At 32.1% G+C, this 144,179-nt stretch overlaps 9 protein-coding genes across 21 annotated transcripts; 4 read left to right on the top strand and 5 right to left on the bottom strand.

Annotated features, from left to right (window-relative positions):
- Positions 1-38,043: 38,043 nt before the first annotated feature.
- LOC111028139 (homeobox protein SIX6-like) lies at positions 38,044-79,966 on the bottom strand. Its single transcript, XM_022306716.1, has 2 exons — positions 78,529-79,966; positions 38,044-39,098 (listed from the first exon to the last, which is right to left on the bottom strand). The coding sequence occupies exons 1-2, from the start codon at positions 79,230-79,232 to the stop codon at positions 38,816-38,818; spliced, it is 987 nt and encodes a 328-aa protein (XP_022162408.1). The 5' UTR covers positions 79,233-79,966; the 3' UTR covers positions 38,044-38,815.
- A 7,690-nt stretch (positions 79,967-87,656) lies between these two features.
- Positions 87,657-88,790, bottom strand: LOC111029890 (prefoldin subunit 2). The gene is made up of 3 exons (XM_022309164.1): positions 88,508-88,790; positions 88,291-88,414; positions 87,657-88,051 (listed from the first exon to the last, which is right to left on the bottom strand). Exons 1-3 carry the CDS (start codon positions 88,639-88,641, stop codon positions 87,866-87,868), a joined length of 444 nt encoding a protein of 147 aa, XP_022164856.1. The 5' UTR covers positions 88,642-88,790; the 3' UTR covers positions 87,657-87,865.
- A 105-nt stretch (positions 88,791-88,895) lies between these two features.
- LOC111029716 lies at positions 88,896-93,097 on the top strand. 3 transcript variants are annotated; one of them, XM_022308887.1, is made up of 6 exons: positions 88,899-89,166; positions 89,238-89,363; positions 90,297-90,338; positions 91,512-91,559; positions 91,759-91,882; positions 91,963-92,373. In XM_022308887.1, exons 1-6 carry the CDS (start codon positions 89,125-89,127, stop codon positions 92,025-92,027), a joined length of 447 nt encoding a protein of 148 aa, XP_022164579.1. In that variant the 5' UTR covers positions 88,899-89,124; the 3' UTR covers positions 92,028-92,373. The 3 variants fall into 3 exon arrangements, with proteins under 3 accessions (XP_022164735.1, XP_022164579.1, XP_022164658.1); XM_022308966.1 differs by lacking the exon at positions 91,963-92,373 and adding an exon at positions 92,782-93,097 and having other exon boundaries at positions 88,901-89,166; XM_022309043.1 differs by lacking the exon at positions 91,512-91,559 and having other exon boundaries at positions 88,896-89,166; positions 91,963-92,762.
- A 1,807-nt stretch (positions 93,098-94,904) lies between these two features.
- Positions 94,905-102,010, bottom strand: LOC111030828 (zinc finger protein 37-like). 3 transcript variants are annotated; one of them, XM_022310554.1, is made up of 15 exons: positions 101,385-102,010; positions 101,220-101,324; positions 100,499-100,568; positions 100,204-100,246; positions 100,058-100,117; positions 99,693-99,807; positions 99,568-99,628; positions 98,897-98,945; positions 98,710-98,830; positions 98,586-98,628; positions 98,312-98,360; positions 97,866-97,980; positions 97,236-97,302; positions 97,041-97,092; positions 94,905-95,923 (listed from the first exon to the last, which is right to left on the bottom strand). In XM_022310554.1, exons 4-15 carry the CDS (start codon positions 100,234-100,236, stop codon positions 95,108-95,110), a joined length of 1,581 nt encoding a protein of 526 aa, XP_022166246.1. In that variant the 5' UTR covers positions 100,237-100,246; positions 100,499-100,568; positions 101,220-101,324; positions 101,385-102,010; the 3' UTR covers positions 94,905-95,107. The 3 variants fall into 3 exon arrangements, with proteins under 3 accessions (XP_022166246.1, XP_022166308.1, XP_022166388.1); XM_022310616.1 differs by having other exon boundaries at positions 100,508-100,568; XM_022310696.1 differs by lacking the exons at positions 100,204-100,246; positions 100,499-100,568; positions 101,220-101,324; positions 101,385-102,010 and having other exon boundaries at positions 100,003-100,113.
- Positions 102,011-102,050: 40 nt separating this feature from the next.
- On the top strand, positions 102,051-103,755 carry LOC111031453 (protein SCO1 homolog, mitochondrial). The gene is made up of 5 exons (XM_022311424.1): positions 102,051-102,083; positions 102,226-102,424; positions 102,894-103,091; positions 103,162-103,370; positions 103,448-103,755. The coding sequence occupies exons 1-5, from the start codon at positions 102,051-102,053 to the stop codon at positions 103,646-103,648; spliced, it is 840 nt and encodes a 279-aa protein (XP_022167116.1). The 3' UTR covers positions 103,649-103,755.
- Positions 103,756-104,415: 660 nt separating this feature from the next.
- Positions 104,416-107,698, top strand: LOC111031004 (zinc finger CCCH domain-containing protein 10-like). Of its 8 annotated transcripts, none has more exons than XM_022311016.1 (4): positions 104,416-104,706; positions 104,836-104,991; positions 105,464-106,442; positions 106,781-107,698. In XM_022311016.1, exons 3-4 carry the CDS (start codon positions 105,466-105,468, stop codon positions 106,785-106,787), a joined length of 984 nt encoding a protein of 327 aa, XP_022166708.1. In that variant the 5' UTR covers positions 104,416-104,706; positions 104,836-104,991; positions 105,464-105,465; the 3' UTR covers positions 106,788-107,698. The 8 variants fall into 8 exon arrangements, with proteins under 8 accessions (XP_022166708.1, XP_022166933.1, XP_022166857.1 ...); XM_022311241.1 differs by lacking the exon at positions 104,836-104,991 and having other exon boundaries at positions 104,417-104,706; positions 105,464-105,736; positions 105,830-106,442; XM_022311165.1 differs by lacking the exon at positions 104,836-104,991 and having other exon boundaries at positions 104,417-104,706; positions 105,464-105,766; positions 105,830-106,442.
- Positions 107,699-108,776: 1,078 nt separating this feature from the next.
- LOC111030698 (dynamin-like 120 kDa protein, mitochondrial) lies at positions 108,777-115,583 on the bottom strand. 2 transcript variants are annotated; one of them, XM_022310378.1, is made up of 20 exons: positions 115,255-115,583; positions 114,419-114,697; positions 114,190-114,322; positions 113,977-114,081; positions 113,006-113,083; positions 112,783-112,919; positions 112,544-112,707; positions 112,338-112,476; positions 112,140-112,265; positions 111,846-112,076; positions 111,618-111,763; positions 111,396-111,557; positions 111,110-111,309; positions 110,831-111,051; positions 110,647-110,766; positions 110,444-110,581; positions 110,170-110,373; positions 109,676-109,769; positions 109,493-109,603; positions 108,777-109,430 (listed from the first exon to the last, which is right to left on the bottom strand). In XM_022310378.1, exons 2-20 carry the CDS (start codon positions 114,683-114,685, stop codon positions 109,366-109,368), a joined length of 2,841 nt encoding a protein of 946 aa, XP_022166070.1. In that variant the 5' UTR covers positions 114,686-114,697; positions 115,255-115,583; the 3' UTR covers positions 108,777-109,365. The 2 variants fall into 2 exon arrangements, with proteins under 2 accessions (XP_022166070.1, XP_022166140.1); XM_022310448.1 differs by lacking the exon at positions 113,977-114,081.
- A 4,250-nt stretch (positions 115,584-119,833) lies between these two features.
- Positions 119,834-128,872, bottom strand: LOC111028589 (potential E3 ubiquitin-protein ligase ariadne-1). The gene is made up of 10 exons (XM_022307334.1): positions 128,345-128,872; positions 127,981-128,133; positions 126,542-126,616; positions 125,327-125,542; positions 125,034-125,255; positions 122,247-122,377; positions 121,602-121,806; positions 121,374-121,487; positions 121,187-121,299; positions 119,834-120,040 (listed from the first exon to the last, which is right to left on the bottom strand). The coding sequence occupies exons 1-10, from the start codon at positions 128,549-128,551 to the stop codon at positions 119,953-119,955; spliced, it is 1,524 nt and encodes a 507-aa protein (XP_022163026.1). The 5' UTR covers positions 128,552-128,872; the 3' UTR covers positions 119,834-119,952.
- Positions 128,873-132,157: 3,285 nt separating this feature from the next.
- On the top strand, positions 132,158-143,452 carry LOC111028894 (cytochrome b5-like). The gene is made up of 3 exons (XM_022307712.1): positions 132,158-132,466; positions 136,654-136,791; positions 143,314-143,452. The coding sequence occupies exons 1-3, from the start codon at positions 132,356-132,358 to the stop codon at positions 143,314-143,316; spliced, it is 252 nt and encodes an 83-aa protein (XP_022163404.1). The 5' UTR covers positions 132,158-132,355; the 3' UTR covers positions 143,317-143,452.
- The last annotated feature ends 727 nt before the right edge of the window (positions 143,453-144,179 follow it).

The raw sequence follows: 144,179 nt of genomic DNA, 5'->3' as shown, positions 1-144,179 counted from the left end.
GTCAATTTAATTTATATCGGAAACACGATGGCGATGTAGAATGGAAAAAAAACATAATTTTTCGAGAAAATTGTTGTTTGTTAATGCCTTGGAGTGATGTTAAAAAAACAAATTTCAAAAACGATCATATGGTTTTTTAAAATAATGAGTAGTGTACCCTACGCTAATCACTCAGTGTATTTATATTTTATACGAACACGGTTCTGTGTATAGGTAGACAACACGTCTCGGCCACATTATACTGTAGCCGGTATAGGTACCTCACACGTCGTACCTATATGGTGCGGTTCGTGCAGATGTTCACGCGGAATCATAAACAAACTTCAAGATTCCCTATAGGACGCACGGTACTACAATTATTATTAAAGTTGCGTGTGGAGTGGTCAAATCAAATAAATAGGAACATGATGTTCACTTGGTCGGTTTACTTCATTTCGCCGCCATTACGGCACTCGAGAATCGATCGAGAAACGTTTCCGAGTGCGCACTCAAAACGACTTTCAAAACACTGCACATCTGTATGGACGTCTATCTGTTCATAAGTACATATAAACGGCGAATACGTATTTGTACACATTCGGACTGCGCCGTCTGTATGCGCACTTAAGGTAAGCGGTATATGCGCCTATATATATATATATATATAATATATATACAAATAAGGCGGTGCGGAAGTTTCGACTGCGTCATTATACATTATTAAAATATAATACTATCGCCAAAATATATACATAATATACATAATATATGTGCTCCAAACACAGCGCCTGTAAACGCTCTGTATCTATGTATTTAGGTACGAATAATATATTATTATACATAGCGGCGCAACCAAGGATTTTGTTCGGAGGGGGGCTAAGTCTCACAAAAAAATACAAATACAATATTTCTTTTATTTACACCGTTTGAACAAATTATAATACGTGAGTATAATAGCTAAAATAAGCACAGTCAATGGGGGGGGGGGGGGCTATCCAAGTCCAACAGGGCTACACCACTGTATATATGACGTATTAGGTATATTGAAAAAATACTGACATGAATATTCGTATAAATCATAAATTCCGTGAATAAATCATGGTATAATATTATTATGATACATCTGCAGCAGTGTATGAGTATTATTAAAATTTGGTGTTTCACAACATGTACCTAACATGTACGCCTAAGGCCTAAACTCAATGGCATCTATGCACATATATAGGTACATAATAACAAAAATATACGTAGGTATAATGTGTATTATATGATACACTACTATATTATGTTCTTTTGAAATAGGAAACGCGTAATTCGAGTTGCATTGTCAAGACATGACTTAAATATTTCATAGATCAACATTATTAATTAGATCAAAAACTGAAAATTATGATGTTCACATGCTACACGAGTATAATATTATAATCTATATAGTATAGGTATGTTATGTTATAGAGTTGTTTATACTTAATACTATCAAATATATAGTGTTTCACTCTGTACATGCTCAAACTGTGGGTTAATATGTTAATATTATAATGAGCGATGATATTATAATTTCATTTTTATCTACAGGTACTCATATCGTGGAAGTTATACCTATCGCCGTCGTATAATATAATACTGCTGCAGGTTTTGAGAAGATAACATTTAACTGGGATATCAACTTACTCTAAACAAAATCAGTTGCATAACAATATCGATATAATAATATTCGGGTGAACGATTTAATAATATGTTAAAATCAAGTTTAAAACAAAAATATTTTCGTAGTTAAATTTGTTTTGCAATTAACGAATATATATTTTATATTTATAATGCGTGCTGGAGGCCAGCAGAGTGTTCTGCGATTCGAAGCACTTCGCTGTTATGCAGGCGCATATGCTTTTATGTTCCACAACTTTGAGCTAATTGGGCAACCAAACATGTAATATACAACCACGAGTACCTATATAATAGCTGACAATCAAATATTTAATACATACATTGGGATTTAGGGATGTATCTAAAATATGTAGTAGTAATATGTGTAGCATAATATCATATACATACATATAGAAATGGTGATAAACACGAAACTCACACCCTAATATTAATACCCTATAAATATATTATAAGGGATAAGAATACATTTTTTTAACGTCCCTCTCTTTTATAACATGGATACACATAATCATATGTGTTGTATAAAAAAAAAAAATGTTAAACCACCACCACCCTCCCTGTTATATAGTAATATGTATTAGTATTAATATACTCCATTAGTCGTTCCTGTGTTACGCGTAAGGTATACTGTTGCATGTTTGTTGCTCTGTTTGTCCCCTACTGAAAACGGCACTGATCGTTACACAATATTTATAATGTATGTATATATAAATATTTCAAAAGAGAGCATAGCATAATATGTGAATTAATGTATAAGAAAATTAAGTATATCTACTGACAATTGATTGATTCTACCTAATAGAAAATATACCTATAAAATATTCACAATTCCTGAACTTTTTAGGTTTATACTGTATATTGTCAAAAATTGGTTTATCTGTAATCATTCGCGTACAAAAAATGATTCTACAGATCAGAACCAAACGGTCGGTTAACTTATATTTCTAATATAATTTTATTATGTATTTTAATATTTGTAGCGCTAAACGAATCGTATAAATATTAAATACTGTATAATAATAATAATATTACTACAGTTGTTCTGTATATTTGTATATAGTACGAGGGTACCGAAGAGTAAAGCAGCAACCAGGTTATTGTGGTATAAACAGCTTAATATTAGGCTAAATATTTAAAAAATGGCATTGCTTGTAGAAAATGATAATTCAAGCATTAGTTTCACCAGTTGTGAATAACTTGCAATGTTGTCAACATTAGGATTTTAATAGGCTATTAAAAATGCCTACCTACGGGCTATGACTTTGAGCAAAGATCATTTCGTTGATTTATTTATTCATCAGTTATGTTATATCTCTTATATATTATACGGCTATATTTTGTAAATGCCGATTATGCTGGAAGCCGTCGATTTTGTGGAATTGCAGAAAATCCTCTCCCCGGAGCAGGAAAGAATCTACGAGACCAAGTATGATGTATATCATATTATATCATTGAAATTATTTCTTTTCGTGGTGTAACGAAACAGTGAATACGAGACTACTATATTATAGCTAGATAAAAAAAAAAAATAAGGACCCCCTTAGCTTATATATATTATATTATATGGCTAATAGGTATAATATTATAATATATAGTAGGTACTGTAACCACGGGGTGCTCATGAGACACACAACGCAGTAGGTTATCGTACGGGGCGACATTAAAAGAGAAATAGAAATGAAAACGCTGCTCCTTATTATTATATTATTATTATTATTATTATTATTATTATTGTCGCAAACGCGACGGCGTCGAGTCTGTGTTTTCGGTCTTTCGCAATATAACAATGTATAATAATAGCATAAAATGAATATACATAAGCGCGAACGATTCGAATTACTATACATACACTGTACATATAGTCTGCAGCACACCGCAACGTCTAAAGTACTAATGCATATTATTGTATACTTTATAATATAATGCAATATTATGTTACGCGCGTTTTTTCCCTCCCCTAATGCACCTAAAAATGCTTATATATCAATGAAACAGTTTTGGCCCATTGACAACCACGTTGAAACTCTAGTTGCACACAATAATACGTGTATAATTATACATATATAGCATTATAGTATATAAATGTAACAGAATGAACAGTTTTCGTGTTTCGTATAGTTTTTAGTATGTATGCCGATACATATTGAATAATGATAATAATTGTATAAGGACATCAATCAAGATCAATCGCATAGGGTTGTGTTTTCCATCGCTGTGCAGTGTATAATGTCAAGTATATAATATATGTGATAGTATATTTGGTATATTCGGTATAAAATGTTCACGATATTCGCTTTTACGTATTATTGTGTTTGAGGGCATATTACACGAGAAACAAATAACAATGTACTATACACTCGCAAGTTTTAACACTGCTCTCCCTTTGTGATTTGGACCTCTTTAAAACCCAAATCTCTTAACCAAAGTGTCAGAGATCTATGTTCCTCGCTCTCACCCTCCATTTCGTTGAATGCCCAAACCTAGTCATCAGAGAAGAATACATTTTCTGTATAGTGCAGAAACTATTTTTTTAGTGCTTAATCGAGAACATTACACGAACTTAAAACTTTAAAAGTATAGGACTTCGGCTACAATACAAGATTAACGTAATTTGTTCGCATTAACAAGTAATATCATAACGAAGTACTTTACCCAAATTTCGAATTAAATTGAGAAGGGAAGTATGGAATTTAATTTTTAAAGTCTCAGTGTCGCACTAACGTGTATTAATTTGATGGGGAAAAATGCAACATTAACAATGCACATACAGACGGATTTTTCCCCAATAGACATGTATATAGAGCATTAAGACCCACAATTTTGAACGGATGCTGGCCGCCACATAGACATGTATCGGCACAGGACACTCCTCAAGTTTGATCTTAAATTATATATTTTAAACATAACAAAAATCAGAACTTGATTAAATTCATTATTAGAGAAAAAATGGAGGTGAACATGCTTGGTGAATCAGCCTGTATGCACAACATTATGTAATACACACGAATTTATAAATTGATAATATACCTAAACCTGTAAAATATTTAGGAACACCATGGCGAACATTTGTCGCGAGCGGCCACTGTGGTACTATTATACCTGTACTGAACCTACCTATGCACGTATATTTTTATAAACATCACACAAATATTTACGGTCGTATAGCACCAGCCATATACCTATATTATAATATGCGCTCACTCAAGCGCATGGACACACAATATATAATATTACATTATTATATACCACGTAGGCATATATATATATATATGTGGTCGTGTATACATAAACTGCAGTGTATATTATATAGTATAGTGCAGATATATAACGTGCGCGTGTACCTATGTGTGTGTGTGTGTGTGTGTGTGTGTGTGTGTGTGTGTGTGTGTGTGTCTGAGCTATGTACAGTAGCGTTTAGGCGTTTAAACTAAAACAGGAACAATAAGTATCAACAATACGCGAGGCCCCCGCGACCTCGTATCCGGTCGCACAAAGGTCTACATAATAATAATAATAATAATAATAATAATAATAAGTGTATGCCGCCGCCGCCGCCATAATATATAGACTTTCTCAAACAACAAGCCGCGTGGACACGCCCGCCGCCGCGTTCATTGATAATATTATACACGTACAATAATAATATTGTGTACTTGTGGACACAATAATATACATATATTATGCAGTGTGTGTGTGTGTGTGTGTGTGTGTGTGTGTGTGTGTGTAGTAAACGTTCGACGAGAAGACGTCCCACTGTGAACATTATTCGCCGGCAAACGGCGAAGCAGTACTGCACTGTGCACATATAGGTATGTATTTATTATATTATGGTGTTTCAGTGTTGGAGTGTACGTGGCGAGCGACCGAGTTCGGGGGAGGGGTCTGATGATGGGAGACAGAAGAATGTCGTCGTCGGGCGCGAAAATATATTAATATATATATATATATATATATCATATTATGCAGTGTATTGTGCATCAGGCTCGACGTTTGGTCGAGGGGGGGGGGGGTGCAAGGTGTGCATTCGCACCTATCCTTTGCAAAACGTATTCCAAAAAAAAAATGCAAAACTCCAATATGTGTTATGAATCTGATATCGTAAATGTTTTTATTACATTTTGAACTCATTTTCACTGTCTATTCAATAGAAACAAGATATCGACAGTAAATTGTACATATATGAAGAATAAATAATCATTAAGAAGGTGGAAAGTAAGTAACCGCCCTGCTATTCGAGTGTACGCCGTCATTGAGGAAGTCCAACTGGAATGTATACTTGTTAAATTTGAATTCAATGATACATCATAATTATATGTACTTAAAGAATTTTTGTAAGTACCCACAAGTATCATTTTAAATTACAGCAAAATAACAAATACATCCTTATTCTTCGTTTAAATATATAATTTCGTTCAAATTAGAACTTAAAATATCTATAATAAATTTTGTTTACATGTTTTATTATACATTTCAAGTAGGTATCTACATTAATCGTTTATGAACCACACCAAAAACACAAAAATCAAAAATTGATTTTCCGTAAAAATGTCTTTTTTTTCTCTATCTTCTTTTGTCTTCCCGATGACTTAAAAAAAAATGGATATTTTAATTTTAACTGCTACTTAAATCAACCCTCAAAGTTGAAATTCTAAGCATTTTTTTTTCTAGAAAAAGTGTTATCACATTAAAAATAAAAAAACCACATCATTGTAAAATCAATACATTCATCGCTCCGCTCCGCTCAAAATCTAAAAATATCTTCTAATTTCCCTACATTAAGTTGCTCACATTTTAAATCTCATCCCTATACACCTATAAGTTATCACTTGTTATAATAATACGTACAACGTATTATTCGTACGTGTCAACGAATAATGATACAACCTCGGAAATGAACATTGTCATATTTTGTTTATCGTGCCGTATAAAGATATTCGTATAAAAAGTAGATTAAATTAATTTCAAAAAAATTACAAAGTGTAATCACCGTTAACTCAGTTAAGACAGTGAGCGGTGAATGCCGGCGATGTTAGGACCAAACTGTGAATTTCGATAATTTTTCAACCTAGACTTTCGAGTGATGTCATACGACCGGCCTTTGAAGTGGGCTACGTTTAACTGCCCGTCCAGCTTTTCGACAGACCGCTTGTATTATAATATGGTCTCATCAAGAAAAGTGCAGCTTGGTGGCCATCATGGCCATGGCGACTGTGCTAGGCGGCATCGTATTGAATGATTAGCAAAAGTATTTACTGCTTCACTGTTACATCAGGTATTCTATGCGACCTTTTCGTGGTCATCCGACAGTCCGAGTATTCGTATTTTTCACCTTATCGGTACGTGTGAATTGGGATTAATTATTATAATTAGAAAAATAACACAGTCGTCGATATTCGCTCCCTATACACTGCTTTATAACATGTTTGTGTTATAGATCGCTTAATTATTTGGTGCAACCATTCCAGTATCGTAGTTTGTTCGTATAGATATGGTAAACCCCTATACCTACTTAAGTTGTACTTTAGTTAGCGCTAGGCAAGTAACAGTTTGCTACAAAGATTATTGGGATTTACGGGGCTGGTAATGATTTTAAAATGGCCTGAAATCATTTTTTAACACCAACAATAATTTAAAAAAAAAACATATCACATTATAGGTACTATTTACTGTCCACGGTACACATAATATACTATAGTACCTGTGTGGGTATAAGAAATTCTGCAAAAATGAGTTTGTCGGTATTGTATATGAGTACGTGTAATACAATGAAACTGAGATTTCGTTTTCTCTATTATTATTATTATTATTATTATTATTATTTCGAAACGTGGTGACGGGAAAAATTCACGAGAAAATCGTCGAGACAGGTCTTAAGATTCTCGTCGCACGCCCGTCACAGCGCGGTCCGTGTCTGTCCGCGTGAGCCGTAATGATTATTATTATTATTATTATTATTATTTATTATTATAATATATATCATTATTGCGGGGTTATATATATATTATAGCCATGCGCTGTCTCTGCGCCTGATTCTCGTGTAATAGTCGTCGTCATTATTTAGTGTGCGAGTGAGTGTATAACGTATATTTATGAACGCCGATTTTAATGATGAGCGTGACGAAATGGTCTTTTATTTTTATGATTATCATCATCATTGTTTACACGGAGCCGTGACAAAATATCATTTATAATATTATGCGTGTTTCAAGTACCTATACATACTATACTCGTACACTAAATATAGCTTTTCTACTCGGGTTATTATTTTCTCTCGATTATTATTCGTTTCCCGGCAGACCGGGAAATAATAATCTGATATAATTTTAATAACTGGAAAAAAACGTAAGTACGTATTTTAATATATACGAATAATACGTCTGGGAAGTGGGAACTGTCACACGAATTCCCATAACAATGTCACACCATACGTAAAAACGTTCGTCTTTATGCACTACGGTGGGGTCATAATTTTATCTCCTAGGGAGGTTAGGCGTTAGGGACTAGGGAGACATTTCTCATCTCCCCCCCCCCCTTTTCCATCTGGTGCAAGAAAATTAGTTTCATTCAATAAGTAACGTCGTTGGAATTCTTGGAATATGGTCTTATAAATCCACACTAATGCCACACCATACACAATACGTGGGTGGAGATATTTTGAAATATGTCATTATTTCATTCTAAATGGGGACGACGGTTCTGCAGCAGCACCCGTAGGTATTACTAAATCGGTTGCCCTCTGGTAATAATAACATCGTCTAAGAATACAAACTGCCTATAGAATACGCACTTTTTCAAGGAAATGTTCTTAAAATAAGAATAGCGTGGTATTTGGGGCGAGTGTCGGTGACCGGTGGAATACTCAGCTAAATGTCTACACATCGACAATTTAATATATTTTTTTTAAATAATATAAGCCACTTAACTCGAGTTAATTACTCGAAGCAATGGAATTGTCGACGATCTTTAAAACGAAAAATACGACTGCAGGCGGGATAAATCGATCAATAAAGACAGACATGTGATTGTGATGTTTTTTCGATGTTCCGGAAGCATTTGCATATACCTTAACTTGTCGACCTCACCAATGTTTGGGTGTCCGCCGTCGTGCTGATCTCTCTCTCTCTCTACGTACTTTATACTTATATGTATACTTATACATACAAATATATAATACCATAAGTCATAATAATATATGTGTCAAAAGTCAAACAATAAATCGTTATTCCGCCAATTGTTTATTGACGATTTTACCGCATATCTATTGTTGATCGGACAGTCAGGTTCTATTATAATGTTATGAATTGTCATGATGGAATACGAATAAACCTTCGTTATTCGCGTGCATAAAAGAGAGAGAGACACACACACACACACACACACACACACCTAAACAGAGCGTAAATACGAGAGAGAGAACATAAATACCTCACATACACTTACGTAGGTATACCGACATAACCGTATGTGTACACATAATATAATATTATAAATTTGATATGTAAATCGTGAACGAAAGTCCGACGAGACTATAAACACAAAAATCCATCATCGCATCTAACACACGTCCGTTTTGTCTGACGACGGGCCGCCCGGCGGAGAACCAAATGTATGTTTATCACGCCCGGTACTCGAGATGATGATAATAATAATAATAATAATAATAATAATATTTAAATACTGCAGCGCACACACTCACAACACTCGATGTCCGAGAGTCTAATAAACGTTGTAATATATTTATTGTTGTTGTGAAATGTTGTTGTGAACGAAAAACAATTATCATTATACATGTATAATATATTCGTTCGAGTGCTATACAGTAGCGTACACGATGTACACAGTAGTACAACAGTATACTCACACACGAATTATACGTACCTACCTAGAGACAACAACAAAAAAAAAAAAAAAAAATCGTCGGAAGTCTTGCAGTGTATTATAATATTATTATTGTCGTGTATATAAAAGCATAATATAAAACGACACACACACACACACACACACACACACACACACACACCCACACCGTGGTTGTGTACTTATTATAATAATGTTTATGGGTATATAAACATATACCGTGTGCGACGAACTACGGGGATGACGACGCGGCGTGCTTACAGCTGGAGACTCGACGATGACGAATGATAACTCGCTTGTCTTTTCTCTGTCTCTCTCTCTCTGTCTCTCTGCCTCCGACTGTCTCCCACACTCCGCGGCCGCCGTTGTTTCTTATTTTTTCCTTTCTCACTTCTCGTCCGACCGATCGACTCCCCGAGTGCTGCCGCGTGTTAGCCGCCCGCCGTACATCACGTACCTATACAAATCTAAATATTTATGGTTGAGCTTCACGGTTCGACGGCGGCAGAGGCTGTGGGATCCTCTCCAAAAACGAATTAACGAGGAGAGCCTCACGCCCCGAAACCACCTCGCGACGTTTTCGAGTCTTTCCCATAGCACCGACACGAACTTCTACTACACACTGTTTTCCCTACGTCTACCCGCGTAAAATTGTTATGACCTCATATAGTCGATAGCTAATCGTATTTAAAACGTGAATTTGTTTTCAGCTACACTCACACGGTACCGGCTCAAACTTTAAGTGGCCCACCGAGATTTTCTCGGTCCTGCTATCGTTTAGATTTTGAATCCAAGTAATAACATATATAGTGCGTAGTTATGCGTGCATGTCTGTCATAATTGCATCGGTTTTAGTCCATTATTAATTGTCCAAACAACTATGATTAAAATGCGTATAAAAACAGTGTCCTTATACGCCATTTTTAGGATTAATCAAACAGGCTAGTTTGAGTACGTTGACGTCTGACGTCTGACGACAGTTTGGTTTTGATCTTTTTTAATCTTTGAAATGTTTTTTTTTAAAAGGTGGTCATAAATTACTGCAAATATATTGCAGTTGATGGTATAATGTTTCATATATGTAGATAAAGATTTGAGATACTATATCTAAATACGTCAGATCGGGTATCGACATACTTGAAGTTAATATAGGGCTATAGCTTTATTTTTGACTAAACATTTTAATCTAATAATTTGTTAATTTACCGCGTTTATTTAATTCGTATTACCTACTTAAATTGTGTATATTATACGAGTTAACAAACGAAAAATCGTCACTTATATTGTTACGTAATTAAAACTTATAAATATTTTTCTTAAACACACATAATATGACCTCTGTGGGTTAGTATTTCCTTTTCCTTTTTTCTATAGATTTTAAAATATTTATTATACTTCTCATTCCTTAAATATATTGAAACATATTTATGTGGGTTAAACATTTTTTTCTTTTAAATAGAGTGTCAAAAGGAGACCACGTTGCGACTTGTATAGCAATATCAAGAAATGAGTGTTTAAATAATTTAAGGACAGTACCAGAATATAATAGAGAAATCATTAAAACTTCTACGAAGAATGTTTTTATTGTTGTATAAAGTTTATCATTAACGATCGCACTCACGTACAAGACCGTTTAATCAAATTAAGCCTCACAAGTTCTTCAATTAAACTTTCAGGTACTATAAAGTGTGCAAGTGTAAAGACATTTCCGGTTTGTGAAACTGAATAATAATATAAGGATAATAGTTTTTAAAAATGGTTTTTTTAATTTATAAGGGTAAAAGTTAGTTTAGTCTCTTATTAAAACTTTTACGAAAGCTACAGAAACCATTCATATCTCACAAAAATAATAAATACTCGAAATCGTAAAGCGAATAACGTTTATCACTGCATGTAGCTCTAAAACGTACATTTCACCCATACTAAATCATTGCGTTGGCTTAATTTTGCAGTAGCTACCCTGTAACAAAGGTGAATGAAAACCATTTCTCTGATTAAATTTTTCCGGAGTAGGCGTTGAAATGCCAGTTGTGACAAAAGCCGTCGTCGAGATCGCGGTCCCCACCCCGACTAACGGGTATGCGCGTTCAACAATAAGTAGTTTTTAATATATTAGAAAAAAAAATGAGCAAAAATTACTCAAAACGGTTTCAAGACCGTATTCATTTTTATATTTTTGATTTTTTTTTCTTCTAATATTTACATTAACATCTTTGTGTCCGTTTTGGTTTAAAAACGGCGCCTATTATATATTATTTTTATACTAGTAAACGACGATCGTATGTTTGGACTACAGACTTCTGGTAACTGACTACGCGATACCCTCCTATATATATTATGTAATATCGGAGGCTAATCGGTCGAGTATACTTCACTCGGAAAATGTATACTCATACCTATACGTATATTTCATATTATGCTCTTTTTTTTTTTAACGGTGCTTAGTACAAAATTTGATATCTGAAATTAAGCAGTGAGCACTCTTGTGACGATACGAATATCTCGCCCACACCGACTCATATCATATACGTTAGATTCCGCCTAAAGTGTGGGCACTGGTTATTGTGATGCGTATAAAATTGTCATTTGTCTGGTCCCGCGTCCAATGTATATAGCTATAGAAAATGAGGTTGAAAAATCCGCCTAATGCGGGCACTCTACATTTGTTTGATTTATGGGGACAGTGTTGATTATTTGATTTTATTAAAGCTTGAGATCGCGGTGTATTTCAGAGATGGAATTTGGCTTTGGTCGTACACCGTCATTGAGTGTACAACAAATATTGAAGATCATAAGACCTTATAATATCGGTTCGTTGTTGCGAAATTACGGCAGTGCTATCCGAGGAAGCTATGTGGGTTTGAAACATTGTGGAAGTTATAAATCTTCATCTCCGTGCAACAAAAGTAGTCTGCCGTCTGATATAAAGTAGTGCACTAGTACCTGTATCTTGTACACATTTTGTAAATCTAAAGACAGACCGGGTTGACAACGCTGGTCATAATTTTTACTTCATATTTCTCACCACACTGTCCAGGCAGTAATTTTATTTATCACCCATATATTGTCATTCTTATCAGTATTTTATATTGTCATACTTATCGGTATTGTTTTAATTCGTATGGCGATCCCTTAGGGCCAGTAGTTGTACTGTCTGTGATTAAACTCCGATTACGGTTAATCAGCTGATAACCGATATTTAACCGGCCAAATTCGGCCGGTTAAACTGTGATTAACTTTAATCACAGACTGTTCAACTTAATGTTTTCCCTAAATCGTTATACTGCTCCTAACTACGTGTCCACATCCAGCAAAATCGTACAAATTAGCTGTTACATAAAATTACAACCGGCCCTTACCCCGTGACAGTATACTAGGCATATTCTAGGTATTTATATTATGTATAGGTAGTATTAGGTACTATATACCTATATATGCAAGGAGTGTACGTAATATAGAGGGTCAATATATATATACATGCTCACTCCGTCTGCCACTGGGTCGTTATAATACAGTGGTCGCCGCTTATTGGACTCACGGTTAATTGACTCATTCGCATATTAGACTCAAAACGGTTGGTCCTGATTCGCACGGTTAGGTTAGGTTAGGTTTTTGAGTCATTCGCCTTATTGACTCATTCGGTTAATTGACTCAAATTGTCGGGTCCCAAAGTGAGTCCAATAAGCGGCGACTACTGTATAATATTATGCTGATCGGGATTTCCATCACACACTCTCTATATATATATATATAAAATAAGTATAGGTAGGTATATAGAAGTAGGTATATACACGCTATATTATAATATATTTACAAACTTGGAACCTGTGCTCGACAGGATGTATATAGAACTATATTATGTACAAAAACGAATATATATGCGTGCACGTGTGTGTGTGTGTGTGTGTACGAACGGGAAAAGAAAATATAAAAACAGCGAAGAAAACTGCACCGTGTGCTCGATGGGCGTGGTTTTTCCGCTTGATTGGTCCGGGAAAAAACGGCGCTGAAGCCGGCGAGATTACACTGTACGCATATATACCATATACTATATATATATATATATATATATGTATTATGTCGTCTGCACATATATATATTTATATACATAATGTATACGGCTTTAGGTGGTGCCGGAAAGGAAGAAGGAGTAGAAGAAGAAGAAGAAGAAGCAGGAGAAGGAGACGTCGACGAATATATAAGAATAAGAGCTGGCGGCGGCGGACGAAAGAGCTGCCTGCGATCATAATATATATTGTACCTATATATAATATTATATAAATGCGAGCTGCGGTCTGCAGCCACCGCGTATGGATCAATAGCGAAAACCTCGACGGAAAATATATAATATTATTATTATTATACTTCACCCCGCGCATACACCCTACCCGGCACCGCGGAAAGTCTGTATATACATTTATATTATTATATCGTGAGCGGATCGCGGCGTGTATACAGCACGCTCTCGCCGCCGCGGAATACAGCGTGTAATCCTCCGGCGTTTTACAATAATATTCGCGCATAATAATATATTATAGCGATTGTGTCCGCGTGTATTGTGATGGACTTTAATAATGCCGTGTTATATATTATTATTATTGTGGTTACGTTTTTAACCTGCAGTGGCGGGTTTCAGGGTTCAGATGAAGTCGTCGTCGGCAAATCCGCATATAAGAGGCGACTCGTATACAAAACATAATATGTTCTATCCGCAGTGACATTAATGATTGTACGCGAGAAATTATTTTTTATTTCATTCGCCCGCTAACCCATAACGACGGTATAAATAATATCGTTGCAGTTTACCGTGTTAAAATGCGTTGATTTTTTTGAGGTAAAAATTTAAAAAAAAATTTACTCAGTAATTCAAGTGATTCTAATCGTGTGTTCGCTATAATTTTACGCATTAGAAGAGGGGACTAGTGGGCATTTTCCGCCACTGTTCGTAGCGATTGTGTTGAAAATTCCCTCAGATCTGTGTGTATATTAAGATTGTATGTTTGTACATCGTTTGCCGCGGTGGAAAATCGTCAATCGCTATAAACCCCTCCGCGGTGTATGCGATAGAAGTGGGTATACATATAAGTATACAACATGACATATACTATATTAATATTTGCGAATTGATTTTTGGGCTGTTATGGTTTTTTACTATAAAGGCTAATAAATTTAAAAAAAACATACGTGATATACGTATACCGAGTGATCAATTTGATGTGATCAACATCCGCTATAGGTTTAATCATTTGTTTATACATACAGATGTTTACGTGTGTTTGGGAGATATTATACCTATTATGAGTACCAAGGTATTATTTAGAATTACTTATTTATTGGTCAGTATTAATTTTTCGTTACTATTTAATTATTTCGTGTTAGTCGTGCAAAACGATTGGGATAATCGATATTAAATGTTATATTTTGAATTAAATCAGAATTGCCCACTGCATGCAGTTAAATATTAATAATATTATATAGGTAGGCGTGAGTCGTACACGGGTGTTCTCAACTATATGGTTGTTTTTTATTTTCCATTCTGGTTTTTAACGTGCATGAGATAATATTATTTATTCTGGAATTTTTCACTGAGGTCTATGATGTAGGTACAATGTTTTGACTTGTTTATAATAAACTTGCGGAGGATTGTAGGATGATCGTTCAAAAATGTAATTGGGTTCTGTTTGGTGTTCGAGTGTGTTGTATGGGTACATAACCAGACAAACAAAACGTCATTGGTTGCTTATGGAAATTTGTACATACAAAAAACCTGTCTCAAGCGTATTTCCAACATAATATATATCTGAAGGCTCACGTATGTTTCAAGGGGTTCAACGCATAGTAAATTAAACACGCGCATTCAAACAAATAATGTTGTATCTCACACAATCTGTACATAGATATTTCGTGTATTATATTTATCATCCTACTAGGCTGAATTAAAAACAAAATCACACTTATGCATATAGTTATACATGGCAGCATGGCACCAACAGTTGTAGTTTAAATCCATACAGCTACCTAAATCGAATAAATCACGTATTCACCTTTCCCTTTTGAATTTTCCAGAAAGTTAGAAGTCATTTATCATATAGCTATAAAAACTACTAATAATAATCGGCCACACAAAAATTGCACATATAGTTTCACAGTGGCTATAAGGATCCATATACAATACATAGGTATGACCAACAAATGATGCACTGCTTGCGGGGTCTGTATTGACATTAAACACATATTTTCACCCATATTTCCGTAAAACGCACAGAATTCTATGCTTTCAAAATCTCTTGCTGCATCACTTGAACTGCATCATGACCAGCAGAATACTCAAAACTCCGCTTCAATCAAATTCATCGATCTATAATTAACAAGATATAACTCTCGCTATAGTATCATCTTGTATAAGAGTAGCCTTTATATTATTATGATCATTTGATCATCGTTGTTATTCACTATTATCAATAATATATGTAGTACCGCAATCATGCCGATATCACCCAATTTTTGGTCTGCCTTTTATTTAATACATATGTGTGTGTGTGTGTGTGTGTGTGTGTGTGTGTGTGTGTGTGTGTGTGTATTAAATAAATTTCTCTGCAGAACGCTATTTATAATATAAATTTGAGTTGTTCGATATACCGTAATGAATCGTGTATAGAATATAATCTATATAGAACACTGCAGCTCCAAACATTTTGGCCCAGTGCCTACCCATATTTACTAATATATTATAATATATAGTTTATTATTAATATGTATATACCTACACTGCAGACTGGTGTCAACCGTATTGATGCGGATCGTTCATTCGAATAGGTCCTAAAAAAAATCCGTTTCGAGCCATAAGAAAAATACCACTGTCATATTTATATTGGCAATGAAAGCTGGTGACGAGGCGGTATATATAATGTTATTTTACATACGTGTATATATATACCTACAATAGTGAGAGAAGTGATGTTAATAATACTCTCTCTGTACGATGATCATTATCGAATGTTGCTGTCGTCCAATTTACTGTAGTATTAGAAGTACAGAACCACGGGAGTCCACCCGTGGGGGGAGGGGCAAGCAGGGACAAACAATTGTCCCCTTTAAACTATTTCCCAAACAGTTTTGACTGATTAACGTTCCAGGTCAATATTACAATGTACTGATGACGGCAATACTTTTTAGTTGAAGAATTTATATTAATATTTGCAGTTTCGTACAACGCGTTTATAAAGAATGGAATTGTTTGGTTTCTATATAAAATACATTACTTATATTATACCTTATACAATATTATTCAGCACTATAAGCAGGTTTGATGTATTCCATGCGAAATGTATAGTAAGTATACATAATTATATAGTAGAACCTTAGACTTTTAGAGGATGTCAGCGCAGTGTTTATTTTCTCTCTCTGAACCACAAACAACTCGGCCAATTTGGGAGAACCAACTGGGTCGTTAGCTTTATTATCAAAGTGAGTTTACTTAATGTCGATCTTGAAAATAAGTATTTTGATTAATTTTAATTTTAAAGTGAGATTTGACTGATTTGAGCATTTTAAAATCGTAATGTTTTACGCACTCATAACTTTATTACAAATTTAAATATTCTAAAAAATCCAGAAACACAGGACGTAATGTTCTTAACTTTAAGTTTTATATTTGGTCAATTTACTTTAATACTATATAAAGCTACCGAAACACGTTATTGGTAATATATATGTTTTGCCGAACATAAATTTGCCAAGTATTGCGATACATGGGTCAGAAAGAGAAAACAGTTATAGCATGTGCTGACATCCTCTGAAACCATAATACAATTTGCTCCGACAAAAACAATTATTATGTATACATGTGACTATGTGAGTGTACTTTACTTCGTATTCATATGTTATTATATTATAGACAATAGACATATATTATTGCGCTCTGTACTTACGTTTTAATAGCGCATCGAACACCAGACTGTTTTTTGATAGGTATATATACCTAGTTAATTTTCGTAGAACTATTACAAATCTACAACAATAACAATTAAAAAAAAAACTTATCGCAATTGTCCAATTCGTTCGTCACATCGTACTCATACATATGATGATATAATGTGCATGTTGTATTATGAGTAGGTGTAGGTTACCTACTATTTAACATTTGTACAACCAATATACAATCTGGTCGCGCATGCGCTGTACAGCCAGCCGGGGAGGGCGAAAAAAGCGCCCAGACCGCCCTGTATACATTATCACTTCAGCAGCAGCAGTACACTGTAGCTCTACCTATATGTATCGCTTTTAAGTAATTCACGACGACGTCGGACAGCGCGCCGGCGAGGTGCGACTATGGCGTATATTATTTTTATTATATTATCGTACACACGCTGCAGTATTTACAAAAGGCTCGTTTCTCACGCGAGAGCGAAAATCCGTCGGATTATCATTCCTCTAGGCCCCGGCGATGTTCATATTATTATTATTATCATTATTATTATTATTATTATACATTATACGAGTCTCGGTTGTGTGTGTGCGTCTGACGCGCGCGTGTATGGGTGTGCGTGTGTGTGTGTTCAACGAGTGACAAGAAAAACACGTCCAATTGTACGATGTCGACGACCGAAAAACCACTTCATCTACAACACACGCTTACTTTATTATGTTCGTATATAGGTATGTATATGTACACGTAATATATATATTATTATCGTCATCATCACGTGTGCCACTCGCCTATAAGTGATAAAATCCGCGGAAGGATCTCATCAAGTATAATATAATAATATATATAATGTGTATAAAGACGCGCGGTGTGTGCTGTTTACACATCGCGTGTATAATATGGTTTATCGAACCGAAAAGGGCGACGGAGGGTGTCGCGCGATGCGTATGCATCGTCATTATTAACGCCAATACGTCGATGGCTCGAGCAGACAATGCGCATATGTGCGTCTCTATTGTACACACCATAAGGCGATAAAGTAAGATTTTCTCGCATAGCATCATCTACTTAGATATAATAATGCATACAGGGTGATTCACCAACCATGCTCACCTCATTATGTTTCCTTTAATAATGGACACTTATTCAGATTTTGATTTTTAGAATATTTAAGTATATGATTTCAAAATTAAAAAAAAAAAATACGAATGTGACTGATATTTTTATATATATATACGTGTGCGTGTATTATTTTCTAAATATTTTTTTTTTTATCATTTATGAAGTGTCTAACCAAATTTGATTTAAAATAAGAATCATCCTTTTTTCCTATGAATTGTTACTCTAATGATTTTTTGGAAATTTTGATTGTTATCTTAAATCGCATTTCGATTTATAGATACCTACATTTAAAATCAACTTCCAAGGATAATTTACAGAAAAAAAGAATTTTATACCAGAGCTGCACATCCCTCATAATATGTTATGAATTTGAGTTTGATTATTAAAGGGAAAAAATATGGGTAAGCCGTAAGCGTGTTTGGTGAATCACGCTGTACATATTATATTCATATTATATTGAACGAGTCCGGATAAGCGTACGTAAAGTTTATAACATGGACATCGTGTGTATGATAAAATACGTGAATTGTATGATTTATTACATAATATATAATTTTGTATTCAGGTGTAAATATTTTTGAAGAGGTGCAATCGAGAAATGTCACAGCGCAGCAGGACCGCATGTGCCGCACCACTAGACCACTATAATACGCGATTATGAGGCGTAGAACACGATGTATATACATTATAACACATCACAATAATATAGTATGCTATTATCAAATTCAATAATGGAATTTCCAGTCGAACCACCGCCGTACAGCGTGCTACAAAGACTTGAAGAGACGGAGGCTATATGTATATTATAAGCATTTCTCGTGTAATCTCGTGAACCGCGAAACGATGTGTACGGCGAAAGCTTCAGCAAGCCGCAATATAGGTACCCGATACCGCTATATAAGGTTAGGGTAGGTATCTAGGGTACCTATATGCGACTCATCGCGATTCGTGAATCGCATCAATTCATATTGCTGTGAGACATGACTTGTTTGACACAGACTTGGAATTAAGGTTTAATGAATTAAATGTTGACATTTTCTCATTTTTTTCGACATTCTACACACAATGGATAGTCTAAGATTTAAACGTCATAGAATTATTTTTATTTAATTTCGAAATGAATTCGACGAGTGCTAAAAGGAGTCTCCAATATTATTGCTTAGCAATTTATGTACATAATATTATATACAGGACATTTATGTGTGATTGATTTATATATAAATATACCTATATTAAGTATAGAGGTAGGTACATAGCATAATTTTACATGCTGCGCTCGATGAAAATAATCTCTGCCAAGGCCTTATCGCCTCCTTACTATAGACGTGTCACGTGTGTGTGTGTGTGTGTGTGTGTGTAATAATAATATGATAATAATTCGCACAGTCTTCCACCGCGAAAATCGATTAGCCGTGAACGAAGCCAAACGATTTTCTGCACAAAAATACTCGTCTTGGCGCGAGTACCTCGTGGGTACATTGCACGGCACAACTGCTGCGAATGAAATATCAAACGAGTCGCGTGTGCGATGCAAATAACGTCCGTTCGGATTACCGCCGCCGCCGCCGCCGCCGCCGTCCAGGACACCGACACACGAAAAAAACAATATTATACATCGACCGTATCGAACGGATTGGTCGAACATTGTACGCGATTTATACGCAACGGGGAAAAAAAACACGATTCGCCGTGTTCTACGATGGTGACCGTGCGACACATGCACCGCACCGTATGATAATAATATTATAACGTGTCTATAATAACATAATAATATGTTCTTGTTGAGTGTCGGTGTAATGTTATGCCGCGGCCTGCGCTAAAGACATTTTAGAATTGAAAGTCTTGTTTGTTTTGCCGCTACTCGGCGAAAAAAATTGCCTGTTACTTCGCCGACAATATCCGCACTGCCACTTTTAATATTAGACGGCTACAATAAATTTTTACCATAGTTCAAAATAATAAATGCACCGGATTTTTCCAGATTTTACAGCTCTAGTCGATCAAATGTTTAACAGCTTGGTAAGTATAGCAGGCATAGTTTAGTAATGAACAAATATAGATACAAAGAATATTATTCTGTATACATTTTACTAATTCATTGATTATTATTATTTTATATTTTTTATTAATTAATATATTCTATTGTGTACCTAAAGTGATCAAGACGTATTGCGTGCTTCCTGATATTTTTTCTACTGCATGGAAAACAATCAATCATATTACATCATGTTCTTCTGTCTTCATTATAATATATTTTGTCAAAATTACAAATTTCGTCAGTTTCATTTATAAAGACGTGTACTAATGTTACCACTATAGCTAAAAAAAAAAAATCAAATATGTAAAATTTAATCATACGATTAAAAAAATGTATTGTATCCAGCCCAAACAATATATAAATATCTAATATAATTAAAATGATCAGAACGTTGGTTATCCTGTTTTATTATTTTACCGCCAAATGCGCACTATAAATAAAACAATAATAGTTCAAATCTATCACCATTCACCACATTCAAACACGCGATTTAAAATATTTAAAATAATTGTTATACGGTGGCGCCATAAAAGCGGCATCATTAAATAATGATATTAATGTTATATAATCGATGTATGTCACAAATAATAATCATTTAACCTCTGCAGTAATCACAGTTCCCAATATTTCGGAAAACTCATGGACGGTTAAAATTAAATATAATATGTATATATACTGCACAAAACGTTCTTAACTACTGCAACTGCGCCTTTTAAAATGCAGAGCAGCAGAGCTATACATTTTTGGTAGAACTGCACATTAGCGCAAGGCGTCTAATAGTTATGCTATGTTTATCACACATTATATACTTCACCGGGCGAATGGTTTGGGACGTCGTCGCTGAGATTCGTAAACGCACAAGAGTCGTTTCGTCAATATGTCGTCGCAATGCACATTTGCACTTATCCGCTATCCACTTATCACTTACTTTATCCGCTCTCGAAAACGGTTTGGCTGAGCTGATTCGATCGAGCTCAAGGTGGATGCAAACGGAAAACGATCGCCCCGTCACCATCTATATTGTTTTTCTCCTTTACTGACCGACCGAAAATATCGGTATCCCGTTCGTGAACCATGTTTGATGGTCACCACGACCGAGTTTGGCAAATTATACTGCACTCGCGGTACATTGGCAGATAACCGCGGTATAATTTTTGTCGTCCGCCGGTCAGCCTGAGATAAACGAGGTCGTCGACGACGGAATTATTTTTCAAAGCGTGCGTCATTACAAGCAACCCGTTTTCGCTTGGTCGTCCGAAGAATGTATTTGTTCAGTATTTGAGTTTTTACCCATATATTATAAAATTTTAGTGTTTTAAAAATGTATCGATTTTTAGAAATTTAGTTTTGATAAAAAAAAAGTTGACAAGTTACCAAAAGTGCTTTTTCTTTCTGCTTTAATTTTGTTATTTTGTTATTTGTTATTACAAATTTTTATTCCTATTTAAATGTACCCGAAAGTTTAATTTATCTTATTTGTCTATATAATTTAGCCTAACTAGCATTTGGGGAGGAGCTTATTTTCAATTATAGGGGCTAAGCCAACGGTTTATTAACGCCAAAGTCGCCGGCGCAAGGAGCCTCAATGATATTTGGCTGACTTCAGAATTTAATTCCGGCACTGTAGTACGACACAATCTGAGTATTGTACTTTGTACCTACGCGCTGTGTTATATATTATAATAACTTTCACGGTCGTTTCAAAACGGACAACGTATAATAGCTCTTGAAACGTGTAAAATAGTTGACAATTTTTTTTTATTGTTGAATATTATTATTATTTATTACCGACGTTAGTCGAAAATACCGTCAGAAGTTCAAAAGAGGTCATATGCCGAGATAAAAACAAGAATCGCCCGCTGTAAATATCGAATTGTTGCAACTGCAGTTTTATTTGTGTCCAATTGTGTGGTTTCTTTATTATCGTTGCATGCATTCCATTAGTTCATTATCTATTATGGCTATTATATTGTATAACTTTCTTAAAAAAAAAATCCGAACTCACAATTATTTTTAAATTGAAATACTCTACGATTAAAAACATTAAAGAAATATTTAAATCAAATATAATCGCACAAGTACCGGTACATATTGTAATGTTATACCTACTCATACAATATATTATTATATATACATTATACAGTGACGTCGTAAATAATATTTACCTGCTGCAAGATCGCGAAAATACCAATCACTTTTGGTACCTTATATTACGTCCTATTATAATAGTAATTTGTAAACACGGAGTGTGGTATCATTTGGTTGTACATGTGTGTTGTATACAACAAAATATGCTAATATAGGCGTTAAGTATATTAGGTTTTAGAATTTTTTCTTTGGGCAGTATAGGTGTATTATTGCTTTGTATATGAAACTAGTAAATGACTACTATACAAACATCGAGCTGCGATAAGTATAATAGAAAAAAAATCACTATTTGGTTCTGATACCATATTTATAGGTGCGCGGATATCATACACGTCTGACTTGGCAATATTACTTAACACGATAAGACGTGTATTTTATGATAGTCATTATTTTTTTGCATGCAAAAGTCTATCATTGTCTATATTTTATACCTATTTATATATTATGACGAAATAGCTTCTTTATATACACCAGCTGCTGCACGCTTCAGGTCGATCCTGTCTTGCCGATGTTGAAGTTATTTTCTTAAATTGCTGTGTTTATTTTTTATCGAAACGTTTATTTCATAGGCATAAGTTATTCAACCGTACTTCCACAGGTCTTCTCCTGTAGCATATTTTGACTTGAGTATCATACGCGGGATGTAATTTATAGGTGTTGCACTGTTGGGTCCTTTGTCAACATCCCAAAAACAAGTATTTGAGATAAACCGTACCGGAAACGGAGTAAGCATACAATAAGCGGGTTCGAGACTTCAAAATCTTAAATTTTCAAAAAAGTCAATACCTATTATACTCCTTACTTTTTAAAATAATTATTATTTTCTGTTCAAGGAATCGTCATATTATATTCTTTTGATTGTATACTTACCTATAATATATAAAGTATGCCTACATAATGGCTAGGCGCAGATATTTGGTTTAATTCTGGTTAAAAATAATGGTTTGTTTTTTGAGGGAGGGGGTCATTGTCTGGAGTAAAGCGGTCTATGACTATTTACATAGTCTAAAGGTGTGTACACACAATGCCATTTTGGGGGGATAAACCCCTGGAAATCATCCCCCCTCCCCCGATATTTGCTTATATGGTCTACATTAGAACCTATACATCAGTAATATGTGCTTCGAACACTGTTCATACCTATGCACTAAAATAATTAAAAACATGTGTCTATTAACATAAAACCAACAAAGTATGTGTGGAATGATGGAGCTCAATATAGATGAATTAAAACTGAACCCTTTCACCAGCACTAATGCACTATTATGATATAGGTATATCCGACTACTTTATAATTACACATTGCAGTCTGCAGACCAATATATACCTTAGGGGATATATAATATATATATAATATATTAGGTATATGAATAATTGTATAAAGAGAGTTTTTACCGTGCCTATACATCATATGACTGAAATGTTGTCCATTATAATACAACCTGATCCATTATACTTAAATGATTTCTACTGTATGTGTGAGTGTGTGTGTGTGTGTGTGTGTGTGTGTATATATAGAGGCATAATATATTTATAGTGTACAGTTGTCGACCGGAAATGTACACGAGCACATAATAATATATTTATATCGAATGCGTACTAGGGAGAGGGGGACGTATCGATTGTGTTGTTAAATCTCGCGGAAAATTATATTCACCGCGCGACAAAGTAACGGAAAAGATACGAATCGAATTAAATTCATCGCGAAATCGTCGTCGTTTACATTATAAAGGTCGGGGGATTACTCGGCGATTATATAGACGTCACGCGCCGCTACCACCGCCACCACCGCACAGCCTCATCGTCATTTTATGCTGCAGGGATCAACCGCATATTATAATATTATTATTATTATTATTATTATTATTGGGGAGCGGGTTTAAATGCAATTCGCATTTTTATCTGAACGTGCTGCATTGCTTTCCGAGCGCGACAATGGTTCATATACACCGAAAAATTTCAAAATTAATCTTGAATTTTTGAATTTTTTTGGTATTCGAAAGAATGAACAAAATTTGATATAAATAACACCACTAAACAGAGACATTTAAACAGGTGTTATTTATTGTGCTTTGTCATAATATTATTTTTATTGCAAATGTTCTTATAGAGATCTGCCAGAAACAAAGACGGCTATAGCTGCACAATTGTTTGACAATGTTAATGTTCGTTAAGTGCAGGCAGATTTATAATTATATACGAGTATCATATATAAGTATAGGTATGTACTATATCCATATAATTTGTTTATTGATGACTTGACCTACCTAATACCAAATTGCGTTAATTTAAATAGTACAAACAGAGTTTTGTTTAATTACTTTTAAATTAAAAACAATTTTCAAGGGCATTATTTTTCATTTTTATAATATTATTATTAGCGCATTAGGTAACTTGTAATTATTAAAGAAATTGTTCTTGTCTTTAGGAAATTCAAATCCATGCCTTAATATTATTAATATTACATAGGTAGATGTCTCTAGAAGTATAAATTATATTTTTTATGTACACTACCGATTCAGCAGGATGCGCATCTATTACTACGAAGATCTAACGATTTCACGCATTTGAATCACAGTTGAACTCGTCCGATGATGATATTCGTGTGATTCGTTCTGATTCTGTACATATACATCTGTGTATTATAATTTATACCATTCAAGTAGGTAATAATATATTGCTTATAACTCTTTGTGTTGCATATCGTAAAAAAAAATTTTTTTTAATGCGTTATACTACGCCTATCATCATGCTTTAGGTTCTGTAAAAATTTAAAAAAATAGTAGAAAATAATTATAATATGTTATAACAAGCTTGTAACTTATTACTAGGGCCCGGAAGTTCATGCATGTTTTTACTGAATGGACTAAAAAATTGCTAGATCAGCTAGTTGTACAAATTCAAATACAACATTTTATTTTGCATATAATTACATATTTGGTTTTTTTTATGTATTTGCATATTTTACAATTTTTTGTTATTAACTGCATATTTGAGTCAACTATTATGTAATTGGCAAAATAAATTACTTCTAAAAGACCTATTATAACCCCACGACCGTGGCGGCCCGATAACGACTGCATGATGTACAATATGTTTATTTTTAGAAAAGTTTTAATATTTTTCATCACGATTACGATACTTTCGTTAAATTTGAACAAGTTATTGAAAAGAATCTGGGCTTTAAAACACTATTCAAAACTTCAAAAATTATGCTGGGAGAAGAAATGACAATGGATAATTTACCTGAAGATTTTTCTTGTGATAGTTTACTATATTTTAAATACGCACCAATTTCTTCGGTTAATGTGGAGCGGAGCTTTTCGGTGTACAAAAATATGTTGACAGATAACAGGTGGTTGTTCAAATTTGAGAATTTATCAAAGTCGTTGATTGTGAATTGTAATGTTTAAAAATGTTTATTAATTAATAAAATAATGTTTTGAATTACTAGTCAAAGAAATTTAAATAAAAATCGTGAGTAGTATCTCATAAATTCATAACTAATAATTTGTTTGCCTCATATTTATAAGTTAAAAAAAAAATAAGGGCATATTGAAGCGCGTATATCAGGATTTTGATAAATGCATACATATTTCGTTAGTTTTTAGTGCATAAACTTCCGAGCCCTACTTATTACTGATGTGTTTTGTGAACCACGCGGTTAAATTTTGACCCCAAGAAACAAAGTTTGATTCCAAATTACGAGTGAATGTAGATATATGTATATTATTATATAACAGCTGCAGGCTCTGAAATTCCACACTTATAAACTATCATAAGACAATATAATAGCTGGTATCGATAATCGATATAATAGTAAATAGTAATTAGTACAACTCAACATATTATATTACCAGAAGACAATAAATATTACCTAGGATAAATACGTGATGATGGGCAAGAATTGTTCTAGTATAATAATATACTCAGCGGTTCTCAATAGGTGGACCGTAGTTGTACTTGACTAAGTCATGGGCAAGTGTTCTTGAGCCGGCGACACACGTGTGTAAACAATTTTTTCTTCGTTTTTATTGTAAACAAAATTGAAAAATTTAACGTATTCCTATAGGTACGTGTGCCGAAAGCAGAGGACTTTCATAAACATTCAAAATAATAGACATAAAAAGGGGTCTCCGGTTCAATTAAAGTTGTTGCTAGGGATCCGTGGCTTAATTTTATTTGAAAACTGTGTACTGCTCTAGTCAGGGGCGCAATTTTACTAAAAAACTGGGAATGCTGAAGAACTTCTACTTTTTTAACATATTATATATATGTTATAGTTATGGGTAACCGCATATAATGGCTATTAAAATACAAGTCAACATGAAAAAATTTTGGGGTGCTAAACACATCCAAGTCCCACCCAAATTGCGGCCATGTATATACTCTCTAGTATAGTTAGTAGGTACCTATATACTAATGAAGTATATGCGTTCAGAGGACGCCACACCTGCTGTGTTGTCTTTGTTTTATGAACATAAAAAATACCAATCAAATTTGATTTCACAAAAATAATATGTAACTTTGGATCTAGAATTTATTAGACTTGGGCCGTTTTTATAAATTATAAATATTGATACAAAGATATAATATAGGTACATAGAATTTCTAACAATTTAAAATTACCATAGCTCATGTATTTCTTCCAAACTCTTTATCATTTATCATGGGCCTATAATCCTTCTTGGTGCACAAAGTTATATAACTGAAAACTATACTATCGTAGGATAAATGACTACTACTAACCCTATAGGCGAGTTCTCATTTCAAAACAGAAATATCTCCACAGGACACTCCTTGTATAAAACAATCTCAAGAACTTGAAAATGTGGTACATGTTGTGGTACATGGTCAAAGTTCCAAAAATCATATTTTGAATAACTGCAGTATTGTTGAAAAAGGAAAAGGGGCTAAAGTTTTCTTTGTCTATAAAAAAAAAATATATCAAATGCCTGTCATTTACAAAGACAATGCGCTGTGAAAGTTGAAGGTGCGTGCCTACATGAAGCAATAAATACAATGCACGGTGGTAGGTTGCTACCAAATCTAAATTTGGATTTTTTTTTAGAAAATATAATGAAAATAATGACGGACGAAGAATATCACGCTGGTACGTACGCCACGGAAATGTATAAAACGGCTAATAAAAAAACGTGATTCGCACAAAATTGGGAGCATAATAATATATATTATTTAACGCAAAAAAGCGCATATACCGAGTTACACATGTTATGTGCAATTTACATTGGTTCGTGTATAATGTCGCACAAATCCAACGCTAGAAAATCACACACACATTATTATTATTACCATACCATTATAACGTATTCTTAACAACGTTATAATGGTATAAGTATACCGAGTATGTTTTTCAAATGTACAATACATATAGTGGTTTTTGGAAATGAAGAGACCACTGTATAATATTCTACTACTATTTCTCCACTATATCTACCTTCGACCATGTTAGTCGAATAATATTTATTTTCCATCAACTTATAACACATTTTTTAATATATTTAAAATATCTTGAAATATTAAAGACTATGCGATGGCTTTATAATTATAATAATAATATCCAAAAATATCGTTAAAACGCATTATATTATATGTTCTTTTGTTAACTTGCGTCCTATACAGAGTTAAAAAAATAAAACGTAAAAAGGTCTGGGTTTCTAATATCATTTATGGGTTTATGTAAACATATTTTTTTTTGAAAATCTAATCACTGATATCCATTGCTTATGGGCACACGTTTGAAAGTTTAGAGAGGACTGTGGAGTATATTATTGTAATATGTTTAGGCATGTGCAGTAGTTGGCGGTTGGCTGCGATTTACGAGGAAAAACAACAAACGGACAGTAAGGACATATACCTACAGCATAACATCACGTCAACAAAATTGTGTACGTCTCGGCTGTACCTACTCACATAAATGTGCAGGCAGTTATTCGAATCGACCATTGTATCCATATCCGTACGCTTTCAATGTCTACGCCTTTCGTTAAAATACGATGGTGACGTCGCAAGCGTATACATTACACCGACAACGGTGGTACACGTGGGTAGGCACTTATGTTCACCTTATCCGGTGAGGGCGACGTTACACTGCCGCACACGCGAATCGGCGCAAACGCCGCCATCGCGGAGGTGCAGCGGTGACAAAGCGGCAGGGGGGGGGGGCACGCACAAAGCACACATACACGCTGTACATAACTCGTTGGCCCTTAAGTGATTTCGAAACCGCGACTGGTGCGCACGCGCGTCAGCACTACATTTATTCGTATATATAAACACTTATATATATATATACAGTATAGTCACTATACTATATATTGTATATAGCGCGCGGCAAAGTGCCCGCCGACGGTACCGGAGGGGGTGGTATTTTTCGGACGAGGGGGGATGATAGGGTGGCGCGAAAGGCTTTTGCGGTCGGCCGACTAAAAGCTACGACGAGCGAAACAGCCGGTACAGGGGGGGGGGGGGGTGAGCTTTTGCAGGATTTGGCGCCGCTCGTCGGGTACAGCTCTTATTTCACACGTACTCCGCCGCGTAAACCGTAAATACACATAATATGAGTTTGTATATATGTACTTATACGCGTATTTATGTGCGTATATATTATATATGTGTAAGCTTATATATCAGCATATAATAATATTATGACGTAATAATAAACGGGGTGACTCCTCGCCGCTATATTATGTGCACTATTCATTGCACGCACCAATACAAAACCGTCGCAAATGTCGACGCTTCCTACATTATCATTACGTGATGTATGTAATCCGTTATGGTCGTATTATTCAAACATCTTTTTAAGAAAATTTCGTTTTTGTGTTTCTCGAAAATCCCAGAGCCATATTATAAAGGTGGATGTAGATATTTTAAATGTCAATTTTTCTTTCTGACGACAGACATGTTTGGCTTACCTAGTTACCTGTGGTAGATGACATCATGTGGTTAGAATTACGTAATATATTATAATTAATAACATACAAATAGGCACTGCAGATGGGAATATTAAATAAAGTCATATGTAATTCAAATGATTTTAAGAATTAGAATATTATATTATATGTATACCCCTACGGTTTCGGTCGCAACAATATTCCGGTAAGGGCCCTAAAATACTCCGTGCTTAGGTTGCCTGGAATGTTGAAATATGTTTGACTGTCCGTGTTGTTCAAATAGACTAAAATATTATATAATATGCAATATGCTTGACCGAGACATATACCTTCTCAGCAATACGGTTTCCGGTTCGTGCAAGAGTATAAGACGACCGAGCGTGATGAACTGATAGTTCGATGAAAACTATAGCTATTAGGTGTATATAAACTGTGTGCAGTTAAAAGTCAAACTACTTTAACGTCCCTATCTGATTTGGCAAGGAAAAAATAAAACGCTTATACTAGGGCACAACTCGCTGGCAAACACACCACCTGCGTAGATCTCCGGCCACTGCAGTGGCATCGATGGCAACGGACGAGCCATATCGACGCCTCCTTATACTAACCCATTCATCCACCAACGATCTCATAACCTGCACTTTCTTCTCTCCGCTTTATAACTTATAGACTATACGCATCAAGGTATTAGACAGTTTATTGAAATGGACCTCGACATGTGACGGAAAGAATAAAATTCAAACCCTCTACCATATACGAGTCAAACTAGAATAAGTTTAAAAAACGATCATATATATGCGCTGCTACATCTTTAGCCCTTGGAAACTACAAGAAAACGTGCGGAAACCTCCACTTACCGCCTTACATTAGAACATATACGGAATACACGTGTCTAGAGCCTCGCAAGTCAATACATTTCATGAAAACTATAACATTGAGACAGCACGGTCACAACGGACCGGCGCGCGGCGGCGTCCTAAATAATAACAAGCTTTATAATAATTGATATCACGTCTTGTCCTATATTCTGTATAATGTATAGTTTTTATGCAATGAGCGGCAGCGAGGATCACGGGTGCGATGGCAGGCCTGATCGGCGGACCGTCGCTGTGAGAGCTCGGAACGACCGGCGATGGCCAGGTCCTATATGTACAGTATCGGGGAATGTTTGGTGGTCCCGACGTTGACAGTCGTTAGTCGGTATGGACGGGGTCGATATATCACGGCGCGTGACTCAAGAGAAGCGGCTTCAGTGATATATCGTACCGGGGTTTTGACACAACTTAATAAAGTGGCCAGGTGGGGGACGAGATGATATAATATTAAGTATGTAGATAGCTGTTGGTCTCGGCGTCGATGGTGTTGTCGGCGGCGTGTGTGCTGACTGCGGGCGGTGATGCGCTTCGCCGGTGACTGCTGGCTACGACCCTGGTATTTAGGGCGTGTGGTCGTTCGTGGCTAACGGTCTAGATCCGTTACGGCGCACGGAAGAAGTCGGATCCTTGATGTCGGGCTGCGGTGGTTGTCGTCGGTAGGTATTCGTAACTCGACTGGTAAGTTCTAGCCGCTACTTGTTGTCGTCGTCGTCGTCGGTACGATGGTATACGTGTCGGGTCACGGCGGACACTTGATGTCGGGCCGTGTTGGTTGTCGTCGGTGATCGGCGTCGGTATTCACAGCTTAGACGTATAGCTGTTTCTGGTTGTCTTCGTTCCTTCTGGTTTCTTGTTCGATGAAGGTAGGAAGGTTGATGGAAGACTGATGGTCGTTCAAGAAAGCGCCCGGTATATATAGTGCTTGTCGTACCGACTATTAAACCGTGTTCTGCCACCGCGGGCGGCTGTGTTTGCGTTCGGTACGGAAAGTGGCTTTACTATTGCCCAGTTTTAGGGTTACGTGTGTGGGGATGATGTTTTTGGACTCATGAGAGTCTCTTCTACATGTAGTCCGTGGTCTTAAGTGTGTGGGACAACTTAGGGCCCTATAATGTGGGTGTGAAGTTGTCCCGGTTGTGTGTGTGTCTTTACTCGTCTATGATTGGTGGTCCTGAAAAGGACCGTTTTATAATGCGTGATCGGTGTACCGTTACAACATATGTGCGGCTAACTATGTAACTATGTAACTAAATGTAGAACGTATTACGAGAAGCAGAGGAGCGAATCTGAAATGTCCAACCCGCAGTACCCTTCCGGAGCTCACACAGGACACTACCTCGAGTGGGCATAGCTGGTACAGTACTTTACTACACCTCAACAGTTTTAAAATATGATCTGTATAAGTATAAATAGTTTATACCTACAATTTATTATATGTTTAGAAAATCAGGTTTTGACATTGGCCGCACCGTGGAGGGGATTTAGAAGGGTGATCAGCGCGTGTGTATCGATAATGGATTCATCATCACACCTCTAGCCGAAATATTTTTTAACAGACCCATGACTCCACATGGATTGTTGTTTTTGCGCGCATGAAGCGTCTATATATTCATTATTATACACACACAGACAAGCGCTAGTACAATATACATATTATATAATACTATACACGTATATGCGTCGTATAATATGTATGTGTAAGCGGCCGCCGACGGTATTATAATATTACGCTCGCCCTTTAAATAAGTGCCGACTGTTGCGGATGTGGTGGCGGCGGCGGCGGCGGCGGCGGTGGAGGCAGTGGCGGCGGCAGCAGCAGCCGTTAACACGCGGTTAATCCGTATTAAACAGAAATAATAATAACGGGGAACGAGAAAAAAAAATCGGAAAAATAACAACGACGTCGACCCGAAACGAAATCCGTTAAAAGCCCATTAAACGACGTCGCTTAACCATATATATATGTATAAACAGTTTATATATATATGCTGCACGATTTCTATACATATTATTTTAGTCGTACCTCTCTCTCTCTTTCTATTCATCTCTCGTTTTGTGTTTTTTTTCGACGTACAACACGCCTCTACGTACTGTAGAGTCTATAACCCTGTCTATATTATAGCTTGTAAAATAATTTTTATAATTTATCTAATTATCTGCGGAAATGTACATGTTATATTATAAATATATTATGCAGAATGTGAAAGGACTTTGTCGTCATTGGTATTATATTACAATATCATGTATGCCTCCAGAGTCTGAGGTCGACCACGATCCAGCACCGTTTAAGTCTTTTTCTTGTAGTAAGAACAAAAGTTTTATCTGATGATGTACGTTCTTAGAAGTTACGTACCTATTTTAGATTGTATGTTATATTGTTATTCCAGTGAGATTGTATTTTGATAGTTTTTGGATACATTTAGAAAAACGATAGGCGCCCATTCACCAGCACAATATTTCTATGTGATATATTTAAAAATTATAATTATTGATATATTGCCGAATAAAATAAATTATATAAAGCTGTTTATACACTACACAGAACTGCACTGTTTTCACAAAAATTTAACGCATACCAGTTGAAAAATTGTGTATAGTTATCAAACACGGAAATTGTAAGTAAACTGTTCGGCGAATATGTTGAAACAAAAACTCATTCTTAAAAGTGTTGAACGAATTGTATAAATCTAAATTATTTAAAACAACAAAATATGTATATTATTATAATTACCTATGTAAGATTCGTTGTTTTGGCATGTCGGTTGTAACAACTATTTTATCTATCACGTTTAAACAACTACTAGGCAACTCGAGTACCTACGTTTTAACCTAATAATTTTGGCTGTTTAAATCGTATATATATAACACATCTGTATGGCCGTATAGCTATATTCAATACATTTTTTTTTTGACAAGCAATATACAGTCTGCATCATCTGATACAATAAAAATATAGGCCAAAAGCAACAAATATGACAGGTTATTAACATTATTCTGATGAAAGGGGCCACTTTATATTGATAACACCTCCCGTGATTACTTGATTAATATAATCATTTATTTTTTATGTAACAAATCACGACGCCACTTGCGCTTTAGGCCTCTTGAGATCAATAAAATATGAACCATGATACAATTTTAAGAAAGCTATATACAGGCATCAAGAAGTTCTTAAAACTATTTAAACATTATCCTATTGTCCTATAGTTACAACGATTTATTTCAAGTGTTCTGAATGAAAAATATGTTCATAGGAGTTTTTTACGTTTTAACAAAACTCGGCTAGGTTTAAAAGTAACATATAAATACGTATTTAAGCTCTTAAACAGGGAACCGAATAACATCCTCAAACTACCCGAATTCGTATCAAAAACAAACCTCATAGATTGTACAGTAAAACCTCATTAATCTGTACCTCATTATTCCGGACTTCGTTTAATCCGGACAGCCGTTTAAAATACGTAAATTACGCTAGTTTATGCCGTAGATTAAAATAAACACGAAAACGGTATAAAAAGATGATGTAAGAAAATGTGTTTTGAAATTTAATGTAGAAAAAGAAACAAGTGTTGTAGGTAAAAAGAATGCGGTTACCACTTGATCAATCCCTTGATGATGCATTTCATCCAATAAATTTTTTTTTGAATTTATAATTTAAGATTTTTGATTATTTTGTTTAATCCGGACTTTCATTATTTCGGACAACCTAGAGCCCCAATTAGTCCGAATCAATGACGTTCTACTGTATGTACTTATATGTACAATATAAATTGTAATGTATAATATTACCAATACTAAACAATTCTTTTTACATAGACGGGACATTCATGTAATCGCTCTCGTATAAATTATTTTTTAAGTTTGCACTAATCAAGTACCTACCCCTTAAATTTAAATACTAATATGATGCTCAATTTAGCAAAGCCTTTTGTTCGCATTAATTGAATATAGGTGATGCCTAATTTATCAAAATATATCTCGCTACCAACATTAGCCAATTCATAAAAGCGCCTCATGAACACGATTACAATAGTAATAAACGTATGTATCAAATAACGATTAAGCTGTTGTACCATCTAAGACCTTTATCGTATTATTATTTAATGCATTATGGTACATTATACCTTTTATTTTTCTATATATACACACTATATATTCAGATCGTATCGGAAAAGCGATTCGTGGATTATAAGAACAACCTCGTATGGTACCTACCTATGTGTAGTACAAACAATAATAGTATAATAGTTTAATTATATTATAACAATAATGAATTGTGGGTATTTTAAATGGGCGATTTTAAATATTTAATTTTAATGGGCGAACAGCACTCCGACCATAAGTGCGTACCATCTACGAGATATTGTTTCCGTCCGGCCGTTATTCTACCTATCACAATGATAATAATGGGTGATACTATTATATTGCAGTAAACTATAATAACAATACAACATATTATAATATTATACTCGTATTATACCTATGTACATTGTACATGTTGGTTTTATTTATTGCCTACCTGCGGCAGACCGCTTAGGTAGCCCCTAAATACTGTAATGCTTCTTAAATTGACAGGTTGCCGAGAAATGCCGAAAAAAAGAACGATTACAATAATAAATAAAGCCACCATTTAATATAATGTAAAATCATATTATACCCGTGTGAGATGGACAAGTGATATGTGTGCGTCCAATACTATATTAATATTATTATTATTATTATTATTCGTCCAGTGTAATCCGTTCGTCTTCAAATAAATCACGTATCACCAGGAATTCGATGAATTATCTTCGGCAGTGTCACTCACAAGACACAAACGCATTGTACCCGCGTACGTGCAGTGCTGTTTCGTACTCTACACGCCAAACGACCACACATATAATATCCAACAATATTCATACCTAGAACCTAGTATATTATAACACACACGCGTTGTCGATTTTTTTCTCATAAGAAAATATGTGTTATGATTGGCCATTAGGGCTAATTCGGTCTAGTCTTATGTTCTAATTTTTGCCAAAATATGTACTTAAAAAATATGAAATACTTGACTAAAAGTTGTTGCTGAAAATTAATTTATAAAAAATTTAAATCGTAAAAAAAAGTAACTTACTGAATAGAAAAACAAATGAACGAACTGAAACAACTATATTTACTGTGCAACATCTTCTACATTTTTTCGATACCACAAATACAAAAAAAAAAAAAGATTCAAGTTTGAAATAATTAACTTTTAAACAATAAAAAAAAATTTTAAGAAAATTTTCTTGTATTTGTGATATCGAAAAAATGTAAAAAAGATCTACAGTAAATGTTCTATTCTTAATAGTATGGAAATTTAGTTGCTTAGCTTGGACTTGAGTGGTTCTATTTCGTCCAAAACAGTTTTTGCTATGTTGTACATTTGTAAGACACAAACAACACATGCGGGAGTGACGTTCTTTTAATGAGTATTGCAAATTTGCAAATATGCTTGAGACTAGGTAAATAATAAAAACACAAAATATTTAACAAAATATCCCTATGTATCTACTGATTTTTAAAATATTTAAAAAAGTGTATTTACTTCAAAATATCCGAAAATATGTACTCATAACTTAATAATAATGAATACGTTTTATTTTATTTTATGTGTCTTACGTAACGTAGCTATTCATTTTTAATCAGAATTTAGACATTTAAATTGTTAAATTATGCATTAACATTAAAAAACTGCGTTTTGTTTGTTATAATATTATTATTTTAAATGTTGTGTGTGTGTTCAAACAACAATTAAAACGTCTACAGCACAAGGTTCGACTACGTGATAGCTCGGCGACACTGCATGGTGTGTGTGCGCAGGCGCGAGCGGAATAGAAACAAAAATCAAAAAATCAAAACGTAATTAACAAACAATTAATAATAATATATATTTCGGTTTTGTTTTAACAAACAGCTCCGTTGCAATGTGGTCGCAGTAAATTGATACAATAATATTATTACTATGCGTCGCACAAAATCATCGAGAAATAGCACAAATAAATGAAACTACGTATGATTTGTAATAAGTAATAACCATATGAGCCTTATTGCATTATAATAAGTTTGATTATTACTTTAAAGCAATCGAAAAAAAAAAGTTACATAATATGTTCCTCGTATACATAATATATATATATTGACACAATAGTATATTATATTATAACACGATAGATATTATCATAATATATATATATACAATATACATATATATATATATATATCAGTATATACCTATACATCAGTTGCTACGTGTATGTATATAATATCATAATAATATAAAGAATAGTTTTTGTACAATATATTTATGTAAATTATATAATGTTAATTGCACCGTTTAAACGAACTAAAATTAATTACTATTTACAAAATGCTATAAACTACTTAGAGTAATAGTATATATTATATATTTATATATATATAGGTACAATATAAGCGTAGGTATATATATATATATATAATATAAACATATGTATACTTATGGGGGCTGCAATAGGGGGCGGTTCATGTTTTCTGTGATTATTAATATATTTTATAATAATATTACGATCGCGGTACTAAGTATATAATATAATTTAAAGTGCAAAGTCTCTCGGTAATTCTACACGCTAAAATTATACATTTATATCGTTTCGAATTAAAGTCATTAAAATATGTAAATATAAATAGGTATATGCACTGTAGACTAAGTCTCTAAAACAATATACAAAACAAATAAAGTCGAAGGGTGTTTATCGGTATATTTATACAGATTTAAATTATATCTACGCATCCGACGCGTATCATCGATCGGAACATCCGACAAAAAAATTACAATGGTAAATCTATTAATACTAGAATTTGTATAAATAAAATATTAAAGGCAAAAATGTTTTTATTTTTACAAACGCGGTACAAACGCGTTACAACATAATAATATAATAATAATTTAATAATGATAATGATAATAATAATAGTAATAATAATAATAATAATAATAATAATAATAATAATAATGAATGTATAATAATATTATGCATGTATAGTGTATACCAATACGGTGGGGAGGGAGGAGGGTACCGCTAAATTTTTTTCGATTTTTGGTTTTCGGCAATCTCCGACCGGAAATACGCACGTCGACGGCTGATGGCATCGATCACAGATTTATAACTAAACAGCCGAATCCCTTCCAATATAATAACAATGGCGTGTGCACCCAGTATGCCTCTATAGCTACTTGGGCAATGTTTACTAATTGTTCGCATGATAATAAAACGAAATACGAAACAAGTAACTGAATTATATATTTTATATGTATATAAACCGTATATTACTTGTTGGAGGCAGTTACTTAAATACTGGAATAATTGTGGTATCAAATATTTTTACGCATAGAATTCATTTTTTTTTCTGTTCAATGATCCACAAGGTTAATTATGTATTACACGTTGATTAGCAATCACACTAATAGTTGAATGTTTATCTAATTGAATTTATTAGCGAAATAAAAAAATGTTATAACCATAAAACATAATAATACAGTGGATATGAAATATTTTTTTAGCATATAGGTACCTACCGACATTCGAACTAGTACATAAGTCGAGCTCAGTAGTAGATAGGTACCTATAACGATTCGCAACATTGCCCAAGTGTGACAACTATAACAGACTTATGTTATTATTACAAAGATCTCTGTATCAGCTGCAGTGGCGTGGCGAAAACGGGGTGATCGAGAGACATCGCCTCCTCTCAGCAGATTGGGGTGTGGGTGGGCGGTCGCTGGTGGCTGACAGTAAATTATTATAGCTAAATATTGTTTTCACGACGAAGTTTATCGTTATTTGCAATAAGCTCGTGTGCGCCTTCGCCGGGTTTAGAGTGGGTGGAATATAATATGAGTATTCTCTCGAAAACTTTCGTCGAGTTCACCACGCCTGTTGATTATACGCCTATATATATATCACGGAGACAACAATTTGGACGCCAGCCACCGGAATCGCCCATTGTTATGTAGGCACACTCACGCGTCAGGCTGTCTAGTTATTAAATCTGCGCGGGTTTCGACAGGAAATCGTCATACTGTTATGACTTGTGAAAATTGACGCCGCCGGATGGTGATATTATTATTATTATTATTATAATTGTTGTTGTTGTTGTTGTTGTTGTCGTTGTTATGAACATTGAGAGAGAAAACGAAACGACCAAAAATGAACAAATCAAACCGTGCGCGTCGTCGGCGGAAGGCGCGTCACCAGCCGGCGGTGATCGGCGGGTGAGGCGGGCTGTATCACGTGAACGGTCTGTGCAGCGCCAGCGGTTGCGGTAACGTGCACGGCGACGGGTTGGTGAGGCCGATGCGGGGCGGGTCGCCGGTCAACTGTAGCGGCGGGGGCGGCAGCGACTGGAGCGGCAGCGGCGGCATGGACGGAGGGCCGGGCGACGGGGCGCCCAGGCTGATGCTCGACTCGGACCCGGTGGTGCTGACCGCGCCCGGTGACATGGACCGCCGGAGATTCAAGTGCCGGCCGCCCGAATGCGCCAACTGGGCGGCGAACTGCTGCTGTTGCATCCTGCGAGTGAACCAAAAAAAATAAAAATAAAATAACCGATTATTATTATTGCTGCTGCAGTTGTTGTAGTAATATTGTTGGGATCAATCTATTGCGCGTATTAGCAGACGGTGATTTGACAGAAGAATAGTGTATTTGAGGGAGGGGGGAAGGGCTAATATTGATATTCAGTATCGGGCGCAGACTGCAGACTTTTTGTATCGGTAAGTAATTTTTAACTCATATTGAATAACATCAAAATGATTAAAATACGTTCGACTAAATTGTACCCGCAGTGTATGCGATAATATGATCGAACACTGCTACTGAGGCTAAATAGTATGATTTATTGTGTCCTTTCAACCGAGGTGATTCGTAACTGTACATATGAGGTGAGATTATGAAACTATTGGGTTTTCGTTTAAACACATCGAAGAGGGTACTCGAGATTATTTAATTCTGCATCCATGAAAATAAATTCTACAGTTTATTTTAGTAGGTTAACAATGTAGGCACCCGTCTCCTATGGTGCAGCATATTATAATAATATTCACCTATATACTTTGAGGTGCCGTATAATATGAAAGCCACTATATATTATTGTATTGCACTTCCTAGCATCAATCTCATTCCGTGTCCCTATACTACCCCACATGAAACAACTCACTTTCTATGATTCATCTCACCTCCCCCCCCCCTCGTATGGTCAATGTCACCCGAAGAATGTTCTACTTGCAGCTTAATAATTTGTTTTAATTTTTCGGCCATCTCATATACTACTTCACTCGAACACCGTAATAAAATAAGTGTAAAATGTTCTATGTTTTTGTGATCGTTACTTTTAATTTCCTCATATTATACACTGTCTCGCTAATATACCAATACTATTAATTGTTACCTGTACCTTGTACCCCTCATCGAATGATGTACGCATGGCGTATCAAATAAATAAATATGTGTGTGCACTAATATATATTGACACGTATGTACTACGTACATATAATGTGATGTTTCAGATTATAAAATAGACGGTCGCACGATACTTTACTCTAAGCAACGAATTATACGTATATACATTTTATTGTGTTGAGCTGACGACCGAAATCGGTTTATAAACTTGTGTGTGCGTTTCACAGGCGAAAACGTCGTTTTCACGCCACCGCCGCTGCGGACGGACGGACCCGGTGACGACGACGGTGGACGTCAATAACCCGTTATTAATTTTTTTCGCGGATACGAACGACCGAATTATAATAAACAGGAAGTGTGTACATAGTGAGGCACAAAAGGCGACGGTGATTTTGTTTGAAAGGATGTCGTCCCCTCGCCGTCGCCACCCCCACATAGCTACCCGGCGCCGCCGCCGCCGAATACACACTAATCACGTTTAATGCAAACACAATCGCGACAGTTTAAAAAAAAAAAGTCCACGCGTCATTATTATGGTTGTGTTTATTATTATTGTTGTTGTTTTTATCAATAAATTCGGACGCCGCCCGCTCACGTGAGTTCCGATTTTTACTTCCATACATACGGTTAAATAATATTATATTAATAATTACAGGGTGCACAACGCGTATCGATTCCAAAATCGATAGAGTTATACCTATCCTCGATGAAGCCTATTATCGTAACGATTGTCCAAACTAGCCATAGTCGGTTTACATAGGAAGTTATTGGCCTAGATGAAATTTTCTATTTTTAGCAGGACGGGGGTGGAGACAAATTTGGGCATTGCCCCTCCTAGACCCAATCATTGCCACCCACCCCTAGAATTGTCAATACAATAGTATTATTGATTAAAAATACATTTAAAAAAATTATACTTGATATGTAAAAATTAAATTAAAAATTGTATAAAAGTATTCATTTTTTTTCCCAACCTAATACTCCATATGAGTCCCCACACTGTACAACAACCGGTCTGATTGGCTGATTTCTGAGAGTATTTTTGGTCCCTAATCGAAGATACTGCGAGGGTGGAAACACTATGGTAAAGTATACAAACGATATTATAATATTTTGTACACGTCTGTAGCTGTACTATAATTTACTGATAGTTCCGATTAAACAATGAACTGATTCACTGAAAACCGATTGAGCGCCCACCCATAAGTCAGCCCCGATCCTATAAGCCTTGTCAAATGATGTACCAAATAGATAGGTACCAATAATGATCGCCCAATTAAAATATTATGTTATTTATAACGTATATATTCAGATTATTGCCGTTACGGCATGCGAGCTTATTATTTTATCACTTGCTGCTGTGAATATTGTAATAATTAAAATATTCGTTCGATATGATATATTATTTTCCACCGCAGCCCATTTCACGTGCACAGTATATAATAATAATCATGATCGCGTTGCACCACCGTCGTCGTAGTCGTTGCAAATGCACTCGGACGGATCTATATTATTATATTTATTTATTATAATCTTTAAACAAGCATTAAACAGTCGTGCGGTCGACCATCTGCGAGCTGCAGGGGCAGAAAGGATTTTCGAAATCCTGGCCCGAACCGGTGGTACCGCCGGTATACCATATATACAGTATACGCGTACCTGTGCACAATAATAAACTCGGTCGTCGGTGCCGATTTTTCACGCGGACACACAACTCGCGTATATTCGTCGAATCTCGGTTTTCTCTCACTCTCTGTCACCATCGGCCCTATACGGTTTAATACAAACAACGCGCACGCATATAATATAATATTATTATGTACTATACACTGCAGTGTGCCAGTGTCAGTGTACATAATATATATTATTATTATTATTATGTTTTCGTACACTCTCTTTTATCCTGTTAACGGTCTTTTGAACGCGCTCACCCTCGCCCTTTAATCGCCGTACGCCTAATCGGCCGTACAAAAACACTTCCCCCCGCCGACGATGACGACGACGACGACGACGCGCATAACCCCTTGGCCCGTTTCGCGGCAGTATATTTGCTCGGAGAATACAAAAACGCACAATGCACGACAATACGCGACGACTGCGACAGCTTCGCGCAATGTAATATGCGTAGGTACTAATGCCACGACTATAGGACGCTGCTGCAGCATAGAGTGATAAGCGACTCGGTAGTCGGTGTACGAGTATACGACGTATATTTTTACGGTGTACTCGGGCCTGAAGATCGCCGGAGGGAAAATAAATAAATAAAGGACGTAGTTGTCGTCTCCTTCAAAGTATAGCGAAATAGATTGAAATCGATTGCCTTAATGACGCGAATAGTTTCCCATACCATACGCTCACTCTCTCTCTCTCTTTCTCTCTCTGTGCGTATACACTGTGTATTTACCTACCTATATATACACAGCCGCATCTTCGGTTTTTTTTATCCGAATCGAACAAAGAAAAACCATTTTATCACCGATCGCCGCACGTAATATTCTGCGGGTCGCCGGACACTATATGTACCGTGGAATGTACATATATACATTATATACATAGCAAGTATAACACGTAATTGTGTGTGTGTGTGTGTGTGTGTGTGTGTGTGTGTGTGTGTGTGAGTGATGGACCTCGAGGGCATTTGAAATGACAAAAATAAAAAAATAGAGTACAATGTTCAAATCCGTCGACGGCCCTGCAGCAGCGAACGCTCAAATATCGCAGGGGAGAGAATATGGAGTTTTTTTTTTTACAACTGTTCCACTTTTTTCATAACGCTATACAGCCGCGGCAATCAAAGTCGCGTTTTTATTCGTTCCGTTGTACACAACAACAATATAAAGTATACTATTATAACGACCGTCGCCGCTGTCGCCGATTATGTGATGTATTATATGAAAACCGGCGACACGAGTGCATCGTTATAACGCTATAATAATACGATGCTAATTGATAAACTACACAATGTGAATTCTCGTAATGCACATAGCATTAATATGCGAGCATACATTTTTTATAGGTACGCGTATACAGCAATGTGATTTTTTACCGAGATAATATTGGCCGCTTTTGCGAGGCATAATTGGGAAATATGAATTTTATAGCATATATTATTGTTATTAATTTCTCTCTCGTTCCTTCCTATTCCTTCCTTCCTTATTCTTTCTATCATTCCTTTTCGTTATTATTATCGTTATTAATTTTGTACTTTTTTTTTTTCATTTTCGGTTTCCTCTTCTTTCCCGCCCCGGTCCGGGTAGGCGTATACTATACGTATATATATATAATACGCGTTTCCGTGCAATGCAGCCTTCACTTCGACACGGCTCGGTGGCAGTTATACGACGACGACGACGACGACGACGACGAACAAGCCCCCCGGGTACCCGCCCACCAAAAAAACACTTGACAATTTAATGACTCCGACTCGCCAACGCTGTACACCGTAGGCACAACTACTACTACACCATCACTGCTATGACTACTATATTACTACCGATGCCATGTTTATTTAACGACGATGACATTGACGATTTTCTAGCGTGCAGTGGTAAATATAATATTATAATATTATTATTATTATTATTATTATACTACATACGAGTATACACCGTACGACTACTCGTCGTCGTAGTCATTTTCGTCATTTGTCACTGTTTTTTTTCTTTCCCCCCACACGTAATATTGTGACGCGCTGCGAAGGCAGAAATATTCCGAAAAATCGTCGGACAATTTTTCGTCGCCCACACTCGCTCGTATACATCTATATATTATATGGGTATATACATCCGTAAACTCCATTGAGTTGAAGTTTTTATTTTCGTTACTTATTAATATACCTGCGCAGAACTTGGCCACATTCATTTGTTTCAAAAAATAACTTAATTACCTACCAACTATATACGCGATATAGGTACGTGCGTTTCTTTGAGTTGCGTGTTATGTCCCTACCTAATGATATATGTATACGAATTCATAATACATAATACGCGTTTCAAATTCGGAACGTTTCCGTTATTTATTCCATATAATATTATACTATAATGACGTGGCCGGTTTCGGCCGAGACCCGACGATAATAATATAATATTTATATTATATATATGTAGCTACGCGTGTGTACGCCCGGTGAAACCAATATTTATTTTTGTATAAACCCGATGACTTGCGCGAATAACAGGCGCCAGTTGTAATCCGACCAGAAATAAAGACTTTTCAACAAAAAAAAAAAAACCTAAAAGAAACCCACGTCGGGATGCGCATTGAAAACGAGCGTCATTAGAAAACAATTTCGAGTTCTCGACCCCTCTCCGCAGAGATAACAAGTGCATTTAATGGCGCAAGTTTAAGAAGTTTTTTTCTTTTTAATTTCATATACCGAGTCAAGTGGAAGTTAATTATATGTACAACTATAATATATACGTAGGGTATATATGCGCGATCCTCGTATATATTATATACATCATAATATTATTCAATATATATATATATATGCTGAAGCAGCGGTTGGTTTTAACCGTCATGATATCGTGTTAACAGCAAACCCACTTTCAAATAGGACTACGATTGCTAATAAGAATAAAAAATAATGATACGTCGTATATACTCTATGAAACGTATTACATGCCGTACCTATTATGACGTGTACTTTCGAATGTAATATATTAAAAACAAACCACGGTGTAGACACGGCAATGTCGCGAGGTTTATTTACACATTATTGAATTCGATCTCAACGCGCTCGAACAATATAGGTAATATTATCAATAATCATATAGGTACAGCCATATAAGCAATATTGAGTATGACATGTAACATACAAACGAGACTGGGCCGTGTCGATTTATGAGGACGATAGAGTGACAACATCGTTTTTTTCGCAGCGGTGTACCTGCAGCATGAAGTGTACGGATTGCGAAAGGACAATAAATATGCATAATACTATATAGTTGTGGACCACGCGCCGACGCATAATGCAACTGCTGCAGTTGCAACTCGCAGATTACGAGGTGGCCAGCACGATGACGTGTCGGAAGCTCGCGATATATCGTCAAAGGCCAAAGCCGCGTCCACTTCCGGTACACGAAATGTTTGATTTGCGTCGAAAATCCCTCTTCCTGGCGGCGCCGTGCCGGGCGGCGTAACACGATATGCAACGCACGCGGACTGTTCGATTTTTATGTACAGTGCGCGCCGCCGCCGTTCGACATGACGTATATAAAAAGCGCCGGGCCCGGGGGTTACTCCCACGGTTCTCACGTAAACAAATTCTACTTCCAACCCCCCCCCCCCCCCCGAAACGCACACGAAAAGTCATCACGTCGCGAGCGTTGCACAAACGGCGTCGGCGGGTTAGGGTCCCATCATCGTGCAGTGCTGACGGTCGCCGATAAAAAGACATATGAACGTCGTGTGTGAGTACAGTTTGTTTTGTATCAAGGGTAGCATCGTCGTGTATGAGTGCGTGCGTGTGTGCATGTGTGTGTTTTTAGGGTGGTCTCGGGGAGGGAAAAATAAATACGTACATGTATGAACTATACATATAAAGAAACAGTCTGTGTTGTTTTTGGCCGCGTACGGGGCGCCTTTTAGCTTTTTGGTCAAGAGGCTCCCGATCGGCACAAACATATAAATATATATATATTTTTATGAGGAGAGAGACAATAATAATATTATATCGGTGCAGACTCGGCGCCACATTGTTCGCGGGACAAATCGAAATTTACGCGCGTTTGATTTTCACTCTCCGATTTTGTAGATCTCCAATGTGCAACGTGCCGAGGACGATGATATATTATTTATATAATATATATATACAAACAAACATATATATATATATACACATATACCTATTATATATATTATTATGTACCTTCGTACATCGAGAGAGAGAGTTTGTGTGGTGGATATAGAGGGGAGAGGAACCATATTTTTGCGATGTTACGCCGTCATCGTAATTCGATATTTTTTTCCACTGTTGTTTCATCTGGCTTGCCGTACAATAATATACATACATGGATATAGATATATATTCGCTTTGTTGTGTGTTTGATCAAAACTGGACCTGACATAATACTTCCGGCCCTCGACATCGTCGTTCGAAGAAGAAAACCAGTTTTCTGTATCCTGGCAACACACCGCCGCCGCCGCCGCCGCCGCCGTATTATGTTCCCAATAATATTTTGCTAGATCTTCGTGGCCAGATAAACAATATAACAACGTCCGCGAGGTAGGTTTACATTGTTTAGACTTTAAACGTTGCATTTGTACCTTATTTCGTTCGGACCACAAATGACATTTGTACACGCTGCTGCACAAAGTGAAACTGTTCTTGCGAGTTCGTATATAATAATAATACGGAATAATCCCGAAACTAATATAATAATATACCTAATCGTTTTCAAATCTGTATATAATATATATAGGTCCGTTGACTATTGTTCCGCCGGCGCAGTGTGGTGGTCTACTTATTATTTCGGCGCACGCAAACAATTATATCGTGTACCTACACACACAATATATATATATATATGGGTAGGCTATAAGGTACATGACCATAAAACCATTTCCTTAGATCTGTGTATTTGATACTGTTTTGATATAGAATACACTGCTGCAGGGTCCGATATTTCGCAATCTTATTGTCATACGATATACTGTAGCCGCAATGCGAGTATAATAAAATGTAATATACGGTTTAATAATATTATATGAATGATAAATCTTTAAATCTAATGTTATGTATGTATATGTAAACGGTTTAGACCACACGTCCATTATACGATTCGGTTTCAGAGTACCTATAACACTGCAGTATGCATATTATGTGCAAGTTTATTAAACTATACTATGTATACTTCATACTCGTCGGACTGCACGATGACGAAATAGAGTTTCAATGCATTCGTATGGCTTTTTTATTACTCTGAAGAGGATAATAAATCCATGGTCGATAAACCGTCGCAGAGATTTATTTCGGAAATCCAGGTTGTACGCGTAGTGTAAGCACGCACACACTTTATACGAGTTTGCGACATTTGATTGGGAAATTCCCATATGGTTTTGAGATCAAAAGAGTTACTTTTGGGGGAGTCGCGACGAAATTGACTTTGTGCGCGCTCAGCAAAGGAGAGCAAAATAAATAACCAATTTATTTCTCCACATAATACTCGTTATTCAAATCAACAATACGCAAGATTCACATGCATATTGTTCCCCTCGTATTATTTCATCTCGTTTTTTATTTCATTTTCTTTATGCCCGGTTTTTTTTTATTTTTACATTGTCCTTAAATTTGTTCCAAGTCACGAGATTCATCACCGCGTCTTTTGTCCCCCGGCTACGGCAGAGTCGACTTTCCAGTCGAATCATTTCAAATTCAATATTCCCTGATTTAAAAGTATACAGCGTATTATGATTACACACAAAAACGAAAAAGCGAAAACGATTCCGCCGCCGTGTTTCGAGCTGCACGGAGAGATATTTATTATGCTATATATTATTATTATTATTGTACAGTCATCGTTGCAAAAATGGCCTTTCTACGTTATTGATTTTAATTTGGACATTATTCTCCGAGTCTCCTTTATTTCCTTCTCTTTCCTCGATTCTATATAATATTGTCTGTATAAGTCGGTCGATCATTACCTCGGGCCGCCACCGTCGCCGCCACCACACCACCGCCGCCGCCGCCGCTACTGCAGAAATGACGAAACAATTAAGTGTCCACCCCTTTTCGCTCTCGGCGAAACAAAGCGCACAATCGGCCTTTTGGCATTGAATATGTATATATAATATAGGCTATCTTTGTAGAGGGTATAAACGAACATTGTTGAGAAGCTCCCGCAACAATGATTATTGATACATTTACAGCATTATTGCGTATAATATAGGCATACTGTTCTTTTCTTCCACTAATTTTCTTGTACCGAGGCGAATCGTATAGTGTCTTATTTCCAAATAACTTGTAAGACAGTATTCTTTAGATGATATATGTGAACATTTTTTTCAGGTGGTATCGACGTCGCCGCCAGGACTTCTTGCGAATTATACTTTGAAGTTAATTAAAATTAATGACATATACGACAATTTAAAGAAACTCTCAGGAAGCCGGAGACTACTTTCCGCGTGTATATCGTATAATATGTGAAGACTCCGAGGACCTGGGGGTGTACATTTAGTTTGTACGACTGGCTTGGTCAATAAGGGATATATACAGGATGTATGCCCCGTGTTATCACCCTCGGAACTGTACACTATAACTATAAATAATATTGCTAACGGTGTTACTGTATTCGGCTCAGCTGATATTTCCCATACCGACGTGTTCAGAGAATTGGAAGTCCTTTAAGTGCGTCATCTTAAAACCTCCATTTCCAATAATACTCTACACTCAAACTTAAAAATACCCAGCATACTGTCACCGAATTACCAAAACTTCACAATAAGCGCTTTACTAATAGTATACCAACTCACCGTCCCCGCCCTCTTATCGCCCAGATACCGTCCACAACAATTGGGAGTTTCAGTGGAATAATGCATTTAAGTATCTTGTTTAGCTCAGTAACAGACGGCCCAATAAAGAATTCCTTAATAAAAAATTATTAGTAATAATATGCTTGAATAAACAAGTAAATAATATTATCTAGAACTAGTTACTTTGACGCGTGCCATTGCATAATACCATGCACACAAAAACAAATTGACGAGAAAAGAATTGTTGCTGCAGTTGAAGTGAGTTCGTATACAATAAACATAGGTACCTATAATATACTTTACATAGAAACCAAAACAACGGCTTAATATGCGATGATAATAATAATAATAATAATAATTAAAACAATAATAATAATAATAGATAAAGGTAAAAGGTATACAGTAGGTATATTTTATAGGACAAATGTATCAAGAATCGATACTGTTAATTAATTCACGTGGAAATATGTGAGAGCTGTATACCGTATACCTATGATATTATTTCATTTTTGGAGTCATCGTGGGACTGTAATATACGTCTGTTATAAACACATATATTTTATATACATATATATACCGCACGAGCAGTTTTCAAATGATGTATAATTATTTTATGAGCAATGGTTCTTTTTTATATTTTCCATACGGACTCGCACTATAATAGTGGAATAATATTATGCGTATTATATATACATAATAATATAGTATAAGTCAACAACGATAGAATAATGCCTTATTTGTCATAATTTTATGCAAATACGGTATGTTGCGTTATAATATTATATCGAAATTATTCCCTCTATTCAATATATATAATAACCAGCTACAGCTAATATGGTATATTGTGTACAACCCCCCTCATAGAAAATCACGAAGTATTAACTGCTGATGTGTGTGTCGCGTGATACACAACCCGTTCGCGTTGTTAACTCGCAATTTCGTGTTTCATGTGTAAATATATACAGTTTAAACATATGATATTAATATGTTGTAGATTTTGTACTTTGAAATCACATAATTAGTACATTATGCTACCATTATGTTCGTTCAGATTTTCCACGCACACATATTATGTAGTCGTTCGTTCAGCTCTTGCTTCAAGTTTGTAATAAATGGCTGTTAATTAAAAGATTTCATTTCATTAATATTAAATGAGTCGTATTATATATGTGCTTCCAAAACGTTGTTCGATTTTAATGAGTTTTTTACCTTTTTTGACTGAACGGTTCAGAAGGGTATATTTACTGCATCGATTAACAAATATAATTTCACATTAGTGTTCACAAGATTTGTCGGATAAGGTGGTCCTACTAACCGGTTTTGTTTTGACGGTTCGAGTAAAAAAGAAAATATATACACATATACACATATACTATACGATATATTGTACACCGATACGTTTTATAATACTCGTATGATGGTCGGCGGCACCTATAACATTTAATTGACAAATTACACGCGCTCCGATGGATTTTACCAAAATGATTAATACGGAGGCTTATGGGACGGTATGCCCACCTGGATAATGACTTAATTTAAAGAAAAGTATACAATATTTTGACCCGCGGGTAACTGATTCGTCGACAACAATGGAATTTCGAACAATATTCGGTGTAGGCTATGTCATGTGTACAGGTTACAAAATAGAATTACATTCGACGAAAGTCGATACGAAAAAAAGTCCTTGGGCGTTTTATTTCTTACATACTTACACTGCAATATCGATTTTTATGCCTAACTTCCCAAGTATACAAAGCGCTTAATCTCCGTGTTTAAAAGGTTTAATGTTATACACGTTGGATACGGATACTAGTATACGTACGTAACAATAATACGTGCAAATACGTCTCGGCGGCACGATGGTAAAACGCCGCAAAAGTCGCACATCGGAATTTTTTATGTGCATCAAATGCAAAAACTGCACCACTAGTGCATAATCATTTGCGAGTGTTCGGGAGTGAGAGAGAACGATTACGGAGAGGGCACTCGAGAGACGTGTGCGCGCGCATGCCGCATGTAATGTCGCCACTATAACAGGTAGGTATATTATATGCACATTCGATGTACATAATACAATGCAACAACGATGGCGTGCTCGTGTTCATTTGCTGGTCTGCCGCCTATGTATATATATTATTATATCGTTTCGTTATACTATTATATGATTATCATTATTTATCGCCGTACACATAATAATAATAATATGATCGAAGACAGTCGAAGACTAATGATCGCAATCCGCGCGCGCAATAACGCACATCCGTCTGGAGAACCTATATACACATATATATATATATATATACCTACAAGTGAAAATATAGATAAGTATAGAAATAATAGACGAAATCGAGAACTCGACGAGTCCGACTGCTAATTTGTTAGATCGTCGATCGACGGTTGATGCAATATTATCTCGACGGGCGCGTGTGTAGCGGCGGACGAGAGGCGAGAAGAATTCGATTATTATCGTCTGCCATACATGATGTATATTACACATTGTATTATTGTATTATACGATGATGACGATAATAATAATAATCATAATCATATAATACGCGTGATCGCTTTTTTCGTTATTCCCTCCGGCAAATCAGATCGGCAATATATACATTATACATAGTAATCCAAAGCGTGCAGACGTACAATATTGTTCGGTTGCAGCAGCAGTAGTAGTAGTAGTAGTAGTAGTAGTAATACACGCAGGAGAATATTATTATATAATAATATATACATATATAAAGGACCGAAAACCGACCTGATCAACGGCCGTTTGTGTATATTATATAATATAACGCCGCCGCCGCGCCTGTCGAGCGGGTATAAGGATACGGCTCGGCCGCCCTCGCGAGCGCGGAAATTGGATTTGAATTTAGCGTGCAAACAAATCGCCGTTCGTTTAATTTCCTACCATACTTTTTTCCCCTCGCCCCGGCCCCGTTTGTGTATTATGTTTGTATATATATTAAGTGTACATAAAAAAAAAGGAGCCGCGCGTTTAAACGAGACAAAGAAACGAAAGCTCAGTGACGGCGTAATAATGTGTAAACGATTTTATTTTTCTGCGAGCGATTGAATGACAACGGAGCAACAAGCTAGCTACAGCTCGCAAGCTTCTCGGCCCGTCGACGAATTATAATTTGTACCTACACATAATTATTACTATGTGAAACGACTCGCAGACGTTTGGTTATATCGACGAATAATCGCAAAAATTTAAAATGCCGTCATAAACAGTATATAATATTGTTTTGTGATATTACACTGTTATGCGAGAATTCTCGGGCTGAGCATTTCATTCCGGCCATAGACCTTATAAAATAGGTAGGTACAGTATACCGTGTGTGTGTCTGTAGAAAGTTTACGATTCCGGCACGCACCGACTAAATCGGTCCCGACTAACGATAACGCGTTGCACACGTGTGTCCGTCTGCGCGATAACGCCGCTCCACAGACACTATATACGCATGTATATATATATAAATATTTTTGCAAATATAAGTACATATTATGTACCTATATAATGTATATTATGTACATTGTAGTTGACCCGGAATAATGTCACTGCAGTTTAAATTCGTTGGTTCGTTGAACGTTTAGCACCTGCAGCACGCGTTGTACCGACAAACAAAAATATTATACATAATAACGGCTCAGACATGATTTTCGAACGTGGAGTGAGGGGCAGAGGTGAGTCAGCAAAACCAAGAAAGGTTTCTATGAGGAGCGAAAACATCGGCTTTTAGCCACGGTGTTAATTTATGGTATTTAAGTTTATCGTGACTTTTAAAGTCTAAACAGTAAAATTTCAAACTAATTAGACGTTTTCAAATTGACTATTTCTCTACAATATTCAACGCCACGTAACTCTGTAAGCAAACATAAACTTCTAAGGCATTATCAAAGGCAATATGTCCCCCGCGTCGCAAACGATAAAACGTTAAACTATACAAAATGGAGCCGCGGCTCAGCTGTCTCCGTGCACGTAATATTAGTGAATTCCATCGAAAACTTATAGGTACATTTTATGACAAAATATTATCGACATTAGGACGTATTACAGCCGAGTACAGTGGACCCAAACTTACTGCACCTAACTATCTGTCCGAAAAATAACCAAACACAATATTAATGATAATCTTTATTAGGTATCTCTGTCACACCGCGGAATCACATTCTCCGCACTCACACTTCGCAACGGATATCTTAAGTTTATTCCTACTATATACGCCATACACTGCGCATCGTTGCACGTAAATATAGTAACGATATTTTACTATACATACGTATTTAACAAAATTTTCGAAGCACGTCTCAGGCGGATGATTAAAATCGATTTCTATATACGAACGCAAGCATAATAATCGGGGCGTATTTGTCGCGTATCGGTTTGTATATAGCGTATTATTACCGGCGTTCATGTGTATATATATATACTATATAATAATTATACAGCATATATAGGCAGTATATATATACACTACCTATATACACCCTCGGAGACAAAGAGCCGACGAGATTAGACGACGTCCGCGGAAAATACTGTGGAAAATGTGGTGGCATATATATACGATGATTAGTGTGCGTGCGTATAATATAATAGGGCGGGCGGGAAATCAGCTCGGGAAATCGGGTAACGGGAGATCGCGAGCGCGCGCTCGCTTGGACCGCTATAATTAGGTTTCTCGATACAAACACGTCGGGCGGCGCACAAAAGAGAGTTTTGTTACAAAGAGAATTGCGTATTAGATATCATTAGGAGGGCTACCGGAAAATGAGAAATGTGATAACAGGCGTCGGCAATCTGCTGCAGCGGCGGCGTAGGGTATGGGTAGGTACGCGTGTGCTGCTGTGCAGGGGTGCACGCGCGTACACAGTCTCACGCCCCTGCAACGTCGTCACCACCTCGTCGGCCGAGTTTTATGCATCTCAAAAGAAAGGATTTTATTCATCTAAAGGTACCTGTATGTGCATACGTATTGAGAGCAGGTGGCAGATAAAGTTCACAAATAACGCAGTTTTCGTTTACACCGATTTGTCGACGACGGCGGCGGTCGGATTATAATAATTATTGGTATGAAATTCAGCACCTCTCCTGCTGCAGCAGACGGTATGTATATTGTATAAAATATATATATATATATATACACTCACTACTCACATATTATACGTTCATATGCCATGACGGGTGTTGTGTTAAAAGGCACTGTGATCAAAAAGAAGATTTAATTTGACGCGTGGTTAAACGGTGTTGGATTACTTTTTGTACATGCACCACGTGTTTGTTTTTCGAGCACAAGTACAACTTATTTCATATCCAATCGACTCGAAAGTTATGCTGTTTTGAGTATTATTATTGTTTCTCGGACAATGAGAATATCACGTGTATAATAGTCAAGTAAAACAAAAAATCAGCGATTTCTAATAAAATGACGACCTTTGAATCAAACGCCCGTCATGCACGATTAATATATACATGCGCCACTTTATACTATAATTTACAAGTACATATAAGTATTAAGTAATTATTACTTGTACACCGAAGTCGAACGGAGTGGGCACCATCACAGTTTTTCTCCCGATTTGCCGTGTTAATTTTAACGAAGGAAAAATGGTGGCCCACCCTGTACATCATCGCCACTGCTTATTTTTTCCCCTCCAACAATACTAATTTATAATAATATAGTCGTTGCTATATGTATAGCAGGCATCTGGACACCGCGCCCCGCGAGGGATTATTAATTTTTGTAGATGCATGCCTCTCCGTACCTATATATATATGTATGTGTGTACTTTTTTTTTAATACCTTAAAAAATCGGTAATAAAAAACTTCCAAAATAATGAATCGTATATAGTCGTGTTCGGGTTGTGACGACTCAATTACCTGAAGGGTGTCGGACTGAGCGATGAGCTCCATCGACTGAGCAGTCATGACACATAATATCATCATCACGGAGCGCTCGATGAAGTCCGAAGGTGCGCGATCGCGGGTTGACTGATTGTTGTTCATCAACGGGCGGACATTACCGTACGGTAATATTATTATTGCCGCCGAGGTGTTGGGATCGTCGTTCATTATTATTATTTTTTTTTTTTTAACGGTTTTGGACGGTTTTTTTCCCCGTCTAGAACATCTGTATTCGCCGCTGCCGCCGGGCCCTAATACGGTCTCTGAGTAATTTTTCTCTTTGTCACCTCTCCGATACAACATCATTTATCTCCGAAACGCTCTGTGGTCGTCCGGCCACCACTTCCCGCTACAACAGGTATAATAATATATAAACCTACACACACACAACGACAGCCCCGATCGATGCACGCGGGCGAACACATCTCTCACTATAAGTATAGGTATAATACTCGTATGCTAGTAATCTTGCCTTAGTTACATATATTATACACATTGTATGTACATAATGGTGTACGAACACCATTGTATCGAGCGTCGTATTTAATTAAAAATCATCAAAAACACGAAACGTCTACGAACGCACAGATAGCCGGCGACAGAATGGTCACGAAAACCGCGATAGGCACGTGCGAATGACGCACACCTACAATATCATAAACGAAACGATTAAATTATTGCAATCGTTGTAATGTATATTGGTGTTTTGTGCACTGCACAGGGCGAGCTGCGGCGCTTTTTCCAATGCACTGCTGTGGGCATATAATATGTGTAACACCTTGGCTCATTCTGTATATGGTATAATAATATATGCATTACGCCGATCATCGTGGCATATTATACGTGCACACCTATTGCAAACTGCTGAACGAGCTCACGAGAAATGCAGTGCACAATTACATATTGTATATACGACATTCCTGCCAGTCACTTCTACACTGCAGGTACTATATTTAGACTTAACGATTGATAATCGTCTGCTACCCGTATAATAATAATAATAATAATAATAATAATGTATACATGCACCTCTTTAAAATGCGAATATCGGAATGTTCTTTTTCTTATTCCAGCACGTGCAGAGCATTTGAGGAATCACTGTTCCAAAATTTCAAATTCATACGTTTTTCAGAAGTAGCGATGAACGAGTGAGTGGTATATTTGGCTTTTTCTACCAATAGATAATCTGAAGTACCTCAAGTACCTATATACACGATATATAAGTTATACGCACCACAATGATATTAGTGCAATAGTGTTTTCATGCTGTACACAAGTATAATAATTAATACGGATTGTCAGTTCGTCACGAATTTTCGATATGACTCATTTAAAAATATATACCTGATGAGGTAATGACTAATATATGTGTGTGCGTGCGTTAGTGTGAACATTGACGATGGTTTTCGCGCGAGAAGTGAGCTCATTACGTTTCTCAGTCAAATGGTTGACGACGTTGACGTATATTATTATTATTATTATTTACTGTTGTACAAGATGTTTAATGTATGTGATAGGTACTCAAATTTCAAAAATAGGTACTATATCTGTATAGGATAATGCACTTTTAGACGAAACGTACGCCGGCGAAGGTTTTTTTTCTCTTTTAAGACACTCGTCATTATTTTACAAATAAGCAATACCAACTCATGCACCCAACTTACTGTAGGTATAGCAAATATAGGACTCCCTTCACATTATATTCGTCGCACAACAGCAAAGTGTAAATAATATATATATATATATTTGTAATGCATTACTATTATTATTGTTATTATTATCATACGGTACATAGGTATATTTAGTTCATTAAACTTATTTTGATTAAGTACATGAACGGTTTTTTATTTATATTGCACTTTATATTATGACCTATGCTCACTGCGATGTATTATATAACTATGTAAGTAGGTACTTTACCTAATCATATATATTATTATCCCCGCAAGTTTACATTCTTTTAACAAAAACTGAATTGTCATTCGACTAACGATATGTACACACATTGTACAATGTATATCAGTATATTTAGCTTACACGATAGTAATATAACAATAGTTTACAATACAATTATATACGTTATCTACCTACTGAAAATAATTACAAACACCGGCACAATTCATTTTTTTTTATGTAGGGCGGAAAAATAGATTGACAACGATAAACACGGTATATACATGTGGTATTTAGATCAAATATAACTCGTTGCGTAACTATTATACATTTATATATATATTTAAGCACAATGCATGCGTGCGTGTAATAAATTATATTAACACCAAAATATCTATACAGCTGCGGCGTGTACCTATACATACATAATAATAATAATATATACATTCAATAACAATCGAATGCTTTCACCGTAAGTTTATATCATGCGCGATAAATATTATATATGAAGGCAGCTACACTATACTTACACTACCTATATGAATGAGCTCGTTCGCAATTTCATTAATAATGTCAAAATCGCAAAATAGTTTCAATATGAGAAGTCATTCGCGTGTGTACGATACGAGCCGCTAATGTATACCCATAATAATAATAATATATTATAATATAATATGTCGACTTCGTTTTTGCAACACCTCCCCCCCACCCGAATAATTTCGAATACCAAATTCGGCGAAGGTAGGTATACAATATTTCGATGATATTATTTTACAAATGCGGCGGACCGTAACCGAATTAAAAAGACCGTCGAAAAATGCATTATTATTTTGTTCTAGATCAAATACACGCGTGCGTACACTAGTCGCATACACATACCGGGTGATTTATTTAACGTAGTAAAACACTTATTATTTTTCAAAAACTATTAGTTTATTTAATGAATTTTATGACGTGAAAAACATATTTAAAAAGAAAGATATTTTTTTATAGTTATAACTTTCAAAAAAAAAAGTTTGCTATTTATAATGACAACATGCATTTTAAATTCCTTATTCGGAAGCAGAATATTTTTGAAGAACATCGGTACATAAAAATTGAATTTCGAACGAGTAGTTTGTGAGTCAACATTTATAAGTATTTAAAAGTTTATGTAAGTGGAGTGGAATAAGACATATTACAGGTAGGTACCCCGAAAAATTTTTATCCACTACTCCCTTCATCTAAACTTTAGGTACTTACAACTTATCTAAGTTATGTTTATAAGTTCATAACTAATAAACTATACTTGTCCGACATTTGATTTTTATAGATCGAAATACTCTACATAATATTCTGCCTCGGAATACGAATTTAAACATATATTTTATTCTTCAAAAGAGCAAAAAACTTAACAATCATAACAATAGGAAAAAATTAAAGTATAAATTGAATACAAAAATGTATGTTGTTTTGTAAGAGCTTAAAATTATTTAATATAAATATTTTCATAAACATTAGTGTCTTCCGAAATAATGATTAGCATACATTAAATAATGGATCATCCCGTCCATGTGTTTTGTATGCACATATACATAGAATGTCTCCCGTTAATTTTCCCCGGCGATTATATATACATACATGGGCACGTTATATTATATATTGTTATATATGCGATGATTACATTGAACGCACGTCATATAAAAAGCACCCTATATATACATTTATGATATATATAATATTATTATTATCGTTATCCGGTCGACCGCTCGTCCATACTACTACAATACTACAACTACTAACTTCCACCACAAGACGGGGTGCAATAATTATTATTGTCGTTGCTGCGTAATCAGTGTGACGGGGATGACACAATGGTCACGCCCCTCGTACACTGCGCGGGGTAACGGTCGACTTGGTAGCCATATATTTGTATATACATACATATAGCATACATAAATATTATATAGGTTCATATACGAACCGTATGTGTGTGTGTGTGTGTGTGTGTGCGTGTGTGTATACATTTTGTAATATCATGCGTAACGGGCGGTGAGTTACCCACACCCCGCTTCATCGACCCATCCCATGGCGTAATCGCCACTCCCTTACCCGCGCGATTCGTTCTCGTTTCGGGAAACCAGAAAAAAATTTGAAATAACACTCGAAAAAAAATATTTGTCGACCGCGATATAGGCGCCTATATCGCCTATATATCCCGGACCTATATCCTATATCCTGTATACCTATAAATAAATACGTCCTTATAATAATAATGTTTTATGCGTACTCCTACTGCACGTTTTATATAATATTATGTTATTGGAGCTCGTCGCATGTTTATAAATTATAATATTGCAGGACGTATGAAGATTTAGACGGATAGGTGTAACAATAATATTCATAATTTGTGCAGTGCGCATATAATATATAATAGTATATACTATATATATATACCCATTCCGTGACTGTTGCGACCACATTCGTCGCCATATTTTGTATACCTATTATGTGTATGCGTGTATATACATGTATGCGCACCGCCATTGTGTCAAATTTGCATAAATAATATCTAAAGGATATTATTATTTATGTGGATCTCGCGTTGAACCGACAGCAGTATGATAATAATAATACATATGTTATATGCGCGTATAATACAGAAACCGCACCTGCGCCGCCTCAAACAACAAACGGCGGTGTTTGAAAAACTGATCATCGGCCATAATATTATGCAGCCCTACAGAACGGTAAACTAGGGAGAGCCAGAGCAGTAAATTCGAAGAAAAATAAAATTTAGGTCACGTCCTCTCCTGTTGGAGGTGGTGTGTATGCGGACGACACGAAACCCCTACAAATAGGTATATATACATGATATGAAATAAACTCAATAACGTATAAATAAGGTGGTGTGGGTGTGATGTGTATCGCGCCATCGTGGTCTTCGTGTGTAAGGGCTGTTTCCTTCTCGCATATAAGCCGCGAACGTTTACAACTGTTTTAAGGCCGGAAAATTCAGAAACCATAGCTTTCTTTCGGTTGCTTGATATAATATGTAACAGCTAAGTATATAATATAAACGACTGTGTATATTCGTTTTTTTCTTACAAAAGGGGTGGGAGCACGTGCGATGTTTCGCCATAGCAACGCGCCGCGATCTTGTAGTGTATAGGCGCAAGTCATCGTGGTCGTAAAAATTGATTTATAAAGGTTTGAAAGCATATATAACGAAATGCCGTGCATATATTATAACTTTACACCACAGTGACAATTTCCTTTTTCTTCACGCGCCGTGCAACACGATGTCAGGATGTATATAGGTACATAATATAGTTTACACTGCAATAAGTGTCGTATTCTACATTTAATATAATATATAGTCACACACATTTTCACGACGTTTGTTCGAGGTCCACTCGGTGAAAACATAGTTGAACGTATTTATTTTGTTCGTTTCTTCGAGCAAACGTAATAATTTATGTAAATATAATATATACAGGTTGCAGATCATATTATTATAAGCCAGACAACATCTTGAAAAATTCATTTTTTTACTAATAATTAGTAAACGATAATCATAGACAAATGTAAAAAGTATATAATATGTTCAAATGAATAAGCATTCAGAAATAAAAAGTTTAAAAATTCTTAACGCGTTCGGTCTAATAATTTTGAAAATGCAGTACAAATGAAAAAACCATCGTACTTCGAAATCGTTATTATCGTAACATATAATAATGCCAATTTATTTCGTTCGCTTGTATTCGTAACTCATAATTATATAGCTATATCATAAAATATATCATCGCTTAAAGTATTTAAAACTGCTGGAGTATTGCTGAGCCGTTGCAGGGGCCTGAAATAATAATTTAATATAATACCTAAGACCCCGAGTGAAACAACAATGAACACAGGAACACGGTTAAATAATATACGTAAATGTTTCTAGAGTGTACCTATAGAATTTTTAAACGTAAAAAAATATATTTACATTCGAATTGCGAACGATCGATTAAAACCAGAGACGGAGTAGAAGCTCGTCACACGAAATACGCGGAAAGGCTCAAACTATAAGAATTAAAACTGCTTTAAAGCAGGCGTCAAAGGTGCCTGCCGCGGATAAGTAATAAGTGCACAGTGAGGGGCTTACGGTTTAAGGGCGTTTGATGTTTTCTTTCAAATTCTCACTGCAACATTATAACATGCACCCCAGTCGACTTTTAATGGGATTTTCATCGACACTATACACCGTATTATAGTATTACAAGTAGTACCAATATGCTATTATGAATATTCAATATTGAATATTATTATTATATAAATTATAAAACGTACGCTACTTTATGCCTATGTATTATGTACATTGTACATAGGTACTGTACTACTGTACCTGAATATATTATACTATAATCCGAAATATAGATGTACATGATAACTCGAAAGTCGTTACATTCATACATCGACACTTTAAAATGTATCAAATTTTGTCGCAGATTGAGTGTAAAACTAAACAATATAAGTACAGTATTTAAATATAAAAATATTGATGTACGAGTAAGTCATAAATGTAAAACAATGCGTATTTATAAATATAGGTGTTTACCGAGAGTGTGTGATATCTCAGCGGTGCGCAGAACTCATGAAATATAACAGAAACAACGTACTGAAAGCTGCACCCCCCCCCCCCACGGGAAGACTGGTTCGTGCGATTATTGACTAATATAGGTAAGCGTAAAAACGACGAATTATATATATAAATATATCATCGCATCGCCACGGCGAACAACTCGTCAATCGCGCGACTGCTAGAGGGCAAAAGTCCGAACTCAAAATAGTAATAATAAATGATATATATATATATATATATATAGGTACATACATTAAAGCATTAAACATAATATGCAGACGACGCTCAATTAAAATTTGACAGTGTCGTCTGTTTGACAAACACTCGAAACGGCGCAGAGGCCAAAATTATTTATACAATATATAATCAGTTCGTACTCCGTCGTCGTCACTATATATATAATATATATATAGCCTCCTTCGCACGTCGTTCCTGCAGTAATTTACTGCCAGTAAATGACTCGGAGAGACGGATTCGAAGGGGGGTATAAGAGAGTGATATCCTCCCCGTCAGACGCCGTCGAGTGCAGGCTCTTTGCGCATCCCGCCCACCGATCGCCGCCGCCTCCTCCTCCTCATGCCATCGTTCGGTAGTCGCGTGCCGTATAATAATATATTGTATTATCAACAATAAATATCGCACGGTGACAACGATAAATGATTATTATCAACGACCGGCGCGGGTGTGCGATTTGTTTGCTGTGCGTCCTTAATCCTTGGATTATAACATAATATACCTATGTATAGTGAATTGTAACCGTACGATGTTAAACGAGATTGCAATATTATTATTGTACATGCTTATGAGAACGATTTTTGCTTTAAAGACGTTTTCCGTTTTACTAAAATGTCTATAGATTCGTTAAGGGTATATTGTATATAATATAACATAAATATATATGCACATGTATATATTATATGCTATAATATAAAGTTTATATGCCTCCAGACTCGTCTATTTCCAGATTTCCTATCACCATTTTCCCAATATTCGAGGTTTATATGATACAAATTGACGCATTTGTTAGTATATTTTACATCACATCACGATGTACGATATAACCTATCGTTACCTAATATTAGATTGGTAATACAATTTTCAACTGAAACAATATTGTAAATAATAAACCCGCAGTAAAATGGGTTTACGAAAATTAAAATACATATAGAATTGATATTTATAGCGTATTGACGTGCGTGTGTAATCCTATACAGGTACATTGCTAAAACTTTCTCAGATATAGATTATAGATCATAGAAAATCTTTATAATATTTTCATATAACAATAAACAAACCAATTTTCATAGCACATGTATAGAAACCGAGACAATCTTAGTCTACATGCGTTTGCCTAATCAGTCCTGGTACCATTTTAACAATATTAGACGGATTTTAAGCATAGACCGGTTTTTCAATAATAATCTGCTTTTATATTCATCCGTATTACATGTCTTATACAAATTATACCACGTGAGCAGTTGTGCTTATGTAAATATATACGCGATGTTTCTAAACGATATACCTAATCTCGATGCATGTGTTAATTGGCGAAAAAACTTCAATGGCGTACAAAATATACGTAGGTATATATGTATATATATACCAGGACGTGTATTATACGACTCGCTCGTGTACTAAGTGACTAAGTAGATATTATATAAATATCCGTATATTATATGCATGCACGGCATAATACACGTATATTGACCGCCCTGGGGGCTAAGGTATATATAGACATGCGCGACAGACCACCACGGATGTACGCCGTATGTCGGCTTAGCCCAAACAGGTGCGAGTGTGTGTGTGTGTGTGTGTGTGTGTGTGTGTGTGTGTGTGTGTGTGTGTGTGTGATAATATTATGTAGATAAACGATACCGGTCCGCTGTGCGACGTCGGTTAAACCATGAATGAAAAAAATGTATTATATTATATACGTATATATTATATTTAGTTTGGTCGGAGACGTGAAAGAGTATATCAGGAAAAAAAAACTCATGAGTCGTCGTCTATTTGGCGTAGGATATAATGTGGTGCTGCTCGCAAGCACGCGAGATGGTATAATATTATAACGCACGGTCCACTGGTAATGGCAGACGACGGCGACCGGCAAAGACGACGCACCGATCGTCGGCCAATATAATATAATATTGTATTATAATATCGTATAACAGAACGTGCGGCCAACATAAACCATCAGTTACGTATATTATATTATCTATATTATTATTCATCTAACTGTGTATATATAGGTACCTATAATACTTGCATAACATCACGCAGACATAACATACATAATAATACGATATAGTATCGTCAAGAAAGCCCCTGTATATTTTTCGTCACGAGGTTGTTGTTCGTCTCCCAAACGGGCACAAAATAATATACACATTACTACACACGTATAGGTACCATTATTCATCCATATTTTTTATTTTTTTTTGTCGTCGTACCGATTTGCAGAGTGAAAGAGTGAGCGAGAGAGAGAGAGAGAGAGAGAGAGAGAGAGACACAGAGAGAGAGAGAGAGACGGAGCGACGGGTCGGTAGTGTATTATATACACACACATCTGCGATGCGCCCAGCGGTACAAAAGCTACCTATATATACCTACAATATTATTATATATCATGTGATGTAGGTATACCGCCGCGATGACCGCAAACCAGGTGGACCCGGTCCGACGAGGAGCGTGTGCGTCGTGTGTGTAACCCGAAACGCCGCCGCCAGAAACTCATCGGTGCGGTGGCGGCTGCGAACTCCACCGCCGCGGGCCATTGTCAAGATGGCCCGCAGCAGCAGTCGAACCGCCGCCGCCGCCGCCGCCGAAACGGAAGTCTGCGGCGCCCACGACGTGACAATCTCGTCGCAGCGATCGCGGTCGGCGTGATATTATGTATGGGTCCAAATCGCGTTTACTTTTTACGCCGTCGATGTCTCCTCGTGGTCAGTCCAAAACCCATCGGTTGTGGTGGTGAAACGTTTTTTTTTTCGATATTTTTTTACGAACAGGAGCGTGATATCATTATAATACCTACTGCTTATCGCATAAGGGCGTACGCGTAACCCCGCGGTATTTGAGGCTACGAGCGTTCGTATATTTGCCATATGGGAGGGCGAATGCGGGGTTGTTCCGGTTTACCGCCTGTCCGAATCGTTCAACGCGGCAACGCACGAACAACATTAATAAGGTTCCGAATTTGAACGAAGTCAGACACTTCGGCTGCTCGAAGACTAAACACAGGAATACGGCCAAGAAAATGTTTACTATTGTTAAATGACAATAATTATTATTAGGTATATCATATTATCTGCTACACGCGAACGACATCTCTTAAAGTACAAACCCGCGGTTCGTAACCATATCATGATGTGGGAGTACGATACTCTGATAATCATAATTATTTATTAAATATATTTAGTGCGCTCTCGAGGCCTATCGCATTTCCACGGTACGTCGTTTTATGAGGATATGGTATATAAACTACGAAAACTCGATAAAATTGAACTGCAGCTGGCGGTCTATGGGGAGACAGATTATTGTTGTCGAAGTGTAATGTGATAGCGTACTACATCAACCCCTATATATATATTTTACTCACACACATCAGTAAATAGTATTATGATGTGTGTGTCGTCGGACGAATCCACAACGGGTTTGGCACAGCGTGTAGGCGCACTCCTCCGGTCGTCGGTCCTGGCTAATTACCGGCCGCCGACTACGACTCTGTATATTACACACATATATATTGCTTATGTATTATTACACCCGCGGCCTCCAGCTGAGTGCGATTACACTCTCGGCATACGTATATAATATGACCTATACACGAGTACACTTCGAGAGTATAATATTATATACATAATAATAATAATAGTAATAATAATAATAATATATACACCGATATAATATGCATAATAATAATAGTTCTGTCCAGGTGACGGACGGCGCTGAGTGTTGAAATGTATATACCGCCGTCGCCGCCACCGACAACCGTATCAATGGAACGGTGCACGAGAAAAATACCTACATAATATTATAAGTAAGTATATAACACGACACGCGGCGATCACGTGAAATATAATATATATTATATTCGAGAGCGTATCTATACCTATATGCATAACATTAATAAAATAATAAGTGCTGCTCCCGCGTTTACACAATTACACGACGAAGATATTAACGCGCCGCGTTTATATAGGACGTGTACTGCACGACGTTTACAAACCTTTGTACGATAATATATTGTTATACGTGTATAATGCACATTGCACACGCATGATAATAATACTGCAATTACCCACATGCACCGAGAAAGTTCTCTGCAGCAGGATCGATCGGTGGCCACAATTTCGTCAAGTGAATCAGCGAAAAAACGTTTACGATTCGGTACCAGGACTACAGGTGCTTGTGATTTTATTGAAAAAAAAAGGAGATTATAACGGAATACAGTAGTCTTCAACGATTATAATACATATTACATTTCGATTAACGATAAGCCCGGTGATGGGTATAAGGGTTATAGGCGAGTTCCTAGTATAGTTACATTATAATTTACTTAGGACACTTTTGGACACCAACCATTATATAAACTGCATCGCGTGCACTTAACATTTTTTACAATTATATATACATACATAATTTAGATTGAAAAATGACGCTCGCGAGCTATCTATAGAACATTTATATTTTTTTTATTTCTATCCGGTCGCGGGGGCGTGCTGCTGTCACTATTAAAACAACGTTTTCGTACACACACACATATATATAATATGTATTATATACCTAAATATAAATATGTGCACCACGAGATGACACCCGTCGTATATAGTACGCGTAATGTTAGGTTAGCAGGTATATATACCACTCATTCGCCCACCAACGACGCGGTCTGTCTATGCAACGGAGACATGATGTACACACACACCTAAATATATATTATGCTCACTTGGCCCCTTTTTACACTTCCCCGTAATACTAATATACATATATAAGACGTATTGAGTACATAAAACAACGGGCATATATGCATATACATTTTGACGTAACACATCTGTCATGGGCGACAACAACGCGTCACCGAAATGTCGTCTGCGAGTATATTTTTATACACCGTGGGCGTTCATCAATTAAAAGGCACTAATAAGTGACGTTTATTTTCATATCCTAGAGTTTTTGCACATTGCTGTACCCGCCGCGGTCTCGTTTCGCTCACAACTGCAATATAGTTAGTATTGAAAATCGAACTGGGAAACAAGAGTTGATCAGAAACTAAAAGGTTATAATACAATATCATCTGAAATCACCAAATGTTGATCTATATACTATTTATAGAATCTAGAATACGATAAAGACGGCACAAAATATTATATTGTAATATACATCTGCGGGTTTTCATCCCGGCGTAAGATTTGGAAAGAGCAGAGTATTGCATTGTCGGTGCGTGTGAATCTAAATGGCGGCGTGTGCGATGTGGTTACGGAAAACGTGGTGGTACGTATCACGTGTGATATGTGGCTATCGCGGCCCTTTGGGCCGACGAAGTATATTATTATTTTACTGCGACTACCGCACGTATACAGGTAGGTATATACCAGGAAATCGAGGTCACTCGCCGATAGTATAATAATAATAATAATAATAATAATAATAATAATAATAATAATAATATTAATAATAATAATAATATTATTATTATCATCGTCGTTATTGCGACACGACACGCTGGTTAATGATATATAATATAATATTATTATAATGTATAGATGAGCGCGCGCTCGCGCGTATAGGGTTACGACGACTTTGCGGCGGCGGCGTACCGCCCGAGACACAAAGCCAACCGGTTTTTTTTTCAGCAAACGCGCGGGGATCTATAATACCGTTGCGTTGTCGTGTATCGCCCGCGCCGCCGCGCGTCGGACACACGGCATAATATAATATAATATAATATAATATAATATAATATAATATTATATTATATTATATTATAATGGAAAACCCGAATCAATGAGCCGTGTAAACGGGATAGACTTGTTGCGTGCGCGCGGCGGTGCTGGTCGTAACCGGATACCGGAGTCCGCGGCGGCGACATCGTCAACGGCGGCACGACGCGACGACCTGGGTATACTTATACCTACCTATTACCTATAACGCGTTATACGGTTGGCCCATATGTGCTATACACATTCGATTGTCGTCAATACACGCATCCTATACAGGGTGATGTGCCAGTTTTTCCTTCAATAATGAATCTGTTCAAATTTCAGAGTTTTTAGATAAACCTACAATTAAAAACCTTATTTTCAAATTCTTGAAATAATTCGTACCACCCAAAGAGTCTTGCGGTGATCCAATCTTCAGTTTTTCAGATGTGAACCCTATTTCTATTGTAAATTATATTCTAGGGAAGATATATTGTGAATATATTTTGAAAATGTTTACGTATCTAATTCTAAATTCAAACGTGTAGTTTCTCAGGCATTGAAATGTTTTACCAGGGATAATATAGTCCTTAAAAATGGTTTTACAAAATTATCAAGTATAAATTACAAATATTTATAGGTTAACAATAGAATTACTAAAAATTTTTAATTCGTCATTGCCTCAGTATCTTCCGAACCCATTATCGTGGTCCTATGATAACTAAAGTTAAGTAATCAACTCAAAAACTACTCTTTGGAATTTCGATTTTGATACGTCAACGTCTCCATAAAAAATTAATAATATACAGTAAAAAAGGGAGGTTTTCATTTAAAAACAGAAGTTTTCATCTCCAACTCCGCAGTACTCCTTAAGTCGTAGAAAACTCTAGAGAATTTTTTTCTTAAATTTGATCTTTAAGTAGGTGTCCCGTGCCCATATTTAACAATTCTAATCATTACATTTAGAACTGCTGCATTATCGAAAAAAAGACATAGCGAGCGCATTGAGCATGCTCGGGGAATCATCCTGTATACTGTACGTTATTATTATTATGGCGGCGAAAACGCACACGATTTATATTATTTATATCGTTAATCGTTATTATTATTATCGCGCGTTAAGGATCGGCTGAGCGCGCCCGATCGACAGACGCACCGCCGCCCGCGTAACCGTATACCTACGCCTGCTGCTGCAGCAGCCGTTTTGCACGCGCTCAAAATTCCGGAATTAATTCGACAAAATGGTCGCGCAATATTATTTACAACCTCCACGATTAATATTATGTACCGCACGTCGGCACTGGGCAGATCACTGTTCGGACAACGCAATAATAAATAATAATAATAATGAACGCGTCGAGCGCGGGGAACTTTTTTCCGCACAGATTTTGTCGATCCGGTTTGCCGCGCTTTGAGGCAACGGGCCTGCGCAATTCGGTTTTTCGCTTGGCTTCCTTTAAATTATAATATAATGTGTACATATACAGATCGTTGACTGACCAACCGACATCTCTCTTTCATCACTCTCTCTGTTTTATATAGTACGAAGTTCATATAAACCAACACTACAGCTGTCAATTTTGTCTGGCTAACCCCATCATACTTTAATATATTTGTACATTTTTGTTTTTCCAAAAAATAGGTTTATCTTTTTTTTAAATCTATTTTTTCATTTCAAAATCAGAAGCCGATCAAAATTTTTCAAGAAATCGGTTTTTTATAAAAATACCTATCCAGAAATATGTTTTTAAAAAAATCACAAAAATTAATTTAGAAAATTAGTGCAGGCACTTTTAATTGGACCATCCATATTAATCGAATAATTGACATGTATTTTGATGTATTGTATGTAAAAATATATAGACATTATAGATATTGCTGCAGTATATGATAATATTCCCATTTCCTATGACGTGCCTTTAGCGTTCAAACAAGGGTTAGTAATCCTTAGTATATAATATTAATTACCTGCAAGTAAAACCGATAAGGAAAATAAAATATAGAAACTATCATAATATCAAATCCACCCTATTTATGTCAGACAACATATATAATAGATAACATAATATATTACACTAATATTATACGTTAAGACTAAATTCGTCGCATATATAGAAATATTACAGCGGAGGTAGCCTCATATTATACTACGATGACGACCTCGATCATATTCGTATATCATCAGCATAAAGATATGTTATTACTTATTATATTATACCTATATTTTATTTAATAATTAACCCAGAGCAGCTGTTCGTGTCATATACGATTTCTCCGAGGCACGTTTTAATATTTTTGATTTTTGTGCGGGAGCGGCACGTAAAAATGCACATATATTAATGAATAAACAAGTTTATGTAGATTTCTGTGTAATATTATACACCGGTACAGATTAAATGGGTGTATAGATATATACACCACGTGCCGCTCTCGGAGACATCGATACGTATGCGCATATAGGTATAAAAGCACGGACCACATAAATTATTATTATTATTATTACTGTACGTGCAAAGTGGTTGAAAATATAAAGTATATTTTTAATTTTTAATACGTCAAACTATATTATACTTTGTCCAAACCGGACAGACGGAAAAGGGGTTTAAACGTATTATGGTTTTTTTTATTATTCATAAAATAGGGAGCGTTTCCCTTTTGCTGCCGCCGACGACTTTTATACATAATACAATATAATTTTATACAGTGCTTATTATTATCATATAACAATATATATTAAGTATACATTATATTTATTAACTTTTACTGTCAACGATAATAACACACCAACTACTTGGAGATCGAAAGTATAAGTTAAATATATATGTAACAATATTTAATTGAGTGAGGTCAACTCGTGTAACTTGCAAATAATTATGATCAGAGTTTACCATTATTATATATTGAAATCTTTACTATAACATCGAATTAATTACTACACTGTCTCAACTTTGCACAATCATGCTTAACCCTAAACAAATATATCCTATATATATTTATTTAATTATGATAAGTATGAATAGTTGAACATTTTAACGGTTTTCTTAAAAATGAACCAAAATATTCTTAAGTTTTTTGGTTTAAGCTTTTGCTTATACAATCTATATTACACCTGCACTTTTCACCACACTTAAAATAAATAAAATCACTTTTATTTAACACAAATTGCTTTAAATTATTCCATATTTTTTTATAACATTTGAATATATACCTATATTTCTTTACCTAATAAATAAATAATTTCATTTCCATATTCCAAGTAATTTTAACTTATATTTTACTTATTATACACCGACGAAGATAAATGATAGAACCGAAAAGCTTCATTGGATTACATTTTTACTTTATATGAATTAAGTATACGAAACAATAACAACTATGCTATACTGTATAATATATAGTGTATCTATAATCTATATAGTACCCACTATATAAGCGTGTAATGAAACTTGTTCGACTACAAACGATTTTTACATCGACCGTTTTATCTATTGGCAATATTATGTAAGTACGAGTATAATTATCGCGTCAGCGGCAATATAATAATTATAATTTATAATATACTTTAAAATTGCGTAATAATTTTGTCAATAGAAACTAGGCGTCATAAGACTTAAAAGGTTTAACTGCAGTATAATTTTCGAATTTCATGTTCTGCGTATAATAAATATATAATACGATATAATATAACAATATAAATAATAATACACCTAAATAGGTATACATAATATAATATCGTTGACATTATAAAAGGGTTAATATGTATAATATATAGTTACACGTTAGGGTATATAATATAAAATATTGCACGTCATATACCCATACACATTATATTGAATTGTTATTTTTTGATCTAATCGCATTTTCTGATCGAAATTTTTTCGCAGTACCTATGCATTATGTACGCGATATTGTGTACTATGCACGCCGTGTATGTATGTACACACACATACACACGTATATACAGCGTGTCAATGTAAACGAGAGGGTACCTCTATGTATATACATATATTGAGTATGTATTATATAGGGACCTATATATATATATATATAATATTATTTGTGTGTGCATGTGCGTCCGGATTATATACGTATTATTCGTATTATTGTTATTATTATTATTATGTAGGTACTGTATATACATAATATACGCGTAGTGAAATAAGTATGTACATAACATAATAATATATAATATGAATATACGCGTTCACGTGTTATTTTTGATAATGGTCGCAGAATTTGACACCCGGGGGCAGCTGCTACTGCTCTGCCACCGTTTGATCTGTCGTGATAACGCGCGCGCGCACGGACAATGGCCTAGGCAAAAATTACAGGGTAGGTATATAAACGTATCTATATAATATATTATAAATATAATACGAGATCGAGTAACTCGCGCAGCGTGTGTACGTCTGCATCACCTATATTATATTATATACGTGCTTATATATTGGCATACGCAATGTGGCGTTTTTTTTTCGATTAAATATTACACACTAAGTATGGGTACGCGCATTTAGGGTTATAATATAAATATTGTGCCTATGTCTGATGTCTATACGGTTATATAATATAGGAACCTAGACGATTAAATGTGTTCAGAACGTATAGGTATATTATTAAAATATCAAGATTATTTCAACGTGTAAGTACGAACTATACTGCAGAGTAATTATTTTATCATAGAAAATTTGATATTCTTAAACCGAACCTATTATAGTTATAGGTATATTAAGTTAGAACCTTAACCGGTTCGCCCTATATAACTATACTAGGTTCGATTATATTAGATTACATAATATCATATGTTTTATAGTTATCATATAATATTAACATATAGGTGTATTATGTACATATAACTTATATTATATACTGCATTATACGAACGCGCGCATTATTCTATATCATATCGCATTTATATATATATTATGTATCACATCTCGCATGCGTTGTCTATCTTTATGTGTAAAATAATAAGTATATGTAGAAGAAGTGTACAGGATTCGTTTCTGTTTGATTTTTTTTTTCAAAAATGTCTACCCAAATGTAATATTATTATTATTATTATTATTATTGTTGTTGTTGTTGTATCACGTGTAGAGAAGACGATCGTCCAAATAAATACATTCTATACGCGCGTGAAATCAATATAGGTTCAAAAGCGACGGTGGTGGCAGCGGCGGCACAGCGGCACGTATATATATATATAATGGGTCATGGGCATGATGGGGTATACCCTATACAATATACATATAATATAATATACGTTATACATAATATACATATAAAACAAAAGGTGGCGTATGCACACACGACACACACACTCGCTTAATAATAATAATATATTATATGGTATTGAATGTCATTATCGTTGGCACGTAAGAGTGGTATACACGATTCTCACGGTCGTCATTCGTCAAAAATGTGTCCTCTTTTGGCCGCCTTCTGTTTGTATTCCGTTGTGGTGTATAGGTCCATCGTCATATACACACACACAAGCATAATATACTGTGGGTTGTACAGCATATATTATAATATTATTACACACAGACAACAACAGTCAACAAAAATATTATATTAGATACACTACAGCGGGAGCAAGAGGTTAGACATCACTGCGCGCGTAGATATACATATGTACATATAGTTTTCCTCCCGAATTCACGTGGGTAAACAACTCACTCTTAAATGTACCTATATGTATATACCTAAATAGTAAATATACACGTTATTATATATAAGTGTGTACGGTAATAATATACACAAGAAGAAAGCTTTTATAATGTTTTCAATTGTATATTTCAAACACGACAATATATGTGTATATTATTTATGCATAGGAACAGTCTACATAATATTATGTGTAGTGTGTACCTACTGTACCTACACCGTTGTAGTACACCCACAAAATACGAAAACAGTTATGAAGTTTTTCAATCGTAAATTATATGACATTATATGTACCTATATAGTACCTACTACTGCAGTGTGCTATACCTACGCGTATCCACTATAATATAATATAATAGTAAATATACTATATATATATAGGTACACTGTACAGCACGCACTATACATAAATAATTTTTAATCACATACAACTCTTGATTGAAAAATGATAGACAATATGTAAATTTGATATTTTATTATTTTATTATTTTATCGAGCTGAACATTAGAATTAAATATGGTGAATATGTTTAAGTGTATGTATATATAAGGTACTATAGGTGTATGTGCCTACTACCATTATGTACAGATTTATCTGAGTTACTATATTATTATATGTCTATCTATATGCGTATATATACATATATTATACGCATATAATACGAACATATTCAACTCATATACTATATTTAGTCATTTATGGAGCTAAAAATATATTAGGTACGTACACAATATCCTGCTCGCGTATTAGTATCTGAAATGGATGGAACAATATAATATATGCTGCAATAAAATGACAATAATTAGAGTGAGCGCGCGTGCATTTAAAGTCATTTGAGACTAGTGACGGTCGTAAATCACGTTATGTATTATATATATAATATTTATGGGTACCTATATGTGTCTAATCGTCTGCCGTGAGAATAGTACCTACAGGTAATTGGAATATAAGCGCATTCACAAGTGTTAACGACGATATGTATACATCGATTTTGCAACGACACTGTATTTTAATAGGATGTATCGATACTATATACCTATATATGTTTTTATAGTCAATACATCTGTATGCGTAGAGAAATGTTATAATATTATATATATAAGTATGTCGAGATGACGTATTTTATTGACGGTTTTGCTAGGCAATTCTAAACTAAATATATATTTATATATTAGTGCGAAAAAAGGAATGGAAATAATAAACGCAATTCGTAGTCGTAGTTATTATAGATTATAATATATTATATACGAACAAGAAACGTGATGCTCGATGTCATTTTAACCTTGCAGTATACATGATGATGTGCAGAATTCGACAGTTTATAATTATAACATTTGTAATGTTTCAATAATAGTATATATTATATATATATATGTATATATCAAACTTTTAATATACAAAATATACAAATATAATCATATCCCCTACCTAGCTATATAGTATCTACTAAATGACTAAATATTTTAAATGAAGGGAACGGGAAAACGAAACGGTAGCCCCTATAATGTTTAATTATATCTAAAAAATCATTTAATTAGCTACCTAGGAATAAGTACGTATATTATAATATTGTATAAAATCTATACAGTCTCTTATCATCGTTTCTCCCAACGACGACAGTTTAAATCGTATTTACGACTTTGTCGCTTCGTTGGAAAGTTAATTATAGTTTTAAGTTTATTATATTTCATGCATTATTGCTAAACTATTATTATTATTGTTAAATATATAAATATATATAGGTACTACGTATAATCCGAACGAAACTCGACGTATGTGTCACTGCGTATAGTATTATTTATTATATAGTGAACGATGAGTGATAATATTCTCACAGAAACAAGAGAATACCTATATATATATGTGTGTATATTTTAGGTATACTTATTGTCATAGAGTGATGATAAAGATTAGGTAAACTGTGTGCACATGTCAGTTTTTGCACCCACTCTGTACATACATATAATATGTAGGTTCCTTTCACCCGGTTGAATCGACTTATATTTCATATGCCCGTGATACGTGAAGAAGATATTCGCACGGACAATCGAGATAACATTATTAAGTATTAACTATAGGTATACATAGATGTTTCAATAAATGCATTAAAATTAAAATATTAAAAACGTTAGCCGTATTTACCTCATAATGTTATAATATAGCATTATATAAAGTATCTATTATATGTAAGTATAAAATGTATCCCAACTTCGGCTGCATGAACATAGACTAATAATAACTGCACCCGGTAATGTTTTTTTACAATAAATAATAAGGCATAACATATTAATACTTTCGAAACTAGGTATATAAGTGTTATAATGAAAACATAAATGACAATGGTACCAAAATATCAGTTCACGACTCCAAATTGAATATCGGAAAAATTATATGGTAATATATAGGGCCCGGTTAATTATGCAAAAATTATTGTTAAATACGCACATATTTATGCACTATATTATTACTAATATTAGTAATATACATACCATGTGGTACGTATTTATAGTAATAGTGTATATAATAATAACTATATATATTCATATTGGTAGCTAGGTAGTATGGGTAACTATATTCTTGTTAGGTAAAATTTGGTGTGTCATTTAAGGAAAGCGCTTATTTGCGGTCTGTGAGCATATAACGGATTCAATGTAATTTGTACATGGTAGTCGCTCAAACCTCCTTATGGTATATACCTATATGCAAGATTTTATTATGTAATATAATTATTACGCGGTATTGCAATGTACAATATAATAATATTTTAAAACTTATATGAATTAAAAAGTTGATAATGAAACACACACGATTTAATATATATGTAGACTGTAAAATTATTAATTGAGACTTGAGATATAATTAATACGTATATAATATATATTATATGTACCTATTTATGTATACCGCAGCATATAGTACACACATATACACATACCTATACGTATATTTTGTGTATGACTTGGTAGTTTTTACACTCAATCACTCCGTGTGTAATGTGTATGTATGTGTATGGCAACCATACACAATATTATATCATATATATATATATATATCATAGTATTTACTGGTTGTATAGTAGTTGTGTTGTTAAATATTGTACACTGCAGACCGCATATGAGGCCGTCTCTAACCAATGTGCAGGGAATCGGTTAAAATGTGTCAAAATAACGCATGATGTCTATTTAGACGATTGGCGACGTAGCCAGTATAATATAAACGTCATGTCGATTATATTCATTTGTACAGTCTGTATACAACACGCGATATGTTTTTATTTTATCATTTAACATTGTACTATAGCATATAGTTAGTCGTATAAATGTATAATGTACAATAAAATGCATACATATTGTACCTAATACCTATATATACTGTATTATATTATGCCGTAGGTACTCGTATTACGTATATATATAAGTACAGGAGGTGCAGCCTATTATTATAGTATTGATTTACATAATATTATTAATTTAACTTTCGATCATGCTTTATACATATGTAACAGTAGATGAGTGAAGAACTAGGTATATAGCGTATTTCGGGGGATGATATGGACAATAATTTATATTAATCCCATTACTTTTTTTCTTAGATTCAATTTTAAGCTTATTGATAACAATTAACAGGATTATGTACATAGGATTATGCAGGATTAAAAATAGAATATTTTGAATAAAATACAAGTTACTTATTTATTGTAAAATAGGGATATCCATCCACTCTCAATACAGAGATATTCCCCACAAATAAAAAATTTAGCCAAATATATAGCTATATATTATAATTTATAACTATAAATTGTTATTATCAATAGCTACAGTTTTAAGTGCCTATAATAAATAACTGTGTATATAATAACTAATAGATATATTCATTACACCTACTCGCGCATATTATTATGTGCCCCGAGCCCCTAACCACATATACCCTCATTTTACCTATAGGTGACTGGTGACACAACGCGTTTCACCGTTACGTCAATATATAAAAATTAAATTGAGTGACGACCAAGAATATTGTATTTAAAATATAGAAAACTATATAGGTACGCATTTGATCCCTGAGTATACACGACGAGTATTCTTATTGTACTATACACTCACGTAATAAATCTATCATATCCCATTATATTGAACGTATACCACCTGCCGCGGCCGCACTCATTCTTAAAAAAAAACTTTACATTCGTTCATAAAAATGAAAACCAGTTTATTTTTCTTATTTTTTTACGTTTGGTCAACCTCTAACGCGACTGTCGTATATAATGTAAATATACAATGATGAATATTGAATATATAATATTTATTTTATACACATGGGTTTATCATATATAGGTACGGGTTACCTTAGAATAAGAGACGGAATATTATTAAATTAAGTATATATGAAGCAAAACAATACTCAATCAAATATAGTATAAGACTGTAGCAGGCGTAGAAACTCAATATATTATATGTAGTCAATATCTAAATAGTAACTACACAAAAGTTATTTGTTTAATAAATAGGTATAATTTTATGGTATAAGTAGACGATATAACTGGTATAGCTATAATAGTAGTTCGAAGTATAATTTTCATTTTTCACTACTCATTATTCATACGTCATAATATATGTAAGTAGGTATACTATATTATTATATTATAGTTTATATTCAATAACATATTTTTAAATAATATATATAGCGGTATTCTTTAAAGTATATATAAAGTATAAATTAACTGTTAAAAAACAAATTATTTTTAAATTTTAATAACTATACTTTTTATATATTTATAAATGTATAAATTATATAAAACAACATTAAATACTATCATTTAATGCGAAATAAATTAGTTCAAGTATGTTTATCATGTAAATTTTTTTTTAATATTTATTTACAGGTATTCCGTTTGATCTAAAAATTATTTTTCAATTCGAATTTGAAATGTCTGATAAAATATTAAAGGGCATTAAACAAAAAACAACAATTTAATAATTTTAAATTTATCGGATAAAATTATCAGAAAATTGTAAAAATTAATTAATTAAATGCAGTTTTATACATTTTTTTAATTTTTAGAATCGTTATTATTTTTTTTTTTTAAAATAAATAATTTTTATGCGGAAATGTAATGATTTGCAGACAAATTTTCAAGAGTAATTAAAACCTAATAATTTGTGTATGAATTATATACTTCGCGAGAATAGGACATAGGTATGAGCATTTACAAACTTTTAAGTTTTATTTTGATTTTATAAAAATTCTTTTTTATTTACATATAATAGTTATAGGTATATTTATAGATACCTATATATCATTAAATAGGTTATTTAAAAAACATATATTCGTTATTACCTACTAATTTATTTAATATTAATATTCAATATACAATTTGTGTTTTTGAGTGGTAAATATTTTTACTTTTACTAATAGCAGGTATACTATATAGACTATTCTTACTTTATTACTTGTTACATAGGTTTACAGGTATATACTATATACTATCTACATATTTTAGTTTAAAATATATAAATATAGTATCTAACCTAACCTAAAATAATCGTGGATGTATTAATATGTATTAATGTATGTATAATATATAGTTATATATAATACATATTTATAGGTACAGCTGTACAAGGATAATTTTCCGAGCGTTAATACTTAACACATATTATAATATACCTACATGTAATTACCTACCTAATACTTTTTATAGCTTATATTTCACCTATAATATTTATCTATATAAAAGTTCACGGAGCACGGGTGCCTTTCGAATGACTAGATTCTTTGTAGGTATAATAAATATATTATTTATTTAGGTACGAGTTATATAATATAATTATTTGGCTTATATACGATAGATATCTATAATATAATGTATAATATTGTAATTATATTATTATATTTATAATAGGAAACAGAGAAGTATATGTATTATTTTTCGAGTAGATTTTATATAGAAATTAGAATTTTATATAGATACAATTCAGTGAAATTTGTCACTATCTCGAGGTGTGGTATGTTAACGGGGTAGTATTTATATATATATCATATTATGACTGTGCACGAAAAATAAAGGGCTAGCTTACCTGTTTTTGGCTGCCGCAGCTCTATCACGTTGTCTGCGGTTTTTGAACCAATTGCCCACCTGCGTGGGTGTCAGTCCGGTGGCCTGGGCCAGTTCCTTCTTCTTGGTGGGATTGGGGTACGGGTCCTGGAGGTACCACTCGCGGAGCAGGCTCCGGGTGCGCTCCTTGAAGCAGTGTGTCTTCTGCTCGCCGTCCCATATGGTCCGGGGCAACGGGAACTTCTTGCGGACGCGGTACTTGTCGACTGGGCCCAGCGGCCGGCCGCGGAGCTTCTCGGCCTCCTGGTAGTGGGCTTCCAGCCACATGGCCTGCAGCTTTCCGTGAGAGTCCTTGGTAAACTTGTGGTGTTCGAGTATGGTGTACATGTCGCGGTAGTTGCCGCTGTGGAACGACACGATTGCCCGGGCTCGGAGCACGGCCTCGCTCTTGTTTAGCTCGACAATGTTGGGGTGGGCGACGGGCAGCGACCACAGAAACCGGGCCAGCCTCTCGATGTCGCCACTCTCCTCGAGCGTCTCGCACACGCTGGCCACCTGCGACACGCTGAAGTTGAGCATGGGCAGCCCGAACATGGGATTGGGAACCATGGGCGGCATGGGCGCCAGCCGCGTGGCCAGCGGCGTCACCGGGCTGCTGATCGGGCTCACCGGCGATCCCCGGCCCGACGATGAGTCGGTGGGCGTCGAAGATATGCCCAGTGCCATCGCTCTACATGCCACGCGCCAGCCACGGAACCGACGGAATCTATGGGCCCTACGCGGATGAGCCGCGACGGTGATGTCGCAGTGCAGTTGCAACCGTTGCAGTCAGACGGTGCGCGGCGCCGGTAAACTATCGGCCCGGGTGTATAAAACGTAGACGTAAAATAAAGTATATTATTGCACGACGATCGAAAGTAGAATTTTCAATGTCCCGCGACAAGAACGAGTGCCGAAAACGTAGGTACACACTATATATATATATATATATATATATCGACGGGTAATACTGCTATGATAACAGTTTAATATATTATTGTGATGTACTATTCCGATATAAATCGCGGGGGTATACACGGTTTTACGAACGATCGGAACGTGTGCGCAGAGATTTGACGAGAGACACCAATGTATAACGACAGTATATAATTATCGATATCACGACGGCGAACTAGGCGTATAATATTATATAGTGCGTGGACGGGTAGGTATATAATATAATATTAGTGACCGTATTATACCTACAACGACGGACGTAGTGCGGTCGTCGCGGCGGCGTACGTGTAGACTGTATACGGCCGAGCGGCGGTGTGCATGATACGATACGAAACGATATGTGCGTGCGTGTGCGTTTGCGTGGATGCGTGCGCGCGCGTGTGTCGCGTCGGTTCGGGGGGATATCGTTTGCGTCAGATCATCGGAATATCGTTGACCGGCCGAATACTACTGGTGCGCGGCGGTGGCGGCGGCGGCGGCGGCGGCGGCGGCGGCGGGAAGACAGGGAGAGAGACCGAGCGAGTGAAACAGAGCGGCTTCGCCCGCCCGCCGGGCCCCCCACCACTTTCCTGGCGACGCCTCCTCCCGCCGCCGCTTCCGCTTCTCGAGATCCCGTTCCGGCTCGAACTTCCCGTTGCCGCTCCCACCCACCGACGCGGTCGCAGACGTCCCGCCCGCCCGCCCGCGGTCGTCGCACGCGCACTCTGCGCGCCGCCGTCGCCCCGCCCATGATTAGCCGCCCGTCGCCATGGCCACGGCCAATCCGGCGCGGGCGTATCCCGTACAGCCCCGTATAGGTTACAGCGGCGGCGGACGGCTCGGCGCAGTGATTGATACACTCGGGTGGGGATTTCCACAAACAAAAACCGTGTTCGGTAGCGCTCAACCACACCTATATTATATTATTATTATTATTATTATTCCATGCACCGCGGCCGTCGTCTGCGTTTGGTTCGGCCGCCGCGACGACGCGCACACGCGCAACGCCAACTACAGACGCGTCAATCGCCGTATACTTATAACAACATTATAATAACATAATGATGTGTTTCATTTTTGTTATATTATTTCCGTGTACACAATGTACGTCTTGTATGCACCTATATAGTGCGCCTAGTGCCTGCGTACCTGTATATAGGATGTATATATGTATATTATATTATGTGTATAGGTAGGTACTTATACAATGATGTCTACTTACCTACTCAAGAACAAGAATAATATTTAATTTTATCAAAATGAAAAAAATATCATCCCTCTTATTTTATACTATATCATAATATACAGTCTGCAGCAGCAGCAACAGCTGCAGAAGTGCTATGCGTTCAGTAAAGTGATATGGGTAATATAATACTTAGGTATAGGTTTAGGTTGTATAATTATAAACTATATAGATGGATTGTGTACATATATAGGTGTACCTATACAATGCATATATAGGTATAGATACTAATACATACAGGTTCTCTTAATATGTATAATTACATTTCGGTCATCATTATATAAAATATATTTTATAACTATGATGTTAACTAATATATTAGGTGTATCGAAATAACTCGTACTTTCTGATGTTTATAACAGGTATTAGGCATGTATTATAAACCTATATAAGCTGTTGCAGAAATGCTACTGCATAGTGCATGATAGTGAAACTGCAGTGAAAGGAACAACTCGGGCTCATTGCAGCGGAATCACACGGCACAACATATATATAAAGATCATGTGAGGTACCTTTAATAAAGATGAACAATATTATAATTTAAACAATAGTATGATTATCAACACACCAGACACAGACGAAGTATTTGGTAAAATATATACGGTCCTATAATTTATTATATATTTTTTTTGAAGAAAAAATTTTAAATTTTAAATTTGAATTTAATTTCTTTGAAAAAATTCAAAATGGCGAATCTATAAATATATTGAAACAAATAGATTTAACGTTTACAGTATTTTTCTTCAACAAAATAAAAAAAAAATTTAATTTAAAAAAAAATGAAAAAATATTCATTAGATTTCAAGTTACATTACATTTCATTTGTCAAAACTCCGTGTGACACACTCTGTATATATAGGTACATCCATTTCACTGCGGGGCTTACTTATACCTATTATACCTACTATACCCACTTGTGTCCCAAACATAAATACGAAAAATATGTAAGGATATAGTTATCCATACTTCGCTACTTCATACTAAATAATATTTCCCGGATTGATAATATTATAAATTATAATAATATATTATAAATACACACCGAAGCACGGAAAATCTTCTCCAATCCGACTTCTCTCCGACTAGTGTTCAACGAAGAAAACACAGAAGCCATAAGTAAAAAAGTTTTTTCCATATAGGTACCGTAAATTTAAGTATAGTGAATTGTAAATATCTGCAGTATATATTTATATTCCATTTTAATTTTTTCAGCCTGTTTTTTTCTCTCTCTATATATATTATGTTTCATAAATGTAGGCTAATAAATAATAATCAATGATGTTGAAGACTATAACTTAAAATTAAAAAAAATATGTATATATTATATTATATCTATAATATATATTAATATATTACATACACTTCAAACAATATTCAAAACCGTGCAGGTTTAACAAGTGCACATCTGCAAAATAAATCGAGTGAGAATGATATATGTTTATATATATATATAATCACCCTATATAATTATCATGACACACTGTACCTATATGTGCTAGCCGCGCCTATAGGTATATTGGTATATACATATGTTAGAATATATGTATATATTGGTATATACACATGCTAGAATATATATCTATAGGTTTAATAAGTATTATATATAGGCATCACCCAAATGATGAAATTTACAATAGGTATGTATATTAATTGTATATCTAATTAAGTATAGCTATTAAATTATATATAGGTGTCTGCAGACCATGGGTGACTGGTGTAGTCATCATGATGTATATATAGGTACGCACTATAAATTATAATGAAAAATGATATTGATGTTATAACCAATTTTAGGTACATCATGTTTAATGTATATTGACATACTGTTATATATTGGTACCTGTGGAAGTATAACTTTACCAGAGACCTATATTTTAGGTATACAATCCAATACATTCCTACCAAAAAATAAAATCTATAAATATATATATATGAACTACATACAATAGGTATACTATACATCTATAGTAACCATTATAATACCTTAAGTATCTTCGTATGGACTATATACAGTATATATAGTGTGTAGTCGTTTGGACGTACCAATAGAATACCATAAGAGTATAATACATATACGTTTATTATCTGCTGCAGAGGTGGAATGGGCCCGGTGGTGTGCCTCGGAATTATTTAATGGTATGAGGGCCGAGGGGGGAAGTTGTAACTAATATTACATTTAAAGAAATTGTGGTGGTAATACCAAAGACACAAATATGTGGATTTATCCTTCAATGAGGGGAGGACCCCTAATCTAACCCTCTGGACATGCTATAGTGCTATACTGAATGAAACATACTGCAGTGCAGCTCGGTGTCTTATAATGTCCTCCAGGCTAGTAAACAAAGTAATCTGCCTTGTTAGGTAAGCCTGGGTCGTATAACTATTGACATTTTCTATTTTATAAGCAGACTACAGTAACATTGAAATAATTTATAGTATATTTTAAATCAATTAAAAAATAATAATTAATATGCTCCAAATATGTTGCAGCAGCGCTTATTGGTCGCTGGTCGCCGTGGATGAAATTAGTTTGCGGAATCGACCTTTGCGCGCTATCTATACGTATGTACCTACATTAACCACATCAGTGTATATTATTTGTACTATTTGTACTATTTGTTTGCATAATATTATTATCTAGTATTCTACTTATATTGCTATGGGTAACGTAAAAATCGTATCTACTTTTGGTAGAATTTAATATTAACTGACGTACCTATGTATGTATCAGATCATGTCGAATATCGGAGCACTTGAGATGTCTTTAAGTCGAGGTCCTGCAGTCATCGTCCGAAAACGATCTGATGCTTCTGCAGTTTTTCGCAGAACTTCCGAAAGCCGTTGGAAAGTCGTTGTCTTGCTCTAACTCGACACTGAATAAACATGTCATGACAGTTTTACAAATTATTTCATACACGAATGCAGTACCTACGATCTGCTTCAGAAATCAAAAATCACAGGAATATGATGAAAGCAATTCGTATAATCGAATTTTCGTATCGTAAATTCATGCTATCATAGAATTGATGAGGTTAAATAATATAACTATTTTAGGAATATGTTTCCCCGGCTTTGGTATTCTTCGGTGGTAGACACCTGATCATAGATAATAAATGAAGGGTATACAGGGGGAAAACCGTGGTAGTCTATTTCTGTAAATTGTTCAAGAGAGCAAAAACAAAGTTTATAGAATTCTACCCACCAACCCACCTAGTTATTAAACAAAAAATATGATTTATGAACTATTATTTTATTAAAAAGTATTAACTTTGAAAAGTTATTGAAATAAATCGAAAATTGTAATGATGATTATTGAAAAGAATTGATCCAAATAAAAAGCATGATGGTCGATGGAAATGGAATGTATTGTCCATAATATATATTCTCGTCTTCGGTCTTCACTGTTTTGAATATCTTCGTCTATCTTTAGATTTTCGTAGAACTTGGGTGATTTTTCTTTCATTAAAAATTGTTTTAAATGAACTAAATCTTTATGCTTCGCTTTTTTTATGGCAAGTTTCCCCTCATAAATTGGTTTCAAGGCATTGGTTTCAATGTTTCATTACATATTATACAAGAATAGGACATCCCTATACACCTGATATATACAATGTACATAGTTTATATTATGAGCGAAGAGGACCTATAGGTAATACGATAAAGACAATTTTTTATAATTCCGATACCCAATTAAATAGGTATAATTATATCCAATTTGGTTTTTTTTTTACTATTATTATTGGTATATAATATTATCTATGCACACTGACACATATCACATATGTAGGTACATATTATAGGCTATAGCTGCAAAGGGAATGAAAGATAAAACTTGTATATAATTGAATATTTGTATCTAATATAATATAAATATAATACATAAATAGTTATTTATTATTATTACATACATTTATATACATATATATATATATATTATATATCTTGTCGATAAAAATATTTTTACACACGTGTTCTATAACCCTACAGTAACCCAACTCCCAAAAACCCCTGGCTAATAACCACGTAGTTGATGCCATAAACAATTTATAAAAAAAAAAAAATATTTTTGGAACAATTCTAGTTTAGCACCCAAAACAATTTTTTTGGTTTTTTTTTCCAAAATATGTGCTTAGGGTGTTTTATAAGAATGTAAGATAAAATTTCGGCCGTTAACGGTGAAAAACTTCAAAAAGTACATTTTTTTCGTAACTTAGATTAAAAAAATAAATACTTAGAATTCAATATTTTTAAATTAAAATTTTCAACATTTATTATGCACAGCACAGAAGTACTGCTACTCGCAGCGCCTAAAAAGAATTTTGATTTTTTTCTTGGTATATATTTTAACGGGTGAAACAGAACTGCGAACGCTATTTACTTTTTTCGCAACACGATTGCGGACGATCACTGATTTCTATAATCATTATAGCTCTGAAGTCTGAATAGTTAATTTAATTCTATCTAAATCTTTTTTTGAGACCGATTTTTCTCGACCTTTATTATGTTTATTGATGAAATTATTGGCAGAAATATAACAGCAATACTTGTAAAACCTAATTATTATTTATAAATTTGGCAACATGTGTGTCCAGAATCGCGTCATTTTTGGGGGTCCATTGTTGAACTATAAACGTTCGCAATCGTATTAGGTACTAAAAAGATCGACCTGATAAGCCAATTGTGTATCGCCGATTTTAACTACTTAAAGTAAGATAACTTAAAAGATATTAACCTTAAGATATTAAAATAGTGCTTACCGGCTCCAGTCGCCAAACTCGAGGTCCTCCGAATCTCCTTCGGCCACTACGGCCAGATGCATGACCTAATAAGTAAATTTAACCTTTTTAGTTCAAGTAACACAAGTAGTATATATATTATATAATAGTGGCTCCCTTCGAATGCCAGCTCCGTTTTCTCGGACAGTTTAAACTAAATCGAGTGCCTAATCTTCTACTAACCGATTTTTTGATTTTAAAAATCTATTGCGTTGAAAACCTCAAATTTTGAAAAAAAAAATTTTTTAATATTCAATTCTAAGTATTTTTTTTTTAAACGCTCGAAAATGTACTTTTTGAAGTTTTTCATCAATAACTTCAAAAAGAAGTCCGTCTGACATCTTTTTCATTCTTAAAAAAATACCCTAAAACATTTATTTTTAAAAAAAACCCTAAAAAACCAATAGGTTGCAACCTAATGCATGCAAAACTAGAATTATGCTATATTTTTATTTCAACGATACAATACAATATGTTGGGTTATTTTTGTCGGAGGGGTCTCAGGGGTATAATATGAGTATATATGACACCTGCCCATTGTGCCCACTGTGGGTGATGCACAGCTTAACCCAGTGGCCCAAACCCTGGCCTTGCGAATTTGAGACCACTCGGAGGATTTAGTTCGATGACTAATATTATGAAAGTTCAGAGAACTTATGCAGGCGATGCACCCTTTATCGGGTTGCACTTAGCGGCCGATCTTATGCTCCAGGTATTCTCCAATCTCTCAAAAGCTCAAAGGCTTTTGGCTTGAGCCCTGCCCCTGCCCCCACTGAAATATGAAACTACCACTATACCCGGTAGTGCTCTAGCTCTAACAATAAAATATTGTAGTCCCTCCTCCCCCAAAAAAATTCCTGTCTATTTAACTAGTTTGATGCCTATAATATGGCAGCGCGGACAACTACACGGACAACTATCCCGCAGTAAATAAGACAGACGTAGCGGTTTATGACCTAAATAAGTCACCTACTTTGGGTTTCCAACTTTCCAGTTCCGAATAAAAGTTGATTTTGCTGCGTTAGCAGCTTAGCAATCACCCATTCTCAAACCTCACAATTCACATTAAACTAGTAGTTATAGTATTATTTACATTTAATTTTATTATTTTTTATAACCACTGTTAATTCTCAATATAAACAAAATAAATGCTAATTAAAATGTATAAATTGAATAATCTTTTTTTTTTTTTTACTTTCTAAATTTTAATTATCTAAAAATTGGCTCCAGTGATTTTGAGTTGCTCATGACTCATCTCTGATATAAATAATCAACTGACAACAGATGTTTATCCAGTTAATTTGGTATAACATCATTTATTTTTATAAAGTAATATATTCAATTAATACAACTGAGAAATTGTTGTTTGCAATCCATGAAATGGCCCAGAAAGAATACACTACCATGCAAAAAATAAATTTGGAAAATCATTTTTAAATATTGACTTCAAAATTCGTAATTAAAATAATATTTTTTATACAATCAACCATTATATACAATATAACAATTTTAAACCATTTTGACATTTTATTAATTCCATTACTTAATATATATTCATTTAAAATTTTTATTGAGTTGTAAACTTGTATTAACTTATATATTCGCTATGCATAATGATATTCATAACATTTTCTTAAAATGTTAAATTATTTCTATGATAGGTACATATTTCGGCTTAGAACATACAAGAAATAATAATGATGGCATTTTTCAGTCATTTAATAAAGGATTATTGAATATTATAGCATTATACTTTGTGGATATAATTGTATAAACAATAGAGTATGTTCTACTTGTGTGAAAAGTAAATGATTGGTAGTAATAACGATGTGATTGGAATGCATACATATTATTTACACCCCACATACTTACTAGCCATCACAAACATTGTTATGTGGATTGTGGAGCATACATTAATAATTTATGATTAATATATAATGAATATCAATTTGCATAAGAACATAAGTCAGTACAAGTATACAACTTGATTAAGATTAAAATTTAAAGCATTTTATTTGTATAAAAAATATGTTAACAATTATGTTTAAGTATTAACATTGTACAAGTAATGAAGATAAATGGGTGTCTACAAGGTAGGATATTTTATTTCTTCTATATTTTAAAAAGAAAAATTATACTATTAAACGATACAAAAACTGAACTAGTTAAAATGTTAACGTTTATTAATAAACTTAATTAATACAAAAATGAATACATCAAAATTGGGTGGACATTTCATTATTTTCACTTAAAAATTAATTTGAGTATTTTGAGTGTTACACAAGGCAATATAATAATTTACAATACACTACCCAAAAGTATAGTTATATGTAAAATATGAAGCGCATTAGAACATTATAGTAAAATCAAACATTATTAACAATTACTGAACCCCCATGGTCAGCTTTTTTTTCGACACTTTGACTTTCAACTTCTTCTGACATTGAGGTAGCTCCACCTCTAACTTGTATGTTATGCTTATTCTTGAAGTCATTGATTTCAATTCCTTTTTTAGTTAATTGTTCATTCAATGTTTTCACAATTTTACCCATCTAAAACAAATTATTACAATTAATAGTTATCTCAAATATTATTTATTTATTATGAGTTTAAGTAAATAATTAAGAACTTATTGCCCATTTTTGTTAATTATCTATTAAATAAATGTATATTAAAGTCAATGATAATTATTAATTAGTAAAGATTTTACAAAACATAAACAAGCATACATTAACATTTTTTTTGCAAAAACTATTTAAAGAATATGCTATAAAGTTACTAAAGCACTAACTTCTCCTCTATTTTTAATTAAAGTAGGTAGTACATCACAAATCTTCCTTTCAACTAACACTCCGCCTATCAGTCTGAAACATTTTCTTTCGTCGTCCAACTTGTTTAAAGTGTCAATAACAATGCTGTAACGAAATTAAGAGACATTAAAATGTATAACTACCTAATATATATTAAAAATGTCTATGATGTGTTCATAATAAAATAAATTGACAAACCTATGTTCATTGAGATCGAGCTCGATTTCTGATAATTTTGTAGCAAGTTGTCTTTGTTCTGTTCGTAAGGCATTAAAAGTGTTGTGAATCAATTCCTCCTCTGTAGGTTTCTTAACTTTGACTAGTTTTTCCATTTTGAAAAGTGAATAGGTATATAAAACTATTAATTTTTTTTTTTAAATAACATAAGCATACAAATCCAGTTCAGAGTTCCCTACTCAGTAAGATTAGGACAGTAATGCAGCACTACAGCCCAACTCATGAACAGAAGTGGGTAGAGGATTGTGGTTACAACATACTTTACCTAACTAAAAGCTTATCAATATTTGTAGGTTATGCAGCGACCAGATTATTACCGCATAAGACCATAGATTATATTATCTCATCATTGCCGGATGATAACAGTTTTAGACTATGGGCAATCATGGACACTTAACGTCTTGGTTAGTAGATTCGTGGTTTTAACTTTAAGTTTTGAGTTTAAAGTATTTAACTAATTGTTGTCGTTTTCCATTCAATTTTATTGAAATCTTGATTCGTTCTTGAAAAATAGTTTGCAATTTAAAGTAGCATCCAAAATTCTTAAAATATTTTCACGCATGCGTCAAACTTAAATCATGTCTGATAGCCAATATACTCAAATTTTTAACAGAAATTCTGTGAGCAGTTTGAATATCTTAAGCTTAAATACTACTTAGTGATTGTTATTTATATGTTTGTGATTTTTAAGGTCAACGACGTTGATGATTCGGATCTCATCAATAGTTATGACAAGCAGTACGAAAAAGTTAAAAAGAAGGCTAAGGCAAAACTACCCCCTATTGATTCAATGTCTGAGCTGTGTTTAAATGACGAAGTAATTATTCTTATTTAAATGTATGCTTGATATAATATGTCATACCATTAATGTTAAAAATTAGTTATATATATATATATCCAAGTATCTTAGTTGATTTATTAAATGGATAAGTATATTTCGTCCACCGAGGAAATGCAACTGGGAAGCGACCCAAACTCATCTATTACCACTCATTCTCACGGTACTGATCGCCTTGTGATGGGAGAATTTGACCACTAGACTGTGGCACTGGTTTATTTGGATCTGTGAGCTAGTTAAATTCTCTCGGTGGATGTAGTATAGTTACTTAATATTTTAATGATTAAAGTTATAACATATATTGGTACATTATATTGTTCTTACAACCTATTAGATATCAAATTTTTTATTCAATTTAATTCTGTTATTTTTTCTATTTTAGTATTTAGTGCATTAATTTACACAAATTATTCATTTATTATCAAATTAAAAGTAAGGATATTATCTAGAGCCTTGAATATGTTGTTATTTTAATAATTAATTTTGCAGAAAGTTTTGAACATAAGATATAAAAATAAAAAAATAAATAGGTGCATTTTTAACCGTACATAACTCGTAAAATTAAAATATGAAAAAAATATGTGTGTGGTCCTGATAATCTTACATTACTCTACTTCTTTTATTTATAGTTATACCTAGTAGTTTTGACTCCTTTGTTTTTTTGTGTTATACATAAAAAAAATGTAAATCACTTATATTCTAATGGGTAAATTTATCATTATATTTTGAATTTAGTTAATTTAAAACTGTAATTATATATTACAATTATTGAAAAAAATTAGCAAGATTGGGTATTTAACTTAATTTACTGAATAATTATTAAATACAATGTTAAACTATCAAACTTTTATGAATAATGATTTAAATAATATTTTATCATATAATTGCTTAATATTTTAATTCTTATTTTAGGAAGTCAGTGAATCTATTGTGAAAGACAAACCAAAGAAAAAAGTAAGTTCAATATTATAAAATACTTTTTTTTACAAATATATATCTATTATAAACAAATATATATCTATTATAAACAATTATTTAACATACATAAATACATTATATATATATATATCAGATAATAATTTAAAAATAAAATAAGATAGAGGTAATTGTCATTTTTGGTAACCATTCAGTTATACTGAAAACTACTGTAATAATTATATTTGGATTTGAAGTTTTTGGAGCCATGTTTATGCTGTGCATTCAAGTTATGATTTAATGAAGGTTTTGTGGACTTCCTTGGAATGAGTGTTAGCTACATTCCATAATGATATAAGATATTTTTTGTCTGTTAGCTCCAGTCATATTTTTCCGATACTTGAATTTCCATTTCTTAAAGGAATATATTTTACAAAATATTTTCTTTCAATTATTATTTAATATGAAATTATTGTAGTTGAAACTATTAAGAATAATTTGGTCAAAATGCAATGTAAAAAAAAATATTGCTTGAGGAGATATTAGGGTGATGCCATTTTCCAGGCTCGATATAAGTGCTCCTATATTTTAAGTGTAAAAGTACAACTTTGTTCACTTTGTAAAATGATTTACCCATCTAAAATTGTAAACTGTGATTTTTGATTTATGTATAAATGTGTGACTTTCTGTGCTAAAAATGATAGAAATATCAGAATTTTAATAAAACAATTTTTTGAAATACTAAAAGTATTAAAAGAGATAATGGCTATTTGCGATAAGTGATTGCTGGGGTTACAAGGGCGTGTACAATAAAAATTACAATCATAAGATTATAAATACATCAAAAAACACTTGAGACAAATGATGGCCTCTCTAAGACTTACACATACATACAACATTCAAAAATATGCTCTGTAAATAAGTAAGTAAAGTAAGCAGTTAGACAAACCTAGTTAGGTATACTAAAGCTGTGCTGTTAATTTTTTACATTACTCACTAAAAATCTTATTTTGGTTTGAAGTTAAATATATGTCTTACATAGATAGCTGTTTTATTATTTACCATTGTTAATACATTAGAAAAAAAAAGTCAGCTCTCATTCTTCACTATTAGCCAAATTAAATCATCATAAGCTACATCTAACTAAGCCACAGAGCATGATTTATTGGTTCAATGTCGATTGAGAATAATACAATTTTATACCTTTTCTAGGTTTATGCTAACAAGAATTATCAAACTGAATCATCAAGTAGATACGAGGTATAATATATTATTATACATTAATTTGTAAATTCTTTTAAAAATTCATATTCAAAATTATTCCCATCTATTTTAATTAATCTTACAGAAATAATGATTTTACATTTTTTTTAAAAATAAGTTCTGAATACATGACAAACCATAAATAGTTATAATATGTAATTATTAATAAGTGTCTTGAATGTTTTTTTGTTTTAAGGGTACAGAAGTCTTTTTTCCACCACCCCCACCACCACCAGACAGTATTAAAAATTTACCTAAGACTGAGAGGGAAGCTCTCACATCAATGCTTATGTCATATTATATGAGTGGATTTCATACAGGTCTGTTTGTTGAATTATTTTTTACCTTAACATCACATTTATTATATTAGTAATTCATGTCATATGTCATTGTTGTTAAGGTGGCTGGAGTGTAACGTGTTTTAAGGAGAAATATTTAAGCATTTCTTTTGGCAATTATATTTGAGCTGTGTTATTGTGTGAGAAGTAAATTAATGTTAGTGTGTGTAGTTCCTAAAATTAGTTATTAAGTACAAGGCATCGACGGTTTACCACCCGCTTATAAATTTCCACACGTGCAGGCACATGTCAATGATGCAGATTTTATGAAATATACACCATACTATTCAAATGACAAAATGCCAAAATGCTAGACCATTGTTCTATTATATTATAATTTTCTAATGCCGGTTTACATGAACTATCACTTAACATTTGACGAATAAATATACTCGAATAATCCCTTAAACATTATTTAGTGCCACGATTGGTCCATTAGATTGTATCATTGATTATAAATAAGAGTATAATACTAGTATTTATAATCAATGATTGTATGAACAATTATATTGATAAATTGTTCATGCAAACAATTTTTAATTTAGGTTTTGATGAATTATATAGCATTTTTAAATTGTATTTATCAGTAATGATTTCCTTAAATTAAGGTATTTTCTAATGGCCAATACTGTTAAATATACCTAATATTTAGTATATTTTATTACTTAAGTACATATACAGTCCTTTATAAAGCAGTGGTGTAGCTGACAGGAGACGATGGGTGGAAGCCCACCTTGGAATTTTTAATTGGTGATGTAATGCAGTAATATAATATTTAAAATTTAAATAGCCCCTCCCTCTTAACTGAGCTCCAGCTACGCTATTGCTTTTAAGTAATACAATTATTATTTATTTATGTCTATTTTTGAAATATATTTCAGGATATTATCTTGGAATGAAACAAAATAATTCTGAAAATTGATGTTACACGGATTAATCATTCCTAATTACCTAATAGGTAGCCCATATTGAAAGTCAAAAAATGTTTTGCTTACATCTAATAAAATGTTAAATATTATTTTGTATTCTATCATATAAGTAATGTAAGATGTAAAACTATATAAGTATATAATTTTGTCTTATTTTATTAAATCTATTGGATTTATATTGCCAAAACCTTATATTTTATGAACAAAACTTTTATAATTTTGATACTTCAATCATTGTAATATTATAGTTAAATCATCCAGTGTTGTCTATTATTGTTTGGCTGTCTTCTTAGACTTGAACCAATTCTTAAATAATGTATGCTTGCACGCATTTACATATGAAATTAATTTATTAATATAATAAATGCACTTAAAATTGAAAGCATATTAGGAGAAAAGGGGCATAAAAGAAGCCTATACAAAGATTGTGACTTTGTAAGTAACCATCAGGAAATCCCCGGAATGGTGATATTAACCACCATACCTTGTTTCAAAAGAGATGAATATATCAGATTTACATAAGAAAATTGTGGCCACCTGGTATGTTCTCTTTTGAAACAGGGTATAGTTAACTCTGCCAATAAATCCTTCCAATACCGATGTCAGACAAGAGAAGAAGAAGCTTAATATATCATTATACAAAAAATGTCTTTGTTCTTTTCAAAATAGTAATAACTTATCAATATTATTTTATAATAATTCATAAAAATATGTTTTTCTATAATTGTTCTTAAAGATTAGTTTGGAATTAATACAATTTTTAAATAAGGTACACCTACCTATTCAATTAATATATTGTATGCATAAAATATTATAATAAACGTTTACGTTAAGAGTTTTAAGAACCCACGAATAATATTTAAGTTACAAGAAAATAAATAGTTAGTTAATCACGGTTCATTTATCTGGTATATTTGTCCGGTACCCGTATATAATCACACTTGCATTAATCATCATTCATTACTAACACAAATGCCACGGACGACAGTGACGAATTGCATATAACATTATAACCTAATCAATGCTCCCTATTTAATACAGAAAGATAGATCCCTTTATACATGCATCTAGTGTTCATATTAAAAAAGTATAATTACAGTGAATTGGGGGGGGGGGGGTATGGGCCTCTTGTGCCCTTTATTATTTCGAAGTATTTCGTAGTCGTTGCGATGAAGCTTTCAGACCACACAAAAATCTTTAAAGACTATACTTACCCTGGACGAGGTCTTCCCCACTAATAGAAAAATGTTTAATAACTGTCTATTAAGAGCTGGAAGGTAGGTCTTACGTAGAATGTGCATTATAAATACTCGAAACTTGGTGACGCTATGGGCCATACAAAAGACAAATGCCCTTAAACATAGAAATTCAATTATGATAACAAATATTGAGTGTCAGGCCGTCAGGGGCCAAACTGACGACCTGACTTTGTCGGTGAACGATGTTTGATTTTTTTAAATATTATATAGTTAGACTGTGGTAAACAGATAATGACATTTCGTGGTTCTCCCATATCGCCATATCCAGAATATTTACCGCGCTAAGAGAAACACGGTGACCGGCTGGTAAAATCAGATCGTCTATTCCGACCCTAAATGATTCTAGTAATTAATAATTAAAAGGATTTTAAGGAGACGATGACGTACGAATCACAATATTTTATCAATAGGTTACAGAGCTCATGATACAACTACAAATTTAGAAAATGTTCAGTATTTTTTAAAATGTAATGACAAAATGTCAAAAGTAAAAAATACTCAGTAATTTTCAAGTGCTTGGAAAAACCAAAAAAAAAAAGGAATAACAGGAATACTTACGCAAAACCGGTTTCCGACCAAAATAATTGAGGTTTTTGGGTGTAACTCAAAAACTAATAATGGTAGATACTTCAATTACTCACCAAATATTTATAATTATATGACAATTATTCATAGTTCATACCTACAAGTGTTTTAGTTTTCGAGAAGGGGTGTGGTGAGGATGACAACATCATAGGTAAATCAAATGCTTTCAGAATCGCTAATGTAATCGCTTAAACATATAAATAACATATCTGACTTAAATACCATAATAAATAAAATTTTTTTTAACAAATATCATTTATTTATCTAATTTCAGTCTAATACTCAAATCGCTATCTGCCTATACCTATATATTATCCATATGGTTAGGAAAATCCAAAATTTTATATTATACAGTCGCAAATCGCAATAATATGTCCCTCAATGAAATAAGGAAGCTATCATTGGTTATAATTTAATAAATAATTGTAACAAATTTAAAAACATTTGTAATGTACACTCCGTGTATGTTTTGTACAATTACCCTTTGTTATGAACTTTTTTTCACAAAGACAGCACTCATATGGTCTTTCACCAGTATGCGTTCTATTATGTCCAACCAAAGTCCCTTTTTCCGAAAATGATCGGCCACAAACGTTGCATGAGTATGGTTTTTCACCAGTATGCGTTCTTCCGTGTACAACTAAATGTTCTTTTTGCGCAAATGATCGGCCACAAACGTTGCACGAGTATGGTTTTTCACCAGTATGCGTTCTTCCGTGTTTTACTAAACTTTCTTTTCGTGCAAATGATCGGCCACAAACGTTGCACGAGTATGGTTTTTCACCAGTATGCGTTCTTCCGTGCATTACTAAATTTACTTTTCGCGAAAATGATCGGCCACAAACGTTGCATGCATAAGGTTTCTCACCGGTGTGCGTTCTTGTATGTCTACACAAATGAGACTTCTTGGTAAACGTTTTAAAACATATGTCACATATATGAGTTGGTTTTCCAGTATGGACATTTTCGTGTTTAAATAAATTATTGGAGTTGTTAAATTCTTTAGGACAAAATTTACCAAAATAATGACTTGTGTCGTCCGTGGTACGATATTTCGATACAATATCGTCCCATGCATCGAACAATTTAAAATTATTTTTACGATCCTCGCGAACATGGCCTTTACCACTGTATGTCTCTTTATCCTCGTTCACTGATTGAGAAATATTATTTTCTGAACATTTATTATCAGTCTTATGTTTACGCTTCTTCGATTTCTTCGGCGAAATTATTTCAGTATGAGTCGCATCCTATAAAAAATAATTAAAAATCGATCATAACGTCTCTCATGACATAAATATACGAACATTGAAAAATTATAACTTATCATACTAAAAAAAAATAAGCAATTTCATCATTCAGTAATTCACAGTATTCTGTGTTAAATTTGAATCCATGATATTATTAAATCATTGCATACTAAAAATAATTCTGAGCGAAAGAGGCTTGTCGCCTATACTTATTTAATGATAGTATTGCTATTAGAGTAATTAATTTTACTATTACAATATATTGAATTCATTTTTGTCGAAAACATACCATTTAAAAATGTCATTGCGTGTATAAAATATAATAATGAACTTCAAAAGTTTCAAGTACGTACGATTTACAAACAGGAAATATTTTAAGAGAACAACACAATTAAAACCGTAATCCTTTGTTTTAATATCTAATTTCTTTTAAATTTAAACTTGTCTTTAAAAAAACTGTGTTAATAAATTTTTTGGTTATAGCATGGACTAGTAATGAGAAACTTTGTTGTAAAAAGTCAATCCTATAAAAATTAAACATTTTAACTTTAAAATGATTGGCAAATGTCTAATGTCAATGTTTAAGTAGCTATAAAAGCATCTTATGAGGAACCTTGTATTAAATTTTCAAGCTTTTTGACCCAGTGAAAAATTGTCATGAACATTTTTAGAATAAAAACTTTAAAAAAATGTTCAATTGTTTATAATAATAGCTCAAAAAGAATAAAAAAATATTTAGAAAATGTCATCATATCAAGATGATAAAATAAACATTTGGTAAATATTTTAAGTATCTACAGTTATTCATTTTTGAATTACAATTAAATAAGAAAATTGTTAGATGAGAAATCATTATTTTACCTATGAATATTCATAGTCTTAAAAATTTGATTTTTAAATGCTCATACAAAATTAATGTGAATTTCCGATAAACTTATATTTCAATATTTTTATAATACGAGTACCTAAGGATATGAGAATAGATTTCTTAAACACACAATTATTGCTATACCTACTATGATACATATTAATTCAATAAATGTTATAAACAAAAAATATTTTACTTAAACCTAATTTAAAAAAAAAAGTTTACTGAAACTGGATACAAATTACAAACCTTATTAGACCTTTTCTGTTTCTTCTTATTTTTTTTAAACAGGTTATGAAATCTAGAAAAGAAAAATGTTATTAATTTTTAACACTACAATGCAATTTCTATGCTTTGAAATTAGAGATTGTCTCTAGAGAATGAATTTTTTGTTTATATTTGCATTCAAATTCTGTTCATAATATATTCAATTTTCATACTCACAAGAATGGATACTCCTCGACAACTTTTGAATTTCTTGAATTACTAGAAGTGTTAGTCATGGCAGTATCTGTATAAATTGAATATAAAAAAATATGAAGTTAGCAAAAAATGATGATACCTCATAATTATTTGTTGTATAATAAAATTAAATGTTTGAGAATAGACACCTTGACTTGGTTTTTCTACATTTATCTCAAACATAGTTTAAAAAAAAAATTAATAACACAATGATAGGATACTTATTGAAGGTTAATGTTATAGAGAAATCATAATGGAAATTATTATTTGTATAATACGTGCTTAAAAATTGTTGACTAAAACGGAGTTACTATATTCAATCATTTAATTATGAATAAATTAATGAAAGTATGACTTTTGTAAGTTATACAATATGGGTAATAAAACAAATATTATTTATTATTCAAATATACTGCAAACCCAGCACAAGAATCGTAAATTATACAAAATATAAGTATACAATTAAACAACATAAATACTAGACTTTGGAGTACAACAATCTAACATTTTTGACAGAAGACAATTTATTATGAAATTTTAATGTGTTAGTTAAGAACAGAGTAAGCTTAAAACACTTATCAAGGAAAGGCACTGGTAAGTTAAACATTTTACCATTGTATAACTCTTTTGAATGATCTTCAGATATATTGTTTTCAAAGAACTCTATTTTTTTAGTATCTTTATGTTTAACTGTTTCTTTTGACAACACAGAATCTTTAACTGCCATCTAAAACAGGTTTAAAATTTTAATTCTAAAATGCTTAATTTCTAATCAGCAGGTGTTAGCTTTAGTAATAGACAATTATTATTTCTTTTGTTCAGTAATAAATATACTTATAGATATAATATTGATAAAAATAGGAAAAAGAAGATGCCAAACTATTGTTTTAAATAATAGGTGCTAAGGAATAGGGACCTAAATATAAGATGATGGTAGTCTTGGATGATGTTAAACAAGAAAAATGGTTGTTTATTTTTAACAATACCTTCCAAAATCAGAACACTTTTTATAATTTATAAAACAGAGAATTATGAATAATATGTAAAACTATAAATACCTCAGATTTTCTATTCTTTTTTTTCATTTTTTTTAATGAACTTTTTAATCTACAACAATATAACATTTTATTGATTAACTATAAACTAATATTTAAAAAAAGCTATTGAAACATTTGAAAAATAGCAATTAATATTATATTAAATTAGGTATATGTTAGCAAATAAATATGTCTAGGATAATTTCCTACTCTTCAGTTTTTACTTATTTGCAAATCATTAAACAATGTAAAGTAATTGTATGACACAAACTTTGGTTTATTCTATTATACTTACAAAACATTAACACAGTCTGTATGTGTTGAAGTAGCAGCCAAATCTAGAATCAATTTCATTATTCATTTACATTTGATAAGAAATAAACACTAATTTGGCATGTAAATTGTACATAAATACTGACCGTTGTGAGTGTTTTTTAGAGGACCTTTAAAATCTGAAAGCAATTCAAAGCTATCGTTTGTTTTATTATGCCTTTTTATTGTATGGACCATAGCATTATCATATCTCATTTTATTTTGAGCCTAAAATAAACAAACAAAAAATTCTTATGTACTTTGTTTATATTCCAATGAAGGTATAATTATAACCTTAGGATTTTTTTTCTTCTTAATTTTTATTCCCAGCTTCTTTAGCCTACTAAAAAAACAAATGTTTAAGGAAATAAAATTTAATACCTTATCTTATGTAGGTATAAGTATAACCAGTATGTTATTTTGTCATACAAAGAGCAAAATATAGTATAGTAAATAGTAATAAAACTAATAATAGAATTTATACTGTAGGTCTGATGTGCTATATTCTTATTAAAGGCATGGCAGTTAATCGCAAAAACGAGTTAGTAATAGACAACATATCTTAGATATTATATCATTAATGGGGTGTCTTAAATTTATTTGAAGAATATCAAATATTGTAACATATTTTGTTATTTTAAACATGTTGTGCTGTGAAATAAAAATAAAATGCATTATAATAACTATATCTTGTTAAAAATTAATTTAAAGTTTCTGTTGCTAGTTGTTTAGTAAACTCGGGCTACAATTGCAGTATTTAAATTAGTTTTTACATACAATTTAGTTATTATAATGCATTTTGTGTGGTTAATAGGTCTATGATGAAAAGTAGAATGTAAAATCGTTGATCTCTCTGACTGATAACAACATTATTATGGCTTATTGATAATATTAGGTATTATATTAGAACAGTACAGTTTATCATAAATCATTCAATAAATAATAATGAGACTATAGATACTTACTACATCAATTCTTGATCAACTTCTGAAGAATTCACAAGAGGAATACAAATTTTTAATTCTTCTAAACATTTAAATTAACACATCAATCAAACAATAAAAATATAATAAGAAAAAAGAAAACAGACCTTTGTTTGAATTGAAAATCTCTGTTTTATCTACATCCAAATACTTGTCCTTGTTGTCGCGTTTCTTAGAATTAAGTTTCTTGTTAGGTGATATTGTGTTTAAATGAGTTAATGTCTAAAATATAAAATTTTAATTTGTTTAGAAACAATTTATTAGTATAATAGTACAATTAATTTCTAAACAACTACAGTCGGTACCATCAATAATGACATATGGGGTATAACGTTAATTTCTCGGCAAAATTTCATTTGTATTTATATTAAATAGAAAATCAAATTTGGCTATAACAACATATTTTTTTAACGTTACCTGACTGTCGTTATAGATAATATGAATTTTTAAAAATGCAGTAGATTTTACATACATTCAATGTCAAGGTATTATCTGCAGTATAAGTAGGTCCAATTCCATTATTAGTCGAGAGCTGTAGTAAAAATAAATAAATATATCATTTTCATGTGAGATGTGAGTATGTGACTATGTATATTTTGATTAATGTTGAAGACCTACCTTAATTTTTTTCTTTTTCATACTTCTTATCATCTTATTGAATCTAAAAAATAAAAATGTCAACAACGTAACATAGCATAAGTATATGGTTAAATTAAACTATAATACTATAATATACATAATACATATTCAACAAAAGTTAAAATTATACCTATTTAAAATAACAAACAGTTTTCAATTGTATAGACTACGTTTTTATGTCATACAATGATATACAATAACACAATGCTCAAAAAAAGTAAAAACCTATAGTCTTGTACATTACACTTCATACAAACAACTATTTTTAAATTACCTGACTTACAATAGTGTAAACTCTTCGTCATTTAATGAATTTTCTGAAATAATGTTAGTAGTTATAACACCTGCAATTAAAAATCAAAGTAAAAATAATTTAGAAAAAAAAGTACTTACTAGACCCATAATAATAAACACAATGTATAAAATATAAATAATCTAATAATTCAATGGAAAAAACATACGATTTAATTCAAAATGGAATAATAATAAATACATTGTATAAATATAAATTACGTTATGATATAATGTTAAATACGTATAGAAAATAGAAAGGCTTTCCGTGATTCCCAAAATTCCGATTGATTATTTATACAATAAATCATTATTTTATATTTAGACAGTGTATTTATAATAATGGGTGGCGGGGAGATAACAGACCAGTACCCAAAGACCTTTTATAAAATGTCTGAAATTATTGTAACAACTTATTTAATTAATTTTATAGTTAAACGTCTACTAAATTAATTGTCTACCCGTTATTCGTTAACCATTTTTAAGTTCTAATATGCTCGAGTAACATAATATTTCAAATATATAAATGTATGTACCAAACAGATTTTTAGTTGTTTAAATACAAACTGAGGACCCTCTTTATATATTCATTCAAGGAAAGTTGATTCTCGGACTCTCAAGCAGTACTTTGAAATATTCGTTAATATAATGTCAACATTTGGTAACAACTGGAACCAATACAATAAAAACATAAGAAAATTTACCTTTGGCTTTTCTTCTTTCTTGAGTTTTTGGATTTTATGTTTTAAAATGTTTGTTATTGTCACTAAACCTTCTGTTATTGTAGACATTTTTCTTACTTCTACAAACTATAATCAATAATTTACATGAACATTTTTAATACACTTAATAGATTTATGTTTACTTACAACAAGGTCAAAATAATGTAGTTAACATTCTTCAATCGATTTGTGTTTTTGACAATGAATAACAAAAATAGAATTGTTGTTTATTTAAAAAGGTGAATTATAAAGAAAAATAATACTCAAATAATACAAGTAGACATAAAGTTACAGACTTAACGTTTTAAATTCAAAATTTAAAAACTGGTATACAATGTAAGGAACGTGTTATCTATTTATCATAATCTGTGATAAAATCAACGAATCCTGGTCTATAATCTATATAGTTACCGCTGTTACCGCTCGACATTCCTATATTTTCATCTCAATAAAACTACCCGGCCATTATCTAAACTCTAAAGATAAATATTGTCTTGATAAAAAACATAATTTAATATGATCAAAATTCATAGTGGGTAAAACTTGAAGTTCGTAAACCTCAAGTACTAAGTATTTATATTTTATATCTTCTTTTTATTCTTCATACGTCATAGATTAAACTTTACTTGTACATTATACATCCCCCTCGAAAAACTGGCCAGATATTATACGCAAAGTGAACTTGATTTTTTGTAATACAAGCTCAGTGTGAAGTTTAAATCCTACACAAAAATAAAGACAAAATTTGATCCAAGTATTTAAAAAAGTGTTCACAACATTGTCTTTTATCGATTTTTCAAATTTCTTTCAGTCATGTCATATTGTTCCAGAAGAATTTTCCAACGAGTAAAATACCTACATAATATTATTTACTTTTTTAAAAATATTTTTTCTTTTTACTGCTTTATTAATTTGAATAGTAAAATCTAATTTCTAATCAATTAATTATGTTTTTAATTATATTTTAATTTGACTATTACCTTTATAGTTCCAAATCAATCAAATAAAAAAACTCAACTTTAGTAATGTGTCAGGAGGTCCAAATAAACATGTTGAATTTCCGAAACGTAATAAACCAATATTTGGAAAAGATGGTCCGATTACATGGAAAACTGTAGGAATTACTGGTGTTTTGGGAGCGGGTATGGTCACATACTTGTTATATCTTAAAGAAGAACAAGAAGAAAGTAAGTGTTTGTAATTATTAACTGATATTACCTACCTAATTCAGTTATTTCTGTTTTGTTTAATATTGTGTATTGTGTGCTTATTATTTAGTCATTATTTTATAATTTCTCAAAGTCTATAAATATTTAAATTTATTTATTTTCAAAAATGTAACCCCTTACATAAATATACAGTAAACACTATTACATTTTGTTCATCTTAATTTTGTTATATTGTAATTTTTGTTTGTTTTTCTCATATTCTTTCTTGATATTAATGTGAGGTACTATATTTACATACATTTACTATATTATTTTTGCAATAACTATTGTGCTATCTGCCCATATTTTTTTAATAAATAAAATAAAATGAAACCATACACATTTATATTATTTATTTAATGATAAATTAACATTTTATCATTATTTTATATTTTATTAGGTATGTTATAACTTAATCAAAACCTTAATAAAATGTATACATTTTCAGAACAAAGACGAGAGAGAAAGCGTCAGTTAGGAAAAGCTCAAATTGGAGGTCCATTTGAGTTACTCGATGGATCCAACAATATTGTAAAAAGTGAACAATTTTTGGGGAAGTGGATGCTCATCTATTTTGGTTTCAGTCATTGTCCAGATATATGTCCTGATGAATTAGAAAAAATGGCATTAGTTGTAGATAAACTTGGTACCTACATAATAAAATAAAATATTATTTTAATGATTACTTTATCATATCAGCCTGTTGCAAATTTTAGAAAAAGAAGACATGAATACAGGCATTCAAGGTATTTTCATCACTGTAGATCCAGATAGAGATACTCCTAAAATTGTTGATAAATATATAAAGGAATTTTCTTCAAAATTCATTGGCTTAAGTGGCACTTCAGATCAAATTCAGCAAGTGTGCAAAAGATATAGAGTTTATTATAGCCCTGGAAAGAAAGACGTTGATAATGATTACATAGTGAGTTTGTGATTACATATTTTATTATTTTACTTTAAGAATTAGGTATAAATTGTTATGTGTGTTCATCATTTCAGGTGGATCATACGATCATTATGTACTTAGTTAATCCAGAGGGTGAATTCATAGATTATTTCGGACAAAACAAAACTGCTGATGAAATAGTTGAACACATTTTATTACACATGTTTAAATTCAAACAAGAGAAAGGTTCATTGTTAAGCAGCACTTTAGAAAAGATAAACTCATTCAGTGGGAAAAAAATTGTCACATCTTAAACTTGTATTTGAATGTAATCAAATTTTTTTTTTGTTTAGACTAACTTCAGTTGCTGTTAATTGTTAAAATTATTTTAAATTAATACATCAATTTTACAAAAGCTTTAGCTTTTGTGTATTATTTTTTGAAGTACCTACTGCAGTCTTTGCATGTTCTACAGATCAGTGGCATAGCCAGGATAATGAAATTGGGAGGGCTTAAGTATAAATTAACTAAGTTTTTATAGTTTTGTGACATAAATAATGTACATAATACATTTATTCAGGGAAAAAATGTCAACGAGGGAGGTTTAAACACCCCCCTCGTTTGTACTACATTGCCACATTTATAAACTAAACATAGTATATAATACATGTCTGTGGCAAGTACCTATTCAACTTCCATGTATCCATAGACAGTCCACGATGTTGTGTCCTAAGACTATACCATGAGTCCATAAACTAAGATATTATATTTTATTTCGTGGTCTATACTCCAGGGCATGATTAAACTATTAAAGATATTATATCTTAAATCGTGCTCACCGACATAGAAATATAATTTTATGTACAAGTACAACTATGATCGTGCTCCAGGCCAATATTACATTTTGACATAAACCTTATACAGTAAATTAGTTTCTGTGGTTATACTTACTTAAGGTCTATGCATTTTGATGGGATTTAAAAAGAATTTTCGTTTTTCCTCCAGGTTCCAGGACCGCTTGGAATAAAAAACTTAAAATGTTTACATTTTGCTAAGCCACGCCCCAAAGGTCATTGATTATTTTTTCATTTTGATTTTAATAATTTATTACGAAAAGTCAAAAGTGCCAAAAGTGGTATACTTATACTGTTGTATTGTAAAAACGCAAAGCAATTTAATGCAGAAAGTTTGATATTCGAGTTAATCCTAATAACTTTAATTCATTTTACTGTTGTATATACAGTTTTTCATAATATAAAAAAATACAGTTCACCTAAATAGTCTCATCAATACAGCTATCATCGTAGTGTTCCTACATCCCAATAGTTATTTGGAGTTTTGGTTTTATTTTTATAAAAAAAATCTTCTAAAGGTAAAGTATGGACTAATCACTATTATAACATACAATTATTATTATGTGCAATGACGTGCTCTAATTAGTCTTTAAACTACATTTCGCGCTAAGTCGCTTGATTGCCAGCTATCTCGTCTTTACTTATAGTGGACATTTTGGCGCTACCTGCAGCTGTCCAACACCGGTTGTTCAAACATTTTTTCACAAATATATTTTAGAATATATGAACTGCCAACGTCGCACGCGCATTATCCGGCCATCGAATTTTCCATTGGCATTGCGCGTAATTTGCGCCCATAAAGAGTAGGTACTTAAGCAGCGAGTATAAAAATATTGAATGTGTTGATAATTATTGTTTAGCAATGATTTACTGAAGTTGGGTAGGTAAATTGGTATTAATTCGGTAGCTTGCAGTAACAAAAGTGTGCGAGATTTAAACATATTTTTTCGAGTTGTTTTTTTTTAAATTTCTGTCAACCTGTCGTTAGCAACATTAAAATGTATTTATTAAAAAATATATTTCTTATAAGATAATGTGAAATGCTTATTCAAACTTCAAATACTTTCTGATATAATATATTATATTATTTTTGTTTTCATAATTGTCGAATAATATTAATTAGCCTAATATTATGATTATTATTATTTAAAACTATTTTTTAAATAATATAATTCAATAGATCAGATATAATATTATATTATGCTGTATTAAACCCAATTTTAGATTTTGAAATGCTAAATGCATGCAAAATTTTATAATAGTCTGAAATCGCAGGGATGAAGGGGAAAAAGGAACAGGAATCAGAAACAACCGAGAATGTATGTCGTGATTTCATGCGCAATGTGTGCAATAGAGGCAAATCTTGCAAATTTTTTCATCCTCCTGTCGAAGAGGATAAGCGCAAATATGTATTTTGCCATGACTTTCAAAATGGCAAGTGTAGTCGTCACGACTGCCGGTTCATTCATTGTTCTCGTGAGGATGAGGAGTATTATAATCGGACCGGACGCATGGCACCAGAAGTGTTGAGGACGATTGAAATAACTGGTGCGCCTCCTTCTGATGATATACCTATTTGTAAAGATTATTTAAAAGGCAATTGCCATCGTAGCCAAGCTCATTGTAAATTTCGTCATGTAGATCAACCGCTTGATGTACCTGTTAGAGGTCCTAATGGTCCTTTCAATTCACCCCAGCCAGCGATGCCTCCTAACTTCGGTAATGAGTTGTTTCGCAGACGCTTTGATTATGATGAAGAGCCCGATCCCAAGCGTAGGCGCTACGAATTTGACAACAGAATGCCGCTAGGGCGCCCATTCCCCAATCGCGACATGGACTTTTCTGCGCCACCTGGGCCTGTGCATCAACAGCCATATTGGTTGTTGCAAGATGAGGTGGAAATGTTGCGCAAGCGTGTGGCTGAGTTGAAAAAGCGCAATGAGGAATTGCAAGCGACTAATGAATTCTTGTTGGAACAAAACGCACAGCTGCGCATAAATGAACAAGCGCCCCTGCGCAGCACCCAGCAAATGGTGAGCGCTATACGCACCGTGACCACAGTCCCAGTCAGCTTGGCGGCGGTGGCTGCGGCCGGCACACCCGTGTCCATAGCTACCGTCTCCATGGCTCCAATTCAGATACCACCTGTTGTATCTGGGTCTGGCCCGCCGCCCCTGCCGCAGCCAACTAACTCGCAGCCTTTGGTATCTTATCCTATTGGCAGATCGACATCGGCCCAACACTATATCCAACCGTAGGTATGTTCCTACCATTAATTTTTTTTTATTCTCACAAATCTCGATTTGCTTATTTTATGTTTACATGACAGTATTAGCATGTTAAAAACTTCCCTCATTTTTTTATGTTTAATATTAGTTTGTGTTATGTCTTCTAGTCTGAACAATTGAATAATTCACCCTTTTGGTGCAAAACTCGAGAGATTTTAAATGCGGCATTTATTTAGGACATCTGTTTCATCTTGGCAGGGGCGTGGGCATGGCAGTCAATAACTGCCTAGATGAAATGGACTGACTTGTGTTAACCATTATTTTTATCACTTCAATTAACATTTTTGTGTTTGGATTGTTTCAGTTTATGAACCGTGAAAATGGAAACGTTGCTAATAAGAATTTGACATTAAAAAAACAAAGAATGTACAATGTATGGTTCAATAATAGAATGTAAGAAACCGTTTTTTTATACAATTTGAGTACCACAATATTTTTGATGGTAGAGATTAAAATCTCTTAATTGTAAAATGTATAAATTTAATAAACATATAAGTTACTTCTTACTAATTTAATGTTTCGTTAACTAAAGCTATTTGAATTTCTATTACAAACGTCTACATTTGTTTTCTGATTAAAACCACTATTTAATTGCTATTAACCTGCACAAATTAGACGTTTAAACCATTTATTTGAAGTAACACCATCGATTTTCTTATCAAAGTATATTTTTTGTTTTTATTGCGGGTGAAGGTCCTTGAAAATCGATCATTGAATTACAGTACATTGGTATAATTTAAATAAAAAATTGTCATACTGACTTTTATATTTTATTTATTTATTTTCATTGCCTCTTAATTTATTTTTATTTCATTGAAATAAGTTTACTCATCATGTAAGTATGTAATCAACTATTTCATTACTATATTAAAATTATGGTTATGTGTTATATTATAAATGTTCCATATCTGAGTATTACAATATTAATTAATTTGTACAATTTTGAACAGATATACTCAACGATTATCACTTTTCCATTGATAATTAATTAATTGTATATTGTGTCATTGTTTTTAATATTAATAATAAATATAGGTAATTGGACCGATTTTGTAAGTCGTGCAAATATTAAGTAGCCTATGTGTTCTTTTAACTCTTTTTACTTCCACATACAATTTTAATTTATTACTTTTTTTGTCACATACTATTTTTATATGTAAATCAACAATTTTGTTGCTAAATCATCATGTTTATATTTTAAATTTAATTAATTTGTATTTTGTGCAATTAATATTTAAACCCATTCAGTAGATTGTAAATGTAACTAGTCTTTTAATTTATGTTATAGTCAAGTTTTATAAATTATAATATATAATATATCTTAAGAATGTTTTCAGTGTATTAAAAAATAAATATTCATGTATAGGTACATTTTGAAATTGAAATAAATAATGTAATTTATGTTATACTGATTATTTGTATATAATATACTACACACGCTTTATTTCTCCAATAATTTGGTACAATTTTTTATTTTGTATAATATACTTTAGATTTATTAACACTTAAAAGCATTCAACATCCTATGTATTTTACAAAAAAAAATGATAGTGTTAACATTTATAAATGTTAATTTATATATAAACACAATATTATTTTGTTAAATAACAATTTAAATGCTTATAAAAAGTTTGAAGTATGTTCACGTTGCTTGACACCTTTATCCATTCAATAACGTAATTTTCTACAAATCTTAATAATATACTAACGGTGGATGGGCTTAGGGAACCGGTAAACTTGTCTATTGGAATAACAAACAAATTGTTTTATTGTACTACTATATTAATTCTTAATTTGTTACCTGAATGACATGGCTATAATATATTAGTATAAAATAAGTATTAATTTTAGAAATGTAACTTTACATTTCATAAACTTACAAATTAATTAGCCACATTGATTTGTTAATATGACCCACTAGTGTCAAATGTTGGGTTTATAAGCTTTCGTAACATTCATTATTTATATTAAACAATAATATTGATAACCATTTATAAAATAGTTGAAAACCTTAGCTTTAGGGCTGTTTTACATGAACTCTTACATTTGTATCGATGCGAAACATGCCTTAACTCACTTGTCACTCCCAAAATTGTTAAATTATAATATGTTCACTAAAAGATTTTCGCTTAAAATGTGGTATATTTTTAGATATTGTTTCTTAAGATTTGGTCTGCGAAACTAAATATTCTTTAGACATGAAAACAATTTTAAGACAAAGATAGTTTTTGTCTTTGCAGTAGATTGTTGAAGTTTATAGACCAAACTTGTCTGCACATTTCCATCATAATAGTAGGACATTTTCCTATGTTTTAGCAGTTTTATTTACAGTCTTTCAACACAAAAACATTATAAGGATAGCTCTAAAAGTCTGGCATTTACAACTTAAATAACAGTATTCTATTTGGTATTATTCATAAGTTAATATAATAGATATATATCATAATATTATAATATAACAAAAAAAAAAAATAATTTAGTATCTACTTCTTCCTAACATAAATTATAGCCTTAAATGTATACTTGCTCATACTGACGTATTGTTAAGATAATATTATTTAAAAGAGATTTTTGCTTTCATTACCAACTAATAAACACAATAAATACTACGCAATGAATGTTTTTTTAGTGTTACCCAATACATCAGTCAACTATTAAATAAACATACAAATATAATTATGTAAAAATAAGAGAAAAATGACCAGTTTTATACAAATTATCATAATATAATAACATAATTTATAGGCATTTTAAATGCAACTAACCACTTGAGAAGTAAACAATATACAACAAAAATTGAAAAAACTGAATTATATTAAGTCAACAGTAAATAGTTTAAAAAAACCATAAAAAGAAGCTTAAGTCTAGTTTCATGGTTAAATTATATCATTATTTTTCTTTATTCAATGCTTGAATAAAATCTTCTAGTTTCTCTTGAATTTGTTTGACTTTATCTAAAGTAAAAAAGCTCATCAAATTACATAATCCAGATTTTAAAAATGTTAATAAGACTCACTGAGTTCTTCAACTAGAGTTACACGGCGACCAGTCAACAGTTTGCACTTCATCTCAATATTTTGGCTGTACTCGTCCAAAACTTCTTTTAACTCTTTATGTAAACGTCTCACTAATTTAAAACAATCATATTAATATATATAGTTCTAGTTTAATATAAATTTAACTTAAAATTTATTATTACATTCTCTATTGGTAATCTGTTGTCTTAAGACGTTGGCTGTTACTTTGATCATACGTGTTATTCTCCAAAACATTTCAATGTCATAATATTCATTCTAAACATATCATTTTTAGTTTTATAATATATAAACATGAAACCTCTATTTTCATAATTTTGGATATTAAGCACATGGGGAATAATATATATTTTTATGAAATGTGATGATATTGTTTAAATCTATCTTTCATGTTTTTGAATTATTCAATATTACAGCCATTCAACATTACATTAATGAACATATAAAAATATTAATTTTATTAAAAGAATAGTTTCAGTAAATTGATACAACACATTTACTCATAGTACCTATATTAGTGTTGTATTCAATAACAGTATTAAGATTAATTTCAATCACGGTATATACCGTGATTTCAATTAATCATTTTTTTTTTATGTATTTTGAATTATTATTTTTGACCAATTACTTAAATAATTTTAAGTTCTTAAACGGATACCTGCAAGCCATTTGATTCTTGATAGTGGTAAAATTGTTTTTTAATATTTTGTGCATTTTCCAAAGCTATTTTGAAATAATGACGTCTGTACACTAAATACCATGTTTGCCATATATCATCAAGTTCATACGGTGTACCATTTTTCTGTTTCAAATTGTTGCTTATGGTTATTTGTTCGTCTTTACTTAATAAATTACTATGGGTCTAAACAAAATAATCAAGCATAAATATGACTATATAGCTACAAATTAATGAATCTAAATAATTTAAATACGGGATTTGAGTGCAATAAATTTTCCAGTTCGTATTTAATATTATTTCTTTTAGTTTGTTCTTCCGTAGAGCTTTGCCAGTAAAACCATTTCTCATAATTGGAAGGGCCGACCATTTCTCTGAGTAAGCCATCAGTTACCTGTACAAAATAAATTAAGTAACATTGCTATAAACATATAAAAATAATAAAAATCAATTGTTTACTTTTAAATTATTTTCCAAGGTGCTGGTAAGAAATTGGGCTGCTTGATCCCAGTTATGTTTATCTTTAATACACCTGTCTTCTAAGGTGTTCAATTGAATCACTCGCAACATTTCTAATGCCTGTTAAAAATATATAAATTTCCTAATAAGTTCATAATTAGCAGTTACAAATCAGTAATAATACCTTATCTTCCCAGGAGTGCCTTTTTAATGCTTCATCAATAACAGCCGTTTTTAAAGTTTCTAAAATTTCGTCGGATGCTTGAAGTTTTTGGTTTTGGTTTTCTTCAAACATTGTTTTAAACATATCTTTCAACACAGCCCAACCTATATTAATAGATTTTCTGGGTAATTGCTCTTCAGCCCACTGCTTTAATTTGATATCAACCATTGTATTGAAGCTTGCTACACAGTAATATCAAAAGTTAAATTTGAGATCTTATAGTTTTATCATTATCATTACCAGTACTGTTGGTTTGATTCACCGAATATCCTGCAGGCAAGTATACATTTTCAATTATATAGTGAGAAATACCATTCCAAAGTTCAGCGCTAAGTTTCTCCTCCCAATCCTTGGCGGACACAAGACTAAGATTCACCACTTCATTTAATACTTCTCCCCGAGCTTTTTCAAACAACTCGTCTCTGTCCAGTTCCAAATACCTAGATAGTTTAATGTCAAAAATGTTAAAATGTCTTTCTAAAAGACTTCTTGAGTTGTATGAGATTTAGAATAGTATGTCAAAAACCTTGGAAAATTATTTTTCCATTCAGTTTCCAAATTGTATCTAGTTGCTTTAAAAGAATCTGCTTGTTGTTCCACTGTTTCGCGAACCATTTTCCAAAAGCAATCAGAAACAGCCAAGCTCAAGTTGCGTGTTGTCAATTGTGATGAAATACCAATGGACTCTCTGTAAGACAACAAAAAAAATCAGTGAAGATAAATTCTTCAATGGTATTATAGATATTACCGAAATAGTTTTGAATTTCTAAAAAAATTCTCTTCATAGTCCTTTATACTATCAATGCTATCATTTTGATTGCCTTTGCCAGTTATGACAGCAAAGTATCCCAATGCTTTCATAGGAAATAGACTACCACTAAGTATTTTGTTAACCTGCGGGTAAAAAAATGAATATTTAAATAAGAATACTGAATATGAATTTTGATTTAGAGGAAAAAATATTCCTTTCACATACACGCTCCGCATTGGCCATGTTTTTTTCAGCCAAATCAACTTTAGTTAATACTAAAATAGTACGCCGACCATGTGGGTCAATCTGGGATACCAAATCTGTAACATTGCTCCTTTCTGCATCTACAGATCCATCTTGAATACAGAGAATAATTGCATTTGGATTAGACATATACGCTGTAGACATCTGACGAATACATTCCCGTGTATCAGGTGCCATGCCTTGGGTTACACTCTAATAAATAAAATCCGTAAAAAATTTAAAGTTTGTTATTATTTAATTGCAGTTTTAACTTACGCTAATTATGCCTGGTAGATCAACAAGCACCATTCGCTGAAGACCAGGACCACGGACTGTCATTGAAATAACTTCATTACTTACAGAATTTCCACGGCTTACAGTGTTTTTCATTCTTGCCTCTACCTTTTTATAAAGTTTAGGACTATATTGGACACATATTATTAATAGGTGTGATTATACAAGAATGAATCTTACTTCTTTTCTGAGTTCAGCTAACTCAGATTCTTTGGTTAAATCAAATTCTCTTGCACTATCTTTAAACTGTGCAACATGATAAGGACCTTCACTTAGTGTCACTTTAACAGGTGCTCTGGTCATCATTTCTCCAGCACCCCTAAAAAAAAATACAATGCAAAATATTTTAACCACAATAAAACCTTTTATAATATGTTATAAATTACCTAGGAAAAATTCTTGCTTGTGCTATCATTTCTAATACAGACGTTTTTCCAGAACTTTGATCGCCGATCACAATAACCCTGGGTAAATGGTCTTGAGTTTGGTAGTTAGAATCGTAATCATTCAATTCATCAAGTAATTCAGAGTACATATCTATTAATGATTTCTAAGCAAAAAAAATATATTATTTATAAATGTTATAATTAAATCAAAACTAATTGGAATTGTTTATAATAATTACTTTGACTTTTCTCATATTCATTTTATGATTTTTTGCAAGTAAAAGTATCTTTCGCAATTCTTTATTTTCTTTTTCTAGTTTTTCCAATTCTTTTTGGTACCTTAACTGTATTTCTATAATTTCTTGTTGTGATATTTCTATTATAATAAATTTAGTAAATTAGAACAAACAATATAATGTGTAATTTGGACAGTTCATAAGTATTCTCAACAGATATACTAACCCAATTTCTGTTTGTAATCTTTAGAGTTTGGTGTTGCTGCTCTAGTAACAATGGGAGATATATCTTCAACGATTTTAACTACAAATATAATAATTAAGTAAAGCAAATTAATTAAGTAAAAGAGTTCACTATTATAAATTATTTTTTCAGATGAAAATCAATACCTAATGTACCCTAACGTTGGATTTACAACTTATTGTATATAAAAGTTAATTAAAACCAAATAATTGTATTGACACATGTTTTATATTATGTTGTACAATACTCTATCCATTTAAGTTAACCTAATTTAGCGCATACATCATACAGAATAAGCTATTGCAGCGTTCAGACACTATCACTAGGAGGTCAATGATTGGTCGCTGTTTGAAGAACTGGCACTTCTCCTTACATAGCTAGCTGCCGCCATGCGTGTAGAAGAGACTATGTGCTATGGAAATTAGTTTTGTCAATCTAGTGGGTCAAAATAAATGGAATAGAGTATAAAAACATTATAGTAACTTAAAATTCAAAATAATATAGGTATATTAGAAAAATAACAATTATAATGTTTTAATTATATTATAATTTAAGTGTCAAAAAAAATTGTTTAGAAAATGAAAATAATACTTAAAATAATTTCTAATTTTATTTAGGAATCAAAAAGGAAAAGTAACCGCAAATGGAAGAACTTAAATAAGTAACAAAAATCAAATATGATATCTAACTTGAATGAACATGCATATTTTCTTGAATTCAAATACTCGTAACTTAACTTCACTCTGATTAACTTGCTCATTCTAATGAAATTAATTAGAAGCAGTTACTTGATTTTAAATCTGATCAAGTGCACACTTGTATGTAAACAACCATTATTCAAAAAAAAAAAGCAAGGAGATAAAAATTATAATTTTTACAAACACTGACAAGCTATTAGACGTATTTCAAAATTAAGATGGTAATTTAGTTTTCTGTCACAGATAAAAACTCACATTGGTCATCTGATTCAGTTATTTCTGCAGCTTTAAATGCTTGATCAATATGAGAATCAAGCCAGACCTTTAATTTTTCCAACTTTTCATTAGATTTTGAAGAGTCTATAACATATAATACGAACTGTTTGTACAGTCTAAACACTAATTTATCTCAGTCTTTAACAGATTTAAGTTCTTCCACTTAAAACATAATCAGTTTAAGGTTCTTACCGAAATCAATATCCTGCACAGTGTCCAAAATTGATTTCAATGATGTTTGAAGAGTACTGGCTATGTTATTGTTTGGAAAAATATCTTCCAGCCAACTTAAATCAGGCAATGAATCTTTCCATTCTTGATATTTCTACAATATTACATATAATTTACAAATAATAGTGGTGACTGATCAATGAATAATAATGGTAATTAGTAATTCTAAACTTAATTATATATTCAATACCTTTGAAACAGATACGCCTCCACCAACAGCACTGCCTATCACTAAATATCGCAGTTTTAAAACAGAACTTAAAACTCGCATAATTGCAAAATGTCTTGACAATTGTGGATTGTTTATTTTAAATAATGGATTTCTGTCCATTCTACGTTGCATAATATGGCTCATACTTCTTTGTTGGTTATGAATGTGAGTGTTACACCTTTTTATGAACTTTCGATTCTTTAAAATACTCACTAGAACAGGTCGCCGACAAGCCAATATCTCCATTATTAAATTAATCTAAAAACATGAGAACAATTTCACATTTTAGTTATTATGCACTGTTAGCTTATACAATTGAATAGTTTTTAACATTTTTTCTTTTATATATGTTTATAGTTTAGATTATTTAAAAATGTTATAGTTTATACACTTTTAATTAAAATTTAAATAGTATTTGAATTAGGCAACAGAATATATGTCAAAAATGTTTACTTTTTATATAAAATATCATAAAGGAACGCAAGCAAAATTAAAACGAAGGTAATATTACTAATATTTAGTTGCCTCTGAAGTTTTTATCTAGGTGTATAGAAAATATAATAAATCTAAAATAGAAAATGATTAAGAAAATGTTATTTCTAATTTTTAACTGGCTATAAATTATATTATTATTCTTTCGGCCTTTGATTAAAAAAAAAAAGTATAAATATAATATACAATTATATAGAAATTGATGTCAGAAATAAGGAATTACAGTAGAATTTATAAACCGACGAGTAATCAAGATGATACATTTTTTATAACTAAGCTAAAGTTTTATGCAAAAATGATCAAGGATTATCGTGAGAACATACCTGTTGGCTGTCTTTAAGTATAAATAAAATGTAAGATTATCGCCAAAGTCAAGCTTGAGGAGCGACGACCACCAACATTCGACAATTTAAAAGTATTTAAAAAAATATTGATTTCTGTTTTAGTTTGTTATTTTTCACACAATTAAAATCATATACATTGCATAGAACTATGATATTTAACTACGTTACTTCGGTACGAAATTGTCACCAATATGGCTAAACTTGAAGGATAGGTACGTAATAAGGATGGACAATATAAAAAACCAATGAACCCTCACATAAGCTTGTTCGGTAAAGTAAAGTTCTTCACAAATCACAAGAACGGCTCTTGTCAGTGTTCCGACAACTGTTATCTATTTATTTTTGCGGTACTATTCATTGATTGATAAAGGACCACGGTATAGAAATACCGGGTTCTTGCCACCCACGGAATTATCCATAGACACCTCATAACCAGTTTTCGACAAATCTATATTTAGTTTTTTGGGTGTTACTAAAAAACCAACTACCGTAGATACTTCATTACTTTTTTTTTATACTTTAATTTCATAGGATGTTTCTATCACCATTTTCTACACACCATTAAATTTTCTATTATGACTCTTTTTGAACTGTTTTTAGGCATAGGAAAATTTCGGTTTTTTTAAATTATTGTCAATAAAACATTTTTTGCTCGGTCAAAATTCCTAAAAATTGAATACAAGGTTCCTCGTTGCTCATGAGTTTTCCCGTTTTAAACAATATAAAAAGTTTATAGGAAGTCTAGCTTTTTTAATGAGCTTTTTAAGTTAAAACTTTTTGACATTGGATTTTTCTACTTTAGATACTTGGAAATTTTCACCAGATATTCATTTAAATACAAAAATACGAAATTCCTCATAAGTTATAATAGCAATTGAAAAATGTTAATTATTCATAGAGGCACGATTTTTTTTTAAGTATTTAAACTATAAAGTTCAAATGTTGGCAAGTCATCGAAATTGACAAATTAGTTTGTACTTAGTTAAAATAAATTATAAAATGTTCAAGGATTCTTAAAATTAGGTTCATACTATAACCAAAAAATATTTACACACAGTATTTTAAAATATATTTTAATTTAAAATTTTTATACGAAATTAGGTATTTAAAAGATGAATAACAATTCTAGTAGTTTTGTTGTATCTTGGTATCTATTATATTTTATACACACAATTACATTTTCAAATGCGATTTTTCGGTAAAAATTGATTTAACTTAATGTAATATATTAGTATACACCAATGTAAATTTGTGAAATAAATTACTTGAATCCCATCATAAAATTAACTTAGTAATATTATAGGCTAACCGACAGAATTCTCTCAGAATCGTTTTTTTGCAGTATACAATAATTGTATTTAACGGAATTCAAATTTAACATATCCATTATTACCAGTGTTCGGAACGTTCACTAAAAAACTGAATTGTTACACATTCATGTTTTTTTTTTTTTTAATTAACTCATTCGTATGATTTGGAAAAATGAATGATTCATTTAAATTATTTTATTTTAATGAACCATTTAAATACTTATACAAGATCATAAAAATCATACTGTTATTATTTTATGTCGAGCCATGACGGCTTGAATTTTAAGTACCTATTTAATTTTTATAATTCGTAATAAAATAAATATAATAGGAATATTATTATATAATATTACAATATTAATATTTACGTATTACACATATGGTAAATAAATTGCACTACCTACCAACCACTGTCCACTACCTACTCAATTCAACCCCCTCCCACCAAGACTTACTGCCTAGTAAATTGAATAATAAATTTAAGACTTTTGAAATAAAATAAGCAATGCAGTAACCTATTCAATTTTGATTGATACCAATTTAATTTAGAAGCAAAAGGTAATACAGATTTAAATGTTAGTACTTTTCTTATTCCTTTAATTTGTATACTAAAAAAATTGATAAACATGGAAAAGAAGTAGTGTGGATGATTTTGTGTCCACGTTGGAAACATTTTAGTTGGAAGCCACCAATCCATACTACACATTTGTTTGTTGAAGTCAACAAGAAAAGGATGAGTGTTCATAGTAAAACTTTATGATAGAAATGTTTTCTTAGTCTTTACCCAGCATTTCACTAATAGGATAGTTTGAAATATAAGAATAATATTTTGGGCTTTTTGAAAAATTCAATTTAACAACCCCCCCCCCCCCCCCAAACGATATAGTTGTACATATACAATCAAAAATATAACCAACAACTGGACAAAATTAATGTTTGTAATTAAGTATAACCCCATTATTCAAAATAATATCCAATTTGAATCTACCAAAATTAATAATTTGAAGCATGTACAAAATGATAAGAATTAAAATTAAACACTATCTATATATTATATAAAGCAATATATAATTTATATTCAAACATTTTTATCCAATGATTCTTCACAATATTTTGTTTGCTCTATTGTTTCTAATGTTTTATTATTTATAATAATATATATTAGATATTCATCAATTATATCAGACCACAAATTTAATGATAATTATTCATAGACAACTGAAATTTAATGTTAGGTAACAGAGTTGTAGCTATCTACATAAATAAAATAATATATCAATTGTGAAAATGTTGTGTTCCCTTTTGTACCACGGCTTCCCTGACAAATATTGAAGACGCACAGTTAGGATACCTCTAGGTAATATCAAAATATGTTGAAGGAATTTCAAATGGAGTATTTATTTAAGCAACTACATCGGTTGTTTAAATAAAGTTTCATGTAATAATTGTTATTTAAAATGTTTATGAACTTATAACTATATTTAAAAAAAAAACCTTTATTAAATTGTTAATTGTTACAACACTTAATTACACAAATAGAAGGATATTGGAAGACGAGCTAATTTATCTCAAAAATTGTATCACAATTTTGAATATAAATAATATTGAATATGGACCAATGATATTAAAAATTTTGAAATGTATTTTCAGAATTTAGGGACAATATTTTTTATAAATTGAAAGAATATAAAAAAATACTCTGATATATAAACTAAAAAAAATATTTTTAACTAAAATAGAATGAGAATCATATTATTATCTATACACTTGTGTATATACTTATAAATACAATAAACTAACAATACAAACTATGATTTAATTACAAACTAAAGGTAGATAAACAACATTAGTAGATAGGTATAGCCAAACGATTTAAAAATCTAAATAAAAATAAATCATTATTACCATTATGGCATATACTATATTTTATATAATCAAAGAAAAAGATAAAATTAGCATCATTCAAATTAAATACATAAAGCACAATTATAGGTTTATGTACTTATAATCTGAATTAATAACATTAAATTAAAAATTAGAATTTTATCAGTTTAATACAATAATTTACATTAAACACAAAAATATTTGTAATCGCTTTTCACAGTAAAAAACTATTTATATACCATAGACAATGTTACAATTTTATATTAGAGGTTGTTTAAAATGGAAAACATTATTATAATGTACCATAAAAAATACAACTTCAATTGTAGTTAACAAGTTATTTTCTGTAGCTAAAACATTTTATTCTATTTTCGTTTTTGTGAATAAATAAGTTATCTATAATATATAATATTATGCAAATCTACTATGACATTTAATATGTTGGAAGCAGATAGGAAATAGTGATAAAACACTTATATAATGAGAGCGTTCAATTAAAAAAATCAAGTGATATTTCTAATTTTACAAATAAATACTCTTTTCTGTAAATGTTGTACTATACTATAATGTCACTAAAAAAACACTTCAAATTAAATTTTAATTTTAGACTACTAAGTTAACAAAATGTCACTTGATGTCTTTTAATAGAATACCCACTATATACTAACACACAATACCTTGTACAACATTAAATTTAGTTAAAATTAATTGTGTAAACAAAAAGATAATTTATAAATAAAATGAACAGCCCAAGCTTTCACAAAATAACACAAAATAAAACAATTTTTTTTTTATATTTGATTTAAATTAACATGAAAAAAATTAAAATACCAACAAGACTTTAAGAATACCGATAAATATACACTTCTTTCCAATTCAAATCTATATTATCACAGTAGTGAGTACCCTGAAAATAAACTTTAATTTTTAATTTAACTGCTTCGAGAAAAATGTATTTTAATTGGACGATGCGAGTTCTAGGTTTTCTGACACAGTTTTATTTGACTAAATACTAGACATTAATCTTTTTAGTAGGTATATAATATTTATATAGAATAATGAGCAATTTTTGAAAATGTATATTATTCTAAGAAGGATAAAACTTATGATAAGAAATGATTACGTCATGTAGATGATTTTTTTCTCGTCAACAAAATTGAAATAATGAAAATAAGGCCAAAAAAGCCTTAAATAATTATAACTCTATGAATAATTAAAAATAAAATTAATAATTATATTCATGACATAAGATATACAGCGAGGACATTGCTACTTATAAATTACAAATGTATTAATTACTAAAAATATATAGTAAATAAAGCTACAGTTGTTCATTATTTTTAAATTTCTGACTTATAATTATTAGTACATAAACATATATAATATGATCTATGGTAGTTAAAAATTTTTTAAGCATGTTTGTGTAAATGTGTTGTATTTTGTATGTATACTTAATTTTATATCACAGATATATGTGACTAGTTCACAACTTTTCTGTGTAATCCCACCAGTCTTTTTCATAACCTTCGTGAACATGCTCTAGCAACACTTTTCGCCGACTTTCACAGTAACTGAAATAAAAAAAATAAGATTAAGCTATTAACTGGTGACGTCAGTAAATATATTGGTAAAACCAATGGTTGGTAGAAAAAACCATGATTACAATTTATAAGGATTGTACATATAATTAAGAATTCACACATTTCATTAGGAAATTCCTTGTTTTGTTAAACTTTTACGAGTTAAAAAGTGTATTTTTTTACTTTTATTATTGATCTCAAGCCTGGCAATTTAGGCTAATAGCTGTTTAGATGGGGAATGGTTAGTTTAAACAATTTTTAACTAAATATCTCAGGTGGTCATTCACATGGGAGCTTGGAATACCGGCCAATACGTATACTCAGAGCGTGTTTGCAGCTGAGTGTAGACTACGCCACACCAAGCCACAAATGTATTTTTAAATATGGATATTATTCTCATAAACTTTAATTATCAGATAATCATAATTTTTTTACTCATCAGTGAGTAAAACTTATGTTTTATGAATTACTCTTGAATACTGTTTGAATTTTAGACTTTTAGAATTGTTCTTGGTAATCTTTGGGACACAAAATATTAAAATCAAACTGTCAGAATTGCCAGATTAGTTTGCATGATAGTTGCATATTACTAAAGTAGAAGAAGTGCAGAGGGTTATTATGGCTTTCAGCACTAGGGAATGACCGACATAGGATTTGAACTGGCAACGGTGATTGTCAACACTGACGCTTTAACTCAATCACACCATTCCCTAATATATTAGGTAACAGAATTTAAGTAATAAAACTTTATATAACATTTTTATAAAATAATTTACCTGAGAGGATGTCAGATCACTATTTGTTTTCTCTCTCAACGCAACAATAGCAAATTTACATTTAGCAAAACCAACCCTATGTTATTATTTTAACACTAACTCCTATCAAACTTTAAGTTAAGAACACTTTTTGTTTCTTTATAATTAACTTAATATTTAGATTTGTTTGATTTCAGTTTGTGTTAACTACGATTCTCTCATTTATAAAAATCTGCACTACAACAATCATACACATTCAATATAAGTTATAAAAATCTCATACATTTTCCTAGGATTTACTAATAAAAATCAAATAGTTAAAATTTGAAAACCATCTAAATATTAAAAAATCCTATTTTTAATTGACTAAAATGTTTATTACCGATATTTATCTTGAACTTTCTGCTTGATGTCGGCTAAATTTTCTGAAGTGATATCTCTCTCTAAATATTCTGACAGAGTTTCTGTAGCACTTTCCAAGTCTCGTTGGTTATCCTAATGTTACATAATATTTTTAAATTTAGAAACAACAATTAGATTGATAAATCTATATAATTGATTAGATTCACCTCAAAAAGAACTGATTGATTATTTTTCTTCAAATAGTATGCAAACACATACGTGTACATGAGTGTTTGTCTACATTGACATAATATATCGACAGCTTTTTTTAAAAATTGTACCTAAAACATAATTCATAGTTATTATTTTTATTTATAAAATTTAATGAGTAGTTAAATTACTTAAAAATAAAAAAAAATAAAAAGCAATTTTATATATTTTAAATAAAATAAAACCTCAATCCATGACATATTATGTTGTTGCATTTCTTCCATTTTTTCTTTAACGCTAGCATAAAGCTTGTGTTCAAACTTAAGTGATTGCATATGATTCATGTAACGGTTACAGTAGAAAAGATACCTCTGTAATGCGGCTCTGGATCTTTCTTGAGCATCTCTGGCAGCTTTAGCTTCTTCTTCATCATACCGATTACAATTATACCTATATTATATAAATAATAATATTAAAATTACTTTAATAATATAAAAGGTGGGTCAAACTCAAAAATATGGCCTCAAACTAAACCTTCTAATAGATTGTTGAACATATCGCACAGTCAAGTTCTGTTCAACATCAAACCGAAACCAAATCAAACATTTTGTTTAATACCAAACACAGTTTGAACTGAGTTGTCTAATTAAATAATGTATCTAACTTTTAAGATTTATGTCAAACCAAAATATTAAGTATAAAACATTTTTTGTTCAAAACTTGAATGTGTTCTATTTTTTTTTCAAACTTTTTGTTCAGGTTCAATTCGGTTCGGTTATTTTAAAACTAGATTTTACTAGATTTTACTTTCAAACTACAAATACGTCGACTTATTCTTCAATAAGTCAACCTATGGTCAAGTTATAAAAAATATTATTTTTATAATTTACCATGAAGATCCATGAGGTTCCCATGGGCCAAGGCATACCCAACAAAAGTCAGTTTTGCAATTTTGATTTTTACAAACCATATGGTTGCAACCACCATCTTTTTCTATAGTTACATTACATTTAGGACATTCCTGAAAGTGTAAAATTGAAGTTTAATTAAATATCAATCAATTAATTATAATATACAATATAAATAAATATATTGCTATTTAAATGTTTTAACAGTATACACAAATTGGTAATAAGAATGTAACTAAACAATTACCTCCCCAAAAAAATGAAATTAAGAAAGGATAGAGAATAACAGAAATTCTTAAGGACAACGATGGAGAGTAGAAAACAATAAGACAGAAATAGCGGGAAGATGGTAATAGAATATTTTTTCACCAAATACTTGATGGTGATAATCCCAAGAATTTTGATAAATACGAGAAGGACTTTAAGATTATGTATGTGAGGCCCCAACCATGCAATAAACAAATTGGCTAAGGAATCATAAGTAACCCGGAGAGGGTTAAATCTATGGTAGGCTACTGAAATGAGTTTATGAAGTAATGGTCGAATATACATAAGCAATACAATATGATACCATTAATAAAGAAAGTATTTTCAACATACAAGAACATCTATCACAAAAACTCATCAGTCTAGTTAAAGTAAGCTTAGGACTGTATTTACAATTTTTGAGCCCTGGGTCAACCATATTTTAAAGCCCCCCTTTCCCCACCAAAACATAGATCCACTTTTTTGATTTTTCTCAGCACATTTTTAGTTATAAATCTTTATGGTTATTTCATGGTTGTCCATCTACTACAGTGGTTATGTTAACATAATATTAATTATACTCCTTGTTTATATGCTAGCACTTATCAGTTATCGTTGATTGACAAATGACACCATCAAATTATGGTTGTATCACAGTACAAATTCTTTCCTATAAAAAAATATTTATTGATACAATATTACACTGGGCTACAGCATTGACCGGCTGCTCCCCTAAATAGATCAATATTCGGCCGTCCGGGGCAAATGTCCTAATTGCACCTCTCTAAATACGGCCCTGACTAAGCTTTAAAGTCTCTGGTCAAAGTTTAATCAGAGAACAAACTCTCTATTGATAAGGGAGTCAAAGTTAACAGGAGTCTAAAGCAGAGTGATGAGCTGTTCACCCCAATTGTATTTAATCTCATATTTGTAAATGTAATTAAAATAATGGATACATCAACGGACCCAGAAAAATTGTGTGTAAAATACTATTGGGAAAGCTAATATAAAATTAGTCCCAACCCTAATCAAAAAAAAAAACTACTTACTACATGAATATGGGCCCTTATAATAAATGTATGATTTTCACAGAATATATTATCTAATAATAAATATAAAAAACCCATACAAAGTGATTTTTTGAGCATGCTCTATCCCTACACTTATTCTCAGTATATTTAATCAAATTCTGATTCTTAGAGCCCAAATACGGAATAACATGGAAACAATTAAAGACCATTTTATCAAATATATACTTAGATTTGTATTTTTCTGTGACAATACAAACTTTATTTTTCTAAGAAAACCATTTTTTAATAAAGCAAATTGTCAATAAAAAGATTTTTTTTAATTCGGACATATCTTAATTAAATTGTATCCAAATTATTTAACTTAATGTACATTTTTTAATGATTGTTGAACATAAAATATATAGTATCTATAATATGTAATATTCAGCCTAGAACTCATTATACCTACTATTAACTATTATGACATTTTTAACAAATCTTCAAAGCCTATTTAATATTTACTAAGAATCTATTATCCTTACTCATTAGTTTCATAACATAGAAACTACTGAATTCAATTTAGGTGTACACACTCTCAACATTTTTCAAAAAAAATTTATACAATTAAAAAGGGTAAACTTGAAAAAAATAAGTTTGTAGTGCCACAGATCTCTCTTTAAATTTAATAAAAAAATCTAAGTATTTAGAAAATACATGGCAATTATTCTTTCACCATACTTGAAAATTCCAATAAACAGAATTTTAATAAATTAATTTATTAAAGGAAAAAATGGTGGAGAGCATGCCTGGAAAATATGAGTATTAAACTATTATGAAGAATAAAATAATATAAAAATATTATGGTCTGTGCCTTAAATGGCAAATGGTAGAATGGGCAATGGAAACAAAATGTAAAATTAACAGTTAATGTACTATGATCTCCACAGTAGACCAGGAATAATAAACTTGGGTTTATGATAAAATAAAATTAGGTACTATGATTAAAAGAATACTCAGCCTACATACTTAGTAAAAGGTCCATTACTACACTCGGTTCAGCGTGAAAATACGCCGCAGACCGATGAAAATTAGTTCTGCGCATCTCCAAGCAATATCCTGAAACAGTGGAACTGGCTTAATGGCAGGGTGTCAAATGGGGATGCATAGAACCATGTATTTTCTAGTTGGATAGATAGATACTATCAAAATAAATAAAAAGCATGGTAGGATACAGAGACCTTATCACAACAAGTGTTAAGATATTAAATTTGAAAGCATTTGAAAAATAACTCCAAACAAAATTTGTTTAAGCTATCATATATCCTTAAAGATTTTTCAACAATACATGGTAGTAGTTTTTAAATTAAAAAAAAAAATTAATAAGTAAATAATGACCGGTAACATCTTAATAACAAATTGACTTAATTTAGATAAATAGACCCTATTTGATGACCCATCATAGTTCCCTCAAAATCACAAATTGGCAAAAATAATTAGTTGTTTGTAAAATTACTTTAGTATTAGCTGCTATCCAATTTGAAGTTTCTGAATCATCATCACACTTTTTGATCCACTTCCTTAATAAATTACATTTAACAGGATCATGCCAATTTTCTCCACACACAAAACAAAATACATGCAAACATCGACAGATCACTGGTTTTGAATCAATATATTGGGCTTTAATAACATTATTGCAGTCGGGTGATGGACACCAACGTAATAGCCTGTTACACTATTTTAAAACAACAAAATAAAAATGTATAGAGGTATAGATTAATTATATACAAAGATAATATAACTCACTTCAACAAAACTATTGGTAATCAGATGTTGATATTTCATTCGAACTTTTGGATCTCTGACTAATCGCATAACAGTGGCATCATCTACTAATATATCACAACCACTTGCTGCGCATGCAATTGTTTGACCAACACCTTCTTCAATAATTTTTGTTGTTAAATATTCAGTCCAACACTGTGTGCAAAATCGATGATTACATTCTAACCCAGTCATCATCTATAAGTACAAAAAAAGATATTATTATATCAGTCGACATTGATAGTTAAAAATAATTTGCATAATTTGCAAGTAAATGAATAGTATTTATTGATGTTTAGTATATTTACTTAGTTATAGAATAATTTAAAATGATTATACTAACTACAATTAATTAATCATAATATAAACTTATGCTTTAAACTTCAAAGGAGGTTTCTGGTAGAAAATTGAATCCAGTTTGTATTTTGGGATCAAAAGTAGAAACTCTTCAGTACATTTTAAAATTGGAAAAAGATAAGAACATTAGCAAAATTATTATTTATAATTAAATTGTTTGGTAATCTTGAACTTACTTTTTTAAATTGTACTTATATGTTGGTAATATTTAAATTGCAGATATTTTTAAAAGCAGAACTTTTTTTTAAAGAATTTACCCAATTTTTTTATGTTATATTCTATATTACAACTTGGTAAATCTTTCTTTTAATGATACGATAGATCTTATTATGCTATAGAATTTTTATCATACTGCTATTATACTATTAGCTATATGGTAACCAGACAATTAATAAATTGAAGTTGACTTTGATAATAGGCATTAGTGTAGGTATAATAAATACAATTAAGAACAATTATATCAAGACTGTATGATGAATACCGATAGAAAACTGAACTAATCAATTATTATTTGTTGGCTATATTTTTTTGAATTATGATGTCGAAATGAAACACATTTCAACCTCATTTTACTTTTAGTGTAGAATAAAGATTTTTATACTATCATAGAATTTAAACTTAACATTAAATAAACAACACCTTAGTACGCCTGGAATATGCAAATACATTTAAATACTATATCTTAACATTTACAGGAAGGAAACAGTTTTAATCAGCTGAAAATATTATAACAGGATCTAGCTTGTTAATTGTAAGATTTGACAAATAGTCTGACTTGCTGGTATATTTAAATAATTATGTTTCATAATGCTATACATAAATCTTAATATTTTAACTTACATTGTTTGGAAGCCTTACAAAGCAAATAGCACAATCTTCCATTCCAGGAGTACCTCTACTGCGTGTAGATGTTGGCTGTAACATACAAAAACAAAAATAGTTAATAAGTCACACTATCAATTACATTAAATTAAAATGTATAATACAATAATAATCAAAACATTTTGTAATAATGACTTAAATTCATAGTTAATTTTATCAAAAATATTGAACTATGGTGTATATTACATAACAACATTTACAAACAACTACAACTTTGTTATCAACCGCCATTGCACTGTCTAAAATGTATCAACCTGCCATCAAGCAACTGTCTATCAGATTAATTTAAAAATTTGAAATGTATGATCTTTACCTATCTTTCTACGTCTATAAAAATATCATTATCGCGATTGTATATTTAGTAATGTCAAGTACATTATCTTTTACCTGCCTTACAAACATTACTTTAAAATATAATTAAAAATTAATTTGAATGAGTCATTTACCATAATATTTAGTGCTAGAAATGTATAACTATAATAAAAATATATAGCTTAAAAATTGTAATGTGAAAATAGTCAAAAAATTAATAATTAAACCATTTATGCTTATTTTATGAAATTATGAATTATAATAAATGTATTACAGATTGTATATTATTCGCTTTTATTTTAAAATGTTGTTACAACACATACAATAGAATGGTCATCTGACAAATATTTATAAGGTAATTAAATAATAGAAACTTATCGATTATCATACTCCAGCAGCCAACAAGCAAAGTTAAAATCTCGAACTGTTAAATATTTATTTCAGCATAATATGCAGATCAATCATTAATTTAAATTGGTAGATCTCATTAGAGGAACACACACTCTAAATATTAAACGCTTATGGCGATCAGTTAAAGACTTGAGGTAAGGATATAGACCACTTAGAAACTTATTGGACTATGTTAAATTCCTACATAGGTGAATTTTTGTGCCGCCCAACAAAGCAAAGGTACAAACAGTAAATTTAAACAAATAATAAAAAATATTTTTAAATTAATATCTCCTTTATAGTTATATTTATACCCATCTGTTTATATTTTAGGTATATTCATTGCCTACATTTATGCATCGTCTTAAAAAATATTAGTTTATATAATATAAATTGTAATTAACAAGTATCTACTTATTTCCCTTTCCCCCTCTAATATAATACATACATGTAAGTAAAAACAAATATCAACCTAAAGTTAATACTAAATAGTTCATAATACAAAAACAGAATAAAATACTCAACCCGCACCCAATTGGCCGATAGAGTATGACAACTGAAAAGTGCCAAATAATACTATAGGTATTAAAAGTCAATAATACAGAATATGACTCTAAAAAATTCAATATCAAAAATGATGTTAAAGTAATCTAAAATGCATTGTTAAAACATTATTTAAAAAAATAATTCATTACCCTTTGTATAATCGGTTGAGTTCTCTTAAATGGATTTATTACTCTAGCTTCGGAGAATAATTTATCTTGGTCGCCATCATAAAACCGTTCCATTAACTTTTCTTTGTCCCATTTAAAATGATTCAATAAAATGCGAGTTGTTGTAGCAGGCATCTGAAATTACCAAAAGATGTACCATACAGATTGTATCTACAAAGCTTTTTAAATATAAACTCAATAATAAGTAGGTAACATTAAAGGATACCTATTTATAATAAATATCGTATATTCTACTGTGTGTATATGGGGATACAATAACAGAGTTCTCTAAAACAAGGTCATGTATTGCATTTTTAAAATTAAAATAAACTGTTATTATGCTCACTTGAAGCACAGTATTCACGTCTTTGATGCAATCAATCATGTGTTGAACAATATTGTCTGTGGACAAAACTTCAAAGGGAAAATCATCAATGTCTTGGTTTTTTTCACGTTCGTGCCGCACATCAACCTCCATTGCAAAATCCACATCATCTCCGCTTGATTCATTTCCAGAGTCTATATCGTTCAATGCATCTTCATCCGAGTCCATCGCAACAGCTTATTTCAATAGAATTCAACAGCAAGACAATTTTGATAAAAATTTAGGTATTTTGTACTTGGGAAATTTTAATTTTTTTTCAATATCACGCACGCCAGGCGACGTACGATCTGGTCGATTGTTATTGTTATTTGTTTGTTGTTTTCTAGGTGTGATGATGACTGGTGGCGGACGGTGGTGGCCCAGTGAGCATATTTTGAAAAAAAAAATTATGATTATTTATGTATCAGAAATATATTTCTGTTTTAAACACAATTTTTCTTAATTTTATTTTGCCTAGCAAGTAGCAATCAGTTGTTTTCTGACCCCGGTGACGTCACCCACTTTGTGATCTTGTTTCCTCTATAACCTCTTTGGCTTTTATTAGTATCCAAAATGGTAAACACTGACTGTTGCGTAGCAATTCGTTGTACTATCATTTCGATCCCCGCGGGCCACGAAAATACAAAAAAAACAGAACCTTTTAGAACTAAAAGTAGGTATACCTGACTAAAACCCTTTAGACCTCTAATTGTAGTCATGTCAACTGTCACGGTATACATTTCACTCAAGTCCTTAAAAATTACCCATACGGAAGAAAATATTTTATTTATTAGAATAAACACTAAACGGCTTTTGGAACAATATAAACCAAGTATTAAAGATAAACAAAGGTAAGGTTGGTTATATACTAATACAACAAAATAAATTGTAATACAATATATAAAACTCATTTTAGTATTAGTTTAGAAAATTACCTGTAGTTAAAAATGTAATGTGAAGTATTGAAGCTGGCCAGGGTAAGAAAAATGTACACATTGCTATTGGCCATGGTCTGTAGACATCATTCTGATCAGGGATAATTATTAGTAAAATTAGTGTGCTTAACTGGTAGGTAAAATAATCAATTAATCCTGGTGCTACTAGGGGCACGAATATAAATGCATTGACTATAGTGGTTGAGCATTTCATATTTTAAACGAGGTAGGGAATGTTCTACATTATGTCCCGTAATGTTGTGACCGTAAGAAAAGGTTTATCGAACTTAAAGAAAAAAATTATTAGATTATTAAGAGAACGCTACCTACATTTACATGTATTGTCTCCGCCTTAAAAGTGCGTAATATAGTAAATCTTACTCTCAGCAGATCGCGTTTAGCTCCGTTAGTTTAAAAATTAGAGTGAATTGACCTCTTATACAATTAGTACTTATACAATTTACTACAAATCTACTTATACTACTATACTAGTATTGAAATTTTAAGCCGCGGGTAGTGATCACTATATGACAGCTATATGGATGGTATATGATTGAACAATTTAGAATTTCATTACGTTTATGTATAGTCATACACTCATACATATTATATTATAAAATGTTATTAGACTATTTTTAAAAACATAAAGTAACTATAGACGCAGTTGCCTGTTAATGAGAATATAAATATTTCTTTAAACTATAATATTCACCCTTATGGCGTAATTCTATGTTTATTGTTTGGATATTGAACCCTTAACTTCCCTACCTGGTAACTATACGGCTACACATAGGTACCTATAATACCTATATATATATAATAATATTTGCTTATAAAGTTGATATGATATTATACATATAACCATATACCTATAGGCAGTGGGTACCAGCAATGAACATAGTGTATGAATATAATATAATATGACTATATGTCTGCATGAGTATAGTAAAAATTGCACATGTAACTGCTTCTCAGTTAGGTACCTACCAATAAAATGTTTTTAAATATTTCAAAACAACGAACATAATATAGGTTTATTTGTACCTACAACATTTTTACGAACTTTTTGTACTATTTTTAGTCAAATATTTAAACTATATATGTTATTGTTATTATACAATATACAAAGTTACATATTATTATCGTTGATGATTGATTGTAAATACTATATGTCTATTTAAAATCAATAATATTAAACGTATAATATAAAGAGAGTCCAAGCCTTATAATTTCTGAATCGATAACTAAATATACGTCCAAGTCATTTGATAAACATGAGCATAGTAAAATATGGCCTTGTAGGCATGCCTTTCATACTTTAATTATATATTATTTAGGTAGGTAGTAAATTATTGACATCAAGCCAAATTCAAGTACCTAACCTATAATATTTAGTTAAAAGTTATTATTATCACTAGAGCTTGAATTTGTATGTAAATACTAAATTTCATTAAGTGCAGATTTCTTAATTCTGATTAAAAATTACTTACAAGTTTCAAACAATTCGAAACAAAAAGTATTAATTTTTACATATTTTGAAATAAATGCATGTTTATACAGATTTAATCATTATGTACATATTTCATAAATAATTTCTATTTTTATATTTAAGTATTACAGGATCACGGACGTATTTACAAATCACAATAATCGTTATTCTAGAAAATGTCTTGCAACATTTTTGAAAAAAAAATTCATCTTAATAAAAATGAAAAAGTTGGATTTTGTACTCTATGCCGGCGGTTCCCAGCCTATGGGCCGCGGCCTATATTGGGGCGTGAACCATATAAATATATAATATTTAATTTTATATATTTTAAGTACATACCTAATAATATTTCTGGTTACAATAATATCTATCAATATTATCTACACTCTGTAGTGTCAAATTAGTGTCAAATAAACGCTAAGTATTGGAATAAACTGAATGTTGAAAATGATTTAATTCTAAAACTATCCAGTTTTCATCCCGATATTGATTCTCTCGTGAAGGACAAGTAATGTCAAAAATCACACTAAATTGTTTAACTTGTGATGAAATTTAATCAATTGTTTTCATGATAAACAATTGATTTTGTAATTCTTTTTAGTTCTTACAACTGACGTTTGTATATACATATATTTCTGCATTCGTATATTATATAGGTGAGCTATTTGTGGGCCTCAAAGATTTTTTTATAAAATTGGTGGTCCGCACAGCTAAAAAGGTTGGGAACCGCTGCTCTATACTATCATGTTCAACTTAGTATTATTATACTAACTGACTGCAGCATGGAGGGTTATCAATTGAATAATTTGGCTGTTATGGTCGATGTAGAGTTGCAGGATTAATGAGGGTTCGTAAATACTCCTCTTGAATTGTTTCTCAAAGTTTAATATCGAATTACCTGTAGTGGGAGCAGAGCATAGAGAAAATAAAATGTACCAACGACTAAACTATAATGATATATACCTATTATATAATATATTATACTATATGCCTATATGTCTATATATTAGTTGTCAAATTTAATTTATTTCAAACCATTCATTCTAATATAAATCAAATGGATTACCTATTATGCATAAAAGTATAAAACTATTGTAATTAAACAAATTAATTAATAATTATTTAAAACATTTTTTTAAAATCCCATATTACATAAGCATATTATACTTATTTGAATTATTTCTGCTGTGATTATTTTAATCCGTAATTAATTAACCATACCGGTTCAAAATGTATTGTATCAACCAGACTTAATAATTACCAGAATATATTATACATTATACCTACGATAGGTACCACAAAGTAAATATTTCAGCGCACATACTCATAATTGTATGTATATTCTAGGCTTATGTTGTGGGGATTGACACTTCCTAAACTCGTACATTGTATTCAAATGATTTTTGTTAACGTGCAATATTTGTTAGTAGGGAGCCATAGTGCCACACTGCCAATTCGATTTCGATATATGTTATTTAAATACATATAGTTCGTTTTTACTAATTTGTTAACGCGTTATATTATATACGTATACATATATAGAGACGTATAATATTAAGTATTTTTAAAATGTCTATACATTGTTACACTCCTTCCACAGTATCCAAACATAAAGGAACTTGTGATGCATGGATCAGCATTCATGGAAATGTATATGATATTACCAATTTCATTACAGTGGTGAGTACCTACTGAGTATCATATTAATCATAAATATTTACATGTATTATATTATAAAACATATAAAACTAAATAGATAGGTATTATGTAGTAAACTAGTATAGATATAAATATAACTCTATACGCATAAATATAAACTTATTAGTTATTAACTTACTGATTATAGTTATATAATAAAATAAGACGTATTTACATGTTTTTATGGCACCTTTAAACCTATAACCTGACCTAACTTTACCTATTATAATTCGTTGTATTCCAATTAACCAATACAACTATAATATTAATGCAGTATAACTATATTAAATTAAAGACAACTTGTGATTATTGATTACACAACATCTAAGATTGTAAAATAATGTTAAGACACACATCTACACAGCACGCATATAATTCTTGCTGTATCTTATTTTCTCAGTGAAAACTGGTATGTGTTGGCTTTTGTTTATTTTTCTGTTGACACGATTTTGGGAGCTGCATAATAAGTTTCATTTAGAAAACTTCCCTTTAAATTCATTGTAAATCCAGTCTATAGTTGGTATACTTCTAAAAAGTTAGTTCTCATTATATACATAGTCACATAGGTACTTAGTTCCATACTAACAACAACAGTTGAATTATATTCATGTAGAATTGGCGTTTTTAACAGGCAACGAAGTAGACGGGGCTACACTTTAGTTAAAACTTCAATTATTGTAAAACTAATTATTGTACAATATTTGTAATATTTTATCGTATAATATTATGTATATTATAAATACTTTTCGTGAATCCCAATAGCCTATGCCGAGGGTTGAAATAAATTTAAAAGTATATATTAAGTAGGTATACATAATAATTAACAACTTATCATATATATGGGATATTTTTGGAAACATTTAGTTCAATATTGAATATACTATTATACTGTAGTTTATTATTATAAGGTTTGGAATTTTATAGCATTTTTCTTATAAGATGCATAAGAAATAGCAGAGTAAATTAAAAATGTATTGTTTGATACAGAGAACTCAAATTAAACATTTTATTTTGCATTTTTTGTGAATTTTGGATTTTAGTGCTATATGTTTGGACTTTTTGATATGTTTTGCATTTTTAACCGTTTTTGAATCAAAAATGATTATATTTTAGTAAATGTGTTTTTAAATTATTGTCAATAGAATTGTGGAATTAAATAGATTAAATAAAAACCGATTACGTGGAAAGGCTGATACGACTCGAGCAACAGGCAACGCGTAGTTCAGAGTTTCGTATGATTTGGTTCACATTTTTAACCTTTGTGATTAATTGATTTTGTTCTGATTTTTTTTTTTTTGATTTCTACTGCTGTTATCATTTCTACTTCTGAAAGATGATCAAACGAGTGTTGAATCGTTGTATACTCTACTTAATCTTATACAATTGTATTTTGTACTTATACCCTTACTCAGAGTGACTAAAAATTATTTAAAAACTTAAGTAACTACTAAACTATCTATAATATGTAAGTGATTTATAAATTATTTATTAATAAATGTTAGTTTTTTCTACATTTTTTTTGCTTTTTTTGCATATTTTTATCTCTTGTTTAGCGATATTTAAGCCTAAGGTATATATGCAAGGTATTTAGACAATTTTTAGTCCTATAAGCTCCCAATCCTGATTATTATACTCTCAGCTTACACAACATTTTTGTAAATTTTATCTTTCACTTAATTTATATTAATTAGTATGGCATCAACAAATAAATAAATAATTTTTATTAATTAAATGCTTAAAACTCTCTATTATTCAAAAAGCTAGTGGGTATGGGGAGCTAAGCAAGCAGAGGGCAGAGCGCGATATAGCTCCTAATAGTAATAGATAACTAATTACAAATAAATAATAAAATATCTTCAGAAATAGAGCCTGACATAACGTCTCCATTCAGAGTCTCACAATAGTTTTTGAATGCAATGATTTAAATTTTGAATTCAAATTATGCACATCCATCACAATAGCAATAATGATGAGACGAAATCAACAATTCCTATTTAATAAGAATGCCTAACTCCTCCGGTTTTTGTTTTTATTCTAGTATATCGGTTAACGTTAATCGATATAATATAGTATAATTGTGTATACAATATATATGCAGATTTAAATGTATTGTATATTAGGTACCTATTTATTCATTGTATAATATATGAAACTGCTTTGATTATTATTTATATAATAATTTATAATAATAATAATAATAATTCATTTATACAATGATAATTTAATCTAATTTTGATTTTGTATAGCCATCTATCTCATAATATTATGATCTCTTTGATTGTATGTCTGTAATGGTAATCTGTATCATTAAAAAGCTAAACATTAAACACCCATTTGCTTCGGCTATGCATATGAGTTATGAGTTATGACGAATTTAATTTATAACAGTTATAATTAAAAGTATTACTGTAGTCTGTAGTATGTTGTAGTATCTATTTCCATTGATTATAAATATTACATAGTAAATAGTAATATTGGCGATGGAAAGTGATAAGCTGTAACGGGGAACCTGTGTATAATACTATACCTAATGTATACTTCTTTTATTTTTTCACGAGCCTCATTACAGACCACTCTCCACCGGCCTAAAAATTGATAATATTTCTATCACCAATAGTACTATTATGTATAATACATACTATATACTATCTATAGTATTTATAATCAGTGCTATTACTAACCGGTATTATTAACGGTGAACTAATAATTTGTTATTGAACAAAAACTGATAAATAAATTATGATTTTATTAAAAATATAGTTAAAGTGTTAAACTAATTAAAAAATATGTTACTAAATCAAGCGTGATATACTTGAAATTTAAATATATGATACATTTATACTATATATTATTCTAATTTATTGTTAAAAGTTAACACAATAAGTATACATTTTAAGTTATAAGTAGGTACTTATTATAACTATAAGTGTTATCTATATGGCTAAACAGCTAGTATAGATACTTATTACTTATATCATAAAATTCTTACCTATAAGTATATTGAAAATTACGACTAACATTTATTTAAGAAATACGGATTAATTTGAACTACGGTGAATATAAAAATATTTTAAATATGTTACTTAAATAGGTTATAGATGTATATACTTTATAATAATTTCATACCTATAGGTACCTACCTCAACATTTGTAAACATCTTTCTACATTTTTTCATTCCATGGCATCTATATTGTTATCCCTTTTTCATTAAAACACTATAATAATTGTTTTTGTACTTTTAAATAATAGTATGGTATTATTAATGTGAAATATCTAATGCGGTGGGTGAGATCGGTTGTTGGTACTCGCGATACATTTAATAAGCCTTTAAAATAAAGAATAATTTTCCTTAAAAAAAATCTGAATATTTTGGTTTTAATTATGCCATTTTCATATCTGTCAGGCATCCCGCGACGACTTATTATTTTTTATTTATCTTAACCCCTGACTAAGTAGTACAACAATTTCAAGAACTTGAAAATATGGTTTTTAGATGTATTAAAAAAAACTCCCCGGGTAACCCCAGGGGTTAAAGTGGGGGGGGGGGAGACGCAGGAGGACTCAGTCCGCCGCCTACCTCTGACGGCGGTTTTAAAGAGTCTCCTTTAACAAATTAGGATTTTAATATTTTATACATAAGACATTATTCATAAAATTATATATGGAATGCTTAAAACTATGTGGAGACATTAGTCCCCTCTGGAATTTTTTTCTTCTTTAAACCCTGGGTAACCCCAGAAGACGTTTGAAACGTAAATGGTGCCGAGACCCACCGAATTCTTAAATGATTTAAAACCATCGCTCATGCCGAGTCAATATGCGTCATGCTATTAAGTTCCATCACTGCATGGATGGATTCTTCCTTAAGAGTCAAGACAATACTATACTCCAATTACTGCTACATAATTTTTACTTATTGAAAAAACATATTTACAGATTGCATAGTAATGTTTGATAGCCGATAGGTACACAAAAAAAAATATTGAATAAATGTATATTAATAAATTAAAAATGGTGGTATTGTTTTTCTTTTACATCAAATTTTTTTAAGAACTTTCGAATTCATTAAGTTTATCTTAAAGTATATGATATAATTAAATATAAGTTATAAGTATTAGGTAGGTGCCCACATAAAAAAAATACAAACATGGTTAAATTATGATTTTAGCACCCGGGAGGTGAAGAAGTTCTTGTTGAAGCAGCAGGAACAGATGCAACAGTGTGTTTCGATAGTATAGGACACTCAGATGAAGCGTACAAGTTAATGAACGATTTAAAAATAGGAAAGTTATCATCAAAAGATGAGGTGAGTATTTATATTAGATTAACTCGTACATTGTTTATGTAAAATTTGGTACAAATATTGAATTTTTATAGTTATAACTTATAACTTATATCTATAAAAGTATAATTTTAATTTATGTAGGACATAGGTTATATTAAATCCCATATTATGGAAGGGCACTGAAATCGATAATATATACTGGAGGGCGGATTCGCTGTTCTCACAATGATAAAAAACGAGGTAAAAATTCTACTTCCCCACCACTAAAGGGTAAAACATTTCATTTTTATATACGACGGACGTTATGTAATTATGACTATTTTTGCTTATAATTCCTAATTTATTTCAATTATTTTCTTAATTTTTTAACAAATTGGATGTAGTAATAATTAATCATTACCTTATTGTATTACCATGATTATATATGGTATATATTATATATTATATGACATTATAAATTGATATGAAAAGAGATACAATTTAACAATAAATTAAAATCAAATTGAAAAACCTACAGTTTAATAATTAAAATTATAATTTATAATAATAAATTAATTTTGATTTAAAAGGAAAAAATAAAAAACATTTTATAACATTTTATAACAGTATATTTCTTATTTATGCAAAAGTACAAAATAATGGTATTTACATATTATATGTATATTTCTTCAGTACGTGTGCATGTCATTAAACTCCGCCAGAGTGCTGCTCAAGCAGTAATTTTAAGATTTACGATGGGCATTTTTGTTTATAAGTGGTTGCTCTTGGTTAATAAATGAATAAATAAACATTATAATATAATATAAAATTACATATAGAAGACAGGTGGAAATATTGGTCAACGTTCAGGGAATGTACAAATAGTCAATAACCGTCAGTCATAAAAATTATTTGAGTATTTCCTTTCGTGCTATTATTGAAGACAAAGTCTGTCGGGACAGCTAGTTAATATATATAAATATACACAAATACGTAATTTAAAAACTATTGACAAATTTTTAAATAAAATTATTTTTGATAGTTTCTTTCGGAGAAGATTTTTTGTTCAATACTTCTCTCAAATTAAACTTTCTCTGGTAAAGGCACATTCTTATTTTTATAAATGTGGTACTAATTAGTTTAAAAACTATTTATTCGTGGCTAGATGCCCCTAAATACAAATTTATTGAATGTAAGTTAGAAAAAAAAAAATAAACGAATTTTTAACTGTATATACTTATTCTAGCACATTCGATAATATTGTGTGCTGCATTTTTATGTAATTAACATTCCTGGACCACAACAACTTGAAAAGCTTTTTCTAAATGCTGTACTATTAATAGAATAGCTTTTGAAGCATTAATTAGTTTACCTGTATTTACTGCATTCACAAAAGTAACTGCTGTATAATTATTATGATCAGATTAATGATTTTCCATCGACATATCAGCACATGCTCACTCATTTTTTCATTGTACTTCTTATAATATATCCAGAAATGTAAGTTAAAATACCAATCACATATTCTCCCGAATGAGTACTATTAAGTTGCTACAAGTAAACTTGAATTTCATTTTCATCTTCTTTTCATGGTTCATTTTATACACATTTTATGTTCCTTTTTTCAGAACGAAATTCTGTTACCTCGTCGTCTGCATTTACATCAGAATCGCACCAATTAGTAATAACCACTTTTAAAATTTACTAAGATAGAAAATATGAGTAAATATCTCAGCGATAATAAACGAAAATAACTCATTATTTACACGTCCATCGTATATTCGTATGTAAAAATGAAAATTGATGTTTTGTCCTTCGGTGGTGGGGGTAACTTCAAATGCTACGGCTCATTTTTACGGCTGAGTCCGCACTCCAGTATGTATTATCTAACAATTCTAACTCAGTGTGGAAGATTGATTATTTATCATTTTAAGGATAGGTAGTTATTCTAAGAATAAGTTCAATCTAAGATTTTTTAGTTAAGATGCACCGATGTCCGATAACAGTATTATTATTATAATTTTGTTTTATTACATATTATATTAGACAGTCTGTAAACGATTATTTCACAATTAGTGCAATGTGAGACGTGAGTAATGTATATATTATACAGGGTGCGGCAGTCAAATCCGACGATTTAAAAGAATAAATAAAAATAGAAAAACATTTTTTTATTAATTTTTCGCTAAACAAATAAAAACTACACAAGTGGAATTTTATATTATATATTTAAAAACTTCATTTTTTCAAAATTCTCTTATTTTTTTCAATATTCTTCTCAAAGTCCGATAACTTAAGCCAAGTTCTTAACTGTGACGCCTGGCTGACTTTCGAGAACTTCTCCCTACTGCTTGTTTCACCCGCTCTACATTTTCTTGAGTCTGTCTAGCTTTTTTACTACCACCCCTCTTTTGAGTCATGCTAGCTGTGGTTTCAAAGTTTTTTACCCACAGGTCGATGGTACCACGAGAAGGCACAGGATCGCGAGAAGATAAACTAAATTGTCGGCGAAATGCACTTAGAGCGCCTACGAAACTATCATTACTAAATTCCGGGTATTTAAAAGCGATAAGAACATTCCCGAAATCTCTACCACTTTAGTGCTGCCCACCAGCTCTTGTTAAAATCGTCGGGTTTGACTGCCGCACCCTGTATTAAGTGGCCTATAGTCAAGTAATAGACATCCTTCAGAAGTGTTGCTATTTTTTTTTGCTGGAAACGAAACTGTAATCTTTACCATAACGATAAACTATTTCACCATTAACACTATTCTGCTACTGTTCAATATAGGCAGATAATAGTAGCGTCCTCAGGAATTTTCAAAGGGTTGGGGAGAAATATGTAAAGGAGCTATTTTCACACAAAAATGGCCAATTTTTAGGGGGAGGAGGTTAAACCCTATGATGCCCTATGATGAGTAGGTAAGCCTAATAAATTGTTTGATTTTTTCTTGTCTTTTAAAATAACCGTGTCAAATTAAAATTTTGCTGAAAAATTATCTAAAAAACCTAGGTACCTTCATTCTATATAATATACCTATAATATGTGAGTTCTTTAAAATCATTTCCTTATTTTTCTCGTTTTTGTTACTTAATATTTGATAAAATTATTTTTTATTGCTAAAATTAAATATTTCAGCATGTATATTTTTAAATTGAATTTTAGACTTGCGATATGCGTTGATAATTTATTACTGACCAAAATATCATTGTCATTGTCTAAACCGTACATTTGCGAACATAATTAATTACTAAATATACCAAAGTCCTTGAGCTGAAATATACAATTGCCTATTACTATTGAGTATTTACTATTTTACTAGGTATTTAATACCAATATCAATTAATTTGATTCAATGAATGATAAATTCACATATATATGTCTATGGTTTTATGTGGTACAACCTTCAAGTAAAATTTTTTTGCCTGTAACAAGAAATTTAACTATTGGTACTTTTCACGTCTGTATATAATATTGTTTGAACGAAAAATTATATTTGATTAATTTTTGATTATCTGTTTAAATACCAACTTTATATTATTATATTTTCTGAGTGTTACTGCTGGGTATATCTACTCTTCTCAAGCGTTCATGTTATGTTTGTTCTTTTTTATTATTCTACACTCATATGCTTATTGTAAATGTTTCGCAGTTTGTATATTTTCTAATAAATGTTTAAAAAAAGGCAGGCAAGTGGGCAAGGCTCGCTCTGCTGCAGTACCCACAGTTGGTGTCTAGGGGGGTTGGTGTAAGGGATGTGCTAAATTGTAATTCAATTATATAAAATCCATAATCATTTCGTTCAAGGGCGCCCGCAGGGGGGGCCAAAGGGGCCATTGCCCCTACTGGGAATTTTTTTAAACTATTGTTTATTTAGTGCCACGGCGCCACGCATATTAATTATAACATAATTTTATTGACTCAATTGAGATTCATTTATGAAGTTATGTAAAAATTATTGTATTTTTAGATAATCTATAAAAATAATCTTTAATGTATACATTAGTTTACAATGTTTATAATAATCACTAATCAGTCCTACGAAACTCCGTGTATGAAGACAGATTAAATGGCTTAGCTTTATTGTATATACATAAAGACATTGTTAAAAAGCAAAAGCAAAAACAAAAAATTATTGAAGATGTTATACAATCATTTTGTATGCAACCAAGACGCATACAATTTTTATTTGATGATTAATATAAATAAAATTAATTTGTGACATTTATATTATACATTTATATTCAAATAATATTAATATTGTTTTATAAACCTACAAAATAAAAGGCCTTATGTGATGACATAATTTTGTTTTTTTCTGTTTAATGTAGGTTATGCTATTTTAGAATAAAAAACACTAGAAATATATTAAGATTTAAAATAATAATTTTGATCTTACCCCGGGTGGGATTTTATCCTGCTTGCGCCTTTGGTATACGAAAAACCTAAATCATTAGAAAAAAAATCTTTTATGATATTATTCTTAAAGTAATTTATTTAACTATTAGACATCAACAGATTGCAAATTGTAATGTAAAAAAAATAATATTAACCATTATAGTAACATACAGTATTACAGTACGTCTGATTAATTTTTGCCCAAATAATTGTATTCGAAAATATCATTGTGTGTATACAATATAATAACATATTTAAAAAGGTTCCCTAGTTCCCAACAATAACATATTTAAATTACAAGATAACTAAAACCATTATTCTTTGTTTAAATATCTAATTTTGTCCAAATTTGAGTTTGAGATATCAATAAAAAAAACTGTGCTTATATATTTTTTAGATTTTTTGGTTGTAGCATGAACTACTTATGAGAACCTTGTAGGTATTACATTTTCAAGCTTTTTGACAACCATAAAAAAAACTAAATTTTTTTAAGCTCAAAAAGAGTTAAGATATTTTGAAAGCTGTATGGTGTATATACAATTTCTGGTACAAACATTCGGTGAAAATATGTATCTAAAGTTATTATTTTTTAGACTCACCCCAAAAATCAAAATCGATTTTGTCAAAAACTGGTTTTGAGTAAATAATTCAGTTTTTCCTTTATTTTTTTTGGGGGAGGGGGGACTATCCCTACGCGTTTGAAAACTATCTGGTAATTTTTACTCTTGACCCAGGTTTTTAGAATTCACTTTCCTACAAGATAAATTCTGAAGTAGATATTCAAAGCATATTTATTGCCATATAAACCAAAAAATAATGACAGACGCACACACACGAAAAAAAAATACAAAACATACATCATTATAAGATCAATAATCCATACCATATCCATACCAATCAGAACCTAAATTATTATATTTAAAATTATTGTTAAAAGTTTGTTTATGATTAAGAAGTTTAATAAATGTATATTGATATAAAACGTAACTGCATTAATTTATATATTTTATCTTATTTATATTGATGGTATTAATAAATATATAAATTAAATTTCATCATTAACCGTTTAGTAAACATGAATTATATAAAAATGTTATTTCCTAACTAAACTATCGACTGTACATCGAGTATTTGCTTGTATACACTTAAAATATAATAAATATTGAAATGTAGGTATTAGGTACAACATGTTAAAATATTTTCAATATTATCACTATATTTTTGTTTTAATCACTAATATCTAATTAATCCACATATGTAATCTTTAAAAAAAGTTTACCAATTGATTTAACTATTAGGCAAGTACGCGGTGTAACATCAATCGATCAACCATGCTAATATAATGTTGTAACTTATCTTTGTAGGGAAATTATATAATATTTATTTTAGTTTTACCGATGATAGAATGAAGATGAACAAATAAAACAAAGTTTCTTCGTATATTCCAATAGGTATCTATATTTTTTTAAATTCCAAGTGGAACGATAAATGTATGTATATCAAACCATGGTTTTTACATTGATGTGGGTTTTTAATTTTTAATTGTTGGGTCTGTTATCACTTATAGGTAGGGTTACCATAATGTTTTTAGATCAAATCCGGACATCAGTTCTGTTTCCGGGGGAGGGGGGGGGTAAATTAAAGTTAAACAGTATTGTTCTTTCATTAATACAATTTTATTTAAATCTATAAATAAAACGTCTACATAAGAGTTATTAGGTTAAACATATTATAATAATTAATTAACATATACTAATAAATATTAATTAGATATTATTAATTTATACAGAGTGAACCCTGAAATCTGTCACCAAACATAACTTTTTGTATCAATATAACCACGTTAAATGGTTACCTTTATAAAATCCGGACATTTTTCAAATCCGGACGCCAATCCGGACAGGTGTTTGAAATCCGGACTGTCCGGACGAAATCCGGACGTATGGTAACCCTACTTATAGGTATGTTGTGTAGTAAAAATACTTCAATCTTCAACTTTGAGGGTGGTTTCTGGTAGAAATGTGGATTTGGTTAGTCCTTTGGTAAACAATTTTAGTTATTTTCAAAAAAATAGGCAAATAAAAAAAAATAGGTGACCTGAGGGGTATTACATATTATAACATACTTTTTATATCATTTAGTTTAATGTTAACATATCATTTACAGTGACCAAGGCTACACGACACCTAATGTACCCACAGCAGACTAGAAGAGCGAAACCACTTGCTCACCTTTTTTTTAGTTATTTTTTTCAGTTTATGTATTATAAAATGTTTGTTAGTTAGTAAAAAGATTGAAAATTGAACACAAGGTCCCTCATAAGTTTTTTTTATAGCAACTAAAAAATATCTGAAATATGTAGGTATGTTTTATGAATTACGTTTTGTTAATTTTCATAATTGTAAATATATTTGTAACAGCACCTGGTGTGCTGAAACATTTTCAAAGAATAAATAAAAAAAAAAAATTTAATTAATTGATTTATTTTATTTATTTACGGGCTGAGAACCCAATATAATTTACAAAGATAATATTAGACCTAAGTGGGTGTTACACATACCCAAATTAACAGTCAACTGTTGCGTTACAACATTAAAGTTAATATAAATATCATAAGTAACGAAGTACAGTATAATAATACTAAACATAATACATTTTAAAAAATAATTATACATATAAAATATTAACTTTCTATAATTACTCACACTCACGGGTGTCGCGTGGTATAATACTATTTTAATAAATATCTAAAAATGAGAGGGTTGTAAAAATTTGTCTTTTTCATACTGCAGCCTTAAACAATAAAAAAACTGAATTTTATTTAATTAAAAACAATATAATTATACCAGCCCAAATGAAAAAAAAGTGGACAAGTAAGGTAGGTCTGCTGTACAGTTTAGGGGTTGAGTGGGTCACTGTCTTAGATGTGTTAAATTTGAATTCAATTGTATATGTTACAGCTAAAGTGTTGAATTCCGTTATTTTATGAAATAACTAGGTAGTTCGCGAATTACCTACAAATGTTAGTTAAA

Source organism: Myzus persicae, unplaced genomic scaffold (genome assembly GCF_001856785.1).
Source record: "Myzus persicae strain clone G006 unplaced genomic scaffold, MPER_G0061.0, whole genome shotgun sequence".
Taxonomy (NCBI): Eukaryota; Metazoa; Arthropoda; class Insecta; order Hemiptera; family Aphididae; genus Myzus; species Myzus persicae.
Note: the sequence above shows the minus strand (reverse complement) of the source record. Positions and strands in the feature narration are given on the sequence as shown.

Coding starts and splice junctions, on each gene's coding strand:
- LOC111029716 (XM_022308887.1), top strand. CDS start 89,125: ATGTCTGATAGCCAATATACTCAAATTTTTAACAGAAATTCT. Junction 89,364..90,296: donor AGCTGTGTTTAAATGACGAA/GTAATTATTCTT, acceptor TTCTTATTTTAG/GAAGTCAGTGAATCTATTGT. Junction 91,883..91,962: donor TATGAGTGGATTTCATACAG/GTCTGTTTGTTG, acceptor ATTGTTGTTAAG/GTGGCTGGAGTGTAACGTGT.
- LOC111028139 (XM_022306716.1), bottom strand. CDS start 79,232: ATGGCACTGGGCATATCTTCGACGCCCACCGACTCATCGTCGGGCCGG. Junction 39,099..78,528: donor GCTGCGGCAGCCAAAAACAG/GTAAGCTAGCCC, acceptor GTTCACTCGCAG/GATGCAACAGCAGCAGTTCG.
- LOC111029890 (XM_022309164.1), bottom strand. CDS start 88,641: ATGGAAAAACTAGTCAAAGTTAAGAAACCTACAGAGGAGGAATTGATT. Junction 88,415..88,507: donor CTCGATCTCAATGAACATAG/GTTTGTCAATTT, acceptor ATTTCGTTACAG/CATTGTTATTGACACTTTAA. Junction 88,052..88,290: donor TAATTAAAAATAGAGGAGAA/GTTAGTGCTTTA, acceptor AATTTGTTTTAG/ATGGGTAAAATTGTGAAAAC.
- LOC111030698 (XM_022310378.1), bottom strand. CDS start 114,685: ATGGAGATATTGGCTTGTCGGCGACCTGTTCTAGTGAGTATTTTAAAG. Junction 113,084..113,976: donor AACTGAATCAGATGACCAAT/GTGAGTTTTTAT, acceptor TTATATTTGTAG/TTAAAATCGTTGAAGATATA. Junction 109,604..109,675: donor ACAGATTACCAATAGAGAAT/GTAATAATAAAT, acceptor GTTTTAAATTAG/TGAGACGTTTACATAAAGAG.
- LOC111028589 (XM_022307334.1), bottom strand. CDS start 128,551: ATGGACTCGGATGAAGATGCATTGAACGATATAGACTCTGGAAATGAA. Junction 128,134..128,344: donor ACGTGAATACTGTGCTTCAA/GTGAGCATAATA, acceptor TGGTAATTTCAG/ATGCCTGCTACAACAACTCG. Junction 125,256..125,326: donor TTACCAATAGTTTTGTTGAA/GTGAGTTATATT, acceptor GTTTTAAAATAG/TGTAACAGGCTATTACGTTG.
- LOC111028894 (XM_022307712.1), top strand. CDS start 132,356: ATGTCTATACATTGTTACACTCCTTCCACAGTATCCAAACATAAAGGA. Junction 132,467..136,653: donor TTACCAATTTCATTACAGTG/GTGAGTACCTAC, acceptor TTATGATTTTAG/CACCCGGGAGGTGAAGAAGT.
- LOC111031004 (XM_022311016.1), top strand. CDS start 105,466: ATGAAGGGGAAAAAGGAACAGGAATCAGAAACAACCGAGAATGTATGT.
- LOC111031453 (XM_022311424.1), top strand. CDS start 102,051: ATGTCATATTGTTCCAGAAGAATTTTCCAACGA. Junction 102,425..102,893: donor TAAAGAAGAACAAGAAGAAA/GTAAGTGTTTGT, acceptor ATACATTTTCAG/AACAAAGACGAGAGAGAAAG. Junction 103,092..103,161: donor ATTAGTTGTAGATAAACTTG/GTACCTACATAA, acceptor TGCAAATTTTAG/AAAAAGAAGACATGAATACA.
- LOC111030828 (XM_022310554.1), bottom strand. CDS start 100,236: ATGATAAGAAGTATGAAAAAGAAAAAAATTAAG. Junction 98,831..98,896: donor AGAAGAAAAAAAATCCTAAG/GTTATAATTATA, acceptor TGTTTATTTTAG/GCTCAAAATAAAATGAGATA. Junction 98,629..98,709: donor TCTAAAAAACACTCACAACG/GTCAGTATTTAT, acceptor AATTGATTCTAG/ATTTGGCTGCTACTTCAACA.